The 137,232-nt window shown below is 53.9% G+C and overlaps 1 protein-coding gene across 13 annotated transcripts; it reads left to right on the plus strand.

The window, feature by feature from the left end:
- The first annotated feature begins 22,659 nt into the window (after positions 1-22,659).
- Positions 22,660-117,362, plus strand: SCN5A (sodium voltage-gated channel alpha subunit 5). Of its 13 annotated transcripts, none has more exons than XM_053221667.1 (29): positions 22,660-22,860; positions 37,898-38,212; positions 40,959-41,066; positions 48,138-48,238; positions 49,568-49,696; positions 56,593-56,684; positions 60,022-60,252; positions 61,931-61,994; positions 63,380-63,521; positions 64,052-64,249; positions 65,694-65,870; positions 66,523-66,894; positions 71,811-71,943; positions 72,814-73,052; positions 81,286-81,459; positions 82,719-83,075; positions 86,596-87,042; positions 87,232-87,321; positions 88,331-88,489; positions 90,981-91,101; positions 92,021-92,175; positions 100,156-100,329; positions 103,261-103,383; positions 105,598-105,879; positions 107,845-107,898; positions 108,515-108,656; positions 109,289-109,389; positions 110,923-111,193; positions 117,207-117,362. In XM_053221667.1, exons 2-29 carry the CDS (start codon positions 37,940-37,942, stop codon positions 117,242-117,244), a joined length of 4,947 nt encoding a protein of 1,648 aa, XP_053077642.1. In that variant the 5' UTR covers positions 22,660-22,860; positions 37,898-37,939; the 3' UTR covers positions 117,245-117,362. The 13 variants fall into 13 exon arrangements, with proteins under 13 accessions (XP_053077642.1, XP_053077632.1, XP_053077630.1 ...); XM_053221657.1 differs by lacking the exons at positions 56,593-56,684; positions 117,207-117,362 and adding exons at positions 56,367-56,458; positions 113,976-115,718; XM_053221655.1 differs by lacking the exon at positions 117,207-117,362 and adding an exon at positions 113,976-115,718.
- The last annotated feature ends 19,870 nt before the right edge of the window (positions 117,363-137,232 follow it).

Below are 137,232 nucleotides of genomic sequence, written 5' to 3' on the forward strand. Positions count from 1 at the left end.
TCGCTTTTGGAGGTGGAGGCTTCAGGAGGTGTTAGGTCATGAGGACAGAACCCGTCCAAATGGGATTTGTGCTGTTATATAAAAGACCCCAGAGATTTCCCTTGACCTTTCCACCATGTCAAGACACAGTGTGAAGACATCCATCTGTGAACCATTGTGTGTGGGTGTATGTATATATACAATGTGGATTGAACTACAATGTATTATGCTAAGCAAAATAAGTCAGTCAGAGAAAGACAAATATCATATGATTTCATTAATATACAGAATTTAAGAAACACAACAGATGAACATGGGGAAGAGAAGGAAAAATAGGATAAAAAAAGAGAGGGAGGAAAATCATAAGACTCATAATACATAATCATAATACAGAGAACAAACTGAGGGTTGCTGGAGGGCTATTGGGTGGGGAGATGGGCTAAAGGGGTGATGAGCATTAAGGAGGGAACTTATTGGGATGGGCACTGGGTGTTATATGTAAGTGATGAATCACTAAATTTTCCTCTTGAAACTAACTTGGATTTAAGTATAAATAAATAAATAAATAAATACCCAAATGATTAATGATGCTGAACACCTTTTCGTGATTTCATTTGCCATCTGTAAATCCTTTTTAGTAAAATATCTGTCCATGTCCTTTGTTCATTGTTCTTTTTTTTCTGGCGTTTTTTCGGTGTTGTTCGATGCTTGTCTGCTGAGATTTGAGAATTCTATACATATTCTAGACAGCAGTCTTTTGCCAGATATGTGGTTTGCAAATATTTTCTCCCTGTTAGCTTGTCTTTTCATCCTCGTAACAGAGTCTTTGGAGATGCAAAAGTTTTAAATTTTGGTGAGAAGCAATTTATCAAGTTTTCCTTTTATGGATCATACACTTGGCATCAAAGTCTAAAGCCTGAAATCCTACATATTTTCCTAAGGTTTTCAGATCTACATTTACCTGCACGTCTGTGATCTATTTTGAGTTAATTTTGCAGTTTAGGTTCACATTTTTGCCTGCAGATGTTCAATTGCCCCAAAACCATTTGTTAAAAAACCTATCCTGGGGTGTCTAGGTGGCTCAGTCGGTTAAGCATCCGCCTTTGGCTCAGGTCATGATCCCATGGTTCCTGGGTTCAAGCCCCACAGTGGGCTCTCTGCTTTCAGCACAGAGCCCACTTTGGATCCTCTTTTCCCCTCTCTCTCTTCTCCTCCCCACCACCTTAAAAATAAATAAATAAATAAATAAATAAATAAATAAATAAATAAATAAATAAACAAACAAATAAAACATTTAAAAAGTCTATCCTCTCTCCATTAAATTGTTTTTGTAACCTCTGTCAAAAATCATCTGGACGTATTTGTATAGGTCTATTTCCGAGTTCTCTGTTCCATTTTGCTGACCCATGTGTTTGTCCCTCCACCCTTGCTACACTGTCTCGATCACTGTAGCTATGCAGTAAGCCTTAGCATTGAGGAGAGGGATTCCTCCCATTCTTTTTCTCAAAGTTATTTTAACTGTTCCAGGTCCTGGGCCTTTCCACATAAAATTTAAAATAAGCTTGTCAATGCCTACAAAACCTATTGCTGAGGGGCGCCTGGGTGGCTCGGTGGGTTAAGCATCCAACTTTTGCTCAGGTCACGATCTCACGGTTCGCAGGTCCAAGCCCCGCGTCAGACTTTGTGCTGACAGCTCGGAGCCTGGAGCCTGCTTCGGATTCTGTGTCTCCCTCTCTCTCTGCTCCTCCCCAGCTCATGCTGTCTCTCTCTGCCTCAAAAATAAAAATAAAACATTAGAAAAAATCTATTGCTGAGATTTTTTATAGGAATTGCACTAAATGTATAGATTAATTTGGACAGAATTGACAGTTTTACCATTTTGAGTCTTAACGATCTATGAATAAAGTATGTCTCTTGATTTATTTAAATCTTCTTGAATTTTTTTAATCCATCATTTTGTAATTTTCAAGATACAGATCCTATACATGGTTGGTTATATTTATACCTGAGTATTCCATTTTTTGGAGTAATTATAACAATATTGGGGTTTTAATTTCAGTCTCCACGTGCTCATTGTTAGTATATAGAAATATACTTGAACTGTGTGTGTTTGTGTATTGATCTTGTATCCTGCCATCGTGCTTAACCTGTTGATTAGTTCCGAGGATTTATTTTTGTAGATTCCTTGAGATTTCCTACTAGAAAATCATGTCACCTACAAGTAGGGACAGTTTTATTTTTTTCTTTCTACTCTGCAGGCTTTTTTTGTTTGGGGGGTTGGGGGTTGTGATATTGCCTTATCATAATGGTGACTTCCAGTATTATGTTGTTGAACAAGTTTGGTAAGAGTGGACATCCTTGCTTTATTCTTAGTCTTAGAGGGAAAAGTATTTGGTCTTTCACCATTAAATAGGTTAGCTGTAGGTTTTTTGGTAGATGTTCTCTATCAAGTTGAGGGAGCTCCCCTCTATTCCCAACTTGCTGGGAGTTTTTATCATGAATAGGTGTTAGATTTTGCCAAATGCTTTCTTCTGCATCAGTTGATATGATCATAACATTTTTCTTTTTTTAATGCCTGTTGATATGGTGATCACATTAATTTATTTTCAAAGATTCAAATTATTTTTCAGTCAGCTTTGAATACCTGGAATAAATCACACTTGGCAATGGTGTAAGATAATTTTCATACGTTGCTGGACTAAATTTATTAAATTTTTTTGAAGATTTTGCAACTAAGCTCATAAAAGATATTGGTCTCTTTTTGGGTTTTGTGGGGGGTGGTGGTACTATCTTTGGTTTTGATATCAGAGCAATACTAGCTTCATAAAATGAGTTGGGAAGTGTTCTCTCCTCTTTCATTTTCTGAAAAATAGGTAAACATGATTCCTTTTTAAAAATGTTTTGCCGTTTGGGGGCACCTGGGTGGCTCAGTCAGTTAAGCATTTGACTCTTGGTTTAGGCTCAGATCGTGATCTCATGGTTTGTGGGTTCAAGCCCCTCAGTGGGTTCTGTGCTGACAACGTGAGGCCTGCTTGGAATTCTCTGTCTCTCTCCCTCTGCCCCTCTCCCCCTCTCGTGCTTTCTCTCTCTCTTGAAATAAATAAACGTTTAAAAAAATGCTAGTTGGAGGGGCACCTGGGTGGCTCAGTCGGTTAAGCGTTCGACTTCGGCCCGGGTCATGACCTCATGGTTTGTGAGTTCAAGCCCCGCATCAGACTCTGTGCCGACAGCTTGGAGCCTGGAGCCTGCTTCAGATTCTGTGTCTCCCTCTCTCTGCACCTCCCCAGCTCATGCTTGCACTCCGTCTCCGTCAAAAATAAATAAACTTAAAAAAAAACAATTGCTACTTGGAATTTCTCTTCTATAGACTGCCTCTTTGTATTTTTGTCCACTTGTCCCTTGCACTGTTTGTCTTCTAAATTTGTGAGAGTTCTTTATGTATTCCAGATATAAATTCACTATCTACTATATAAATTGAAAATGTCTACTCCCGCCCTATCTTCTCTCTTTTCTAGTCTATTTAGAAATGAATGAAGAGCAGTATAATGTGGTGGTCATGCGTATGGCTTCTGGCACATGACTGCCAAGGTTTAAGCCCGACTTCTACTACTTACCAGGCCTATGACTTTGGGCAAATGACATAGCCTGTCCCTGCCTTCATTTCCTCATTGGCAACAGGCAGAGAGCAATGGCACAGACCTCACAGCATTGTTTTGACCATAAATATGTGATAACTGAAAAGAAATTCAGAACAGTCACTTGCAAAGAATAAGCCCTCACCATACGTGTTAGCTACTATTTCTTTATTGTGATGATTTTTGTAAAAAAAAAAAAAAAAAAAAAAAGAAAGATTTTAATCTAAACGTACTCACGTATGCCAATGTTTTCCCTTTTTATGATTTTTTTTAATTTTTTTTTCAACGTTTATTTATTTTTGGGACAGAGAGAGACAGCATGAACGGGGGAGGGGCAGAGAGAGAGGGAGACACAGAATCGGAAACAGGCTCCAGGCTCTGAGCCATCAGCCCAGAGCCTGACGCGGGGCTCGAACTCACGGACCGCGAGATCGTGACCTGGCTGAAGTCGGGCGCTTAACCGACTGCGCCACCCAGGCGCCCCTTCTCTTTTTATGATTTAGCCAAGAAATTACTTCTTACATAATAGAAAATATAAAGATATTTTTCTATGATTCTTCTAGAGGTTTAAATTTCTGTGTGTTTTGTTTTTACATCTTGGTCTATAATTCACCTGGAATTTTATTCTTTGATATATGAGGTCTAAGTCCGGGTTGGTTAGGATATAGCCTGGGTTGCTGTAAACAGAGAGAACCATATTAATAGAGGTTCATTTCCCTGTCACGTAAAGGTCCAAACAAGAAGTGTAGGACTGGAGGGGCGCGTGAGTCGTTCAGTCAGTTGAGTGTCTGACTTTGGCTCAGGTCATGATCTCACGGTTCGTGTATTCCAGCCCTGCATCGGGCTCTCTGATGTTAGCGCAGAGCCTGCTTCAGATCCTCTATCCCCCTCTCTCTCTCTGCCCCTCCTGAGCTTCCAATCTCTCTCTCTCTCTCTCTCCCAAAAATAAATAAACATTAAAGAAGAAGAAATGTAGGACTAGGAGGGAAGCTCTGGAGTGCCCAGGAGCCAAGTCTCCTTCTATCATGCCGCTGTGACATCTTCAGCTTGAACCTTCCCTCTGTGGTCCAAAAGGACTGCTCTGGTGCCCACTGTTACGTCCGCATTCCAGGCAATGCAAAGCAGGAAAGGGAAGGGCACATTCTCTCCTCTAAAGGCGTAACTGAAAGTTGCCCACAATTCTTCTCTCATAGTCCCTCACGCGGCTACCTGTTGCCAGATGGCTGGGTTCTCTAACAAGAACACCTCCCCTTTCAGGTTCTGGGCCTCCATCACCACTATTCATCACAGACGACCAGCTCTGGCTGCACCTTTAGGCAACAGCACACCAACCATGAAGTCACTTCTCCGGGTCAGGTCTGGCCCACCCACACAGACACCCAATGGTTACCAATTCTGAAGACCAACTCCAGCCCACACACCACGGTAAATTTCTCTACCACCCACAGGCTGTGTGCTCCTAATAATTCCTTCCCACCATCCCTCTGTCCTGTGGTGGCTACTTGTCACATCTGCTGCTTTGGGACCCATTAAAGTCTTCTTTACTGCTTTTACTAGCTAAGCACTACCTAATTTATAATGCTTTGTATTTTCCTTATGTGAATAACTGATGTGGTTTCTGTCTCCTCAGAGGACCTTGGCTGGTATAGTGGCAGTGTGCCCAACTGAAAATTCTATTACTCTGAAAACAGGAGAATGGATATTGAAGGATAACCAATTATCTCTACCACAGAATTCAATATTTCTCTATATTACTTATCATTTGTTCCAATATCATTTTTTTCAAGAGCCATTCACTCCCCAAATGATTTGAAATACCACCTCTGACATGCATAGTATCAAGTTCCTAAATATGCTTGTATCTGTGGGCATTCTGTGCAATCCCACTAAGATACTTCTGTTTCCCTGTACTGGTAATGTACTATGTAAATTACTCTAGCTCGCTAGGTACTTGGGCAAGCACTCTCCCTTCCCTGGTCTTACTCAGAATTTTATTACTGTCCTGGCCTTTTCATTTTCCATATGAATTTTTGAATTAGTATTTGTTCCATAAAATCACCTGCTAGAAGAGTTATGAAAATACACTGAATTCATAGATTATTAGGAAAGAACTGACATCTTGAAAATATTCAGTCTTCCAGTCCAATATCAAGATCTATCTATCTATTTGTTCAGACATTTATGTCCTTCAATAACATCTGAAAGTAATTTTCATAAAACACTTGCATGTTTGTATTGTATTTATTCCTAGGAAATATTGAGTTGCTATCATACAAATATCTTCTGTTCAGGCTGCTATAACAAAACGCCATAGACTGAGGTGCTTGGAAGCTGAAGTCCGAGATCAGGGTGCCAGCATGGTGGGGTGAGGTCTTCTTCTGGATTGCAGATTTCTCGTTGTATCCTCACATAGAAGAAGGGGCTAGGGAACTCTCTGGAGACTCTTTTGTAAGGGTTCTAATCCTACTCCTGAGGGCTCCACCCTCATAACCGAAGCACTTCTTATAACACCCCCTCCCATTGCCATCGCCTTGAGGATTAGGATTTCAGCATATGGATTTTAGGAGGATACAGATATTCATATGATAATGGAAGGGTAACCTTGTACCTTTTATGAGTACCTTCCATGACTAGTTTTTGTTATTGGATAGGAATACTATTGGTTTTCAAATGTTGATCTTGTATCTGGAAACCTTTCTGAACTTTCTTATTAGCACTACGTTTGCACATTCTCTTAAATTTGCTTTGGAGACAGCCATGTCTTTTGTAAATAAATGTGTATCTCTTCTTTTCACCCTTTCAGTCTCCATTCCCTTTCTTCTCTTAATGCGCTGAGTGCCTCCTGCGCAATGTTGATCAGTGACAGTGAGAGTAGGCATCATAATCTGGTTCCTGACTTTAGCAAAAAACCTGAGAGAACTGAGGTTACGGGGCAACAACTAACCCAATATCTGGATTGAGACAGGCTCTATCGAGAAAAAACTAGACCTGAGCATTTGTGTAACAGCAACAGATCCTTGGAATGCCATGCATGCCAAAAAGAAGCTTGAACTGGAGACTTTTAACAAATTGTGAAGGACGAGGATGGGCTAGCATGAGAGTGTAGAGTTCTTGAGGGGCCCAGAAATAGGGGAGCTCACACTCTCTTTCATCCTTTTACTCCAGGAACACCATCTGACTTTCACAGGAAAGGTGAGGAAGAATCTTGCTAAAGCTCCCTCCCTCGGCTGGCTGGGGAGCAGCAGCCACTGCCAAAACTCCACCCAGACCAGTATTCTCTTATCTCCCCTTAAGAACAAAGCTTTATTCTACAAGGGGAAGAACAAGAGCCTAAGAGCGTGATGGAAACCCACTATAGCTGGGAGAGACAAAACAAACAAACAAACAAACAAAAACAAGTAAAAACTCTCTGGGGATGGAGGCAGGGAGACAGGAATATACGGGGAGGCCCAGAATTATATGGAGAGGCAGGAACATTTTTGGAGGCTACCTTCCCAAGACCCAGGTTCACATACCCTCCCAAGACTGAGGTTAAGTCAATACATCAAAGAATGTTTCCCTTCCTGCCCCCCCCCCCACCACCATGCTAGCAAATGTCCTGTAAAAATAACAGTGGAATACAACTGAGAGCTGCAGGAAGTGGACTCCTTTGGAAGGACAGCACAAAGGGAAGACCTCAAGTCAAATAGAAGAAAGTGTCAAACTCAGCCCAGCCACTGATTAAACTGCCACCACCCCTGCTGCCACCACCAGCTGACAGCCCAGCAAAAGGAAAAAAATGCCCAACTGTGCCACTTGGAGTCAATGGTGGCCTACATTTAATAAAGCTGAGATGATAGAACTTCCCTAACATAATATTAGGAAGTTCCCTAGCATGAAATGTTGGGGTAGATTTATTATGCGTGAGCTGCATATCAGTCCTTTCCGATCTAACCCTCAAGATAGCCAAGGAGACTTCCCTACTGTAATGTATTGAAAAATACACTAGTGAGGGGGGGGAAGCAGCATCTTTGAGAAGTTTGTGGTGTCTGTCCTCTGCAATCCAGGTCTAATGATGGCATATGCTATCAGTGACCTGGGTGCCTTGATTTCAGGGGGATGATGTGTTCCAGAGTAGCAGAGGCCAAATTGCAGTGCGTAGCCGCCTCAATTAAAAAGACAGGTGGGTGTACCTTTACTCTAATAGGCAGCAGAGGAGAAGAGGTAATAAAAATGATTTGAGACATAGCACTCACTGAGAATGGCTAATTGATGGAAATGAAATAGACGGGAAGTCCACCAAAATTCACTGGATCTACTTAACAGGAAAAACCCCAGATCCAGTGGCCAGAAACACAACGTGGGTCACTACAGTTAAGAGTCAAGCCTCTCTCCCTTAACGACTTCACAGACTAAGGTCCCTTTGCTTGAAGGGAAGACAAATTCTCCTTAAAGAATGGTATTACAGAGCTCCCATAAGTGTAAATGCTGTAAATCTTCCACCAGGCTTTCCTCAAAGGGACCTGAAATTGTTTTCTGTAGTAACTGTGCACTGGGGAAAAGGAAATACTCAGACCTTTCAAAGATTACAAAACACTGGTTGGGTTGACACTAATTTGCTTCTATGCCCTGCCAGTCAAAACAGGGGCCTATGAGGGTCAGGTGATGAACAGAGCTATGACTCAAGGTCAAATCATGGTAGATCCAGTAGGTCCACTGACCCATTCTCTAGTTACTGAATCTAGATCTGTGTAGTTCAATGTAGTCACTACTAGCCACATGTAGCTACTTAAATTTAAATTTCCACTATCTCCAGGTGCTCTTTTGGGCAGCATTGGTGCAGACCAGGGATTGGCAAATTATAGCCTATGAGCCAAATCTAGCTTGCTTTTTGCCTTTTTCTTCTTTTTGTTTTGTTGTTATTTCATTTTGTTTTGTTAGTTTTATTTGTTCTTTGGTTGGGGGGGGGGTATAGCCTATAAGCTAAGAAAGGTTTCAACTTTTTTTTTTTTTTTTTACATCCCTGGAATAAATCGCATCTGATCATAGTGAATGATTTTTTTTTTAAGTTTTTCTTTTTCATGTTTATTTATTTTTGAGAGAGAGAGATGCACACAGAGTGCAAGCAGGGGAGGAGCAGAGAGAGGGAGACACAGAATTCGAAGCGGGTTCCAGGCTCTGAGCTGTCAGCACAGAGACTGATGCAGGGCTAAAACTCATGGACAGCAAGATTATGACCTCAGCTGAAGCAGGACATTTAACTGACTGAGTCACCCATGTGCCCCAGTGAATGATTTTTTTAATGTTATCACTGGATTCAGTTTGCCAATATTTTTTGGAGTAGTTTGAGAATAATAGGTATTAAGTCTTCTTTAAATCTTTTGTAGAACTCACCTGTGAAGCCATCTGGTCCTGGGCTTTTGTTTGTTGGGAGTTTCTTGATTACTGATTCGATTTCATAGCTAGTAATTGATCTGTCCAAATTTTATATTTCTTCCTGATTCAGTTTTAGAAGGTTATATGTTTCCAGGAATTTATCCATTTTTTCTAGATCGTCCAATTTGTTGGCTACACTTTTAAAGGGTTGGGAAGGAGGGGGAGACAAATAGCTGTCCCACAAAGCCTAAAACATTTAGTAACTGGCCTTTTACAGAAAAAGCCTGCTGACCCCTCACGATTGAAATGGCATAACTGACAACAGGCAAAATCCCCACACTGACTCTTGGATATGTGGTGTAAGAGCTATTATAATAGACAGAGCCAAGTAGAAGGTGCTTGAACTTGCTGTTTATCCAGAGAGTAAACCAAAAGCAATATCACGCCCCGGGGGAATTTAAAAGATTAGTGCCACCAACAAAGAGTTTAAAGATGTAGAGGTAATGACATCTATCACTTTCCATTTAACTCACTAGTTTGGCCTATGCAGGAGGTAGACGGATCTTGGAGAATTACTGTGGATTATTGTAAACCTAACCAGGAGGTGGCTCTAAGGGCAGCTGCTGTTTCAGACATAGTATCTTTACCAGAATAAATCAACATAGCCCCTGGCGCCCATACGTAGCTATTGACCTCGCAAATGCTTTTTCCTCCATATCAATTTGTAAAGATTACCAGAAGCAGCTTGCTTTTACCTGGCATGGCTAGCAATACTACTCCATGGTTTTGCTGCGGGGCTAGTAAACTATCTCTGCAGCGATAGTCTGCAGAAATCTTCATCTTATTGGCATTCTACACAACAGCATGCTTCATTCTTGATATTGTGCTGATTAGATCTGATCAGCTGGAAGTAGCAAGTTCTTTAGTTGCCTCAGCAAGACAGATGTGAACCAGAGGATGGAAAATAAACTCCATTAAAATGCATATAACCTCGGTAAAATTTCCAAAGGATCTAGAACCTGTTGAGAGATTTCCTCCAAAGTGAGATACAAGTTGAATTTTCTTTTAAAAAAAATATACAATAGCACCAACATTAAATACATGGCATAAATACAACAAAATATGTACAGGAGATGTAAGTTGAAAACTACAAAACACAATGTAAGAAATCAAAGAAGAAATAAATAAATGTGCATGATCTGAATTGTTCATGAATTAGAAGACTCAATATTGCTAAGATGTCAATCCTCCCTCAGACTGATCTATAGATTCAACACATTCTCAATCAATCCCAGTGTAATTTTTTGTAAAAACTGATGAGCTGGTTCTAAAATTTATATGAAGAGGCAAAGAAAGTAGAATAGCCAAAACATTTTTCAAGAAAAACAAAGAGGAAAGTTGGAAAGTTCTCATTACCTGATTCATTCACCATAAATCATTAGTAATTGAGAAGTGCAATATTGATAAGAGAAGACATATGTAGACACATTCTGTTAGGGAACAGAATAGGGAGCCCAAAAATAGATGCATGTATGTATCGTACGTATGGTGAATTGATTTTTGACAAAGGCAATTCAGTGGAGAAAGAAGGAAATTACAAATGGTGTTGGGACAATTGGACATCCATACAGAACTTTGATCCATACTTTGTATCATATATGAAGATTAACTCTAAATGGACTGTAAACCCTAGAGCTACAAAACTCCTAGAAAAAGATACAGAAGAAATATTTTTTGACCTTGGACTAGGCCAAGATTTCTTAGATACAACACAAAAAGCAATACACATAAAAAGAAAATAAATAAAGTATACATCATTAAAATTTACTGTTCCTATTCTGAAAAAGACACTTAAGACATTTAAGAAAAGACAATGGGGCTCCTGGGTGGCTCAGTCGGTGAAGTGTCCGACTTCAGCTCAGGTCATGATCTCGCGGTCCATGGGTTCGAGCCCTGCATCCGGCTCTGTGCTGACAGCTCAGAGCCTGGAGCCTGCTTCAGATTCTGTGTCTCCCTCTCTCTTTGCCCTTCCCGCACTTGTGTTCTGTCTCTCTCACTCTCAAAAATAAATAAACATTAAAAAAAGAAAGAAAGAAAAGACAATTCTGACACTGGAAGAAAATATCTGCAAAACACAAATCTGATAAAGGACTTAGGTCCAGAATACATTTTTTAAAAACTCTCAAAATTCAATAATAAGCAAATAACAACCTAATACAAAAAAAAAAAATGGCAAAAGATTTGGACAGATGCTTTACCAAAAAAAAAAAAAAAGATATAAGCATAGCAAATAAGCACATAAAAAGATACTCTACATCATTAGTCATTAGGAAACTGCATATTAAAACTACAATGATTTACCATACATACAGACTTAACATTTTATTTTTTTAATTAAAAAATTTTTTTAAGTTTATTTACTTATTTTGAGAGAGACAGAGCACAAGTTGGGGAGGGGCAGAGAGAGAGGGAGAGAGAAACCCAAGCAGGCTCTGTGTTGTCAGCTTAGAGTCCAACGTGGGGCTCGAACCCACGGAACACGACATCATGCCTGAGCCAAAATGGAGACCCAGGCACTCAACCGACTGAGCCACCCAGGTGCCCCAGAGAGTTAACATTGTGAAAGACCACATGTTAGTGAGTATGTAGAGAAAGTGGAACTATCATACACCGCTGGTGGGAAGGTAAAATGGTACAACCACTTTGGAAAACAATTTGATAATTTCTTAAAAAGTTAAATATACATCTACCATACGATCCAGCCATTTCACTCCTGGATATTTACCCAAAAGAAAAAAAAAGCACATAATTATATGAAGACTAGTGTCAAATATTCAGAGCAGCTTTATTTATGAAAGCTAAAAACTGAAAACAAATCAAATGTCCATCAACAGGTGAGTGGATAAACAAATTCTAATACAACCATACAGTGAAATGCTGACACATAGAACCACATGGGTGAATCTCAAAATAATTATGCCTCAAGGAGCCAGACACCACCCCCCCCAAAAAAAAACCAGTATGGTATGAGTCTCTTTTTTTATAGACTTCCAGAAAAATGCAACTAATCTATAGTGACAGAAAGCACCAGATCAGGGGTTGCCCGGTGACAGGGGTTGGGTGTAGAAAAGGTTAAGAAGGGGCCCAGGGGCACAAAGAAACTTTTGAAGGTAATGGATACATTCACTATTTTAATTGTGGCAATGCTTTCATGTATACATGTGTCAAAATTTATCAAATTGTGCGCTTTAAATTTGATTCTATGTAAATTGCATCTGGGTGTTGTATGTAAGCAAGGAATCATGGGAATCTACTCCTGAAGCCAAGAGCACACACTGTATGTTAGCTAACTTGACCATGACTTATATTAAAAGAGAGAGAAAGAACTCATCACAAACTGTGATCCGAGGATCAGTGTTTGAGTTGCCTACGGCTACGTAACCACCTAGCTCAAAAACTTCAATGGCTTAAAACAATTGCCATTTAATTTGTTCATAAGTTTGAGGATCAGGAACCTGGGCAGGGCTCAGCTGGCTGGTTTGCTCCCTGTGCCAAGGGCTGGGGTCATTCACTCAGCTACATTCAGCTGGTGGTTGGAGGAGCTAGAAGACCCAAGAAGGTGCTCCTTCACATGGATGACATCTTTCCACCGGGCAGTCTTGGGCTTCCCCATAGCATGGGAGTCAGGCTTCTTACATGGTGTTTTGTTTCCAAGAGAGCGTTCCAAAAAATGAAAACAGGAGCTGTAAACCTCTTAAGGGGCAGTCCCTGAGGTTACACAGTATCGCTTCTGCTACATTCTGTGGGTCAAGGCAAGTTGTCCTGTGATCCTTCAGAGGAAGGAATACATCTGTCTATCTATCCTGTGATGAGGTTTTGCAAAGAATGTGCCGCCATTTTAATCCACCACAATCAAGGAGCCACAGTGTGCTGCCTGTGCCTCTTCATACCCACAGATCTGGTCCCAGATCACTGGAATACTGACGGAGCAAAGCCCCCACCTCTCCCCGACCGTGCTTGCCAGGAGTAACAGCCAAAGCCCTAGGAACACGCTTTCTGCTATTCAGATTTCCTGGAGCACATCTCATTGGCGGAATCTAAATTCCAATCCAGAACTCTGTCTGCAAAAGAATCTAGGAAGTCTAGTTTCTGGCTTGGGTACAGAAAGGAGCACCAGAAAAACGCTAAAGTGGAAGCTAAGTGCCCTGCCCACTACATCCGCAGGGATTGGAGGGCACCAGAAACCATCAGACAGCTCTATTTTGCTCCTAAGTGCGAGCCAACAGGTACGTGAGCCAGGAGGCAGATGGGGGCGGCTCACTGCTCTCCACCCCCAGAGGCCTGGATACAACCCTAGAAGGTGTTCCTGTTGGATGCTTATCTGCCTGGGAAGGGCATCCCAGCTGGCAGCTGGGGGCTGGGGTTACAGACTGAAGATATTCCAGCTGAGATCTTGGACTCTGAGGACAAGCGAGAGCCATTCCATAGGGATTTCTGAAAGAACAAAAGCCAGGCCAGGGCTCACCCTCATCTACCCCTCTAAAGGTCTGCTGATAAGACTGTGGCCCTGATGTCAGCCCAGGCTGAAGCCAAGCTCCCTAGGAAGTGTGATCGGGTCCCCAACATTCGTCTCCCAGAATGGGGGTGGCCATACAGATCCTGTCTCCACAGCCCTTAGACATTATAAGGCTGCCTCCACCAACAGACGAGCCCAGAGCAGCCCCACACTCCCACAATGCACATCCGGGGCTCCAGGTCCCCAGACGCTCCCCCAGGGACCCCAGCAATGGCCACAACCACTCACAGGCCCTAGGAGGTCACTGCTTGTCCTGGGCCTGTCTCCCACTGCCAGCGGGAGTCTCAGCCCCGGCAGCCCGGATGGTCTGAGCTGGTGAGAGTGGGAGGCAGCTCTGTGTTCTCCTGTCAGCGTTCACTCGAGAAGCCTGCACTCCAGCCCTTGCCTCTTGCGCTTGCCGACAAGAGGCGATTTTTGTCAGTTGCTGCCAGTTCTGAGCGTTTTTTCTGGCCCGAAGCATTGACTTCCGGTGGAAAACCCAATTTCCCGACAAAGTCTCCTGAATTCTCTGGTCAGGTCTGGCACCTTGGTTCCTCTGCTTCCCTTAGGAGCATGCCGACGAGGCAAGGTAGGCGGCCTGCCGGCCAGGGCCACCCGAGACCCGTGTCACCAAGGGCGGAGATAAGGTGGGTAGCCCCGGGGCAGAGTTCTTCCTTGTTCCCTGTGGACTTAGGGGCTGCCTTCCTTCATTCCTGGGACACGCTTGCTGAACGTTAGAAGGGGACTTCACAGTCCCGTCTCCTAGAGATGGGGAAACTGAGGCCCAGAGGAGTCTGGCCGTGGGTCTGCTCAGCACTAGTCAGTTGGAGCCGCCGACCCCACAACCAGCCCCCTCCCCACAAACCATCGCAGTTTTGTATTTTTAGGAAACTGCGAATGCCGGGGCGGGGCAGGTGCTGGGGAGGCTCAGAGGTTCCCTAAGTGTGAGATAGGGACCCATCCCCTGGCTGCCTCCCTCTTCTCTACCCCCGCTGTACTGGGGGAGGAAATGTCTGACTGGAAAAACAACAAGCAGAAGCAAAACACAAACCAAAAAGAAAAATTAAAAAAAAAACAAAAAAAAAAACCACAGTCTTTCGCTTCTAAGTCCATGACCCCTGTTTCTGGGCAACGGAAGCCTCTAGTTCAAGCTCATACACAGAGCAGTGTGTACACAGAGCAGTGGAGATTGAATACCTGAAGTCCAGGGACTACTCCAGCTCTTTGAGGCTCCGAAGAGCAGCTCTGACCTCCATCCTTCAAAAACCACACACACCTGTCTTCTCTTCCGCTCACACACCCACCGACTCACACACTCCTGAGGGAAATACCATGTCTGTTGGAAAAGGTAAAGACGTCTTCTTTTTTTCTTTTGGAATTTGTTGCTTATTTACGTTTTAATTCACATGCAGGCAAATCCAACCTTTTTGGTGTACAATTTTATGAGTCCTGACAAAGGCAGGGCCACCAGGATGGTCAAGGCACAGATAGTTCCGTCGTCCTAAAGCATTCTGTCCCTCATGTGGTCCCTTCGTATTGAAGCCTGCCCCTCCCTCCACACCCAACCACCTGGCATCACTGTTCCTTTAAGCCTCCCCTCTCTAGAATGTCATATAAATGCAATGACATAGTATATGTAACCTTTTGAGGCTGGCTTCCTTCACCGAGCATAACACACTCATATCCATATTAATATTCGTCCAATACATCAGTGTATGAAAATGAACTGTGCAGAAGAGTCAGTGTCCATCTGGTGGGGGGCAGGGGGGTCCAGCAATGAGCACGGCTCCCCAGCTCCTCTCTAACCAGCATCATCCTCCCCACCAACACGGTCCCGCTCCGGCCCCTGACCTGCCTGATCACCACGACCCGCAGCCCGCCCTAGTTCACGTGACCCCTAGTTCATCGGCTGCTCCCCAGTCCTGTCGGGGCTGCCGGGCCCTAATCCGGAAGGGAGAAACCCAGACACCCGCAGAGCGGGTGTGTTAACAAGCCTGTTAACAAGTAACAGGTAGTGTTAACAAGCCTGATGCAATCAGGAACGGGGGCAACCCAACGCAACTGGAGAGCGAACATCCCAGCCAAAGACATTCACGGTAGTAGAAACTATCTGATACACTGTTCCTGCCCCACCCCCCCAAAAAGCTACAACATCTGTGGGCCGCATTCAGGTGCGGGGACTCTGCCTGCCGCCTCTGAATCTCTCGAATGGAGCCTGTTCCGCCACTCCACCACTGCACCGCTACGAACTATGACAGCACACAGGGCGACCATGTCGCCGTTCTGCAGGAGGCAGAACTCAGGGTGACCACGTGTCCCCCACGGAATGCGATGGAACATGGGGAAGCAGGTGACCCTCTGCGGACTTGGGATACTTCTATGGGATCTGCTCCGTGCAGGTAAAGCTGTGCGAGAGGCCAGCTGAGTGGAAGGGATGATGGCAAAGAGACCCCCCCCCCCCACACCCCAGTCACAGCAGTCTGGTGCTTCTTACTCTACGGTAACATTCTTCAGGGTACAGATCGGCCATCTTTGGCTCTTTCCTTACTCCTGCCGTGTCACATCCACCAAGAACAGCACAACCCCCCCCCCCACCCACATATACAACCAAGGGGAGGGGGAGGTGGCGAGCTGCCCAGAGGTCTTGGATAGAGGTACTGTTGCCCCTCCACTGCTGATAGCTCACCACTGTGCCCTTTCCTGGTGTCGCCCTTCACCCAAGGTTATGGCCGCTTGGCAGGTGCAGCCTACGACCACAACCGGTTGAAGTCGACGTAGAAAAGCCTGCTCACTCTCCTCTGGTCTCAATTTGGAACCACTCCAAGGGGCCATCCAGCTCCAGACCCTTCTATGGGCTTGGATGAGGTCTGTGCCGCAACTGCATTGGAGGGAATTTCTCCCCCCGCCCGACCCTGCTTCGCTCAGGCCCTGCACATCGGCTTCCCAAGCGCATCCCTAGAAACCGCTTGCACACAAGCCTCCACCTCAGAGTCTGTTTCTAAGGAACCCAACCAAAGGCAAAGGGTGAACAGGCTTTACTTAGTACAAATATCAGAGTCACCTGTAAAGTATTTACTCCATCTCTCAATTTTCCAGATGTCATTTCGTTTGATCCTGCAAACAACTCAAAGAGGTGGATGGGAATATAGTTTCTCCATTCATACATGAGTAAAGTAGGGTCCAGAAAGGTTGGGTGTCGCATCCAAGGTCAGTCACATGGACAATAATAATCGGATCTAAGCTTCTGACCCTCCAAGCCCTGCTCTCTAGTTCACTACAATGGCCGGAGCTGTTGGGAGAAAGACAGCCCTTTATAGGGACGAGATGGAACAAGTGGGGGTATGAGCAGGCTGCCACGTACACTTGGGCTTCACACAATCGTGGGGCACGATGCACATTCCTAGACAACAGTTTCACGTCTATTTTCTCTCATCTCTCCAGCAGATGGCAGTCAAGTGACTTGAGGAAGGGGCAGCTCTTCATTTGCAGACCAGCATCACTTGGGTTAGTGGGGAGCCAGCAGAGGCAAGGGACGTGTGTGTGTGTGTGTGTGTGTGTGTGTGTGTGTGTGTGTGTGTGTGAGAGAGAGAGAGAGAGAGAGAGAGAGAGAGAGAGAAAGAGAGAGAGAAAGAGAGAGAGAAAGAGAGACAGCGAGACAGAGAGAGACTAGGGCAGAGGGTACATGTAGGAGACAGCCAATCCCACCAGACAACAATCCCTCAGATATGAGCTAACCTGTTCATTTAGGTATAGGAGGGATCAGGTCACCATCTCCATGGAGGTCCCTCCGTGCCCTTGACCACGAATACATTTCTCTTTTTCTCTGCCCCTCCTAAGATAGAAGGTCTCAACTTCAAACCGCTCAAGCTTCGAAATAAAGCAAACTCTCTTCTGAGGAGAGCTCTGACAACCCACGAGGGTCACCTGTAATCACTTCTTAAAATTACCTGGAGTGAAAAGTGAAATGGAGGACTGTCTTCAAAATATAGCAGGGGCACCTGGGTGGTTCAGTCAGTTAAGTGTCCAACTTTGGCTCAGGTCATGATCTCACGGTTTGTGAGTTCAAGCCCCGTCTCCGTCTCTGCACTGACATTGCAGAGCCTGCTTGGGATTCTCTCTCTCTTCCTCCCTCTATCCCTCCCCTACTCTCTCTCTCTCTCTCTGTCTCAAAGTAAATGAGTAAACATTTTTTTTTAATTTTGCAAAATACAGCGGAGTGAAGATACCTCTTAAATTGTCACTTAAAACGGGAGTGCAATGATTTAAAGAGCCATAAACACCACAAAAGTGTGGAAGAGGTGGCAACGGTAGTCGTGACAACTTTTCGGAAGTTGGAGCAGCAAGTGACCTAGCAGAGCCGGAAAGCTGGGTTCGAAGTGCTCGCAGAGGGAGGGGTGCCAAAGGAAAACCAAGGACACCCTCCTCCTCGAAACCCTAGAACGTTCCTGGGATTCCGGCACTGGCACCAGGTAGCTTTGGAAGTGGGGGAGGGGGCGCGGCTGAAAAAAGGAGAGGGCTGGGCAACAGTTTGTATTCAGAGCACCTGGGTTTCCAGATTCCTCGCCACCAGACACAATCTGGCTACATCTTCAGAGAATCAGTGTCATTCGTTCACACGCAGAGTGAAAAAGAAGTATGAAGGTGTGGGTTTGCAGTTGACTGTCCCTGGGGCCAACCTCTGCAAATCTCCTGGCCTTACCCTCACGCTCGTACAATGGTTTTGCCGCTCCAAGCACGGTGGCCTCGTTCAAGGCAGGAAGAAGGGGAAGAGGGAGAGAGCTCATCCAGCTGCCCCTGTCCTCTTATATCAGGAAAGCAAATGCCTTCCCAGAAACCACCCCTCCCCAGCCAAACTTTGCTCATGATTGGTGGCCATCATGCGGCCACATGGCCAGCCCTGGGTACAGGAGAAATGAGGAGGCAAGTACTTCTCTTGGACAGCCTTCCCGGGAGAGACAGGCAGGGAGAAAGGGTGGGGATAAATGTGGAGCGAGCAGAGCTCCCGACAGGTGAGCTTTATGGTGGGGATGGTTGGGGGCCCAGCATTAGAGGTCTTGTCTCTCGGGCTGGGCATTTTCTCAGTGTGAAATTCTCCAATCCTTTGCCAGAGTTCCGGCACCTAGCAGAGGTAGGAAACCAAGTGTCCCAGGAGATCTTACTCTCAGTAAAGCCCCTCACTTCCGCCAGATGCCCCCTCCCAGAGTCATATGGTTGGTCACAAATGGGGGAGGACCAGCCCCTGGCTGGGAGGGGCAGGGAGAGGCATCTCTGGGTCCTCCTGGCTTTTGTGTGAGCTTTCCACCAAGCCTCCCACTTCCAGCCCCAACCTGCACCTCCGCCTTCCAAGATGCCTAGTCCTGAGTGTTTATGGGTTCTGAGCCCCAGAGCAGCCTGCCTCTTCACCTGCCCTTACCCCAGGCATTAGCAGAGGGAAGAAAACAGAAGCACAAGCTCGTTACCACTCTTCCCTCTAATTACCATCCCCTATCCTACCTGTTGTCCATCTCTAGATAGGACAGAATGGACAGGGGAATGGATAGAAAAACTGTGGTATGTGCGTGACATAGAATGTTCTGCAGCTGTCAGAGCGAGGAATTAACTGCCTACACTACAATGTGGACAAGAGCTCCCAAGCAGAGTGTCAGGGGAGAAACAGAAGAAGAAGAATGAAAGTTAGAACAATACCCATTTATATAAATGAAAAGCACATATACACAAATGGCCAATAAACCATGAAAAAGTGCCCAATTTCATTAGTCATCAGGGAAATGCCAATTAAAACCACAATGTGAAACCTCTGCACACCCACTCGAGTGGCTAAAAGGAAAAAGATAAAAATACCAAGTACTGGGGGTTGCTGGAGGATAAACTAGATTCTCATATAGTCGCTGCTGATGGAGTATACGTTGGTAGAACCACTCTGAAAAACTCTTCGGCAGTGTCTACTAAAAGGGAAAACACTCTCTCCCATGACCCAGCAGTTTCTTCCCAGAAAGGCATGCTTACGTTCACCAAAATCCATATACTAGAACACTCGTAGCAGTGCTGTTCGTAGGAACCCTGCATGAGAAACTACCAAACCCCCATCAGCAGTAGAATGGATAGATTGTGGTAGTGTCATCCAATGGAATTCTAAAAAGCGATGAGAACAAACACACCGGAACTACAAACAGTGGTAGGGATGGATCTCGAGGATGGTTCTTCAGAAGAAACCAGATACTAGATTTTATACTTGCTGATTCCATTTATTTTTTTTTAAGATTTTTATTTTTTTTTTAATTTTTTAACGTTTATGTATTTCTGAGAGAGCGAGACAGAGCATGAGCGGGGGAGGGGCAGAGAGAGAGGGAGACACAGAATCGGAAGCAGGCTCCAGGCTCCCGGCTGTCAGCACAGAGCCTGGTGCGGGGCTGGAACCCACGAACCGTGAGATCATGACCTGAGCCAAAGTCGGATGCTTGACCGAGTCAGCCAGGTGCCCCTCTATGATTCCATTTTTTTTTTTTAATATCAAAAGTAGACAAAACTAACATGGGCAACTCCATTTGAGTGCACGTAGTAGTTACCCACAGGGAGAAGCCGCAGTGACAGGAAGAGGGTGTGGACAGGGCTTCTGGGAGGCTCGTGATGTTTGGTTTCTTGATCTGTGTGCTGGTTATACACAGGTTTTCAACTAGCGACCACCCTTGAGCTGAACATTTAGGGTCTGCACTCTTTTCCATGTGTAAGTTATAATTCAGTAGAAGTAACACAGAGAAAGAAAAGCCTGGGGAAATAAAAACAGAAAACACATAGGTGCGAACCATATTACACATTTTACAGATCTCGTTTTTCTACTAGGGAGGGAAACTGTGTGGGCCAGGGAACCACGTGATGATGGGAGCAAAGGGAAGAACTAACAGGAAGTAATACAGGAGAAGAGTCTTGACCCGGTGCGCGACTCCAGTGCCCTTAACTTTTGAACCAGAAGTGGGGGAGGGGGGATGGAATAAGGAAACACTAGTCTTAAAAACTTTGCTTGTTCTCAGACTCCTGACCGTATGTTCTTGCTTTAATTAAATGGGGTCCCGGCAAGAAAAGAAAGTCGCCCAGATCTTGGCAAGGGCTCCTTGTAGAAGGTTCCAGGCCTGTGCCCTTTCCTGACCCCCTGCGGGCTCTCTCAGACTAGATGTGTTAGCTGAATCTCCGCGGTCAGAAGGTCAGAAGGTCAGAATTCTGATTCCTCCTTCCCCTGGGCTTCTCTCCCCTCGTTTACAACTGTGGCGCGTCTAGATTCATGCCTTAACCTACCTCTCCCGCGCACCATCCAAATGCCCAGCGCTAAGGAAGACTCAGAATACTCCACTCTGCTCCATGCAGCTGAAGCAAGGGACCTCTCTAACGATCCCCCCAGCCCTCTCCCCCGCCCCAGCAGCCTCCGCTCCAGCTCAGTCTCCTGCTTGGCCCAATGCCCATTTGTAAGTTCCGATCGTCCTTCTGGGTTCTAGAAGCCGGTGGTGGAAAACCTCGGGAGGACCCGCATTGCACAGCCCTCTCCTCCCGCGTAGGAGGCGAGAGCTCAGGGAAGGCGGTGGGTCCCGCGCCCCCGGCTGCCATTCACACTGCCTGCACTTCCCGCTCTGACCGCTAGTGGGAGATGCTGGCCAACCTGAGGCCCGTCAGGGGGCTAGAAGCCGGCAGGCTGTTTGTGATTCATCTGTCTGGCTAGGAGCCATCCTACCCAATCCAGGCCCAGAAACTGTCCTGTGTCCTAAACTTTCCTGCAGACAGACTTCCTCACCGATCCCCCCACCCTGGTCTAGCCGTCCTGAAAGCAGAGATAGCTCCTCAGTATATATAGAAGGCACCAGGGACACCTGGAACCCCACACGCAGGTCCCAAAGGGACAACAGCCTCAGGGTGACCTGTCCCATATCCCCGTGGAGGGGCAGGTCACAGCCTCTGAACTCTCAGACCCAGCACCTTGGTGCTTTCTGAGACACCAGGACCCGTTTTGCCCTCCAAGAGCAGCTTTAAAATCAGGAAGGTAAAATGCTACTGATAAAGAAGACAAAGGCTGTGTGCGCGTGTGTGTATGTGTATGTGTGTGTGTGTGTGTGTGTGTGTCCGCGCTCCTGCACTCCTGTGACAGCTCTGGGCAGTGGCCACTGCACGGGACAAAGCATCATCCCTTCCAATTATCTTACTGGCCTTTGGGAAAGATCTCGTAGCCTGTCTTGTTTTAAAAAGGCGTGTGTTCCCGGGCATGTGTCCCTATGGGTCAGCCCGGGTGCCCAAGCCCTAGTTTGCAAGGTAGTCTCTGTCCGTGTGTGAGAGGCAGTGTCTAACTCAGTGTCCCCACGTTTGAGTGTGTGTATGTGTGTGTGTGTGTGTGTGTGTGTCGAGGTGCAGGCTGCGTGTGCCCCAACGAGGTGGGTGTACGTGAGCATGTGTGGGTGTCTATTTGTTGCTTGTGTCCCTGTCTCTGGTCTGCGTGTGTCTGTGTGTCGGTGCAGGCGTCTGGTACCGTGCGGAACTGGGTGCTGCCCGTGCTTCTGCGGGCCAGTGTGATCCCCGTGTGAGCGTGTGCGCCTCCGCGGCAGGGTGTCAGGGGATGTGCGTCTCCGAGTCGCCTGTCGCTGAGTTCGTCAGAGTGTGTCTGCCGATGTCCATGTGGGTGTCTGTGTGTCGGTGCGTGTCTCTCTCACTGCGCAGGTGTGCGTGTGTCCAGTGCGTCCGCGTGTGTCGTGAGGCCGCATCAGGGTACGTCCCTGTCCAGGGGGCTGAGTATCCCTCGTAGGGTCCCCAGGTCGGTGGCGATGCCTGTGTGTACCCGCAGGTGCGTGCCGCCGTGTGCCCGTCCCCGTCCGCGTGGGTGGCTGCATGTGGCGAAGCGTCCCCGGGTCGGTGAGCGTGCACCCCAGCGTGTGCCCGCGTCTGCGTGTGCCTGTCCGTGTCCGCGTGGGCGGCGGTCTGCGGCCGGGCGCTCCCCGGGTCAGCGTGGGGGTGTGCGCCCCGGCGGGCGCCCAGGGGTTCACCCTCTGAGCGGGCGGAGCGCCACGTGCGGAGTCCGGGGCGCGTCGCTCTGGGGCGGAGCCAGCCCGGGGCCCCAAGCCCCAGGCCGAGCCCAGGCGGGGCCCGCCCCCGACCCCGCCCCCAGCCCGAGCCCGCGCCGCCCGCCGAGCCCCGGAGCCCGAGCGGAGCGGCGGAGCCGAGACGGCGGCGGCGCCCGTGGGATGCGGGGATCGCGCCCCCGGGGCCGCTGAGCCTGCGCCCAGTGCCCCGAGCCCCGCGCCGAGCCGAGTCCGCGCCGAGCCTCAGCCGCCCATCCCGGGGCCCGGGCCGGGGGACCAGCAGGTGAGCGAGCGCCCCCGCGCCCGGGAGCCCCGGCCCGGCCGGAGCCCCCTCCGCCTGCCGCCGCCCAACTTTCCTCCCCGAGGGTCGGACCCTCCAGCCCCTGCGCACCCCCTCCCCTGCCCCGGGTGCTCCCGGCAGTTCCCTCCCCCATCGCTGCCCCCCGAGGCTGGGAGGCGGGAGAAGAAAGGGTGCAGATCTGCCGGGCTGGAGGGGACCCCCGGGGGGGAGGGAGGGGGGCGTCTGTAATCGCCTTGCGCCCCCTCCTCATCCCTTTCCTTCCGGGTTTCCCGGTGCGCTGTCGAGGGCCGGCGGGGGGGGAGGAGGAGCCGCGGCCCCGGCCTCCCGGCCGACCCTGGCGCAGGCTCTGGGAGGGTCTGGGATTGGGACCCGGATTCCCGAGGCCGGAGACCCCAAGGTCAGAGCGGCGACTAGGCGCGCAGGGAGTGTGGTTCCAGAGAGCCGGGGAGCCGACCGAGCAGGGCTGGGGATGGGGGAGGGGGCCAATCACCCCCTCTCTCTGGGCCCCGCCGAGCCGTCCTCTGAGGGTATCCTCTCTGGGACGAGATCTCTGCCCGTCCTGACCTGGGAAAGATCTCTGCGTCCTGAGGGGGCAGAGATTTATATGTGTGTCCTGTCTCTCTGCGCGCTCCGACCACGAAGAGATCTCTGTGCCCTCTGACGCCCCAACGGGGCCGCATCTGGTCTCTGTGTGCCTTGAAGGAGGGAAGAACTCCTTGTGGCCTCAACAGAGGAGATCTCTGTGCGCTGGGACTGGCGAGAGTTCTCTGCCCTCCTCGCTCTGACCTGGGCAGATCCACTCGCCCTGACGGGAGGGAGGCGGCTCTCATTCTCTGCGTTATTTGATCGTCTTTGGTGGCACCGGGAGGAAGTCGTGGTGCCTAGCCTGGTGGAGGCCAGAGATGTGGAGAGTGGTAGTGGTGGGGGGATGCTGGGACGAGGCCCCGGGCATAGGCCCGCCTTGCAAACACCTGTTGGAGGCCGGTGCACAGATGAATCAGGAAGCCATGACTGAGGTTGGGGCAGGAGTCAGTCTTCTCTCCTGAGAGCCCGGAGTCCAGTCCCAGGAGGGCAGGATCCGTCTCCTCTTAGGGTCCTGGGCTGGCATTCCATCCCCCCAGCTGTGTCCCCCCAGCTCCTGCTGAGACCCTCGTCACCTTCCTCCGTGAGCCTGGACAGCTCAGTGGAGACAGACACACCCTATGACCCCACCGCGCTGCAGCACCTCAGCCTTCTCCCTGATTCCCATCAAACCCCTCAGGGTCTACGGGGACCCTGAGTAGCAGAGGCCCAGGCCACTAGGTGCCCAGCCCTGGGTACTGCTGTCCTCAACTCCATCTCCTTGCCCTCAACTCCTCCCAGTTGGAATTGGGCAGGTGCACGTGAGTGGGTGGTAATGGAGCGGGAAGGCGGAATGAGGGTGACACAGGCTGATAGCTGAGACCATGCCGCAGCCACAGGAGTATCGGAAGGGGAGGGTCAGGGCACAGCCAGACCGTGGAACACAGATTTTGTGCTAGAACGTCCAGCTCTGTGCTGAAATGAGCCTCGTTGAAGTTTTAATCTAATCCTGTCATCACTGCCACATTGTACAGGGGGAAACTGAGGCTGATGGTGGGCCAAGGACTTACCCAAGGTCGTCTAGAGAGTCAGTGGATTTGGTGCACCACCTGGGGTGAAGATTCCTTGAGAGCCACTTCCTGGGGGCCAGAAGGACCTAGGACTGACCAAAGAGGATCTGAGCAGACAGGGAAGGGGCTCTGGAGTGCCGAGAACCAGCATTCAGCCCAGGGTGGCGGGGGCAGCTGCTGTGCCTCTGAGGTGCTTGGCCTGTCTCTGTGTGGTGCTCAGAGCTGCTCTGGAAAAGTTCCAGGATTGACTCACTCAGCATGAAGACAGCTCGGAGTGGTGGGAAGCATCAGAGACAGCTGACAGTTGTGGAGCAGAGGAGGCTGGTGCCCCAGCAACCCAAGAAGAGAGTCCTGGGAATGTCCCGGGACAGAGGTCAGGGGCAGTCTCCGTTCTGCTCACAGGAGGCTAGTTCCCGCTCACCCATGGGAGGGTTATCGGAAAGGTGTGTAACGACAGGAGTGCGTCCCCTTGCTCACCTGAAAGAGGGCTGATTATCTTCCAGCCGGAAGAGTCAAGATTATCTATCTAACAAAAATAACCTTCCACATGGGTTTTGAAGGATGCATAGGAGTTTTCTAGATGAAGGAGCTACAGTCTAGCCATCAGGACCAGCCACCCAGTGCCGATTTGTGAGACAACACAATTGTTAGTTCAGCGACCCGTTTGGGTCTCATGGTGTGAGGGAGGGAAAAGCAGAAGCTAAAGCCAAGGTCACAGTCACGGGGGCCCTTGTGAGCTCTACTCAGGAATTGGGAATTTATCCTCAGTAATGGTACTAAAAATAGCTAACATTCACTGAGTGCTTTCTGCCAGCCAGGCATGGCACTAATCACTTTATAAGGCTCATCCCCTGAATCCTTGCGTCAACCCTGGAGGCGGGGGACCATACTAAGGACAGTATTGCAGATGGTGAAATGGGAGACCCAGAAAAGTTAAATAACTTGTTCACACATCTACTAAGTCACACATCTACTAAGAAGCAGGCCTTGGGTTTGAACCCAGGTGTCCATATATCTGCTCTAGACTGTCCTACCCCTCTAGTGCAGACCATGGGTGCCACCAAAAGCCTTTCAGTTGAAGGAGAGGAACAGTCAGGTTACCACAGGTGGTGGAACTTGTCGTGTTCCAACTTTCTTCTCTGTTCAGGGACTCGCCACTTCCCCCGTCCCTTACTTCGATTGCTCATTAAGTGAGATTCCCCACCGCCCTCCCACACCGCGAGCGAAGTTTAGGTTGGCAAGCTTGATAAAGGACAAAGGAGAAGCAACGGATGTTGCGGGGCTCTGACTGGAACCGTCGGTGCTTCCAGAGAGAGATGCCAACGTCCAGCAGTCATTTGGAGGGGAGAGTCCAGCGTTCCGGCAGGAGAGCTGGGCTGGCGGTGGAAACTTGGAATCATCTGCAGAGGCCGGCCATGGGAGCCATGGCAGTGAATTAGACTGTCCAGCAAGAGTGCAGACCAGAGGTTCTCAACCCTGGCGATGTTAGCATCTCTCGGAAAGCGTTTTTAAATTGAAAAAAAAAAAATATATATATGCCCAGGCTCCACCCCCAGAGGTTCTAATTCATCTGGCACCAGAAATGTTGAAAGCACCCAGGTGATCCTAATGTGGGATAGAGGGTGCAACACAACAGGGTGGGGGCAGTCCAACAGTCAAGGCCGGAGAAGTCTGCAGAGGAGCCTGAGAAGGAGCAGTCCGAGGGTGGAAGGCAGGCCAGGAGTGGGAGGTGTCACAGAAAGCAAGGAGGGAGCCCGTCCTGGAGAAAGGGGTGTCTTCCGTTTCCTTCTGCCGAAGAGTGAAGAATCCTTCGCATTCTGAGAAGTTCATGGATAGATCAAAAAGAATGCATAATTTCAAAACGAGTGTCTGTTAGATTGAGCAACAGTAAGGGTGCCCGTGACCTTGGCAACAGAAACTTCCTTAACACCTACAGAATGTGGTGCCCAGCACAGCCGGACAGTTGTTGAATGAGTGAGTGAATGAATGAATGAATGAATGAATCAGTGAGGGTAGGAGCTAGTTTGGAGTGGATCCAGGAATGAGCATGAGGTGAGGAAGTGGAGACAGCATGTGTAGACAGCTCTTTGCAAGAGTTTGATGGTTTAAGAGGGAGGGAAGAGATAGAGGGGAGCTGGCTGGGGGTGGGGTCAAGGTGGGGGGGGGGGGTTGTAGGGAGAGCCTGAAGTGGACTCTAGGCATGTGTGTTCATGCGGTGCACCCATGGGCAGTGCTTATGGGGAAAAATACCTTTTCCTCACAGGGAGAGGCCAGAGGTCTCTGCATTGACGTTGTGCCCATGGGGCCTCAGTTGCTCTCAGAGGGGGATTTTGCGGGCAGGAGCTGTGATTCCTCCTGGGGGTGGGGGGCACGAAGGAGAAGGAAATCTTGCTGTGAGGAGAGAAAGGTGTTCCAGAAAGCAGTATCTGGGGACACGATGAGGTTGTATGGAGCAGGTACCCAGGAGTAGGGGGGCTAGCATAAAACTCCCGTGGCAAACTCTACAAAGGAAGCAGAGAGAGGAGGAGGGGTGAAGCCAGGGGCAGCGTATGGAGAGAGGCTGGACGTTGCAGGGAGCAGAGCAGGCATGGGGGGCGGGGGCGGCTGCAGAGGAAGCCGGGACTGGATGCCCACTCTCTTCTGCCAGCCCAGACTGGCCTGAGGTGGAGGTCTGAGGCAGAGTTCAGCCTGAAGTGGTTGGGGAGAGCCTGGATAGGACATTCAGGACCTACTCTGTGCCATGGAAGATTCTAGAAGGTGTACAATTCAGACACAATAACTGCTCTCATGGAGTTTACCTGCTCCTGGGGAAAGACAGTCTGGATACCACTTAACAAATAGATACAGAAGATAATTTTAGATCATGATCAGGACTATGAAGGAAGTAAAACAGGATGATGTGATGGAGAGACAAGAGTGACCCTAGACTGGCTGGTAAGGGAAGGCCTCTTGAAGGAGGTGATTGAACTGAGACCTGAATAACAAGAAAGAACCAATCCAGAGGACATCTGGAGAAAGAATATCTTATAAAGAGGGAACTGCATGTGCAAAGGCCCTGAGGCAGTGACAGGCTCCTGAGGCATGGGTGGCTTAGGTGGCCAGAATAGAGATAATGAGGTGGAGCTTGATGCCTCAGTTTCTGACCCCCACCCTTTCCATCATCTGCCCCCTTCTGATATGCACGGGTTATACCACTGCCTGGGACTGGCAGTGGTTCCTGGGGACGAGACTATTTTTAGACACAACTCTTCTCTTTGTGGGCCTAGAACATACCGTGTCTTTTTAAGATGATCAATATGGAATGGGTGCTATTTATAGAGCCTCCACGTCAATTCTTGGGGCCTGGGACCCTCAAATGGGGGAGGGAGCCCAGGAGCAGGCTCCTCAGGAGCAAGCCCCATGGCTGGCACAGCACTGGGGCCATGTGACTCATGGACTCTTTGAAACTTGTGTCACCTCCCCTGCCAGGCCACCCTCACCCCACCCTGCAGAATCACAGCCCTGGGCTGGGGAGCTGGGTGCCCACAGTTTCCCCACCACCAGCTTCATTTCCTGGAGGAGTATCTGGTGTGCCCCAAGCCCAACAGAAAATTTACTGGTTATTGAAGCTAGAGTCTGGTGGGACAGTTCTGCGAATGTCTCTTGTCCGTTCCTCACTTTTACTACTCTGGATGGGCAGAAAAGGATACCAAAGACCCTCGGGGCCTGGCAGGTTCACCCCCAGGGCCAGAGAGAAGGCTGCTCAGGGCAGAGGAAACACGTGGTTGGGGCTGGGGGCTCAGCCTCCCCGGTGGAGGTCAGTGTGGCCCAGAGCAGCCAGGGGAGGGCGCCTGGAAGAGGTGGGATTAGAGTCCAGCTGAGGCGGAGGCACAGAATTTGGAGAGGTGAAAGCAGGCTGTGCTTGCGGGCCTGTTCTGAGAAGCAAACGTGTGTGCTCTGGGGCTGGAGTTCGGTTCTTCCTCCTCCGTTTCGCCTTCTGACCAAGTCTCCAGGGAGGCCGTGGGAAGCCGCACCTCCCCCCGCCCCCCCCAACACGGGGGTGTTAAGGGAGTGAAAGAACAGGATAGAGGTGCTCTCGTAGCAGTTGTGTGGGCGCCGGAAGGTCCCTCACCCGCTTGGAGATCCCGCTGGTGTCATCTCCAGGGACCTGTCCCCTCCTTGCAGCCCTGGAGGCCGAGGGCCAGTGCGGGTCAGCCCGTAGGCTCAAGGTCACACAGGCATTGGGGCGGTGCTAAGCCTGGGCCCCTGTCTCCCTCGCCCCACCCAGGCCTGGCCCGGGCAGTCCCCGTGCTTTCTGGGAATGGATTTTGAAGGGTAGAAAGGCTCTTCCTGGCATTAAAGGATGGTAAATGCCTTTCTGGCGGGTATTGATTCCTCGAAGTCCTGTGTGAAGGAAGGGCCTGACCCCAGAGGCAGTGTTCAAAGGGATGGCAGGGCAGGGAGAGGTTTGGCTAGAAGCACTGATTTCAGTTCTCGGGCTACATTAGCTGTCCCTCCATCTGGCCAGGCTGGGAGATCTAAGACGGGGCGGGGGGTGGGGGGGCTGGAAATCAGGCCACGGGAGGGACCAGCCCAGCCCCATCAATACTTGCTGTGTGGCCATCAGAGCCCCAGCCTCATCGACCTGGGCCCATAGCAGGAAAGTGGTCCAAAGAGCTCCTCAGAGCCAGAGTGCCTGCCCTCTGCTGCCCAGCCCTGCTGCCTGCTTCGGGGCCCATCCCCGGGAAGAATCCAGGCCCTTCAGCCCATTCTCCCATCCTCCGACTAAGGGACACCCAGCTGGTGTGGGGGTGCAGGGAGGCAGAGGGACAGAGGCCTGCCCGCCACAGCCAGACTTGAGCGAAAGAAGGCCCGGGAGCTCAGCTGGCCATTTGCAGTGCCAACCCAGCCACCACCCCCACCGTGGTGGGCTTGGATGAGGCACAGACTGCCAGTTAAATAAAGCGACAGCTAGTTGCTAACAAAACTGGAAACCCAGGGAAAGCCCCCACTCGCTTGCTGAGCTGGGTGCCTGTTAGATGTATAATTGCTGAGTTTCTGTTTCAGGAAATGTCTGAGGGAAGGAGAGAAAAATACTCCCTAAGGATCCCCCGGGGGCGGCCGTCCCCAGAGATAGCTGGACTTTGGGGCCTTTCCAGCCCTTGCCTTTTATGATTGAGTTGTTTCTGAAGGGCTTGTCCCCAGATGGGTCACTTATGGTCGCTGTGCATTGCAAAGGGAACTTAGATGACTTAGACGGCAGTCACCAACAAATACACACTAAAAATCTCAGAAACATTATGTCGAGCAAGAACGTTCAATGCCAACAGCCCATACAGTGTGCTTCTATATATGTGAACTTCTAGAACAGGCAAAACTAATCTGTGCTGATAGAAATCAGAAAAGTTGACCGGAAAGGGACCTTAGGGAACTCTCTGCGGTGATGGGAATGTTTAGGATCTTACCTGGGGAGCGGAGGGGGTAGTTACACAAGTATATAGATTTGTTAAAAGTCGTTCACCTATAGCATCTAAAATCTGTGCATTTTCTTGTTTGTGTATTACACCTCAATTTCAGAGTATTAAGGCAAAAGGATTGCACATCCATACTGTGTCAACAGACACTTTTGTGGCATAGATTTTGTGTATCTGTGGGTGGATTGCCTTATCTCTGAGGAGTAAGGGACCCTACGCTCCCCAGGTTTCACTGGGGGAACTTCTGTCTCCCTCAGTGCACACAGTAGGTGCTCCATAAATGCTTCGGTTGCCATGACATCGGTGCACGAAGGCTTTTTTTTTTTTTTTAAGCCCAGGTATTGAGCAAAATGAGTTGGAAGAAATGGTGCTAGAAAGAGGCTTAGGATGCTGATTGCTGTCTCTTGGGCACCTGTGTGCCCTCAAGGTGATTCCCAGGCCATAGGTGGGCACCTTTCTGACCCAAATGTGTGTAGATGCATGGGGATAGATGGTCCAGGGCCTGGGGCAGAAGTGCCCTGGTTGACCGAGCCAGCTCTCTGACTTCTGAGTTCTGTGGTCGCATCGTGGATCATTCAGGTCCCCACCCTGGAGACCCAGGGCCTCTAGGCAGCCCTGGGCCTTGACTAACAGCTCAGTGCCTCCTGGCACAACATTATAGATCGCTGTGCATGGAGCAGTGAACAGGATTACAAGGCAGACTCGGGCTTGGGGGGGAAGAGGATGTCATGTGCCCTGTGGAGGGGCCCCTGAATGACCTGGGAAGTTTGCAATTCTCCTGACCTGGCACTGGGAACACCACTGACCCCGAGATGAACGAACCGCTTCCAAGCCCGGTGGGCCCTGTCCTTACTGTGGGGAAGGAGGAGTTTGAAAAAACAGGGGCTTTGGCTGAATCCAGGGCTCAAGCCAAAGGTGCCCCCGCCCCCATTCCCGCTCTCCCTTCAGCGCCCACTCCGGAGAGCGAGCCCCACCCCCCCCAGCCCCGGTCTCAGGGACCCCATTTCATCCTGCCTGGGGAAACACTCGCAGAGCAAGCGGGTGGGGTTTTCCTGTCAGCTGAATTAGCCTCGGCTTCAGCCTGAGTGTTGGAATAAATGAGATGCAAATGAATGTAAATGAGGGCATCCCCAGCTTCTGGGGTGGGCGTGTGCGCCAACGGGAGGGATGGGGGGGGGGGGATTCTGCAGGACTTCCCCAGATTGCTGGGGGCTGGGATAGGGACTAGAGAAGGAAAGCCCCCTCAGGATCCTCACCCCCTCCCCAGAGATAGGGCTCGGACTAGACAGAGTTAATGCGTGTGCAGCCTCAAAGGAGTGGAGCCTGCAGGGAGCCGGTTAGCTGAGGCCCTGCACAAGGACATGCCAATGTGCCTTTGATCCGGGAGCAAGGACCTGAATGCACAGGCCACGAGCACCAGCTGGCACCCCCGCTGAGCCTTTGTCCAAGCTGGTACCCTGGGAGCACCAGGACTGTGCAGATAATTGCCTGGGCAGGAGGGATGCTGTGGACCCCTCCCACTTCCCCCCTGTCCCCCACCTCCCTCCCAACCACCCACAGCCACTGCCCCAAACCGGGGTGGCCACTTTCCGGTCTGCGGAGGAGGACAACTGTCCTTCAGCCCATCCCTACCCCCTCCCTGTCCCTCCCCTCCCCCACCCCCAGCTAGCCTGAGGCCCAGCCCAAAGCGGGTGGAGTTCTATAAGGGTTTAGAGCCTGGTGGCCGGGACACCGTGGTCACGCCATCAGTGGAGATGTAACGTGAACTACAACCGCAAGTCACATATGCAATGTGAAATGTTCTAGTAGCCACATTTTAAAAAGTCAAAAGTAGCAAGTGAAGTTAATTTGAACATATTTTACTTAACCCAGTATATCCAAAATATCGTCTGTGTAAATCGTAATCCACGTCTAAAAGTTAACGATGGGACCGTTGACATTCTTGACCGTACTAAGCCTTCAGAGTCGGTGTGGAGCGAACAACAGCACATCTCGATGGGCACGAGCCACAGTCCACGTGCTCTGTGCCATGGGGGCTGGGTGGCCACCCTGTTGGACAGGGCAATTGGACAGGGCCGGAGCTAGAGAGAGAAACTGCTAGGGAATCACTTCCGACGAGGGAACTGCTGACTCTCTGGGCATGGGCAGAAATCGGCCAGGGCTCCCTGGGAGCATCTGCCCACGCGTGGGCACAGACAGGTTGGCCAGCCAGAGGAGGCCAACAGGGACTAAGCCAGGGACTCCTAGCTCTGTAGTGGGGATCACAGACATGCCCCACCCACGGTAGACCTTGCCCCTTCCTCCCCACCCTCTGTGCCATCAGAGGTGGGAGACGAGGTAGGACCTTGGTCAGGCCTGGCTTCGCACAGTCTGGGGCTCGCTCACTTGACCTGCAAGCATCAGGTTTCCCTTTGTGTAACGGAGATAATAACCTCCCCTCTTCCTGGGATTGTTGCAGGGATGAAAGGTGACCCACAGCAGCACTTAGAGCCGTCTCAGACGTATCATGAGCACGTGATACTGCTGGCATGGCCCACCCAGCTCATGGTTGGGGAAACTAAGGTCCAGAAAAAGGGGGCGTTCTGATGCTGTCCAAGCTCACCGTGTGGGCTAGTGGCTGGGCAATAGGAGGGTTAATCTGGCGCTCATTCACTCATTCATTCATTCACCAGGCCCTTCGAGGCATCTCTGCTGGGCCGGACTGTGCTTTGGGAGCTCAGGACACAGCCGAAGGCAGAGGCAGAACAGAAACAGGGAATCTTCCAGAGAGGGAAGTGGGGGAGCCAAAGGTGGAAGCGGAGTTGGGCACAGGGCCCGGCTCTCTGGCCCAGGGCATCGCTTCCTTGCTAATCTCAGCAAGGCTAAGTGGAAATTTCCTTAGAAGCCACCGAGTGGCATTGCGGATGGCTCGGACTCATTTTCCCATCATGACCTGTTGATTTAGGATCCATCACCTTGGGCAGAAAAGTACTCTAGGAAGTCATTTGTAGGACCATGCACACAGTGGGTGCTGCTTAAATGTTCACTGAATCACTCAGTTGATAAAAGGATTCTATGCGTTGAGGTGTTGATTAGTTTTAACTTGTTTTCCTCAAGGAAGATATGAATTCGCTCCTGGTGCCCTCCCCTCCACCTGTGGAGAGTGAGCCCTGGCTTCCTGAGCACCCACACGCTCTCCCTGAGCTTCTTGCTTTAGGACTGAGGAGCAGTGGAAAGCAGGGCCTTGGGGCAAGGGCACAGGTTGCCCGAGCCTGCAGGGTGGGAGGGAGGAGCACAGAGCAGAGGAAGCCAGTAGAGATTTTCTAGGAAGCCTGGGAACCACTTCCACGGAGCGCCTTGCATAAATTTACATGGCAAAGAATATTCTTTGCATGTTGTGTTCCAGAGGCTCTGATTCCAAGGCGACCAAAATGCCAGAGGTGACTCAGGATGCTGGAGCATGCCTGCCTTGGGATCCGGGAGCGGAACAGGCAGGAAGGCACCACAAGGAGAGGTTGGGCTGGAGTCCGGTCCCTCTTTACCTGTCAGGTGACCGACCATTCTGGTTTGTCCGGGACCAAAGGGTATCGCATCTCAGGATGCAGAAACCTTAGTGCTGAAACCAGGGAGGTCCAGAGCATCAGTCCCCAACCCTGGACAGTACCCACGGCTGCACCCTGTCGAGTTCCACGTCATGGCATTGTGACCACTGGGAATTGAGCACCAGCTCTGTGCCCCATACGTTCAGGAAAATCTTCCTTCAGGAAGGCCACCTGAAGAGACAAAAAATAAGAGACAAGTCCAGAAGGGTCCAGTTTCTGGTGTGGATGCTGGCTGTTCTCCCCCACGGCATCTTCACCCTGTTGTGAATACTGGTATGTATAGGCCAGCGACTCAGAGGAGGGGGGCCCAGCCCTTCCCTAAGAAGGGGTTTTCAGGCTGTTGGGTGAAATCAGACTCACCCCAGGGACCATCAGAGAACAGCCGAGGCCAGGAAGCGGGGAAGGGCAGGGTACCCAGAGGAGGGAGGTCAGTGTGCGTGGGCAGTCACAGAGGGTGTCCTGGAGGAGGTGGGTCGGTGAGGAGAGCCTTCAGGGTGGCCCTGCCATCGCACGGGGCAGGGGACAGTGTTTGGGAATGTCTGAGCCAGGGAGTGATGGAGCTGAATGTAAAGGATGGAAGGAAAGAAGGAGGAGGCCAGTGGCCGTGGTGTCAGCACAGTGCCAGCCGGGTGAGGAGGCCTGTCCCTGGGCAGCGGCGGTGGGAAAGGAGGCGGGGATGTTTGGTGAGGGTGCAGGGGTGTAGCCCGGGTCAGAGGAAAGGATCAGGAGGAACCGATTTGAGAAGGAGGGTTCACGGTCTGCTTCCGTGAAGTCTCGGGAGCCAGCAGAACTTTGGGAGAGATGCCCCCAGTAACCAGAAACTGATAAACTTGAGAGAGGATGGAGTCGGGGGCCCCTTGAGCTTGAGTGAAGCTGACAGAACAGGGGCAAGTGGGCCGGGAAGGGTGATCGGCTGGGAGAAGCCTTTCCAGCCTTTCCAGGGAGCGGACAGACAAGCTGTCCCGGACGAGGGGAGAGTCACGGGCGTGCTGCTTCCAGAGAACATGCTCTTGGAATGAAACCAGGTCTGGGCTCCCCCACACGCTGGAGCTGTGCAAGACAGAGGCCCCTTGCTCCTCCCAGCCAGAGGTGGGGCCTCCCTGGAAAGCCAGGGGCCTGACCTCCCAGGCCCGAAGGCTATAGCCGGGCCTGAGCCTGGAGCGTCCTTGGCCCACCCCCAACCCCTCCTTACCTTGGCTTCACCGGAAACCTTGCAGCCAGGGCCCAGCGGGTCTCGGCCACCGGCAGGGCGTGGGCCCTGAGCTGCTGAAGGAAGGGCAAGGCCAAAGCCAGGTGCAGGCAGGGGAAGAACAAGAGAGAAAACAGATCCATCCTGCCCACCCACCACGCACTGCCTGCGGGGGCCAGAGACAAAGGAGGCTCTTGACTGGTTTACTTTGGAACCTGAGGCTGCCTGGCTGGGGGGTGGGGGGGGGGGGGCTGTGCTGGCAGGGAACTTCATCTGGAATCTGGTTTCAGAAACCACAGACTTCCCAGACTTCCTGGGACAAGACCCTTCCTAAGACCCAGGCGCCCATCGTCAGCGCTTCTTTATGAACGTGTTAAACAATAAGATCTAGCAGTGGGTCTAATAAGCATTGTAATTTTGAAGTATCGATAAGCGTTCATGATATTTGAGATGCTTGCGGCACCTGTCATGGGTCCGGGAAAGATCTGCAAGCTTCTGCTGGTCACAGGTGCCGCTCACGCTATCGTTTTGCTGCCTACATTCATAATTGAGGGAGGTGCTTAATTGCAGTGAGAAGTTAGTGAGAATGAGGTGTTGTCGTTTCCCCTGCCCCGAACTCTTTCCCGAACTCCATAGACGAACAAAGGTGTCTCTGGTGTCAGCAGTCAGAAGAGTGGTCGCCCCGACCAGGGAGGAAGTGACCGGAGGGGAATCTGAGTCTGGGGGACCGGAAACAATTATTTTTCTTGACCTGGGTGCTGTTACCAGGTTTGTTTGGTTCACAGACATTCATCCACCTGTACACTTAGGAGACGTGCCCCGATCTGCGCGAATCATCGATTTCAATACGCGTTTTAAAAACACCTTTACGGGAACAGACGTATATGCAGGTGTCAGCTTGTGCATGCATGCACACACTCTCTATCTCTCTTCTGTCTGTCTCTCTCTCTCTCTCTCTCTCACACACACACACAGACACACACACACACACACACACACACACACACACCAGTATATACCGGTGAGCCTCTGTAGGTCTGTGGGCATACACGTGTCTCCAGAACCCTTGCAGGCATGTGGACACAGATGGATACAGTTGAGACAGAGAACACTATTTTTAGGAAATACTTCCAAGTCAAAGAGGAGGCTTCCTGATTTACTTGACTGGTGATTGCTGATGGTGGAGAGAATTGCCCTGCAAAGGGCTGTTGTCATCCAGGCTGGCTTTTTTTTTTCTTTGTTTCTCCCCCCCAACCCCCACCTTTTTTAAAAGAAAGACTAATGACTTTATGGCTTTTGTGAACATAATACAAGATCATCCTAACTAATTCAAGCACTAAAGGGAAGTACAAAAAGGAAAGTGTAAAATTACCCAAATTCTTACCAGCGAAGGGGAAAAAAACCATTCACCTTTGGTGAGGAGTATTACAGACACCTTTCTTTGTTCACTCGAAGATGGAAGCTACACAGAGATCGCTTTTAGAAAATGGGAGCCCACTCCCTCACTTGCTATTTTTAACAGAGGTGCTCCTTTAACTTCACTTGGATGGAACAGAAGAACAAGACACCGAAGGATGGGGTGGTTCTTATGGTGCTGGGTCCTAGGACCTCTGCTCTGACTTTCCCTCCACACATTCCTTGCTGCGCTTCCCTGGGGAAGGCTGTGTAGCGCTTGCTCACTGTTTACCTGTCACCTGGCCAGGTGCCTGCCTCACAGCAATCACGGTGCCTGGTCCTGGGCTCTTTGCGGGCTGTGTGCAAGGGCCGATGCGGCAGATCACTGGGGTCACTGGACATGTTTCTCGGGAGTGAGATCAAGGCAAAGCCTGCCTTTGGTTGGCGGAAAGGGATTCTGTCCTGGCAGGGATCTCCAACAGGTGTCCACCCTGACCTCTTGAGCTGGTGCCCGGCCATTCCTGGGTTTGATGTGGTAATTAGTGACACTGCCTCCCCCTTCCCGGTGGTGTCCCAGTCAGGAGCTGTGCCTACCACATCCTGTTTTGCTGGGACAGTCAGGAGCGCATTCTTTGGCCTCCATGTCATAGGCAGAGCCTGTTCGCACCAGGTCCTGGATCGTTTGAGGCCACTGGGGCCCACATTCCCCTGGTCTGGCGTCATACATGTGTGCCGGTTGGACACCCGCATGGATGGTGGTCACTGTTGTCTGCTTCTGCTGTCACTTGTTCAGATATGGGAGGAAGGGAGCAGGTGGGGAGGTGTGAGGAGCCTGAGATGCTCCATCTGAGTTTCCCATCTTTGGAAAAATGCTCCCCCTGGGGATCTCGGGGTGGGGGGGGGATCCTCTGCTGCAGCCGTATACACCAGGGGGCCAGCACCTGCATGACTGTTACCCTGCTGTTTCCAGAAACCCCTTGGGATTTGCCTGCGTCTCATTCGGCAGACACAGATGCCCCTTCAGTTACCAGAGGTTGGCACCCCCGTGCCCCAGGAGAAGTCTGGGCAGCCTTCCCCTGCAGGCGCGTGGTGCTGTGGGGAGACAGAGCGGCCCCCACCCTTTGGCCCCAGCACCCAGGCTGCGTCTGCCTGGAAGAGAGACCCAGAGTTTGGGCATTGGCCCAGGAGGCCTGTGATCACCCTCCACAGGGCCCCAGGGGTCCCTATAGAAGGGACAAGCTTGAGAGGAGGGATGGCACAGGGTACCTTCTCGTGCCCTTCCCTCACCTATGTGTTCTTCATGATTCCCTCCATCACTCGCTTGTTCAGGACCAGCCCTGCCACAGACCTGCGATAAAAAGATGACAGGCCCCATCCCTGCCCTAGGGAGCGTCCCTCCTAGTCCAGAGAGTGTCAGCACCTTGGTGGGAAGTATCTCAGTAGGCTCGGGTAAGGAAGCAACAGGTGCAAGGGCTCCCTTTTGTGTCAAGTGGGGCAGAGCAAAGGGCTTCGGTGAGGCAGCCACTCTTGCCTACTTGCCATCAAGTGTGCCCACTGGGATGGGAAAGGGACTGTCCTGCGGGTCCCCACGCGGAGCCCACAGCCCGGAGGACACGGGGTTTACCCAGGCCAGGGTCGGCCAGGTGTGTCTCTGGAGAGGTTGGGAACTGCGCCCGGGACCCTGCCCGCCAACCTCGTCCTCCCCTCCCCGCCCCCTGGGTCCGGGCACAGCATCAGGCGCCGCGTTTGTGTTTTCTGGCTTCCCCACAGGCCACACGAGGACCGCCTGGGCCCCAGAAGCAGGATGAGAAGATGGCAGACTTCCTGTTACCTCGGGGCACCAGCAGCTTCCGCAGGTTCACCCGGGAGTCCCTGGCGGCCATCGAGAAGCGCATGGCGGAGAAGCAAGCCCGGGGCTCGGCTGCCTCGCAGGAGAGCCGGGAAGGGCTGCCCGAGGAGGAGGCTCCCCGGCCCCAGCTGGACCTGCAGGCCTCCAGAAAGCTGCCGGATCTCTACGGCAACCCGCCCCGAGAGCTGATCGGGGAGCCCCTGGAGGACCTGGACCCCTTCTACAGCACCCAAAAGGTGACGGCCGCCCACCTCCGTGCCCACGCCTTCCTGCGGCTCCCTGTCGACAGCAGATAGGGAGAGGGCCTCGCCTCCACGTGGGGCTGCGTTCGGGGTAGGCTCCCCGGGCTTCGAGGGAGTGAGTCATTGGTGATCTATATTCCGATCATCTGAATTTTATTCCGGAATAAAAGCCAGAATGACGCAGCCTGATACGGTTTGGTGTTAGAAGGGAAGGAGCGGGCAGAGCCGCGGTTGTCTTGCCTCCTTGTGGAGTGCCCTATTCTGGAAGTCATCTGTGCTTAGACTTTCCCCTCTGGCAGACTCCTCCCCGTCTTGGGTCCTAGCGCACAGCACGTGGTCCCCTCTCCTACTAAGGACACCCTGTGGCCCGCACGCTCTGGCGGGAGGGTTTGCCGGGCGTTGGCCGTGCCTGGGCAGCTCAGGCTGGGGGCCGAGGCAGTGGCTCCTGGGCCTTGCAGGCTGGCAACGGGGACTGTGAGGGCCGGTGGGACATCCGAGAGGGGTGGGGAGGGAGCTTACTCTGCCATTGTCCCCCTGGGTGTGGGGCGGGGAGGTGGCTTTTGTCCACCGGGAAGGGTGACTCAGGCTTCCTCCCAGTAAGGATTTGCACCCAAGAGGTGAATTCCCCCCATCTGGGTACCCTGCCCCGGCCTCACCTCTCAGACCACCAGCAGACATTTGGTGGAGGCCTTTCCCCAGACGGCCAGGTCCTAAGGAAGAAGGTGGCTGGAGGGCAGACAGAGTCGGTGTTCACAGGGCAAGTATGAGCATGCGGCAGTGTAAGTCCTGTGTGTCTGTGTCACCAGGTGCCTCTGTGTGTGTGTGTGTGTGTGTGACCGTGCCATGAGACTGCATTTAAGAGACCAGGAGCCTGAGGGTGGGTGTGTTGCACAGTTGTCTCCATGTGTGATGTGAGTGGGTGTGCGGGTCAATGGGTAAAGGGAGAGCCCACCCAGTCGACATGCGCAGCGAGAGAAGACACCTTGCACCTGCTGGCACTTGCCCCTGGTTCAAGTGACACAGGTGAGGTTGAGGCCGAAGGCTGGGACGACAGTTGGGCTCAGAGTAAGGCTGGAAGCTGGGATCCGTCGGGGTAGGTGGGCCTAGGTCCCAGTTGGCCAGAGCGGGAGGTAAGAATTAGGGTCAGGGTTAAGGCCAGAGCTGATGACCAGTCCAGGTTTCAGTGGCAAATGAGAGCGGCAGTTAGGTGGGAGTCAGCTGGGACAGGCCGGAACCGTGGCAGGGGGACCCAACTGAGGATGGAGGGGAGACTGGGCTGGGCTTTGGGGGCCGGGTAAGAGTTGAGGCTGGAAGCGGCCGGGGACACTGGCTTCCATCCCTGTGATCAGGAATACTTGAACCATGGCCTGGGTCTGACTGTGGCCTCTAACCTTCTGTCTCTCCTTGCTGCCCCCTGGCCACACTGCCTGAAGTCCTGAGGGGTGACACAGGTACCACAGCAGAACTTTTTGTCCTGACACATCCAGTCAGCTTATCTTTCCAGCTCAGATTAAATAGAACTTTGTCTCACCAGCTCAACCTTCGCAGAAGCACAACCCCTGAGCCACCTCAGCTGTGCCGGGCTTAGCCTGGGGGGCGGCGGGGGGGGGGGGCGGGGAAGGGGGGGTGCGCTGCTGTCCTCGAGGGCTGTATCTGCACGTGGCTTAGCCTCCAGCACCTCCTGTCCACTCCCACATCCCACGGTGCTGTGTGGACAGTGTCTTCTGGAAGCCTGCAGAGAGGGTCCGCCTTGGGCTGCTCAAGACCCCCCCCCCCACCCCAGAGAGGGGACACCCGGGTGGCTCAGTCAGTTAAATGTCCAACTCTTGATCTCAGCTCAGGTCTTGATGTCAGGGTTGTGAGTTCAAACCCCACAGTGGACTCTGTGCTGGGTGTGAGGCCTACTAAAAAAAAAAAAAAAGAGGGGCACCTGGGTGGCTCAGTTGGTTGAGTGTCTGACTCTTGATTTCAGCTCAAATCTTGATCTCATGGTGTGTGGGATCGAGCCCTGAGTCCAACTCTGTGCTGATGGCAAGGAGCCTGCTTGGGATCCTCTGTCTCCCTCACTCTCTGCCCCTCCCCAACTCGTGTGTGCATGCACACACACAATAAATAAATAAATGAATAAACAAACAAACTTAAAAAAAAAAAGACACCCCCCCCCAGTGGGGGGAGACGCTAGGTCATCGGTCATCTCCTCTGGTGGGGGCTGCAGGGCTGACACCTATCCTGGACTTAAGGAGACAGGGCCTCAGGGCTGGGGTCTGCGTTTTGCCATCCCTGCTTCTTACCTGTTACAGTCTTCTCGAGGACCAGCTCCCTCATCAGTCCCTGTGGCCCCAGCGGGCAGGGAGGGGTCGGCAGGGGGAAGGGGGAAGGGGAAGGAGCTGATCCTGGCCAGATCCTGGCCTCTGCTGTGATAACAGCTCGGCTGGGAGCATGCGAGGCCTCTTCCTGTTAGGGCCACAATTTTGAAACGTAATTTTGCCAACCTGGCATTCCCCTCAACTTGACCTGATCCCACTGCAGCCGTGGGCGACACCGTGAGGGCCCATTGACCTGCCAAACACACCAGCTGCCTTCCTTCCTCCCCCTCCCCCTCTCTCAGTCCCTCTTTTTCTCCCACCCCACCCCTTAGCCAGGGTTCTAGGGCTCTGAGCCGACACCTGCCCCCCAGAATCCTCTCTCCACAAGGGCCGAGGGGCCACCGCCCCAACCTAAAACCCCTCTCTGTTCACAGACCTTCATCGTGCTGAATAAAGGCAAGACCATCTTCCGGTTCAGTGCCACGAATGCCTTGTATGTCCTCAGTCCCTTCCACCCTATCCGGAGAGCGGCTGTGAAGATTCTGGTTCATTCATATCCTTTGCAGTCGGTCCGTGCTGTGCATCTTCTCTGGGCCCCACGAGGAGGTGGGCAGGGTGTTTAAGGCTGAGAGCAGGGCTGTCCCGAGGGCCCAGGCAGCACAGTCATCACCTGGTGGCCGGTTGGATGGGTAGGCTCTTGGGCCCCACCCCACACCTGCCAAATAAGCCTCTGCGTTTCAACAACCTCCCAGGGGATTCTCGGGCATGGGAAAGTTTGGGAAACCCTGCTTCTTCAGGAGAGAAACGTCCTGGAAGCCAAGCTACTAAGGGATCCTTAGTAGGGATCCTACTAAGAAGACACAGGCCTGTCAGGGTCCCCTGACTCCGATATTGGCTCCAGAGTCCCCTCCCGCTGCCTCCCCACCCCCTTGCAGCAGGTCACCGGGGCTCAGCCAAGGAGAAACCGCTTCCTGGTAAAGAGGCCTCTGGTGCAGTCACACGTGGGCATCCTTCGAGGGAGGCGACGCTTGCTTTTTGATTAGGCGTTGACAAAATGTTTGCAGTTTCAGAGTTATCTCAAAGAACTCCGGTTAGCGTTAAATTATATAAACCGCAGCCTAAAAAAGCTGCCGGCTGTGGAGGAGCACTCTGGGACTGCTGCAGTGTAATAAGGGACGGGACTGGCCTTTGGGCCCCAGGGGGGCCTCGTTCCGCCGCGTGGGACGTGGGACGTGGGACGGGGCGCCGGCACCCAATCGCGGCGGTTCTGCGGACTTCGGAAAAGGGGCCCCACAGATGGGGAGGCGGGGAGGCGGGCAGGCGGGGGTCCGGATGCAGACGGAGGCATCTGCGGCTCAGCGCGCCCGCCTGGGCAGCCTTCCTTGGGCTGCCAGCTGGCTGGGCTGTTAATCGAATCAGGGCCGCTGGGCTCCGCGGTGGTGCGATGAGTCGTGGGTGTGGCAGGCGGGCCCAATAGCCCTCCCCGAGGGCCCCCCTCCGCTCCCCGCTCTGGATTGAGGCCAAGGCAAAGACCCGTTCACCTCTGGGCAGGGCGGGAGGCTTCGGGAAAACACCCTGCCCCGTGTCCGCTAAGAGGCGGACAGCTCAGGGGCTTCTCCTGCCCCGGCGGGGATGAAGGGTGCTGCTTCCTGGCTCCACTTGCTGCCCAGGTGTGCCTGAGCCTCACCCCCGGGGTTCAGCCGGGGGGCGCTTTGCCAGATTTGCTCTCTGCACGCAGCCGCGCTCTCCCCTCCTCCCGCCGGCTCCTGCCTTTCTCACAGGGCTCCAGAGAGCTGTGTGTGTCCAGGGAGAGTCTCACCCGCAGCCCCGGCCGCGGCTGTGGCAACTGCAGGGTGGTCTCCAGGGTGGACAGACGCCGTGGGGGAGGGGCCGTATTCCGGGGACCGCCTGCCCTTCAAAGCGAGGCCCCAGGAGCTCGAGATTGAGTTTTGAGCCGTTCTGCCCACTGCTTGTAAACGCCCCGTAGATGCCCGGGCACTCTGCTGGGCACCGGGGTGTAGGGAGCTGAATAAGACTCTGTGCTTGGCCCCTTGGGAGTTTTGCAGCCCCCCCTAAGAGTGATAAGACAGCAGCAGGAACGGTTGTGGTTGTCGTTCCTGCCAGCGTGTGGGCACAGCCTGGTGGGGACAGCGCAGCGGGAGGGAAGGCCGGCCTTCTTGCTCGCTCTGAGCTGGTCCCCGCCTCACTCCAGGGGCGGGGCCTCCCTGAAAGCATTCTCCGGCTCCCACCTGGGGCTTCTCCTGCAGGTATCTAACCAACCCAGCACTGTTTGGCAGCCGCAGCGGGCCCCCAGGGATGCGACAGCAGCCCCAGGATTCCTCCTGCAAGGCTCTGGGCCGGGCGGGGGCGGGGGTAAGGCAGATGAAGCCAGGGAGGCAGTCGGGACACTGGAGTCCCCAGCCTGGCCAGTGTCCATGGAGCAGAGGCCCAGCCTGTGGGGTGCTCGTTCCACCCGGCGGGACCCACCCTGAGGCCTCAGCGCCGGCCTGTGTCCCCCAGGGTCGCTGCCCCAGGGAAGTGGCTTGCCATCGTTGAGGCCCCGCGACGCGGTCTCCCAGGGGCTGCCTTGACAAGCCACTGCGTGGGGATGGGAGCGCTCTGCTGGTGCGCCCCCTGGTGGGCTCAGTGCAGCGGGGGAGAAGAAGGGTCCAGATCCGCAGGATTTGGGAGCAGCCTCCGTGCCCTTGAGCCTTGCCATTCAAAGAGTGGGGCACAGACCAGTAACGCCCGCATCACGAGGGTCTTGTAAGACCTGCCGAATCTCGGGCCCCACCCCACCCCTTGCATTTTCACCAGGGCCCCGTGATTCGGGCACACGCCGCCCTGGGCAGTCGTTTACAAGTGTCGGTCTGTGAGGGCCCCATCATTTAAAATGCCGATTCCTGGCCCTTTCCAGACCAGAATCCCCGGTGGGAGGCCTGGGAGTCCACTAGCTTTCCGTGTATTCCTTTTCTTCGTAATTGAAATATAATCCACATGCCACACAATTTATCATTTTAAAATGTATCGTCACCGCTCTCCAATTCCGGCACATTTCATCACCCCAAAAAGGAACCCTGTGCCCATTAGCAGTCGCTATGCGTTTCGAATGCACACAGATTTCGTGTGTTGAATAGTGAGTTTTCACTCTGCTGACATTCCTTTGTATTGTGGTAAAACACACACACACACACACACACACACACACACACATACACACACACCCCAAAATTTAGCATCTCGAGCCCTATTTAAGTATACAGTTCAGCAGTGTTACTATATGCATATTGTCACGCAGCAAAGCTCTACCTAACCCTTCTGCGTCTTGCAAAACCGAAAGTCTGCACCCATGGTCGGCTCCCATTTTCACATCCACTGACACCCACCGAGCCACACAGGTGCGCGTTTCTGCGCCAGGCCCTTCGGAAAGGGCAAGGGAGCAAAGACAAACTTAAGACAAGGCAGGAGGGCAGCCCCTGCTCTCAAAACCCACTCACTAGTAACAGTCCGGGCACTCACAGGGACGTGCTAGCGAGCGCCCCGTAATTCAGTCCAGCTTCGCTCTGTGCTCCGCCCTTGCAACGCGTCCCTGGGAAGTGGCCTACAAAGTAAATATGGGTATGTAGAATTATTTTTTTCTGATGTATTTTTGTTATAATCCTGCAGGATGTGTTCCTGCCAGAATCAAATAAAAGAAACCAACTGAACCCCCGATTGCACCGCAGCCACATTCAGAGAGGCCTCACGTTCACGCCGAGAAGCTTTCTGCCTTCCTGGGTGCACAGGATCTGCTCACAAAATCCTCCCACGTTTCTCTAGCAGATTCAAATGGGCAATCAAACCACATGTTTGTGTGTGTGTGTGTGTGTGTGTGTGTGTGTGTGTGTGCATGTTCATTGAATAGCACAAATATATGAACATGCCCCCCACGGCATCCCTTCTGTTTGGGAGGTTTTTTTTTTTTTTTGACTCCCCGGGATCTGAAGATAGACGGGCCAAGTTTCAGGCATTCCCCACCACCCATGCAGGCAGTCCTTGCTGGCATTTTAATCATGAGGCTGGGAGTGGGTGTTTGGGGACAATGACACGACAGGATTGAAGATGTTCAGCTGAGCTCAGACCTCGAGAGCTGGCCTTTGCCTCTGCCCACACACAGGGCCGGCTCAGTCATCGGCCTGAAACTGCCAGACGATACAAGCAGGTGAGCCCTGGCCGGCTGTGCCCCTGACTCATCCCTCTGGTATCGGCTGCACGCTGAGCTCCATGGGGGACCTGGGGATGCTTTGGGCAGAGTCACGTGGACTCCAAGCACCTCTAGGCAGGAAGAGACCACACACGTACAGGAGTGGAAGGGCCATGTTCAGGGTCGGGAGAGCCAGGCAGGGTGTCAAGCAGTCAAGTGGCAGAGAGACTAGAGTTTGCTGCACCTCGTCCTAACCTGTCCTTGTGTCTGGAAGAGCCAGGACAGGCAGCTCTTGTGATTCGCCACCCTGGGACCCAGGCCCCGGCTGTCTGGCTCTTCCGCAAGCCTTGATGCTGGAGTTCAGCTCACCTATGTCTGTCCAGCCAAGTCTTCTGGTCCAAGGCAGCCTGTCCACCCTGCTGTTCTCTGCCAAGGGGCCTTTCCTTCACTCTAGCGAGATGGGTGAGAGGGGTCCCCCCAGTCAGCCCACCTTGCTTCACCTCCACCGGCCGCGCCGCTGGATTGATGAAAGAACCCTGCCCAGCCGTGGGTGCCTGTCTACATGACTCCTCCAGGAAGCCTTCCTGCCCGGCCCGGCCAGAGGCAGGTGTCGTGTCTCATAACGTCCTATCTCGGAGCTCTTCAGACGCCTCCCTGTCTCCCACCCGGGGCCAGGCACACGTGCTCCTTAGGTCTGTTCTTTAAAATGGCAGCTAATTGCGATCCTCCCCCTGGTGGCAGTCTGCTCCCACTTTACAGAGTCCGTCACTCATTGGCTTACTGCCCTGAGAATGGCAGAAGCCAAGTGTGGGGTAGCATTCCCCCTTGGCGGGTGGGGACCTGAGGCAGCGGGACTCCCCCCAGCCCTTCAGGCTGGACCCTCGGTGTCGTCATGCAGAGACAGGGCAGCCGGGCTCAGCGTGGGGGGCTCTGTGCTAGGCCAGCCGGGGCTCCAAGCCAGGCCGTGCATTGACCAGCTTTGCACCGGTCGTCTGTGGCTGCTGCAAGGAATTACCACAACCGTAACGGCTTAAAACAACACAAATTCATCATCTTCCGGTTCTGGAGGTCAGAAGTCCGAGAAGTTCTCACTGAACTCCAATCAGGGTATCAGTGGGGCTGGTTCCTCTCTGGAGGCACCAGGGAGAATCTGTTTCCTAGTCATTCCCGGTTTGTAGAGGCTGCACGGACTCCTTGGCTTGTGGCCCCTCCGTGTGCAAAGCCAGCAACCGCTGGTGGCGTCTTTCCCACCTGGCTCCTGTGTCCCTCTTCCACTTAGAAGGACCCTGTGCTGACATTGGGCCCACCCAGACAATCCAGGGTAATCTCCCATCTCAAGACCCCTAATTTGATCATACCCACAAGGTCCCTTTTGCCATAGAAATTAACATTCGTGCTTGTCAGGGATTAAGATGTGGTTGTCTGGGTGGTGGGGGGTGGAGGGCTGCGGTTCTACCTGCTGTAGTCACTAGCAGCCTAGCCTTGTGCCTCAGTCTCCCCCCTCATAGAGTTATGGGGAGAATTGAATTCGTTAATGGTTGGTTACAGAGAGCAGAGCCTGGCCCCGAGGAAGGGCTCAATAAATATCTGCTCTTTCGGGTCGTTCCTTTCATATTCCGGCAGTCACCTGGGATCCCCAGTAGTGGATCCGTGGGGGGAGTAAAGCTGGCTGAGGGGCGAGTTACCTGCCCAGTAAGGAAAGCCTTGGCACAGAGCCAGGGTGTGGGGAACGTACGCATGTGTCAGGGAGGAGGAGTTAGGCTCGGCCCTGGAGACCTGAACACAGGCGGAGGGATGGGCAGCTGTCGGGCTGAAGGACATCCCTCCCCCACCCCCCACCCCCCACCCCCCACCCCACCCCCATCCCCGGAGGGATGTCCTCCCACCAGGGAGGAATCGGGACTTCCAGGAGCCACGGCTCTGAGCTGAAAGGCTCTGCTTTAACTAAGGGAGATTCCCAAAGCCTGATCTTCTTTTACCTCAGGTGAGAAATTGGAGAATTCATTATAAACTGGGGGTGGGCCTTGGGGTGCTATTTCCTAGTCCCCTAGATTCCCTAGACGACTAGAAGCGCCGAGGGCTCGCCCCTAGATTCTCCGAGAGGCCTCCCTCGCCTCCCCTCCCTCCCCAGCTGGGGCAGCGCCGCACTCCCCCCGCAAGTCAGCACCCCAGCTCAGCCCAGTCTCCAGTCTGACTGCACCAGGCTCCGGCTCAGACCTTGCAAAAGGGTGGAGCTCTACTGGAGAGGAAAGAGGCAGGCCCCGAGGGCTCAATTACTTCAGCTCCCCGGCAGCCCGTGGGGATCCTGGGGATCGCAGGTGGCCAGCTGCTGCACGCGGGGCTGGGGCCGGGTCGTGAGTCTGGGGGCAGCCAAAGGGAGCCGCGGTCTCAACCTCTCTTCTTTGGCTGGGGAGGGAATTTGTGAGAGTACCAGAGTGTCCCTGCTCTGGATCAGGCCCCTTGGGGGTGCCCTAGCCCTTAAGCGGCCCAGGGCCTGCCCCTTGCTCCTCCATAGGCCTTGCAGAGGTGAGAGAGACCGTGGAGCTTAGTTACAGCTCCCTCCAGCTTGACACAGCAGAGAAGTAGCCAGAAGGTCAGGGATCACCCAAGGCCTGCGGCAGTTCAGTTCAAGGCCAGGGGCCCAGAAGGATGCCCAAGACGCAGTCCCAACATTTGAGGAGCTCCCCTTCTCCTGGGGAACAGATGGACATTGCTATTTTGGGAGCAACCACACACGAAAAGAGATGCCCAATGCCCTGGGGGTGCAGAGGCTGCAGCCACCAAGTAGTCAGAGCAGGCTGCTCAGAGGGGGTGCTCCTGCTCAGAGGGGGTGCTCCTGCTGAGGAGTTTCTTGACAAAGGAGGAGGGCACTAGGTGGAGCGTGTGCAAAGGCAGGAAGCAGTTCGAGAAGCCGTCACCTGCACCCTCGGGCAGTGTGTCCTGATGAGGTATGTGAGTTTTCGCAGCAGAACATTCCTTCAGCGAAATCCTAGGCCAAAGGCGAAAAGCCTTTGGGGCAGTGGGGGAGAGACCTGGGAGCCCCACTGCCAGGGTCTTCCTCTCCCCCCAGCCGTGGCCCCCGAGGAACAGTTTATAAATCCCACCTCCCTGTCACTCCGACGCGGCCCTGGGTGAAAGCCTCTGTGGTCTGGGTGTCTTCCTCCCTGCCCTCCAGGATGGACCCTCCATGGAACTCTACTAAGGGTGCGGTGTCAGCTGCCGGGTCCCTGGCGGGGGCTGCAGGGAGGGGAGGGGACAGGACCCGCCTCGGTGGGAAGAGGCCGGCAGGGACTGGCACAGCCCCAGTGTGTCCCCCTCGGGGCCCCCACCTCATCGATCTGGTGGCACCGGCCTGGCGGTGACAACCCCAGGGGCAGGACCCTCGGGTGGGAGTGGCCCGGCCGGCCCCCTGCACGTGGCTTTCCTTGACCTCCGTGCCACATTCTTCAATATGCTCATCATGTGCACCATCCTGACCAACTGTGTGTTCATGGCCCAGCACGACCCCCCGCCCTGGACCAAGTATGTTGAGTGAGTATCTTCAGGGCCTCTCCAGCCGGCCCCTCCCTCCCTTCCTTCCCAGCCCCTACGGGGGCCCCTGAAGTCACCCCAGAAGTCGCCCGAGGGACTTGCCCACCTGGAGGGTCCTTGGCCCAGCCCCTTCCTTCTCTGGCCCCTCCTGGTCCTGCCGACTTCTCTCCTTGAGCTGTGTCGTCAGGGGAGGAAGCCCTCCGGGTTAGCAAAGTGGGAGATTCCTCCCTGACCCGCCCTAACAAGGACTGAGCACACTGGGGAAGGCTCAGAAGTAAAATCCTAATAATTTATCGAGCACTTAGTGTATGCCGGGCCCTGCCACAGAACGGTAAGCCTCATGTGCTTTGACCCTCGGGGCAACCCGATAGGATGGGTACGACCACTGTGCCCCTTTGACAGGAGAGGAGGCTGGGAATGGGAGGCGCACCTCGTCCGACGTGGCGTGGCTAGGGGGTGTGGCAGCCGGGCAAGGCCCAGCATGGTCCCCATTTCCGCCCTGTCTGTACTGCCTCCTGTGACCGTTTGCAGTTTCAGAAAACTGCTTCTAGTCCTTTCTTCTCAAATGACACTACCTTGCCCACAAGTTCTAAAGAGACCTAATAGGCCCTTGGGGCATTCGGTGCCGGTTTTCGGGGAACTGACAGAATGTTAGGGAAGCCTCTCTTACCAGAGTGGCTTGCCTTGCGGCTCTCTGTGTTCACACAGGACCCCCAGTGTCCTCGGTGCCTCTGGGACGAGGGAGGTCGCACCGGGGTGGGGCAGCTCCCATTCCAGCCCGTGGGCCACAGCCCTGGCATCCGGGCATTGGGATTCTTCAGCCCAGCCCACCCAGCCTCAGGTGCTACAGCCTCAGCCCCCTTTCCAAGCCCACCCTGGACCGTTGTATACACCCTCCTGCAGGAAGTTGAGGATGGGCTGTCTCTAGCTGCGGAGGAGCCGCAGCAAGGGGGAGGGAGTGACGTGATCTGAGTGTCCTCCCAGGGCCGACCCAGCGGCCACCATTTTCCCGGTGAGGCACATGACCCCCAGGTCTGGGGTGAGGAGAGGAGTCGAGGGTCTTCTTTGGCCAAGACAGCCAAGGGGCAAAATGGAAAGTTCAGGTGGGCACATGGCGGGCACTCAGCAGCGCTGAAGGAGCACGTGGCTGTAGAATTGGTCCAATGTTTGGAACAAAGCTCCGGCTCACGGGGCATGGCAGAGGCCCCGGTCCGAGGGCTCCTTAAGAGAGGGGCCATCCAGGGCCCGTGGCATGCCTGTGAGGAACCTGGCCACCCTGGCCTGCGGGCTTCAGCCGCCCTGAGAAGCCTCGCCGGTCTCTCCTCCCAGGTACACCTTCACTGCCATCTACACCTTTGAGTCTCTGGTCAAGATTCTGGCTCGAGGGTTCTGCCTACACGCATTCACCTTCCTTCGGGACCCATGGAACTGGCTAGACTTCAGTGTGATTGTCATGGCGTAAGTACCTTGCTCTCTGGGCTGCGCCGTGCCACGCCAGGCCACAGAGAGGGTCGTGTGCACCCTCCCTGGCCCCCGACCGCCGGGCCCTCTCGGCCCCCTACTCCAGTCCGGGTAGAGCTTTGCAAGTTCTCTAGAGCAGCCCATCTCACTGCTATGGCAAGAGGAAGACAGGACAGACGCCCTGAGCTCATCCTGGTGGGCGTGGCGGGCAGGCTTACGGGCGCCCCTGTGGCCCCGTGGCAGCCAGGGACATCATTAAGATTCAGGCTTAGCATCCTCTGCCCTTTCCACCAAGGGAAACCAGTGTTACAGCCCTAAATCTCTGAGCCACTGTGAACAATGACCTGGATTCCCCAGGGATTAAGAATGAATCAGCAGGAAAGAGAAGGAGCCTGGAGAAGTGACCGGGCATCCCCAGGAGCCCGTGCCAGGCACACCAGTGCTGTCTCCACTCAGAGACTCCCCATGTGGCACGTTCTAAGGCACCGGTCACTGACATGATCCAAGGGATCCTCACACCGGCCAGAGAGGTATCGCAGATGGGGATTCCTTGTCCCCATTTGACAGATGAGAAAACAGGTGCCAAGGACACACAAGGAGCCTTCCAGAGAGTGAGTGTGAATATCCGTGGCCCTGCTGCCGTGCAGGCTGGGGCCTCACTTCTCTGTCTAGAAAGAGACCCTCGCTGAGGCTGGGCTGATGCGTTCCACTCGGGGTGTGCCGGCAACGGATGCTGTGTTCTGGTGGGGGTGGCTGATCAGGGCGGGCCTCCTGGGCAGAAGTCGTGGCCCGGGCTCGGTCCTCAAGCCCTTTCTGAAAGCCTGATGTGCGCGCAGGACCCCGTGTGCCCAGGCCTGGGCACCACACCTTGGCAGGAAGCAGAGCCTCCACTCCCCAACTTTTGGAAGCACAGTGTTGGCCCGGCTGGAATTAAAGGTTCAGTTCAGTGCCCACCTTCTCGGATTCTCAGATTTACCGCATCCGCCCGTTCGCGACAAGGTCCGCTTCGCCCCGGATATGAGCAGTCCTGCTGTCAGCTCAGCCATGCCATGGGGAAGGGAGGGGAGAGTGGGCAGCCGGACCCTGCTGATGGGGCACTTTCCAGCTAGCTGGAGAGTCTGGTGGTTAGAAAATGCATCAGGACCTGTGTTTCTAGGTGCATTGCTTGCAGACCGACTCCAGCTCACCAGTTTACAGGTAGGGGAACTGAGGCTCAGAGAGATGCTGCCCCTTGCCCAAAGCCAGTGTAGACCTCGGCCTGGGCAGAGCTGAGTGAGCAAGGGAGAGCATAATGGGGGAGGAGGCAGCACGGCAGGGGACAGCCGTGTGGCTTTGCAGGCCATCGTGTGAGCCCCGGGGCGTGGGAGCCACGGGCAGTTGAGAGGAGGGAGTGACGTGAGCTAAGCTACATTTAAAAACATTTTTTTAATGTTTATTTTATTTTTGAGAGAGAGAGAGAGAGAGAGAGAGAGAGAGAGAGAGAGAGTGTGCGAGCAGGGCGAGCGAAGCAGGCTCCAGGCTCTGAGCTGTCGGCCCAGAGCCCCGATGTGGGGCTCGAACCCACAAACCCCAAGCTCATGACCTGAGCCAAAGTCAGATGCTTAACCGACTGAGCCACCCAAGGGCTCCCTGAACTACATTTTATAAGTTCACCCGGAAGCTGGGGGGCTGTTTCAGTAGCTGGGAGAGAGACAGTGGCTGGGACGAAGGTTTAAGTAGAAGAGCTGAGGAACATAGTCAGATTCTGGATGTACTTCAAGGGCTGAAAGGAGACCCCAAGGTGGTTTCGGTTTGGGCAGCTGGGTGAACAGGGTTACCGTTTGTTAAAATGGAGGGTGAAGGGAGGAGCTGGCTGAGGGAGGGAGGAAATCAAGAGTCCAGATCAGAATGCATTAAGTTTGAAAGCATCCAGGGTGAGATATGGAGCAGGCAACTGGATATTCCGGTCTGGAGATCAGGAAAGAGGTCCAAGGTGGAGGTATATATTTAGAAGCCATCAGGGTGCAGATGATACTTGCAGCCGGGAGACCAGATGAATCATCTAGAGTGAGCATGGCTGGGGAAGGGACAGCGCCTGGGGACCACACCATGGGACGCTCCAGCATCTCGAGGTCAAGAAAGAAGGGGTAAGAAAAGGAGCCTGGAGGGCACTGCCAGAGGGGGTGGAGGAAAGCCTGGACAGAGGACTGTCCCGAAAAGCCAGCTGAGGAGCGTGACTCCACTTGAAAGAAGCCCCGAGAAGGCTGAGGAAGGTGAGATCCACGGCAGGACCGTTGCAGTCCACGACGTGACACCGCCGATGACCGTGACAGCATTGATGGCCTTGGCCAGAGGAGTGAGGGGACATACGCCTGATTAAACAGGGCTCAAGAGAGAGTAGGGCACGTATAGACATCCACCTTGTGGGGTTGGCTATAAACAGGACTGAACATAGGATGCTGGCTGGGCTTGGGGAGACGGGCAGAGGAGCACGAGTAAAGAAGGGAGGTGTCTTTGTAAGGGGGTGTGCATGATCCGGGGCGGGGGGGGGAAGGGAAGCTTGGCAATGGAGGGGGATGCGTCGCAGGAGCAAAGCCCTTGAGCTGGCCCGAGGGCTGGGAGTCCAGGGCCCAGGTGGAGTAGGGCACTGGCCTTAAGAGCCGGGAGGGCAGAGTTTCAGATGGATTGTTAGAGTCGGTGATGAGAGAAGAGGAATTTCTCTTCCGATTGCTTCTATTTTCTCCACGGTGAGAAGCGGGATCATCAGCTGAGAACCCAGAGTGGGGAAGAATGTCTGTGGTTTGAGGAGAGAGGGAGCCCTCTCCATGCAGAGCTGAGACGTTGCACTGACTTGGGAAGGGGGTGGGATTCCCATGCCAGGCCCAGGCCCCGGGGTGCCCTGTGGGAGGCGGGCAGCGATCCATGGGCCCCCTGAGGGCCTGGTGTCACAGGAAGGGGGCTTTGGCAGGACAGGACACGGCATCTGCGTGAGTCTTTCCGACCTTCCCATCCTGGAGCCCGAACAGGACTGTGTCACAGCAGCCGTGCTCCCAGACCCTGGGTCTCTTGTTTGACAGTGGGAGCCAGGCTTTGGCCTGTCTTCAGCCCATGTCTCTGGGAGATGCTCTGCACGACCTCGGGCCTTTAGCAAGTCCTGCTGCCTCGTCTCATGAGAGAATCTCGGTCTCGACCCCCGGCCCCCCCCCCCCCCCCGCCCCCAGGACACTGCCTCTTCCGCTTGGCATCATAGAGCAGTTAGGTGTGCCTCACCGAGGCCTGCCTGCCTCCCCTCTGTACCGGGGGCCAGCGGTGACAAAGCAGAACGGAGCCTCAGAGGCCAGCAGGCTATTTCCAAGTTCCTGAGCATGTCACAGAAATGGCCCTCACTTCCCCTGGGGCCGCATGGACCCACCGGAATGTCAGGTTTCTGCTCCGGGCTGGATTGGCCTGGCAGCTTTGAATGACGGCGGTTCTGCCTTATGAAAACAGGGACTGCCGTGGTGATGCAGCGGCATGCATCCTGCCACAGCCAAAGGGGTTCGGGAACGTGGGGCTCCCAGGATAATCAGAGGAGCCTTGGGTGGCGGAAATGTTGGAATCAATGAGACCCCCCATCCTCCGTGGTGCAGATGGGGAGCTGGGGCTCCGAGGGAGCCTACCACTTGCCCCAAATTATGAAATGAATCAGCAGCAGTGCGGGAACTAAAACCAGGTCTCCTTACTGGAGAGGCACGGATGTCTGATGTTTCCGGCCAGGTTTCCACCTGATCCCTCCCTCACTCAGTGTAGAGGCTGTGGGAGGGTCCGGGTTGCCGGGAAGCCTGCCAGGCGACCCCCTCCGCCCCCCCCCCCCACCCCGCCCCGGGCCAGAGTTCTTCCCGCTGCCCCTCCGGGCTGGGCATTACCTGCCAGTTAGCACAGCCTCCTACCTCCTGGGGTTGTTATGGAAACCGAACCTGGAGGGGAAGGGAGGCAGGGCAGAGAGGAGAGGGTGGGATCTACCTCTGCCCAGCAGCAGCCCGAGCTGGGGTTGTCTGCATCGATAGGAAGGCTACACCGGAAGGTGGGGGTGGAGCGGGAGGGGGGCCAGGGAGGCCCTTGCTCTCGGTTCCTCAGCTTCCAAAAGGGCATCCCCCTGCCCTCAGGCTGGTGTGCCAGCGGGAACCCTCACCCAGCATCCTCTGCTCTTTCAGGGCCCACGATCACCACCCCAGCTGGCTGCCCCTGCCCGGCAACGTGGCCAGAGCACAAAGAATAGAGTGGCTTGGAGGAACGCTTTGCCAGGCTCACAGGGGCAGAGCTGTACCCCCAACCCGGCCACTGATGAGCCTGGCCCTTTGCCAGACACAGGGTCTCTCACCACACACCTCGGGGCCCCAAGAGAGGCCTCGTTGGAGGTCTAGGGCCCCCCCATGGGACGCAGCCAGGCAGAAGGAGCAGGGGCACATAAAAGGGACAGCAGCCCCCCATGTCATAGACACGGCCAGAGACACGCAGAGCCCTCACCCAGCCCCACGTCTCACCTTCGAGACTTCCTTCTCAGGATTGCTCTCCCACACGTGTGCTGCCCTCACAGACACACGGCCACCAGCCCCGCTCCCGCTCTCAGCCACTCGGCCGGCCTTAAGCCTGCTGGGAGGGAGCACATGCCTCGGGATCTTGGCTCCTCTGTGCTCAGTACCAGCTGCTGAGGAGGCAGACGATGAATGGAGGGCGAGCCTGAGGGTGTGGGGACAGCGGGACAGGCACAGACAGGCAAAATCCAAGCTTCGCACAGACAGGGCTTCCCTGGAGACGTGGGGGGACACGCGGGACCTGTAAGGGACGAGAGCGGAGACGCAGGGACCGTTGGCTCTCTCCGATCTGCACGGCACTTTGCTCACTCCCTGTGACCAGAAGAGACAACCTCGAAACCAGTGTCCTGAGCAAGAAGAGCTTTTGGCCCCGGCCACGCTCACTTGTCCGGCAGCAGGAAATGGGGCCCAGAGCCACCGGCAGGCGAACCCGTGGATTCCATGTGATGGCCACCTCAGCCGCGTTGTAAACCTGACAGGCGTGTGGCAGCACCACATCTGGATGGAGAGTCCAAGCCTGAGAGGAGAATGGGGGGCAGAGGTTTGGGGATCTGCGTCATCACGGAGAATGGAATAGCCATTGCAAGTAAAGAGGGAGCTTGGACCAAATGAATAGGTGTAGATGGGCCAGAACAAGGGAGGTGATGTCTACTCCGCATCGGATGTTGGGGCTGCCTCTGATTGCCGCACCAGAGAAAGATTTACAAGCCGAAGTAGCTCCAGGGGGCGGCACCGAAACCACACCACAGAAGGGATCTGGTGTAGCCAGAGGGAAAGCTCTGAGAATGTGTCTGCTGACTTCCCATCTCCGAAGGGATGTGGTGAGTTAAGGAGGGAGCAGGCATGGGAAGATGGGAGGGCCATATGAGTGAACATGGAGGAAGCTGGTGTGAACCTAGCGTCCGAGCTGGACCAGGCGGGACCCGGCTGGCTCCAGGACTGCGCCCTGACACAGCCGACCGAGTCCTTCCCTGCCGACACCCACAGCCCAGAAGCAGATACAGAAGCTCTGAGCGAGTGGAGGGGCCTGGAGGTCCAGACTGGCGGACTGATTCCAGCCGCACTATCAGCCCACCCTTGACACTCACCTGGCCTCGCTGGCCTGACATCCTGGGTCTGATGGCACTCAGCCACCAGGTCAGACACACTTGGTTAAAAATCAGATATCCTGAGTCCCCCGTCCTTTGTTAAACATCAGACACCGTCGCTTAAATGTCAGATACCCTGGATGTGAACTCTTCGGTTAAATATCACAAGTCGCTTGCCAAGGTCCCGACGGCCCTGGTCACACACCGTCCACGCAGCTCTTAGACACCCTGGTCACGTGGCCCATCCACGCATGCCCTCACACTCTGCTTGGGCAGTCCCCTGCCCCCCAGAGACCGACTCCTTCCCCCTGTGCCTGTGAGGACCACGCACGGATGTCTGTCCAAGCTGTAGGTAGGATCGCCTCCGTCACCCGGCCCTGCCGAGCGTCCCTCGGGCCCAAGCAGACCTAGAAGGCTGTTCGCTCCTGAGGTCGCTCCTCCTGTGAAGACCCAGGGTCATCCTTGGGAGTCTCCGGAGGTCTTGGGGTGAGACTTGAGGGGGCCTCGGCCCTCAGAGATGCTGCTGTGCCTCCATGATGATCTCAGCCAGGACCCAAGGATCCCACGGCTCAAGGCAGCCAGGCACCAGCTGATCACAGATCCCAGAAGATGTGGAACAAAACCAGGACCAGAAACTGGGCTCCCCTGTCACCTGGCCTGACACCCTGGAAAATGGTTTCCCTATCCACCCTGCTGTGTCCTCAGCCTCAGACCCTGCCGTGTGGCTTCGTGTCGGCATCCCCAGTGGCATGGACAGTGAGGCAGGGTAGTCGCCTCCTGGGGCCGGTTACGGGACCGTCACCGAGAGAGCGCCGCCTCCTGTGTGGGGCTTCCCGTGTGGACATCCTTAAGTCACCTCACCGAGGTCCTGGCGTCAGGAGGGTTGAAATGAGGAGGAAAGCTGGAGGGAGCCCTGGGCCATCCGGAGCCCTCCCTGTGGGAGGGGGAGAAGGGAGCGGGCTGGTGGGGGAGGGCCGGCTGAGGTGCTGCTTTGTAATTCCCAATAACTGTGGTTTGATTCTGCAGGTATGTATCAGAAAATATAAAACTAGGCAATTTGTCGGCTCTTCGAACTTTCAGAGTCCTGAGAGCTCTAAAAACTATTTCGGTTATCCCAGGTAAGATGCCCAGGTTTGCCTCTCAGATCTCAGCTACAAGTGACTCTCTCTCTGTCTCCCCTCCCTCCCTCCCAACCGTGTGTCTCCTATTGGCCTGTTGTCACTGTCTTGTGTGTGACTCTCCCTTGTTACAGATACACAACTGAATTTGTGGACCTGGGCAATGTCTCGGCTTTACGTACCTTCCGAGTCCTCCGGGCCCTGAAAACTATATCAGTCATTTCAGGTGAAAATCAGGTTAAACGCCAAGGCTGGAGGGACACACTCAGGCCTTCCCAGCCACCCGGGGGCCAAGGCAACCATTGGGAAGGCCCCTCCGAATGTGCCTGTCACCAGAATACCTTTCCCAGAGCTTGGGTGGGGGGGGGCTGTCGGCGGCGGATACGGCTGTCCCCTCAAAGCCTCACAAAGCTTCTTCGGGGCTACCCACCCCGGCAAAGCCCACCTTCACGGATGCCAGGGGGGCACACGGCACCCCTGGCAGGTCCTGCATTGAACCCAAATTCTTCCCGAGATAGTGATGTCCTTCCCAAAGTGAACTCAGTGCTTTGAATAGCTAAAAGCTTGTATATGAATTGCTTCCACCTGAAGCATCGTCCTCCAATAAGGAAACAAAAAAACTGGATTTGAGAGAAACTGCACACACACACACACACACACACACACACAGCCAAAAAGGAAAACTCAGGGCTGAGTGCCCGGTCTGACATTGTGCCCCCTCTGGTGACATAGCAGCCACCGCCGCTGCAGCCTCCTTTTGTGAGACAGAGTGTACTCTGTGGACAGGTGTCATCGGGCCTTGGCGTCTAACAGCCCTCACTGCATGGTGCGGTAGAGGTTTAGCAAACCGTGCATGGTAGCCTCAGGAAGAAATTCTCCTCGACAGATGTTGGCAATTGTACCCGGGAAATCTAAGCCCGGATGGCCTCTCTAGAAAGCCAGGCCACCCCATCCATCCAGGAAGGCTCTCAAGAGGCTTATGATGATTTCACAGCCCAGAGGTTCCTTCCAGGGCCTTTTCTGGATGCAGCCACAATCAGAACTGGAGAAGGCACTTGGTTTAAGAAGGCAGCTAGAGACAGGTTGGATGCCGCTGATCTGGGGAGGTATCAGAGCCGAGGGTAGAAGTAAGTGAACCAGATTGTCGCGTCCATTGCTGATTTGGAAAGCCGTACATCCTGGGCCCTTGATCTGGGCCCATGGAGCCGTAGCGGCCCCCAGGGAGGCAGGGGCCCTGCTCTGAGCAACCTGGAGGAGTTCAGACTCTCCTTTGGTGGGGCTAATTACCTTATAGGAGGACCCCCATTTATGCTGGGTTCAAACTGAGCCTCTGAGTGCTCCTCCTGGCCTCTGAACCCCATGGGATGTGCACAGGGCCTCTTGTTGCCATGCTCCCCACAAGTGGCCCAGACTCCTGCTAAGAGCCAGTGGCAGGTGGGGCGGTCTGCGCTCAGTGCACGGAGCCACCTCCATGGGGACAGGCATTGTCATTGGCCTCGGCGCCCACATTCATGCTCAGAAGCCTCAGGGCCTGTCCTCCGGGGTCCCAGGGACAACCTGGCATCACATACCCACAAGATTCGAGAAGCACACTGACCACGGCAGTTGAGAAAAGGCAAGTTCCAGTCTGTTTTATAAGAAAGGCTAGCAGAGGAAAATAGTTCTCAGTCCTGGGGAAAAGGAGGAAGCCTGCCAACCTCAACTCCGCCCCACCAGGACCTCTTCGAGGCATCCAGCAATCCAGTGAGACAGCAGGCAACAGACTCTGAATGTGGCCATTAGAAAAATGCTGTGGTCAGCATTATGGAAGGCTCCCTGGGGGAGGTCCCCTGAGCCGAGGCTTAAAGAGCCTTGGCCCTCTCCAGCCCTCGGTCTCCTCTCCCACAAAATGGGAATGAAATCGGAACAGTTGGGGCTCTTTGCCCAGCCTGTTAGAACCTCGGTGGCAGGAGAGTTTCCCAGTTGATCCCCGGGACTCTTCCCTTCCTGGGTCTTTTCAGAAAGAAGTCCATTGCTTCATTGGACTCATTCTTGCTGCAAGTGAACTCTGTCATCAATGACAACTATTTAAAGGACTGGATCCTGTGCCTCACCAACTGATTGTCCACACGGACACCATGTCCACAGACCAGGAGGTGCTTTGCTGGGCCTTGAACTGGATGCTCTGGACCAAAGATATTTTAGCCTAACAGCTGAGGTAGGGTCCAGTCTGGGTGTGCAGGTTGCTGCCCACTACCCCTTGCTCTGTGCCCCCCGCCACATACAGAACGGGCAGGGTCCCCGGGCCCGGTGAGCAGGACCAGAGCGCGCTCACTGAGGCGTCCCGGAACCTCTGCTAGAGGTGAGGGGTGCTGGGCGACAGCACGGGGACCCACCTCCACCACTCCAGGCCCGGACCCCCACAAGGTCCGCGCCTGCCCGGGGCGGTTGCCAACATCTGCCAGGACAATTTCCACAGAGCACGCTGAGAGCCTCTGAGCTGTGGGCAGGCGGCAGCTCCAGTGGCACGGTGGGAGGGCTTCCTCTCCCCCTCTCCCGTTTGCCCCTCGCTGCCTCCCTGTCTCAAGGTCATGAGCACAGCAGCTGTGGGCACGGCTACCACGGGTGCTCCTAACATATTAACTGGCTGGACGACGGACGGATGGAGCTTAATCTGAGATCTGGCCGCTTTGATGCGGGGTGGGGAGTGGGGGTGGGAGGCAGGGCCCTGCTGCCGGCGGAGAAGCCCCCTCACTCCCGATGCTCGGCTCGAACTTGTCATAGGACAGTAGCTCAGTGTCAGACCAAAGGCGTCTACACGTGCTGTTCTGTCACCTCGCTGTGTGGTGCTGGCTTCTGCAGGGAGCTGGGCCGTGCAACTAACGTGTCACGGCCTCTTGGCTTTGGGGGAATGGGATGCATGGGGTTGGGTCCCAGAGGGACAGGGCAGAGGAGGAAAATGCAAATTAGGTCAGCCCCTTTCTTGTCCGTGAACCTTTCCCATGGCCAGGACAGACCCCTTAGGACATTACCCACCATGACCTTGCCACACCTCTTGACAGCCCCCCATCCACCATGCACACGCCGCATTCCTCTGCCAGGAATGGCTTGTGTCTCTCTATCTCCGGGACCAAGGCTGATGCCTTTCCATCGCCCTGGAATGGGCCTGGACCTCCCACGGGTTACCTTTAAGTGTCCTTCCCAAGGGTCACATTTAAAGGACAAGGCCTCGCATACCTTGGGACCGGCCAGATGGGGACAGGCTTTGGGGGTTTTCTTCCTCAAGAAACCAGCATTTCCCACACCTGTTTCATATCTGGCTAGTGAAAAGCGAAACGAACGGGGCCCTCTGAAAATACAAGGCCAGACTGGACTTCTGCCCTGGAGGAATCAGGGCAGAATCTCAGTCGTGGAGGAAATGGGGGTTTGGGTCTGGAAAGCCCGAAAGAGGCTTGCCTCACCTGCCCCCACCTCAGGATTGCCCATCTGGCCCAGCACCCCCTCAGGCCTGGCCCCCACCCGATGGAGCGGGGAGCACGGTGCCCGTGGGTGACCCCGCCCCCTGCTCCTTCTTGCCTCCCCAGGTCTGAAGACCATCGTGGGGGCCCTGATCCAGTCCGTGAAGAAGCTGGCCGATGTGATGGTCCTCACGGTCTTCTGCCTCAGTGTCTTCGCCCTCATCGGCCTGCAGCTCTTCATGGGCAACCTGAGGCACAAGTGTGTCCGCAACTTCACGGCACTCAACGACACCAACGGTTCCGTGGAGGCCGACGGCCTGGTCTGGAAGTCGCTGGACCTCTACCTCAACGACCCAGGTGAAGGCTTGGTCTGTGGCCCAGGGAAGGGCTTCGTGAGGCCTCGCAGGCCCTCGCCAGGGCCAGACCTCCCCCGGGGCCGTTCAGGCCCTGCTTGATCCCCCGGAGACCCAGAGGTGTGCTCAGGATCCCAGCCCCTGCCCTTCGGACCTCCGGGAGAGGACGGAAGGGGAGCAGACTTTGGGCCTGCCCTTGTGAGTCCTCAGGCTCGATGGCAAGACGCTTGAGGAACAGGACGGAGGGAGTGAGCTGGAGAGGCAGACAAGGGATGGCAGCTGCCATGGCTGGAGGTGGGACTGACCCTAAAGAATCGAGAATGGGGAGAAGACCGGCCTGCCTGCCGAGAGGAGGGGTACTGAGCTGGGGTAGCGCGTGAGGCTTCCGAGGGGAGGCCCCGCCCGCCTGACATGGGATGTTTCAGCTGACGACGGTGTTCCGTGCCAGGATATTGATTCCATACGTGTGCCCCCCAGAACCCCGAGAGGGGGTGGGAACAAACTCAGTGATTGCACAGTTTCGTGCACGCCCCTCCTGTCGTTCCACTGATACGTGGTTTTCTGTTCTTCAGGCTGATGACTAGCACCTCCCTTACCCGGTGCCGTCAGCCTGGATCAAGGGTAGACACTGGTGCGAGGCCAGGTTCCAGGCCGCAAGGACGCCAAGGGGCATTCTGAAGTTAGGGCCTCTTCTGTACCCCAGACATCCGCTCTGGAAAAAAGGAACAGACAAAAACGCAGTGACTCCATTTGCTCGCGACTCAGCTGTGGCCGCATAGCAGTGGTTCTCAAACTTCCATGTGTCCCAGTCACCTGGAGGGCTCCGGAAAACACTCGCTGCTGGGCCCCAGCCCCGGAGTTCCTGAGTCAGTAGACAGGGGCGGCACTTCGGGAAGTCACGTTGCTAACCAGGCCCCGATTGGTGCCCGATGCCGTGGGTCCGGGGACCACACTTGAAGAACTACTGCAGAAAACTAAGGCGGGTGGTGGCGGGTGATGGGGACTGACAGACGGCCACAGAGAGGAGGGGACAGGACTGGTGGCATGTATGTCACCCGGTCCAGCCCAGCCCTGTCTGAGCAGACCGAGGCATGCCACGGTGAACGTAACAGGTATCACTTGCACCACCCGTGCACAGAGAAGTGGGCCCAGGCAGGGGTGCCTGGGTGGCTTGGTCAGTTGAGTGTCTGACTCTTGATCTCAGCTCCGGTCTTGATCTCGGGTTCATGAGTTCAGGCCCCGAGTCAGGCTCTGCACTGGGTGTGGATCCTATTTGAAAAAAAAAAAAAAAAAGTGGGCCCAGACAGAGCTGGGCAGTAGCCTTCCAAGAGCATGCAGTGACTCAGCTCCTGCCTCCTGGTTCAGGGCCTCTTTTGGCCCCAGTTGTCCTCCTGAGTGGCTCAGGGCAGACAGAAGAAGCTCCCTGCGGGGACTTCCTGGGTCTTCTGGGACTGTGGGGACCACTGGCAGCTGAATGTCCGAGGAGGAGCAAGAAGCAGGCCAGGGAAGCAGCTGGAATTGCCTCAGGCCTAGCCAGGCAGAGGGTCGGGGGGGGGTCAAGGGCAGGGGCAGAGGAGAGACCACCAGTGGTGTCTCTACCTCCCCAGAGCCCTGGGTGCCAACCGAGAACCCTGCGAGTCTGGGCCACACGTGCCCTTCACCATCGGATGTTTCTCTTTCAGAAAATTACTTGCTCAAGAATGGCACCTCCGACGTGTTACTGTGTGGGAACAGCTCTGATGCCGGGTATGTGGCACCCATCCCCCGGAGCCACCTCACCCAGAAGGGGTGAGGTGAGGTGAGGGAGGCGGGGGCAGGGGGAGGTGTCCCCAGGTACTTTCTCAACTGACTGTGCTTTGAGTCTATGCCCTTGACCCCAGGCCTTCCCCTACCTCTGTTCCCTGCCGGAGCCCTGGTATCTTGTCCACCCCACCCCCACCACAGGGAAGACAGCTATCAGGGGATTAAAAAAAAAAAAAAGGCAGGGGGCTCAGATCTGCAGGGAGGGCGAACAGAGCCTACAGTGCCTCCCACCAGCCCGACCCTGGTTCCATTCCTTTCCAGAAGCCCCCCGCCCCCAGGGCTGCTCTCTTCCCCTCCAGTCTTTTACTCCCTCCCTGCCCATCTGTCCACTGGGTCCGGAGTGAGTATGGCTACCCCTCAACGGCCTACACTCTCCACCAGGACAAGCAGAGCCTACACCTGCAGGCTGAGTGTGGTGCCCAGGGATGCCCGGTGACCATGTGCAGCTCCCAGGGCCCTGGGCATACGGGGTCTGGGTCAGCGTGACTGTGCCATAGTTGTGAGGAGAAGGGGACACACAGGCTTACCTGGCGAGGGAGGGGCTCTGTGGGGCTGCAGTCCTCCATCCCTCAGTACAAAGTTCCAGCCCTTCCTGTCCCTAAAGAGATTGTCTGGAAGGTCTTAGGACGTTAGCAAAAGGCACGGAGGCCCCTTGGCAGCAGCCTCCCACTCGCCGAGTCCCCCTTCCCCCCACCTCTATGTCTCACGCTCATGAATCCAGCCCAGCAGTCCCTCTGAGCAGAGAGGCTGTCCCATCGAGCCCTGCGAATCATCAACGTGCCTCACTCTGTCTGTGTGCGCAGTCATGCAAATGGGCGTCTTCTCCGGACGTGGCCAGGCCCCAGCCCGTCCGCCCCAGAACCATCCCTCAGCCCCGTGGCCTGGCATTCGCCCTGGGCTCCATGCTGCTCACCCAAGCCTCCCTGACCTCCCCCCACCGCATGCCTGCTCTGTGCCCATCTCCCTGTGGGGTAAGCAGCCAGAGGAAGAGACTTGTGAGCCAGCCCTTGGCACTTCCTCTGTGAGAGGAGAGGAAACTCAGATAGCAGCAGGGATGGTGTATTGTGTGGGCAGAAGGGAGCTGGATTTAGGCCCAGCTGAATACAGATGGGTGGGGAGAAGGGGAAGACGGTGTCCCAGGCTGGAGGCACAGCACGAAAAGTCCCGGTATCAGGCCCGGCAGTGCGGTACCAAGTTCGTGAAACTCAGCCTCGTGAAGCAGTGGGGCCTCTGCTGGGCTGCCCAGGGAGAGGAGTCCGGCCCAGGGAGCATCTCAGGGGGAGGGGGCCCCTTACAGCATGGGACAGAGTCTGTGTGTCTGACTGCAGGACATGCCCAGAGGGTTACCGCTGCCTGAAGGCGGGAGAGAACCCTGACCACGGCTACACGAGCTTCGACTCCTTCGCCTGGGCCTTCCTCGCGCTCTTCCGCCTGATGACGCAGGACTGCTGGGAACGCCTCTACCAGCAGGTACGTGGGTGCGCGGACAGCGGGGGGACACGGGGAACAGGCCAGGGGCCCACTTACAAGTGATTAGCTAGAAGTGACCCCGGCAGCTTCTCCACTGGCAAGAGTTGAGGAGGCTCAAGGAACGGGGGACAGGGACGCTTGCATCCGAGGGAGGGGGACACAGTAAGCCAAGGAACTTTCTTTTTGCTGGTGACCAGGTACCCATTCCTTCATATGGGATACTCTGTGCTCTGTGAGTGGGACCCTTCTCCACCCTGTGTGATGGAATAGTCCCTTCCGTGGATGCAACATTTCCTCCGTTGACTGGAACATTCTGCCTCCCTCTACGGGTGGGACACTATCCCCTGTGTGTGGGTCGTTCTTCTCTGTGGGTTAGAACACTTGCCTCTCCGGTAGAATATGCTCCATTCCCTCCCCAGGCTGTGGCCATTTGAACCCCTGGCACAGCCAGACCGGACACCTTGAAATTCCACGACCATGACCCAGAAGGGGCCCCAGTGAAGATAACCTCTCTCCCCTTACTCCCTCAGACCCTGAGGTCTGCAGGGAAGATCTACATGATCTTCTTCATGCTGGTCATCTTCCTGGGCTCCTTCTACCTGGTGAACCTGATCCTGGCTGTGGTTGCCATGGCCTACGAGGAGCAAAACCAAGCCACCATCGCTGAGACCGAGGAGAAGGAAAAGCGCTTCCAGGAAGCCATGGAGATGCTCAAGAAAGAGCATGAGGTGGGTGAGCAGTGCCGCCAGGAAGCCTCCAGACCAACCCCTCGCCTGACCGTGGGTGCCTGTGGGCATGACATCTGCTGGGTAAAGCTGAAACCTGTTACGTGTGGCATCTGCGGGATAAAAGGCAGGTCCTGCTGGGTGAAGCTAGTGCCTGTAAACCTGGTGCCTGCTGGGCAAAGCCGATGACCACGGGCATGGTGCCTGCTGGATAAAGCTGGGGCCTATAAGCGCAGTGTACGCTGGGTGAGGCTGCTGTCTGTGAGTGTGATGCATGCTGGGTAAAACGTGCCTGTGGGCACGGCTCCTGCTGAATAAAGCTGGTGCCTGTAAGCGTGGTGCCTGCTGGGTGAATCTGGTGTGTTTAAGTGTGGCATCTGCTGGATAAAAAGCAGTTCCTGCTGGGTAAAGCTGGTGTCTGCTGATAAAGGTATTTTATGTGAACGTGCTGTCTGGTAGGTAGAGCTTTGGTATCTAGGTAAAGACAGTGCCTGCTCATGAGGTGCCTGAGAGGTAAAAGGAGTGCCCTCCGGGTAAAGGTGGGCCCTGTGAGTGTGGTTCGTGCTGAGAGAAGCGCTCCCTATGACCGTGGTGTCTTCTGAGTGAAAGTGGTGCCTGCTGGGTAAAAATGGTGCCTGTTGGGTAAAAAATGGTGCCTGCTGGGTAAAAATGGTGCCTGTTGGGTAAAAGTGGTGCCTGCTGGGTAAAAATGGTGCCTGTTGGGTAAAAATGGTGCCTGTTGGGTAAAAGTGGTGCCTGCTGGGTAAAAAAATGGTGCCTGTTGGGTAAAAGTGGTGCCTGCTGGGTAAAAAATGGTGCCTGTTGGGTAAAAATGATGCCTGCTGGGTAAAAGAGCCTATGCATGCCGGATAAAAGAGAACCACATGTCCAAGGACTGAGTTTATCCTAGTTAAGGGATGCCTCTGGTAGCTTAGTGAGGAAGGTCCAAGGTTGGAGGCCTGAGCCAGCTCAGAAAATAAGCCCTCGCGGTGCTGCCATGGTTACTCATAGTTCCACACACAGGTCCTGGAGGCTGATGACAGAGCATGCCTGTTAGAAGCCATGTGGACATCCACTTTCTTCTCTCTGCCCCATGCCACCTCCCCCCAGCCCCTGTTTTAGCCAGCTGAACCTTCTAGAAGATCTCCTGCCCTCTAGTTCTGTCACTTCCTCTGCTCATCAACATCCTCCCCCCGGCTGTCCCTCACACTCCCCTCTTCCGAGAGCTGCCCACACCAGCCACTTCTTTCCTCTTCCCGGGACTTTGATTTCTCTGAAAACAGCCTGGGTCTGTTTGGGCTCATCTCTCCGTGACACCCTTGTCTGGGGTGAGCGTTCAAGCCCACTTCCTGATGGGGAAACAGATACTGAGAGTTGCCTGGCCTGTCTTAGCCTGAGGCTGCACAAAATCTCAATAACCCAAACATCCCCCTTCCGCCTTTTCCAGGCCCTCGCCATCAGGGGTGTGGATACTGTGTCCCGCAGCTCCTTGGAGATGTCCCCTTTGGCCCCAGTAACCCATGAAAGAAGACGCAAGAGGAGCAAACGAATGTCTTCAGGGACAGAGGAGTGTGGAGATGACAGGTTCCCCAAATCCGACTCGGAGGACGGTCCCAGAGCAATGGTAATCCCCGGCGGGGGCTCCAGCCCTTTCTGGGTGGGTCTGGCATCCAAAGCCCATCATGTTGGGCCCCTGGTGCAGTCACAGCCCCTCACGGCTGCTCCCTGAGGACAGTATCCTCGAGCCCCCTCCCAGCACTTCCTGTTTCCCATGCCCATTCTTGGAGCGGAGGGCGTCTGGGCAGAGAGCCGAGCTAGATTTGGGTGTCATGGTGTCCTCAACCTCAGCTAAGTCCCCAGCGTTGGGGCTAGGGCTGAGACTAGGGCTGAGACCACACCCTGTGGTGTGGACCGGAGGTGCCCGAGGACATGCCCATGTGAGTCAGGTGCCTGGCCGACCGCCCCAGGTCCTGCTCGGGCCGGGCCTCTTTGCACCACAAGGAGCTTTGCTGCCTCCTTCTCCCCGGGCCCAGCCAGAGCCCCATCTTCAGGCCCAGGTAAGCTTGAATGTCGAAGGCCCCTGGCACCAGCTGTAGGTGAGCAGAGATCCCAGGTAGCGCAGGATTGTGCTCTGAACGCACCCTGCCACAGCCCACCCAGTTGCCATGTGGCCAGCGAAAGCCCCGGATGCTCTGAGAAGCTCTCTCGGTCTCAGAGAACACCGCAAGGGATAGGCTGCGAGCACATGAAGAGCGGGCTTCTCCCTGTGCCCCCAGAACCGTCTGAGCAGCGCCCATGGCCTCAGCAGGACCTCCGTGAAGCCACGCTCCAGCCGTGGGAGCATTTTCACCTTTCGCAGGCGAGACCTGGGCTCGGAGACAGATTTTGCAGATGATGAAAACAGCACAGCGGGGGACAGCGAGAGCCACCGCACGTCACTGCTCGTGCCGTGGCCTCTCCGCCGGCCTAGCGCCCAGGGACAGCCCAGTCCCGGGACTTCGGCTCTCAGCCACGCCCTCAATGGTAAAAGGAACAGCACCGTGGACTGCAACGGAGTGGTCTCCTTGCTGGGGACAGGCGACCCTGAGGCCACCTCCCCGGGGAGCCGCCTGCTCCACCCTGTGATACTGGATCGCCCCCCAGACACGGTGAGCCAGCCCCGTGATGCAGCCCCAGGGCAGATCTGGTCTCCCAAACTGGCCACCAGTGCCAGGTCCAAAACACTCACATATACCGAGCACTAGTATATACCAAGCACCTGTTGTATACTGGGCTCTGGGGGTGAATAAACCTAGCAAAAAAAAAAAAAAAAAAAAAAAATCTCTGCCCTCACAGATTTTCCATGATAATGGGGGCAGACAGGCAAAAATCAACGAAAGAAGAAAAATAGGTATATATGTATACGTGGCATATAACGTTGATAAACGGGGGTAATAGTTAAATATGTAGCAACTGGTAAAGCTCGGGCACCGAGATGCCATGGTGACACAGGACTCGTGTCCTGGAGGCCCCGTGTGTGCCAGCTATCAGCCCGTATTGTTGCTGGATCCTGCTTAATGCAGGGGGTTCTGGGAAAGGGGCCGGAGTGGCAAGGGGTTACTTACAGGGTTCTGGGCAACAGTTATTGACCAAGCCTGAAATATGTCAATAACTTACAAACTGGTCAACATTAGCCCAACTAAGAAGTGCTGTTGTAGGAGGGCAAATAAGTGTGGAAGAGCGGGAGCCCTCACTCATGAGGAGGTATTTAAACAAAGACCTAAAGGAGGCAAGAGTGGGAGCCGGGGGCTGCTTTCTGAAACTCTGGGGGGGGGGGTGATATAGCACCCAGATTCGGGACACAAACTGGGTTTGAATCCCAGCTCATAGCTTACGAGCTGAATGGCAGTGGGCAAGTTACTTTCTTTCTCTGTATGTCTGTCATCTGTAAAACGAATTTAAAACACCCATCTCGTCTTGTCGTGAGGATGAATGGGCTCACGTGGCTATGGATATCAGGACATCATGAGCCTGCTGATGCTGTGATAATGTCATAATAATATACCATCATTATAGCATCTGAGGGAAGCATGCTCCAGGCCTAGAGAACAGCCAATGCAAAGGCCCTGAGGCAGAAGCATGCCCACCCTTTTGAAGGAAATGCCATGAGGTCAGAATAGCTGGAACCCAGGGAGCAAAGAGGAAAGGAGTTGAAGTTACCATCAAAAAGGTAGTGGAGGGACCTGCCAAAGTGTGAAAGGCCAGCCAGAGCTCTTATCACTCGGTCATCTGAGCCCGTGACCAACCGATGACTGCCCAGTCAGCCCTGGAGTGTCCTTGCTGACCCTTGCCCCCCAACAGTGCCCAGGGCAGCCCACCCAGGAAAAGGACAAATGTGTGGCTTATACGCCAGGGCCTGTAGGAGACAGGGGAGGGGAGACTTTCTAAGGAAGCTAGGACAAGACCAGAGCCTTGATCAGGAAGGTGAAGGTGGGGCTGAAGAGAGAGGCCTCACGGCCAAATGGCCAGTTTTGCTCCAGCTCAGACATTGGCTCTGGCTGCGGGACTTGATGTAGGTTAACGACTCTCTCTGTGCCTCAGTTTCCTCATCGCTTAAGTGGAAATAAAATAATATCCACGTCAGCAGGTTGTGGTGAGGACAAAAAGGGTTAAAACCTGTCTGGTGCTTAGACCTGTACTTGCCTCAGGTTCGAGTAATTATTATCTGTTGCCATTACTATCGAGGAGGAAGGAGTAAAGATTCCTGGGGTGCGTTGCAGTATGCCAGAGGCCCTCACACTCCTCTGGAGCAGGGGGTCAAGGACAGGGTCCTGGGAGTGCCCTGGGGGCAGATCACAGCGTCTGGTAGGGCCTGGGAAGGCCCTAGCCATCACCTGGAAGGCGGGATGTCAGGCCTCCCAGGAACACCCAATCCTGGTGGTCTAGGCGCCCCCCCCCCCCGCCCCCCCAGCAGGTCCAGCCCTGGAGTCTCAGCCTTGTGGAATCAGATTCAGCAGCCCAGAACACTAATAGAATTTCCTAATCTCATTAGGGAGAAAATCATCTCATTGTGCTGCACACGTCAGGAGGAATCCAAGTTCAAACACTTCATTACTGGGAACTCTGACTTCACCCTTTCTCACTTCTGTGGGGCCCATTTGTAACCTCAAAGGGATTAGCAGGCCAAGGGGCTTATTTGCAAAGTTAAAGGAATTAGCAGACCAGGATGGAGACATTGTAAAGTTAAAGAGATTAGCAGGCATAGGCCCCTGGGAATGCCTTCGCAGCTTCCGCGGCATCGGATTGAGACACGTCTGCTCACTTCTGGTCTGAAAACAGGGTACAGTGTGGGGCACATAGTGGGTGCTCAGCCAACACAGGAGAGGGGAAGAAGGGCCAGCCCAACAGACAGCTCATGTTTAATTTATCCCGATTGAGGGGGTGGAGGGTGAAAATGTATTCTGTCAGATGTCTATATGAGAGTGCCTGTCCCAGAAGGCCAGATGGGGGTGGGGAACGGCCATTCTTCTTCCTCCACAGGTTAGACTGCATCCTTCTATCCCCTGGTCATCTAGCAAGTTATGGGCAGAGCTAGAACTAAGCCCAAACCCCTGGTTCCCAAGTAATTATTCACCCAACCAACATTTATCCAGTGCCAGCCTTGCTGCGTTGAGTTAGAGGCTCCAGGAATATAGCAGTGAACAGACAAGAGCTCTGAGCGCATGGAGTTTACACTGTGGTCAGGAAGACAGATGGCAAACTGGTCAATATTTCCAGATAGCGGTAAGGGTCATGGGACAGAACGTTGCTAGGGGGAGGGTTGGGGATGGCTCTTAGAATACTCAGGAAGTCCTTCCTGAAGAGGTGACATTCAAATTGGCAGGCAAATGATTTGGGGAGCAAGCCACAAAGATACGGAAGAGAAGTGTTGTAGGCAGAGGAAGCAGCAAGTACCCCAGAAGAGTAGGCTTGCCGTGTTCGAGGCATGAGAGGGCCAGGCGGGGTCAGGTGTGGTGGAAACAGCAAGAAGGGATTTGGACTGTGCGGCACCTGTAGGCAATTGAGTGTGGGTTTACTCTAAGATGGGAAGCGTGGGATGAGAAGAGGAGAGAACTGTCATGACTTGATTCACTTTTTAAGGGAATCCCTTTCTGCTGTGTAGAGAATAGAGGGAAGAGATGATAGATTGCACCAGGGTGGTGTATCGGTCAGGTATTGCTACAATAATGCCGTGTAACAAAGTACCCCGAAAGTCAGTGGCTAACAATAAGCCTTTATTCTCACGCTCACTTATCTGCAGGTTGACCGTGGTTTGACAGATCTAGGTGGGGCTTGGCTGAGCAGCACTGCTTCGGTCTGCACACTGTGGGGCAGGCTCAGCGCTGCTCCATATGCCTCTGTGCCGAGGCTCAGGCCGAAAGGGTGGCAGCTACCTGGGGAGGCTGTGTTCATAGACGGTTACTGGAGCGCAAGAGCAAGGCAGACGGCGTTTAAGGTGCTCTTGCTCACGTCACGTCCACTAACATCCCATTGGCCAAAGCACGTGTGTCATCAGTGGGACAGGGACGGGTACTTCACCCCACAGTGGGAGAGCAGCAAGTAAATACTCACTAACTGATAACTCAGACTATTGCAGTGTCAAGGAGGAGAAGAGAAGCTGGCAGAATTTAAGACATGCTTGTGAGTTAAGGGGGCCCTGTGTGTGGCTCCACTGGGCCAGAGCCACTACTGTTACAGCAGCCCCCGCGGCCCTCTCAGGAGCCTCTGCTTGAGTACTTCCCCGACTGGGGAGCTCACTCCCTCCCGAGGCAACATTTCAGGCCAGTCCCACCGATCGCAAAGGTTGACTTTGGCCTGAGCGCAGTTGGATTTGGTAGCCACCCCAGGCCCTGGCTCTGCCGCCCGGGGGAGCCCAGGCCATCTTGTTTCCGACCCACAGAGGTTGTAGAGCCTCACCCTTGCGTGCTGAACAGCCCGGTGCCTTGCGCAGCCCCGGCTCGGGCTCGTGGACCCTGGTCACGCAGGGCCATGCCGCCGTGGCGGTGTCGTGGGTTCCCCCCGTGGCGCTGAGAGGCGGGGCTCTGAGCCAGCCCAGAGTGCCTGCTGCCGCCTCCCCTCCTCAGACACCACGTCTCCATCTCTAGACCTGCTTGTTTTACTTACAAAAACGGTGCAGGTGCACTGCGACCAAGTCCCCCAGCGCAGAAGTGCAGAAGTGAAGGGCAACTCCACCCTCTCCTTGGCCTCCCCTCTCCTCCCAACCCTAGCCCCCGGAAACATTCCGTTGAACAACTCCGTGTGTGTCCTCCGGACCTTTCTCTTGGCTTTTCCACAAACTGTTTGTCTCGGAGGGGCCCCCATGGGAACGCACACGGGACTACGTCGTTGTCTTTACTGTCCGTATCCGAGTCCAGAGTTGGGTTGTATCCATAATTGATCTTAGGATTCTTTCCATTGATTAGTTTTGTTTTTATGGTATTAGGAAGCATGCTGCAGTGAACATCGTTGCGTATATATTTTTGGTGCACGTGTATAATTATTTATGAAGGTAGATTTGCTCGATGAGGAACTGCAGAGCCAATTTAACATCTTCTTGGCCGAGAGAGCCAAGCTGCCTCCACAGAAGCTCCCACCAGCTGTGTCTAAGCATTGTGCTTTATGCTTCTATTAATGTCACCTTAGAGCACGGGAGATTTTTTTTCTGTTTCTTTATGCTCTTGACTCTAGGGACCTTGTGGTCCATTAAGACTCCCAGATTGGTTTTGCATGTCCTAATGTATAATGACAGCATCTGGTTACATGTAGTTTCCTGTCCACGCTCAAGAATCACCACTGACGAGAGCAGATGACGAAAAGGAGAATGAAGGAGATAATGAGTGGCGAGAGGGATGGGGGAGTTATTAACAGGGAGGGAGTTCTCTGGGAGCAGAGAAACCCAGCATCCGTGTCCCATAAGGACCCCCGTCCTGTCTCCCTGTGGCCCCCGAGACCCGAGTCCGGGACAGCTGCCCCAGGCCCAGCAGCTTCCCCAGGTTCAGCAGGACCCTGGCGCCCAGACTGATGCCTGTCTGCTGGTTGCACCCAGACCACCCCGTCGGAGGAGCCGGGCAGGCCCCAGATGCTGAACCCCCAGGCTCCACGTGCCGATGGCTTCGAGGGACCAGGAGAGCGACAGCGGGCACTCAGCGCAGTCAGTGTTCTCACCAGCGCCCTGGAAGGTCAGCACCCCCGGTGTCATCCAAACGCTCCTCCTTAGCCTGACCTGAGCCAAACATCCCCCAGCTGCTTGGCTTGCCTTGGACGTTCCCACAGCTGGCCCAGGCTTTCTGGTCTCTGCTGCCTGTCCGTCCTCACCACATCTGTGTCTCGTCCAAACCTCCCCCTAGCTGTCCTGGCCTGTCCCAGATGCTTACCAGTCTCATCCCGTCCTCTCCCAAGCATCCCCATGCCTTCCTGCGACCACCCTGGCCCAGCACGCCTGTTCTAGACTATTCCCAGCCATTCCATGCCTACCACAGGCTATTCCAGGCATCCCACATCTGTCCCGGCCACTCCCACCCTAGGCAACCCCCAGCCATTCCAGTCTGAACTTGGCATCACTCCCCAGTCTTGTTCCCTCCTGTCCCATATGTGTTCATATCTCTTCTGGCCTGTTCCAGGCACCCGCCATCTGTCCTAACATGTCCCAGATGCCCACGTCTGTTCTTCTGTTTTGCGTGTCCTTAGATCTGAACTTGCCTATCTCAGATGTTGTCTCATCCTCTTCAGCTTGTCCTCCTCTGAGCGTCCCCATGTCTATGTGAGACTGTTGTCTCGAGGGAGCCCAAATCTGTCCTAATCTGTCTTGTCCCAGTTGTCCCCACATCCATCCTGACCTCCTGTCCCTGTGGCCCTCCACTGTCGTATTTCCAGAGTAAGGGGCCAGGACACAAGCCACACCTTTCCTTGGCCTTCCGTGCCCCTCTCACGGTCCCCCTGTCATGTAGCAGCCCTGCCATCTCCCCAGCTAAGTCATATGTCTTTTCTGGCATACCAAATTACATGTGAGCCAGTCCACAAAAACAAACCTGCTCACTGGCTACCCCCAGAGTTGGAAGAGTCTCACCGCAAATGTCCACCATGCTGGACCCGCTTCGCCCAACGCTACCTGATCTGGGAATGCTGCCCGCTGTGGATGTCCATCAAGCAGAGAGTGAAGTTCATGGTCATGGATCCGTTCGCTGACCTCACCATCACTATGTGCATCGTGCTTAACACGCTCTTCATGGCACTGGAGCACTACAACATGACAACTGAATTCGAGGAGATGCTGCAGGTTGGAAACCTGGTAAGGGCCACTGGCAGCCGACTCTCAAATGGGCATCCTAGTGTGAAGGGCTCTTGGCCAGCTGGCTCAGCCCTCGTGGATAGCGAGGGGGGATTCAGAGCACAACAGGATCTTCTGAAGGTGGGAGTCATCATGGAAAACATCTTGGAGCAGGAAGTGTCAGGATCAGGTTTTAAGGAGCTGAGAGATGTAGATGAGAGTGAGAAGTTGGGGGTAAAGATGCCCAGAGGCTAGAAAACAAAAGTGAGTTGGGGGAGAACTTGAAATATGCAGGGACGTGAGATACGGCCATTAGTATTGGAGGAGGAGCCTATGCCATAAAAGGCAGTTCTCTTAGGGAAAGGATGAATGGATGGAGAGGTGGGAGGAAGGATAGAAAGATGGATGGATGGATGGATGGATGGATGGATGGATGGATGGATGATGGACTGATGGATAGTTGGGTGTAGTGAATCAATCAGGCAGAGCCAGATTTGCATTCTGACTCAGCTCTTACTATGTGACCTCAAGCAAATTACTTAGTCTCAGTCATTGGCAAAATAAGGATTTGTTTAATTTAATAAATGTAAAATTAGTATGACAATACCAAGCTCATAGGAAGCTAATGAGAATTGAATAGGATAATGTGTGTAATGTGCTTGGCTCAGAGTTTGATAAACAGTAAGCACTCGAAATATATGATAGCTGTGGTCTGTGGTTACTGTCACTGTTGATGTTATTAAAGAGACTGCCCCTGGAAGTCAGAATGTCTGGGTTCTAATTCTGATGGTTTTTTTCCCCTGGAGATCAAATCAGTTCCTACCTCTTGATTCTAAAGATGGGAAACTGAGGCTCAAGAGGTGACATAGTAGTGGCAGAGCTGGGCATGTAACTACTGTCTCCTGACTCTGACAAGCAGGGCCCTATGGGCTCTGCCCAGCTAAGCACAGTCAGCCATTCCCAGGGGGTTCCAGGTGAACTCTGGCAAAGTGTCCAGTGGCCTCGGAAAGGAGCTCCTGGGATCATCACCGAGGTTGGGTGAAGGAGAGGGTCATTCAGCCCAAGCGTTCTCTTAGTACAGATACTGCCCTATCTTGGTTTCACAGGTGGTCCCCTCCCCTCACCCCAGGCAGGCAGGTCTCCTACACCATGGACTGTTGAGGATTCTCTTGGTTTATAACTTCCATATCTAGAACTCTAGATAGTTATCTTGGGGTCTACTCAAATTTTTTTCGCAAACGTGAGTCCATTTTGCTATAATTGTACTTTCGTTCCTTCTTCCATATGCAAATAGAAAGCTATATTATAGTCTGTAGGTGTCTCACGGAACGATTGTGCCTGGCTCGTGTTGGGTGGTCTTCAGGTGGGTTGCAGTTGAAGGCAGTTTTATTGGAATGTGACCAGCTGAGTTGGGCCGAGCAGCAAATCAAGGTGATAAAGAACACTGGTGGCTTCCCTGGATCACTGAGTTGTGACTGAAGTGAAGGTGTGTTAAACTTGGGGCTCTGTTATTAGTAATAAGTCATGTAATTGGATTATAGCTGCATTGTGTTTCATTTGGATAGCTTTATTGCTGCTACGTAAGGTTTTGATTGTCTTGAAGCTAATATATCCTCAGTGGTTTAAATGTTATATGTAAAGAAACAAACCATAAAGATAAGCATGGGAAAATAACCTCGGTATGGGAAAAACCTTTCCAAGCATGTCGTTAAAGACCAATTCCATAAAAGAGAAGATCGCGAGATTTGACTTTTAGCCCATCACTTGGAGAGCAAATGCAACTTTTGTTCCTAACACAGTGAACCAAAAATCCTGATGAGTCTCCTACTAGGAAACAACTAAAAATATAGGACGTATTCTTTGAAATGCATATCAAAGCTCATGAGAAAATAACAAAAATCCCCAAGTAACAAAAACAGAAAGGAACTTAAAAACCATAGCAGTTTACAGGTGAGGTGTTTCTGTAGTTCCCCGGGTGGGGGTCGGGAGCAGGTGATATTGCTGATTTGGGTAATCTGGGGATTTGGATTTCAGTGAACATGTAGAGACAAGACAAGTCTTTAGACATTGTGAGTAGGGGTTGGAACTGAGTAGCCCCATGAGAATATAGCCCTACATTTGGCAGAACAGTGAACCAGAAAAAACTCCTGGCACTGAATCTGGGAAATGATATAGAAGGAAGCTTGTCAGTCTCAGCCAGGACTGAAGAGGAGGAAAAAGTAACCCCTGGAAGCTTGTGACAATGAATTTGGCCTTCTGTAGATGTGGAGTTCAGGTTTATAGCTGAGTGTTTCTGGAACCTATGCCTAAAGTTTAACAGATAAAGTGATCCTATGATATGTTGATATGTTGCTGCAAGAAGCAAGCACAAAACTTTTCTGAAAAGACACACTTTTAACCCAGGCCAAGTGTATTCTCGAAATTACAAAATACACAAGGAAATACCCCACTATGAAGAAGAGTCAGCAGACACACACACACACACACACACACACACACACACACACACACATGGAGGCTTATCCCCTTAAGAATGTCCCATGATATAATTGTCGAATAGAGATTATAAAGTAAGAATGTTTGTAAAAACTAAAGACATAAAAGAAGGAATTAAAGGGGCTCCTGGGTAGCTCAGTCAGTTAAGTGACTGACTTTGGCTCAGGTCATGATCTCACGGTTCGTGGGTTCAAACCCTGTGTCGGGCTATAGGCTGACAGCTCAGAACCTGGAGCCTGCTTTGGATTCTGTGTCTTCCTCTCCCTCTCTGCCTCTCCCCCACTTGTGCTCGCTCGCTCTCTCTCTCTCTCTCTCTCTCAAAAATAAATAAATAAAACATTACAAAAAGAAGGAATTAAAAACATAAAAGAATAAGACAGCTTTGGAAAAGAACCAAATCAAATCTCTAGAAATGGAAAACAGTCATTGGGATTAAAATCTCAATATATAAATCAAATAGCACATTCATATAGCTGGGGAGAGAATTAAATTAATATAATTTTAGATCTAAGGAAGTTGCCCAGAATGTAGAACAGGGAAGTAAAGAGACAGAAATTATGAAATCAAGGTTCAGAGACACGGAGTCAGAATGAGAAGGTAAGGCATACAGCTGATAGGAGTTCCAGAAGGAGAAAGTAGGAGAATGGGGGCAAAGGAATATTCAAGGAAAGAATAGGTGAGAACTGATAAAAAGAAATGAACCCTTAGATTCAGGAATTACATCCTGCACAGGATAAATAAGATATCTAGACATGCTGCACATCAAAAGCAAAGACATCATACAGCAACCAAAACAAGAAAGATTGCCTACTAAAGGAACAACAGTTAGAAAGACAGCAAAGTCCGCAGTTGCTTCAACAAAATCCAGAAGGCAGGGACATAATCATTTCACAATTCAGGGAGAAAACACTAGACACCCTAGAATTCTATACCCATCATCCTACCATTGACAAAGGTATGCTAAACAAAGACCAAGAGCCTACTACACACAGACTGTCTCTCTGAAACAATAACAAAAATTTATACTTCAGAAAGAGGTAAAATGACTGCAGAAATAGGATTTGAGAAGATCCTGAAAGGAATAGTAAGAATGTGGGAAAAACCAAGCAAGCATTGACTGTGAATACAATAATAATAAGGATTGCTGATTGGAGGGTATAAAAAGTAGGAACTAAAATATTGAACAACAGCAGCATCTAAGATAGGCATGGAACAGGGATCGGAGGTAGGATGGCCTAAGTTCATGTACACTATGAAATATTAATTTAGATGTTCTGAACTCAAGACTGATTGTTAAAACTTTTTAGGGCAACCACCAAGAGGATAGGAATGGAAAGTCTTAACTGCCAAGCCGGTAGAGAGGAAAATAGAGGAATTTTACAATTTTACAATTCAACCTGATAGAAGGAAGCAAAAGAAAAAAAAATAGAAGCACAAAATAAAATGAAGACGTAGGTCCAAATATACCAGAAATCGCAATAAATAGAAGTGGGGACTGCACTCACCAGTTAAAAGACAGATCGTCAGTTTGGTAAAGAAATTACACACAGCTATATGTTTTTTTTTACAAAAGATGCCCAAACATATTTTGGGAAACAAATCCCTAAAAGGGATTGAAGAAAAAGAAATGGAAAAGAGATAGAACAGTCAAATACTATCAAGAAAATTAATAGAGTTATATTAATACCAAACAAAAAAATACTTTAAAGCAGAAAGTGTTATTGAGGGATAAAGAGATCCAAAACATAAAGATGGAAGAATGATTCACCAGGAATATATAACTCTAAACCTTCATGCACCAAATTACATAGCTTCTAAATATGCAAAGCAGACAGTGAGATCAATTTAACAAGACCACAGTCTTAGTGAGAGGCCGCCCTCCATAACTGATGGGTCAAGCTTACAAAAGATCACCAAGGATCTAGAGGACTTGAATAACAAGAATAAAAAAGTTTCATTTATTGAATGTGCAGAGCACAGCACCCAACAATTAAAGGAAATACACATGAAACATTTACAAAATGACCACATTTTATGTCTCAAAGCAAGTTGCAGCAAAGACAGGGTATCATGCATTCTTCAATCTCCAACCACTGTGCAATTAAATTAGAAATATATGTGTCAGAACCTCATTGACTATGCACTTCCATCTCCAGAAATTTATCCTAAGAACAGAACTGGGCAAGATGTTTTCAAACATGTATGTGGACGGATATTTATTATGGCAATGCATTTAATAGGAACAAAAGAATGCCCATTGCAGGGAGATGGTTAAACTACTTATGGCATATCTGTACAGTGGAATATTCCACAACTGTTCAGGAAGGGAGGAAGAAAGGGAGGGAGGGAGGGAAGGAGGAAGGAAAAGGGAAGGGAGGAAGGAAGGAAGATGCCATAGATCATGTTTAATTGGTATTGAAGGATGTTTGCAAATAATTAAATTTTAAAAGCAAGTTTATGGTTCCATCAGCACTGCGCAGTGGCCCCCCTGCCAGGAGCCAAGGAAAGCACGTCCCCGCCCACACAGCCTCTGCCGACCAGATCCCAGTGAGGCTATAAAACAGGCAGAATAGGGGCGCCTGGGTGGCGCAGTCGGTTAAGCGTCCGACTTCAGCCAGGTCACGATCTCACGGTCCGTGAGTTCGAGCCCCGCGTCCGGCTCTGGGCTGATGGCTCGGAGCCTGGAGCCTGTTTCCGATTCTGTGTCTCCCTCTCTCTCTGCCCCTCCCCCGTTCATGCTCTGTCTCTCTCTGTCCCAAAAATAAATTAAAAACGTTGAAAAAAAAAATTTAAAAATAAAAAAAAAAAAACAGGCAGAATTGAAGGCAGACCCTACCTGGGCCTGGCACTCTTGGCCACTCGCATCCATCATAGTAAAAGCTGCTGCTGATAACAATAATGGCCCTCTCATAGGAGCCTCTGCCTTGCATCCATTAGCTCTAACCCTTAGAGATCTCCTATGGGGTTGTTATTATCCCCATTTTACATATGAGGACACTCGAGGCTCAGGGAAATGAGGAAACTGGCCCAAGACCATAAAGTGGCAGATCCAGCTTAGAAACCTGGGTCTGGCTGCCATTCTCTGCGTGTCTTAAACCATCAAGCTTTGATCACAAGGCCTTAGAAAACCCGAGCTGGTCCTTTGGAAGGAAGACTCAGGCACCAAAATGTATGCATTTGTAAAGCAATGGTTCACAAGCTTAGCCGGATGTTAGCATCACCTAGGAAGTTAAAAACAAAAACAAACAAACAAAAGACAACTCAATACCTGGGCTGCACTCCAGTCCAATTTAACTAGAATTTCTGGGAGTGGGACCCAAGCATCAGTATTTTTAAAGCTCCCCAAGTGCCTCAAGTTTGAGAACCAGTGCTCGAATCACCTGGCAATCTAGTCAAAATTCAGGTTCTGCTCGAGCAGATCGGGGCTCTTCAAGATGCTGCGGGTCTAAAGAGCTTCCAGTGATCACTCCCCCAAGAGGCATTCCCCAAGAGCCTCTGCTGTCTTTTTCTTCTGACTTCCAATGCCAGCTAATATCTGCTCTCTTGCGGCCAGAATAGCCTTGCACCCGGACAAAGTGAGGCAGGGATCTTTCCTGAACTCCTTTCCCAGAAATGAGTGTTAGCATCCGTGGGTCTGTCGAACAGGCCTTAAGAACCCACCTACCCTGGCGTGCTCAGGCAGGTGATGGGGGAGACCAGAGGGCCAGCCGGGGTCGGAGGAAGGGGCTTCCCAGGCCCCACCCTTAGGGGTTCCCAGGGAGACCCAGTGCAGGGAGTGTGGCTGGCAAGATACCGGGCACTGTAGGAGCTGAAGGTCAGAAGCCCAACCATTTGTATGTTTATTCGACAAATGTTGGTGGACTGCCCGCTGGCTGGGCACTGTTCTTGTTGCAGTAAGACAGAAACGGTCCCTCCTGTGGAGATTCCAGTCTAGCCAAATCCACAGCCACATACACAGTATGTCGGATGGTGGTAAGTGAGGGAAAGAAAAATGGAGCAGGGAAGAGGGATGAGGAGTTTGGTGGGAGGGGGTCGTGATTTTAAGCATCAGGAAGCCTCATCCATCAGGTGGCTTTTAAGCCCAAACCTGAAGGGAACGAGCCGGTGATTGGGGGAGGAGGGGATGGCCCAGGGAAAGGGAGCGGCACATACAAAGGCCCTGAGGAGGGAACAGCAGGGAGGAGACCAGCGTGGCTGGAAGAGCAGGGGGAGAATAGAGTCAGGGGGATGGAAAGGTTCTGCGTTACAGAACCCGGAGACCGGCTTGGGTGCAGAGGAAAGGCGCAGAAGAACCCAAGGATGTCTCCCCACCTGTGAGGGCAGCCCAGGCATTGGAGCTGAGGCTGAGAGATTTGGGGGGCCCTCCCTTCCCCAAGACCACAGCTGGTGGGGGAACAGTTCCCTCTGGGACCGCTGAAGTCACGGGGCCCGCCCACCTGCCATCTGGTCCCCGCTCCACCCACCCCACCGCTGCCCCACCCCCCACCCTGGCCAGTAGCAATCCCTGCCCCCAGCCCACCCCGTATCCAGACAGCAGGGGGAGGGGCTGATGCAGGTACCCCTCCGTCTCTCCTTTAGGCTCAGAGCCCCCTCCGGGTGCCGAGGGCTAGGTGATCCCCTCCTGTTTACTGACCCCGGCAGGCTACCTCAGGCTCCCATCCCTGGCCTCTACCTCCCTCACAGCTGCTGAAGCCCTGGTACTGTCCCCAGGGGTGGTCTGGCCCCTCACCCACAGAACGCCCCAGTGCCTCCTCACTGCCCTCACAATAACCCCCTCAGCTCCAAGAAGGCCCCAACTTCCTGCCAGCCGTGCCTGCACAGGCCATCCCCACCTCCAGGAGCCACGTTCCCGTCGAGGCAGCTGGCACATTGCAGAGCACTTGGTTATGATCACGGCTGCCTGGCCCACCACGCGGTGGGCTCCTGGACCGCGGGGCTCTGCTGGCCCAGGCTGGGTGGCTCCGAACTGTGTCAACGAACCAAGGGAAACCCAGCCTCTGCCTCCTGGAGACTTTCTTCAGGAGGCAGAGGCGGTTCCTCTAAATCTTGAAGCACAACACTGCGTTCATTTCCTGCTTCTCGAAGGTACTAGCTACGTGTCCCCGAGCACATTACTTAACCTCTCTGTGTTTCCGTTTCCTCGCCTGTAAAATGGGGATAATGATACTTTCCTCGTCGAGTTGTTGGTTGGGTTAAAAGGAGCGTTCCAGCCCGGGGCTGGCACATTGTCAAGGCCTCAAGAAGGGGGGCGCTGGCTGTTACTGCAGTGACGAGAGTTCAGTGCGTGGACAAGGCAGAGCAGGAACAGCAGGGGCAAAGGCCCTGAGACATGAGAGCCCTGAGTGTTGGCGGGAATGCGTGTACTTGGCCCTCGCGGAGGGAGAGCACTTCCGGCGGTGACACGGGCTGGAAGGTGTCAGGCTGGGTGGTGTCACCCCCACCTCGGCCTCCCCTGCCCCCAGGTGCCTCCTAGAGCTGTGAGTCTGCCTAGAGCCTGAGGCGGGCCCGGCTCTTTCTGAGGGCCAGGCCAGCTGGTCGCGGGTGGTGAGCTGAAGAGTGAGCTAGGGCCGCAGGTATCCCCGAGGGGCTGGGCCGTGGCCGAGCAAGCACCCACTGGGAGCCGGGGTGCAGCCAGAGCTGGCAGCCCGGGGGGGGGGGTGCCCCCAGGGTTGCAAGAGTCAGAAAGCAGGGCACCCCTCCTGGCCAGAGGGTCTTTCCAGCCCAAACACTGGGCACCCCGATCTGTGTGCCTCCCCAGGTCTTCACGGGGATCTTCACGGCAGAGATGACCTTCAAGATCATCGCTCTGGACCCCTACTACTACTTCCAGCAGGGTTGGAACATCTTCGACAGCATCATTGTCATCCTGAGCCTCATGGAGCTGGGCCTGTCCCGCATGGGCAACCTGTCAGTGCTGCGCTCCTTCCGCCTGGTACCCGGCTGGGCCCGCTGCAGGGGGGTGGGGTGAGGGCCCGGGGCACTGAGGCCACCCCACCCCCCGAGGTCACCACTCAGTTTCCCCTGCTCGGACCCATCGTGCCTTCACCCAACAGCTATTTGCTGGGTACCCCAGCGCTGGTGATGTGGGGGGCACAGAGAGGGGCAAGATTGGAGAGGTTCCTCTGGGGGGGCTATTGGGGTGGCCGTCCTGACGACTTGCAAAGCTCGCTGTGGCTCACCGTGCCTCCTTTAGTCCTCATAGAATCCCAGGACAGGAGCTAGTATTACTGCATACCCATTTCACAGATGAGGAGAGCAAGGCTTAAGTGAAACGAATTTCCCAAAGCCACGTGGCAAGGAACAGGTGGGAGCCGGGTCTGCCGACAGCTCCCCTGGGGCTCTGCCCTCCTGGTTTCAGGGTCAGCATGTGGGAACCTCTAATGCACATACAAATCATCTGGGGATCTTGTGAAACCACAGACACTCATTTAGTAGGTCTAGGGTGATGCCAAACTGCTGGTCTGTGGACCACTCTGAGTGCAGAATGCCTGAGACGTCCACGCAGGGGGCTGGAGGAGATCAGGGAAGGCTTCCTAGAAGAGATCTGGGCAATGTTGGGTTCACTGGGGGCTTGCAAGGCAGGATGGTAGGGGCAGTCGAGAAAGTGGAAGCTATGAGTTCTAACCCTGACTCCACTGCCATGATCCAATGGACGCAGACAAGTTGCCACACCTTTCAGGGTTGGCTTCTCCATCTGTCAAAGGAGGTAAGTGCCGGCCTCATGTGGTTTTTGGGAGCTCTGAGTGAGGTGAGCCATCCTAAGCACGGGCCTGGCACAGCAGGTATCCAGTAAGCGCTAAGCGCCTGCTCCCTTTCTCCGTGATAACTGAGAGGAGAGAAGGTTGGAGGCAGTTGGGCAAATCAGAGATGGTTTGACCTGATGAGGATGAGTCTGGAAGAGGAAGGACATTCCATGCTGGAGGAATCTACTGGGAAGTTCCTGGAAGTGAGCCTGAGTCGGAAGCCGGTGTAGGGACGAAGAGCAGGGCTGATGGGGGGGTGGGGGGGTGATCTGGACACGGTGACCTGACTCCCAGAGCAGCGCCCAGTGAAGTTGCCCTCAGGCTGTAGAGAGGAACAGCAGTGTCCGCTCTTGGGGAAACGTGCCCACAAGCTCCCTGGGTTTTCAGGCGGGAGCTAGTGGGGCAAGGGTGTCCGTGGGCAGCGGGACAATGACGCCTCCCTCCCCAGCTGCGTGTCTTCAAGCTGGCCAAGTCGTGGCCCACACTGAACACCCTCATCAAGATCATCGGGAACTCAGTGGGGGCGCTGGGGAACCTGACGCTGGTGCTGGCCATCATCGTGTTCATCTTCGCCGTGGTGGGCATGCAGCTCTTTGGCAAGAACTACTCGGAGCTGAGGCACCGCATCAGCGACTCGGGCCTGCTGCCTCGCTGGCACATGATGGACTTCTTCCACGCCTTTCTCATCATCTTCCGCATCCTCTGTGGGGAGTGGATCGAGACCATGTGGGACTGCATGGAGGTGTCCGGCCAGTCACTGTGCCTGCTGGTCTTCTTGCTTGTTATGGTCATTGGCAACCTCGTGGTAAGTTGGCCACACATACACCACACACACACTCACCCGCCCGGTCACCCATCTGTCCATTCACTTAGCCTTCCTTCCATCCATCCACTCGTTCACTCGGCCTTCCATCAAACCGTCCATCTACCCATCAGTCTCGCATCATCCCTTTACCCGTCCATCCATCCCCCTGTTCGTTACCTGTCCTTTCGTCTGTCTCCTCATCCACCACCTCTGTACCCATTTACTCATCCACCTACGCGCTGGTCACCAGTCCATCGATTCACTTATCCGCTCATTCTTCCATCCCTCTGCCCGTCCATACGCCTCCCGACCCAGCCACCAGTCTACTTACCAATCACCCACCCGCCAACTCGCCCGTCCATTTGTCCACCTCTCTGTCAATCTGTCTACCCAGTTACCAGTCCTATCTATTCATTCACTCCTCCGGCCATCCCCACTTCCTCCTTCTTTTACCCCTCCACTTCTCTGCCCATCCAAACCCATCCATCAACCCCTATTCGTTCATAAACACACACGCACACCCCTACCTATTCATCCATCCATCTGTCCATCCATCCATCACCCACATTCTTACTCTCTTATCTGTCCCTCCACTCATTAATCCACCCCACATCCATCTGGCAACGCACTCATCCATTCACTCATTCACCAGTCCTTTCCATCCACCCATTATCCGTCCAGCTCTCTCCTTACTCACTCACTGATCCATCCATCCATTCACATCACTTTTCACTTGCTTTTTCCTTCAATCACCCACCTATCTACCTGTTTGTTTATTATATGCTTGTTTTATATCCCTTAACTTATTTATTTATTCATCTACCCACTATTATATTAGTTATTTACGACCAATGATATATCACATCATTTTTCAGTTCAGCTTAACAGTCATTTACTGAGCCCCTGCTGCATACAAAATATTGTGGCAGATGCCGTTGGGCATGCAGAGGTGAATGTGGCCCTGACATTGCTCACCAACGGGAGAGTGGGGAAGTGGAGAGTTCAAACAGGCCGGAAATAACTGTCGATCTGGTTAGAAGGATCAGAGGCATTAAGGAAGAGCCCATGTGCACTGACCCCCTCCAGCAGGGGAAATCAAGGAAGGCTTCCTAGAGGAGGATTTGGAGCAGACCTGACAGGTGATGCTAGAGTGGGAAGGAGCAGAGGGAGTAAAGCACAGGTGTAGCAGGTGGTGGCCCAGGTAAGGCAGGGCCCATGGGAGCTCGTATGTCATCCTGGGTAGCTATGCTGGCAGTCCCTGCTACCCTGTCATGAGGGACCCAGGCCTTTGTTCCCATGTCCACCTGTCCTAGAACATGTGCTTCTTGCCTTGTATCTTTAAATGTGGGGGATTCTGGAGTTGAGGGAGATCAAAATTCCAAATGCCAGAGAATGAGCTCTTGGAAGAGGCAAGTGAGCGGTTCAGGAAGAAGTCACTGTCCACTGCGGACATGAAGCTACCTGCCTGAGCACACACACAGGTGGTCCGTACGTGCTCAGACATCACACCCACGCGGTCTGACTCCTGTGGTGTGGGCCGTGTAGACTCACAGTATAGGGCTTGTGGTTGGCTCAAGTACCGTGGGCTGTAGGCTCCAGAGCCCTTCCCCAAGCCTGCCCGCTTTCTCCTCCAGTGTGCCCTAACCATGCAAGGGTGGGCCCGGCTCAGGTTGGGATCAGGCTTCCCCCAGCCCCACAGGTGGAGCCCAGAGAGGGGGCAGGGCATCGGTACACAGTGCACCCCCCTCCTTTCCTTCTGCTGGCCGCCCCTCAGGATGGAGCCTCACTGAGCCCTGGCCCAGCCCTGGGGCCACCAGACTGTGTATTCCAAGGAGGACGCGGGTATGCCAGGCTCTCAGCCCGGGGCCAGGCCCGCTGCCCTCACACATACAGCCCTGCGATTTCCTAGCGGATCTGCCTGGGAACGAGAAGATTAGAGGCCGCTGGAGGAGGGAAGCTAACGCAGCCCACACAGCCCCCACCCTGGTCGCCTCAGGAATTGGGCCGCTGCCGGGCGTGGGTGGAAGCGAGATTGCCATTGAAATGGGAAGTCATGATCAGGCAGGGGCTGCGGAGCGGCAGCGTGATTGACGGGGAAAGCACTGGAAGAAACCAAGCCTCAGAAGCAGGCCACAAGGGAGGACCTGGTGCCTGGTAAGGGTGGCCAGGGCTGCCCAGGCACCCCCCCCCCCCGCCTCGCTGCCCCCCAGCCTAGACCCCAGATACCTGGAGGCGAGGCACGGGCGAGGGCAGAGGGTCCGGGCTGGGCAACTGGGAGCAGAAGCAGGCCAGGCCTAGGCCAGTGTAGACAGCAGCCCTGAATCACGTCACGTGCCCCACCCCCCCAGGGGTGACATGAGAAGGGCTGCCTGGTGTCAGAAGTGATCATCTCCCCATGTAGAATGCCAGATCCTGCTTCTCAACCTTCCCACACTGTCCTTGTGAACGTGCACTCCTGAAAGGCGTGTTTCTGACTGCCGGCACTCCAACTTGACTGCTGCTTTCTTCAGAATTCTCATCCCTAGCTCTCTGGCTGGCACCAGGCATGTCTTAGGGGCTTGTGAGAAGCCAGAGAGGGGCCCAGAGTGGGTTCCTAGTGAGAACTGCACACACATCGTCACACAGCTCCCAGCCGTGGGGGCCCCCGTTGGGGGAACTCCCTTCTGGGGGCAGCTGGGAGGAAAAAGCACCAAGCCCTGCCCCCCCCAGGTGGGGAGGTTGTGTCTCTGGCCTGTCAGCCTGGCGACACGTGTGGGAACAAGCCCACCACCATTTTCACTTACCCTCCACGAGGCTGGGAAATGGACCCACGGCCACCCTCTTGTCACTCAGCAAAAGTGCTCTCTTTTTTTTTTTTTAACAGAAGCTAAAGCTTTGCACTTGCAGGGTGGTTTAACAGCGAGCAATAGTCCAGACCATGCAAAGAGAGACGGGTTTTGCACACCTCACTTAAGGAGTCTCTTAAGGATACAGGTCCTTAAGCAGAAGCCCCAGATTTTCAGGTGTCAAGCCAGTTCAGGGGCCCATCACCAGCCCCTTCTTCGCCAACAGATGTAGAGGTCCTTTCCCAGGAAAAGTCTCCGGGAATTCTAGACTGCTTCCGGGTGGGATTCTGTCTTGTCCCTGGTGATCCCAGACTGGATCCCACTTCCCAGGGAGCAACGCTGTGCCCCTCCTAACCCCACAGTCCTCCATTACTCCCAAGGTAGCAAGGCCCCGTTGCAGGCCCCGTCTGGATGAAGCCATGGTTCTCCCATTGACCCTGGGCCTGAATGCCTTCAACTCAGACTGTATCCGAGCCCTTGGGAAAAGGGATGGGAATTGGTCTTTCATTTACAGCCAAACTCACTATGTTCAAGACAACTGGAGCGTTAGGATGAGGGCCCAAGGCTCGCGCCCAGAGCTGTTTGCCGCGGCAGTCCTTAAGGTCTTTCAGCCTCAGTTTCCCCATAACGGACCCGAGGCCGAATGCCTCTGGTGTGGTGCCCGCCTCGATGAGCCGGATCTGTTGCCTCCACAGGTCCTGAACCTCTTCCTGGCTTTGCTGCTCAGCTCCTTCAGTGCAGACAACCTCACGGCCCCCGACGACGACGGGGAGATGAACAACCTCCAGCTGGCCCTGGCACGCATCCAGCGCGGCCTGCGCTTCCTCAAGCGGACCACCTGGGACTTCTGCTGTGGGCTCCTACAGCGGCGGCCTCAGAAGCCCGCGGCCCTTGCCGCCCACGGCCAGCCGCCCCGCTGTGTGGCCACCTCCAGCTCCCCACCCCCACCGCCCCCAGAGCCAGAGAAGGCGCCTCCGGCCCGCAAGGAGACACGGTTTGAGGAAGACAAGCGGCCGGGCCAGGGCACCCCGGGGGATACAGAGCCTGTGTGTGTGCCCATTGCCGTGGCTGAGTCAGACACAGAGGAGCAAGAGGAGGAGGAGGAAAACAGCCTGGGCACAGAGGAAGAGTCCAGTAAGCAGGTGAGTGCCCCCCGCCCACCTGTGCAGCACCTGCGCATGCAGGGCCCAGGGCTCTGCTGTCCAGGGATCCCAGCCTCGCTCAGAGCAGCTGCCCCAGCAGGAATGGGATGGAGGTAGACGACAGGCCACTCCCAAAGGGCAGCCTCACACAGGGGTGCTGAGGCCAGCTGTCAACCCTCTCTTCCCAAGCCAGCCCGGAGGGGACCTGGGGACGGGCTACTGTCCATCATTCATCTGATGCTAGCCGTGAGAGCTGATCGCACGGAAAGGGGAACCAAGGTACGGCAAGAGAGAGGCTTGCTAGGAGTTCCTCATGCACCTGCGACAGAGCCAGACATCCTGGACCGCCGACCAGAATGTCCTAGTGGGGAAGGAGTGCAGTCTCCTGACCTCGCCACTGCCCTTTCCCCTCCTCCCAGGCCCAGGGCTAACTCTGAGATTTAAAAATAAGCCTCCCTGAGATGGCAGGTGTCAGAGACAGCACTATCTTATCTCCCAACCTGTTATTTTTAACACTTAGGACCAGAGTCTGGACAAAAGAGACGGTGGCCCCCACCCCCTCAGTTTTCCCGTGGCCTGAGCCAGGCTCAGATGGCTTCTCCTTAGGTCTTCAGGTCAGACAGTGAGTGGTTCTCTGTCCGGTTGGGCCCGTCCTGGCTGCTTCATTTAGGCCTGCCCTGAGCGGCTTTGCTGTGAGGAACAACGGTTCCCCGTGTGTAGAAGTGAATCTGAGGCTTCGGGCTAGCTTCCACAGCTTTCTGCCTCCCAGTGGTCCCGGAGGCCAGCTTCCGCCCCTTGAGTCAGACCAGGCTGCGGGACAGTGACAGTATGAGTTGGGAGAGGGCAGTGTGGGTGTTGCCAGGACCACGGCCTCCAGTTATCTCCAGGATGCTCCTTTTCCTTTTCCTTTCCTTCTCTTGAGCCTGTTGACTCTGGCTCCCTGGTGTATGTGTGTGTGTGTGTGTGTGTGTGTGTGTGTGTGTGTGTATAAGGAGTGCCGTGGGAACTCATGGGAGAAGTCAGCATATCCTTCCTAAGTGGAGTTGCCAGCATTTTGGAGCTGGGCATCACAGCCCAGCTGCACCCTTCCAGGGAATGGGAGGAGGGGGAGATTTATGCCAGGCTGGCCAGGAGCCTCCCAGCGGCCCGCTTCCGGCCCTGGAGGCCCTTGATCTTCAGTGAGAGGAGGCCCCATGAAGAGGGCAGGAGGCAGTGTTCCAGTCGCGTAGGCAGGGCCCTGGAAAACACTCTGGCTGTGTGGCTCACGGGCTGGGGGTCTCTTCAGCAGGAATCCCAGCCTGTTTCCGGCAGCCCAGAGGCCCTCCCAAAGCCCAGGGCCTGGAGCCAGGTGTCAGAGACCCCCTCCTCCGAGGCCGAGGCCAGTGTGGCTCAGGCAGACTGGCGGCAGCAGCGGAGAGTGGAGCCCCCGGCCCCAGGGTGCAGTGAGGTAACGCACTCCTTTGTCCCTGAAGCCGGCCGGGTGCTGCCGCTTGGACTGGAGCCAGGCCGTGAGAGGCCCTGACACACGCTTGCATTTGCTGGTGGGAACTGTAGTCGCTGTCACAGGCAGTGTGGGAAACCCGTCGGCGGAGGGGAACGTGGGCAGGACAGGGGAGGGATGGCTTGGGGCCCAGGGCTTCCGGGAAATTCTGGAAGCAGCCAGCCGAGACCCCTGATGCAGGACTAACCCTACACCTCCCTGTGTTCACCCCTCCTCACTCGGTTCCTGTGCTTTGCTCCTCTCTGCCAAACGTTTGTCCTATGAATTACCCCATCCCAGGGAACTTCGGGGGGCCCTGAGAACAAGTTCTTGGCACATTGCCCACCCTCCTTGACACTGGCAGGAGCCCTCTGGTTTGCCACAGACCCCACTTGCCTGACTTCATTCCAGCACCTGCCTGGCCCCTGTAAGCATTGGAGTCGGCAACCCCTGAGCTAAGGGACCATGGCTCTGCCCACTACGCCCCCGACCCTGCACACCCACCCCCATTCACCACGGAAGGGGGAGGTCAAGCGGTCAGAGACAGCGCTCCGTGGCTCTTGCCCTGCAGCCTGGCCCTGGCCGGCAGTCGTGACTTGCCCCAGCAGAGCACTGCCCATTTTGCCGGGTCCCTGTCACGGGATGGGCTCGTGGGAGGCCTCGCGATCATGGTCATCTTTGGAGCACGAGCGCCCGATACAGTCTTCACCCTGACGGTGCGGGTCACACTTCTCCCCTGGAGGGTCTGACACAGAAAGGCACCTGGAAACGGGAGGGGCACAAAAGTCGCAGAGAAGGGGGGGGGGCTCTCGTACTGGAATGTCGAAACGTCTTCCTCTCCTCAAATCAGTTCGTGGTGGGACCCATCAAAGGGAGAGAGAAGTGGGCTGGGTTTTCCTGGGAGAAGGACCCCTCATCTCACCTGCGGCGGGGTCCTGAAGGCTTGGCTCCCACCGGAAGCCCCGCGGACTTTACGCAGCTCCGGTGTCTGAAAAAGTAGCACAGAGACCTCCTCGGGCTCGTGCCTTTCCCAGCTCCGCTGCATAGTGAAGCTGGGGGCAGAAGGAGGAAGCCCTCCAAGGCACAGGGACCCCAAAAGGGCCACGGCTCCTCCCTACACCCGGGCCCTCTCGACTTTCCCACCAGCGTCCAGCCCTTCCCCATCACAAACACCAAAACTTAAGAGGACTGTGAGAAACCAGAGGAGTGAGTCATGGGAGGAAGGGAAGAGAAGGCAGCTTCAGGAGCAGAGGCAGGCCCGGGAACTCAAACCAGCTCATCTCCAAGCGGAGCTGGAGATGCGGGCTTGCCCACGTAGCTGGCGGCGTAGATGGGATCCGAAGCCATTGAAGGCTTCCCTTCCTTCTCAGAAGCCCCTGCCCTGGCCGTGCCATGGTTGTCTGTAGAGAGGGCTCCTAGAAGCAGAGTCTGAGACAGGTTTCCTGTGCAAATGATTTACCGAGGGAGCACCCTCAGAGAAGCCGATAGGGAAAGAAATGGGAGAAGCAGGGTGAGGCCAAGGGAGAAAGAAGCTGCAAAAGGCCAGTGCTGGATTCAGGCCTCAGCCTGGTCCGCTGGGAGCCCTGGAGCTTGAGCTGCACATGGCCTTGTCCCACCCCAAGGCAAGGGGCTGGCCTTCTGTGTTCCCATATCGGTGCAACACTGTCAGCCGCCCTTGGCTTGGGCTGTAGCCCCCACGCCATTACCAGGGACGGCCGCCCCCAGCTGAAGACCGTGCTCTGGAGAAGGAGCCAGCTAAGCAGCCGGCGTTCACGGTGCCGTGGCTAAGAGGGAACCGGGCAGGGCACCAGCAGGCTCCACTACTGCGCCCCTGCACGCTGGAACCCACACGAGACTAACACAGACACTCACAAGGGCAGGCTGCGTGCACATGCCCGGCTATAATCAGGTTATGCAAGGTCAGGGCAGCAGAACCCCGCCTAGCGGGGCAGGGACGTTTCCAATCTTTTCTTGCTTTTACTCCACTCTCCCTGTGAACTGGGTGAGAAGTGCGGGCTGGGTTGCTGGCCTGTTCTCTGCGTGTCTGACCCCACACCTGTATGTGCCTGTGCTCCTGGTCCTGACTCTGTTCCCCTTGTGGCATGTCTGTTGGCTCTGTGTGCCAAGCCACTACCGTGTATCCTTGGCCGGATGTGTCGGTGTTGCTGCCCGTGTCCGTTTGTTCCCAGCTGGATGCATTTCCCGTCCCCAGTGCCTTCCCTCCCCACACACCCCCCTGCACCCCACACTAGACTCCAGCACAGACTCAGGACCCCCGAGGGGCCTCAGTTCAGCCCGGGGCAGGTCCCCACCCTGGGCTCAGATTTCCAGGGTGTGTAATGGAAAGTAGTCTGGGCACCTTCCCTTTAGGGAGCCCCCGGCTGCCCCAGACTCTGGGCTCCAGGCTGAAGGCTTCCTCATGGCCCTCACCCACCCCACCCCACACCCCTGCCCACAGACTCAGGAGGACAGTTACTCGGAAGGGAGCACAGCAGACATGACCAACACTGCTGACCTCCTGGAGCAGATCCCTGACCTGGGTGAGGACGTCAAGGACCCAGAGGACTGCTTCACCGAAGGTACTGCCCAGCGTGGCCCTTCGCCCCGGCCTCTGCCCCGCCCAGAGGGCTACTGGACGACCAGTAGCAATTTGGGGCCAGGGGCCATGTGGCTCCACACCCTGTCCCTGATGCTTGCCCTCTCTACCCCATTCCTCGTGACCCCAGGGCCCCTCCTCGTGCCCAGGACTTGAATCACGGCAAGTCTGCCCGCGGAGTGCTGGGCTGGGCAGTGTGGGTCAGCGGCACCGAGGACCAGCGACGTTGCGTTGGTAGTCGTAGTGACACTGTGTTGGTAGCACGGCAGGAACGCCATCGTCTTCACTTGTGCCCCCAGGTGGGCACGGTGCCCGGCACGCAGTGGGCCTTCTGTAAATACCTGTGGGTGTGACCTGTGGCCGTGCTGGTCGCTGGCGTCTGTAACTCTACGGACGGGTGGTGTATTCGCAAGGCAGCTGGGACTAAAATGAGAGCTTGCCCTCCACGTGGCCTGTCATCTGGGGCTTTCAGTGAGCGGTCTGCCCTTCCCAAGTTTCAAAAACTGCAAACATGGACAAGGCCCAGGGACAGGGCACCCCAGAGCACCCCAGGGGTTCGGGAATATTTCCCCAGGGGGAGAGTTTCCCAGATGAGCAGAGGAGAAGCAGGAGCCCATCCCAGCCCCAGCGTTCCCCCCACCCCAGACCTGCCAGGCCCTTTAGCCACTCACTGGGTGCCCAGTCCACGCGGCCTTTCCCTCGAGTTCCTGCTGAGCGTGGGCCCCGAGGACAGCACCACGGTGCTTCCTGCCGTCCACCACCCCCGCCCACCCCGTTCATTACTCCACATCATACCCTCTTTCTCTCAGTCACTCCTTCCACCATCCGACCTTCCGCCATCAGGCGTGGGCATTGGCAGGCCCCGGCCTGGGCCTGACCCCTCCCCCTCCCCACCCCCGCAGGCTGCGTCCGACGCTGTCCTTGCTGCGCCGTGGACACCACGCAGGCCCCGGGGAAGGTCTGGTGGCGGCTGCGCAAGACCTGCTATCGCATCGTGGAGCACAGCTGGTTCGAGACATTCATCATCTTCATGATCCTGCTCAGCAGCGGAGCACTGGTACCCTCCTGGGGATGCAGGGTTGGGCAGAGAGGGATGGAGGAGGGGAGGAGGGCGGCGAAGGGAAGTCTCCCGCTGGAGAGGCTGGGGAGGAGACCGGAAACTGGGGCAGAGCCTCTGCTGAAGATGTGCTTCCCCTGCCCCCCGCCCCCCGGAGCGGGAGTCAGCCCACAAACTCCCAACACCAGGGCACGTACGGAGGTCAGAGCAGGAAGGGCTCACAGAGGTCATCTTTCCAGACCCCTGTGTTCCACAAAAGGGGGGTGATTTGCCCCCAGTTCACAGCACCCAGCTGGCATAGGTCGCAGGTCACCAGCCTCCTACCCCCCAAGCTCCGGTGACACACCCAGCTGCAAACAGCCCCGTCAGGCCGTTTCGGTGCAGGTAACAATGCTGGCTGATGTGACACTGGTAGTTTCACTTATTCCACGTGTTCTAGGGCGAGAGGCCGTGCTCTTCAGTCTATACGGTATCACCTTGGATCCTGACAATAACCCTTTGTAAAAACGTTAAATAACTTGCCTAAGGTCCCACCTCACTCAGCAGCAGACGTGGTATTTGAACCCAGGCAGTCAGATTCCAGAGTCCTTTGTCTTGACCTTCTGTTCGTTCAAGAGGCCTTTTCTAAGCTCTCCTTGTATCTAGGCCTATGAGCCATGGGGGGCAGCAAGAGGAGGAGACCCCAACCCCAGCCTCAGTGGCTCAGAGTCTAGTTGGGGAAACCAGATTCAGTAGGTTTGGGGTAGAGATCAGCTCCAGAGAGACAACGGAACAAGAATGGAGTAAATGGCTGGGAGGTCAGGGGGACTGGAGCGATCAGGAAGATTCCCTGGAGACAGCAAGTGCAGCTGGACCGTGGAGGACAAGGAGGTTTGACCAAGCACCCGATTCTGACCTCTCAGTCCTTCTAGGAGGAGATGGGACAGCCCTGGAGAGAGTTCTAGAAGATGCTGGTGAGCAGGGAGACAGGTGGTCAAGCAGGCAGAAGAGATAGTAACTTTCCTGGCCCAAGGGAGGAAGCGCTTGATATTGCTGGGGAGGTGAGAACCCCATGGATGAGTAGCAAACAGGGAATGCTTTGAACTATAGAGCAAGAGAGAGGGGCACTTTGACCCAAGGCTGTGTGCCTCCACTCTGTGCTGCCTCCTGCGGGGGCAGGCCATGGGGAGGCACTGCGGCTGTCACTCCTAAATCTCTGGGCCCACCCTATTCTGTACTGCCCTCCTCTGTCCCAGAGTGGGCCTGGAGCCATGACTTGCAGGCTGCATGCTGTTTTACCATCAGCAGCTAGAGCCAAATCTCTGTAGGCTTCAGAGAAGGATGATTTGACAATATGTTAACGAGTTTTGTTTTTAAACAGCCACAAACAAGGGCAGCCAGAGCCATGTAGTCTGGGCTGTGGAGGAAAAACTCAGCCTGGCATAAGTGAGGAGGAGTTTTGGCAAGCAAATGGTGAATCTAATCAGGGTAGACAGCCAAGCACAGTTTAAAAAAAAACCACGTCGATGATATATTGAGAAAAAGAAGTCTGAGTGTGTTATTTAAAGTTATAAACTTGTTTAACAGAAAGCAAACTATATATCCCTTCCAAACTGTTGGAGGGAATTTTCTTTTAAAGAAAACAGAGCTCTTAGAGCAAAAGATAGGAGAAAAAAGAAGGAACAAGGAAACATGAAACCAGGAAACAGAAAATAATATGGCAGAGGCAAAATCAAATATGTGCTTTAATAATAACAGTAACTGGATAAAATTCATCTTTTAAAAGGAAAGGACTCTGAATGGATTTCTTTTAATACTTATTTATCTATTTTAAGAGAGAGAGAGCACAAGCAGGGGAGGGGCAGAGAGAGAATCCCAAGCAGGCTCCATGCTGTCATCGCAGAGCCCTACCCGGGGCTTGATCTCACGAATAATGAATTCACGACCTGAGCCAAAATCAAGAGTCAGATGCTTAACTGACTGAGCCTTCCAGGTGCCCCTGAATGGATTTAAGACAAAAACAGGGGCACCTGGGTGGCTCGGTAGGTTAAGCATCCGACTCCAGCTCAGGTCATGATCTCACAGTCCATGAGTTCATGCCCCGCGTCGGGCTCTGTGCTGACAGCTCACAGCCTGGAGCCTGCTTCTGATTCTGTGTCTCCCTCTCTCTCTGCCCCTTCCCTGCTCATGCTCTGTCTCAAAAATAAATAAAAACATTTAAAAACAAAACAAAAAAAAAACCCTTCCACTATGTGTTTTTAAATGACAAACCAAAATGGTGTCACTCAGAAATATTAAATGTAAAATAATAAGATATATCAGGCAAATGTAAATACAATGACTACAAAACTAAAGTGTTTTTGTTTGTTAACATTAAACAAGGTTTAACTCAACATAAGAAGCTTGAGATAAAACCAAGCAGATCCAAGCTATAATTAAAAAAAAAACTATTATAAATATATTTTTGCCTGGGATTGCACAGCACTTATATCAAACAAAAACCATTAGAATAAAAAGACAAGAAAAAAGTGGCAACAGTGTAACAGTACAGGGAGATTTCACCACACTTCTATTAGTTCTTGACAAATCACATAGAAAGAACAAAACAACGAGAGATCTAAAATATATGTATATATAGTTAATTAATTTTATCTAGCCTAATAATAGAAATAATAACATTTAAATAGCACCCACTATGTACCAGACCCTGTTGTAAGCATTTTACAAAGATTCATTCATTTGATTCTCACAATAACCCTAAGAGATAAGTACTAGTATTAAGTCTATTTTACAGATAATGAAAGTGCTAGATATGGCAAAAATAGAAATAAAAAAAACAATAACAACAACAATCCTTAAAAGTGTAAAAGTCATTCTTAAAGTTTGGGTCAAACAGAAAATAGTTTGGTGGTAGGTTCATCAGTGTTCATTATATTAATAAGTAAGTAAATAAGTAAAATATAGAGGCTACTCATGGACCAAAGATGACAGTGTGTTGTAAATCAGAGATTATGATTCAACCAATTCTGTCCGCTTGAGATCTAGAAAAATAAGAAAAAAAATTAGAAGGAGAGAAAAAAAAAGCTGGCTGGGGGAATAAAAAACTAGAAAATAATAATACTGAGAGTACTGCTTATGGGATGCAGCCAAAGCTGTAATAAGAGGAAAATTCATAGACTTAAACACTTTTATTATTAAATAGAAAGAATGTAAATTGATTAATTATTTAACTCAAGAACTTACAAATATAACAACAAAATTATCTTAAGGAAAATGAGGAAATAATTAATAAAATTTTAAAAACAAATTAATCAGAAAATAAATAATAAAACTGATACGAAATTCCAAAGCTGATTCCTTGAAAAATTAAAATAATAAAACAGATAAACCACTAGCTAATCTGATCCCTCACATCTCCAAGCATTAATTCTTCTGCATTCTCAAGGAAGAAAATAATTCCTATCCTATTTAAAATATTCTAGTGTGGGGCACCTGGGTGGCTCAGTCTGTTAAGTGCACAATCTTGGTTTCAGCTCAACTCATGATCCCAGGGTCATGGGATTGAGCCCTGTGTTGGGCTCCACACTGAACATAGAGCCTGCTTAAGACTCTCTCTCCCTCTGCCCCTGTCTCCTGCTTGTGTGCTCCCTTTCTCTCTAAAATATAAAATAAAATAAAATAAAATAAAATAAAATAAAATAAAATAAAATAAAATAAAATAAAATAAAATAAAATATAAAATAAAATATAAAAATGTTCTAGTCTATGAAGAAAGTCTATACATGCTTTTTATGTAAGTTAAATAATGTTGATTTTTAAAAACCAGTTTTCATACACCATATTTATAGTGATGCAAAAATCCTGAAATACTTGCAAATAAGATCCAACAATATATTTTTTTAAGTAAGTACATCATAGCCAAGTATATTCTAAAATGGCAGAATAATGCCATACTAGGAAATCTATTTATATGAATAGGACAGAGATGAAAACCATAGTTACCTCAATGAATGCCTGACTTTTAAAACTCTAGTAAGAATAGAAATAAATTATATTTCCTTAGTTTAGAGAAAAACTCATTCTCAAGTTAGCTTCTATTATCATCATTAGTAGTACAGCACTTGAAACATTTTTATTAAAGTCAGGACTAAGAAGATGATTTAACTAGTTTTTAGCGGTTGTTCCATTATTTAGTAATAATCTTGAAGCACTAGCTGCCCAATTAATCAATAAAAGTAAACATAAAAGATAAAAATTAGAAAACAGGAGAATTGGGGGCACCTGGGTGGCTCAGTCCATTAAGCACTCAGCTTCAGCTCAGGTCATGATTTCACTGTTCATGAGTTTAAGCCCCACTTCAGGCTCTGTGCTGACAGCGTGGAGCCTGCTTGGGATTCTCTCCTTCTGCTGTTTTTCTCTGCCCCTCACCTGCTTGCACTCTCTCTCAAAATGAAAGAAAGAAAGAAAGAAAGAAAGAAAGAAAGAAAGAAAGAAAGAAAGAAAGAAAGAAGGAAGGAAGGAAGGAAGGAAGGAAGGAAGGAAGGAAGGAAGGAAGGAAGGAAGGAAGGAAGGAAGGAAAGAAAGAAAGAAAGAAAGAAAGAAAGAAAGAAAGAAAGAAAGAAAGAAAGAAAAAGAGAAAGAAAAGAAAGGAAGGAAGGAAGGAAAGAAAGAAAGAAAGAAAGAAAGAAAGAAAGAAAGAAAGAAAGGGTGGAAGGGAAAGAGAAAGAAAATAGAAGAATTGGAGTTAAGGTAGTCAAGTATAAAATAAGTTAAAATAATAGAAATAAATATAACTGAAGCATTACTTGTAGATAATGATTGCTAGAAAAATTTTAAAACCTATTACATGGCCAGTTATAAAATAAATACACAAAGAATTGTTGCTGCTGTTTTATTCTAACAGAAACCATTTAGTCATAAGTAATATTTCTGGAATAGTCCTTATTTGCCAGACATTGTAAACACAAAATAAGTGGGAATAAATATTGCATGAGATGTATAAGAGGTACATGAAGAAAACTCTAAAACTTAGCTAAGCAGTGCAGAAAAAGACAGACCAATAAATATACTATAAATATACTCTGCTCTTGGGTAGGAAGATTCCATGTTACATCCTAATGCAGTTAATGCATTAAGTGCAATAACGATAAGTTTGCAACATTTTTCAGGGAATTGGACGAAAGATTGCTAAATTTTATCTTGAAGATTACTAAAAATGGCCAGGAAAATTCATATGATAGTAATTCAGGACAGCACACAGAGAGGTTCAGTAAATTTAAGCAAAGACAGAAATGTAGTTTATGTGATAAAGTTGACTTCTAATCTGTAGATTGGAAGTGTATTCTTTAATAAAGCGTTATAGCACTGACAAACCACTCTGAAAAAAATATTAAAATGGATATTTGCTCTTCACCAAAATATATTGGATTTTTAAAGTTGTAATATAAAAAAAATAATGAAACTAGAAAGTTAAAAAGAAAAAAGAAGAAAAGAAGGGTCATCTTTTGTCCTAGCCTTAGACTAGGTAAGGGCTTTCTTAACGTGATACTGAAGGTTTTAGTAGGTGAAAATCATAATGAATGATATGATTACATTAGATATAATAATAAATGAAAATGAAGTATGGAACTTCAGTACGGTAAACAAAAATAAACAAGATCTTTTTTTATAGGTTGAATTTTTTTTGCTTTTTCAAGTTTTTATTTAAATTTCAGTGAGTTAACATACAGTGTAATATTAGTTTCAGTGTAATATTAGTGATTCATCCCGTATATACATGCTCATCACAAGTGCCCTCCTTAATCCCCATCACCTATTTCTCCCATCTCCCCCCCCCCACCTCCCCTCCAGCAACCCTCAGTTCGTTCCCTGTCATTAAAAATCTGTTTCCTGGTTTGCCTTTTTCCCCCCTTCCCCTATGTTCGTTCATCTGTTTTGTTTCTTAAATTCCACATAGGAGTGAAATCATATATCTTTCTCTTACTGACTTACTTCACTTAGCAAAATACTCTCTAGTTTCATTCATGTCATTGCAAACGGCAGGATTTCATTCTTTTTTATGGCTGAGTGCTATTCCATTGTATAGATCTACCACACCTTCTTTATTCACCAGTCAATGGATAAACTAAACAAGATTTAAAGGCACACAACTAGGACAAGTTGTATATAACAAAGAATAATGTCTCTGAATAAACCAGACACTCAAGTGTAAAAAAAAAAAAAATTAGAGATGAACAGGCAGGTCGCACAAGGAACACTGCCCATATCCAAGGAAATGATGTCAGCATGGCCAGTAATAAAATACATGAAAATGTAACAAATTGCAGTTTCCATGCCTCAGGCTAGGAAAAGTGACGAGAAACCCCAGCACTGGCAGTGGCGTGGGGAAGAAAGAGCCAGCTTCCTGAACTGTGCAGGGAATGTCTATTGGCTTCCCCTGCTGGAGATCCTGTTCCCCATCTGTACCAAAAGTACACCTTGGACCCAGCACCCCAATTCTGGACATGGATCCTCAACAGATAATCATTCACGTTGTTCACTGCCATGTTGTTTCTACTAGTGATAGATTGGAAACAGCTGAAATGTTCGTCCATAGGCATGTGAGCTCAGTAAACAAGAGTTATGTGCAAATAATGAAACAGGATGCGGCCTTCTAAAAGAATGCTAGGTAGATACTGCAGGTCACATTACAGAGTAGGTAAACACTCACAAGAGATTGTTTAGTGGAAAAAGAAGCTTAAAAGCAGAGCATATCTTAGAAAATTGGGTGCTGTCATACGCACACAAATAGCGAGTGTTGAAAAGAATGTTCACCTAAATGTTAGCAGTGGTTACTGTAATGTCATGAAATCAGAAGGGCCTCCTGTTCTTCTTTAGGATTTCTAGATTATTTAATTTTTTTGTAAGAAGCACACATTTTTGTAATCAGGAAAAAACACACACACACCTACTTTTCATCTTGAACAACTCCCAGAGTCCATTTTGGGACCTGAGTTATCCTGTGTCCTGTCTACGCTGATTGGGCTAGCCATATAGATGCCTGGGCAGGGCACACCAGGGCTGACAGCGCTGGCCACCGGGGGCCCCAGTGACTCACTTGGGCCCTGCGGGCAGGCAGTGAGGCCCAGAGCAACAGGCGGAGGTGGTTCCCCGGGGCCCCCAGTGACGTGTTCAGTTGCCTAGACTGGGATCCCCCAAGCACACCAAGCGGGGACAGATGGGGACAGGAGGTGCAAGAGGGCACCTGGGACGGGGCAAGGGTTCCTCTGTTGGCTCAGGAAGCGGGGCTGAGGCGGGAACGAGGCGGTGGACAAAGACACGTTCTAGAGTGTTAGGAACACTCTAGAGTGTTAGGAAGCGGGAGCTTCCGGATCCCCAGGATAATGAGTCGCGCATCCTCCAACTGTCTTCTTGACAAACCGCCTTCACCGGCGCTTACCGGAAATTTTCCTTTGGATCAGCTCTCACTGGCTTTTGTGTCTCTACATAAACGCATTGGAGAGAGAGACCTAATGATCGTTACCACTGGAAACCAATTTCATTTCCCGTGAAAAGTGGGTAACCTCGTAAAGAGAGGAACGGCGCAGTGGAATGAAAACAAAGAGGGTTTACGGTGCTCTCGGCCGAAGGGCCGTGGGCCGAGCCCGCGCCCACTCACGCTCCTTGTTAACACGGGGGATCAGCACGTCCGAGGAAGGTCTCAAAGGTGCGCTGGCTCAGAACTGAGCCTCGCTCCTCGGTGGGAAGGGAGAAGCCTTCTCACCGCACGTTGCGCCTTGCTGTCCACGTGCCCCACGAGACCCACGAGCCACCGGCGGAGCGCGCGCTCCCGGGAGAGCGCGCGGATCTAGTCCAGCGTGATCACCCCGGAAGGGCCACTCCACTACGTGCCTCCCCTCTGCTCCCGCCCCCTCGGGCGGTGATGAGCGGAGGGAGTCTCGCGCGGGGCGGGATCGGCCGTGGTCTGGACGTCACGGGTGCCGCCCTTGGCCCGGTCTGCAGGCCTTCGAGGACATCTACCTAGAGGAGCGGAAGACCATCAAGGTTCTGCTGGAGTATGCTGACAAGATGTTCACCTACGTCTTCGTGCTGGAGATGCTGCTCAAGTGGGTGGCCTATGGCTTCAAGAAGTACTTCACCAACGCCTGGTGCTGGCTGGACTTCCTCATCGTGGACGTGAGTTTGGACCGGAAGGGACGGGAGGAGGGGTGGGAAGGAGCTGAAGCGGAGGGACGGAAGGGCAGAATGACAGGGCAGGGGGGGAGTCCGCAGGCCGACTCGGAAGCACGCGGCTGAGAGCAGGCAGAGGGGAAGGAGGCCACGCCCCCGTCGCAGGAGAGACCCAGGCCCCGCCCATAACGTTCCCCGTCTGGGGGGAATCGGAGCGTGGGTCTGGCCGTCAGCTCCCCGGTTTTGGGAGACAGAGGAGCGGGAGGTGGGGGGAGACCGAGGCTTCTGGGGGAGACTGGACTCCCTAAGGGGGAGAGTGAGGAGCAGTCCAGGCAGGAGCACGAGCCAGGGCAGGGGTGGGGCCCCCTCCCAGGAGGGCCGGAAGTCAGGGGGCAGACCAGCCTGTATCAGAGCACCCGCTACGCGTCTTGTGAAGCGGCTGTCAGGCCCACTAGTTAGGTCGCCGGTTCGGATCCTCTGCGCCCACACATGGTAGGAGGCCGTGTGCACAGAGTGAGCCAAGGGCCAGAGGGGACAGGGCCGGTGAAGGGATTGTGGTCAGGCAGCAGGCGATCCTCCGGGCTCAGGTAGAAGGTACCACTTGGGGAGGATGAGAAAGGGGTACAGGAAGGCAGAAAGCCACGAACGCTGGCTGAGGGGTTCTGGGTGGGTGCCCTGGACGATTGGGGAGGCGGGCACAGCTTCCCTGCCTGTCCCGGGAGGGTGGAGGGCGGGAGGCGCCACGTCTTCTGAGCGCCCGGTTGGCAGATGGAGCAGGGGTGGGGGGCCTGCCCCACGGCTACCCAGGCCCCAGGACAATGCCGGGTGCCAAGCACGATGCGTGCAGGGTCCCCCTGGGCTCCTGAGCACAGTGGCGTGTGAGAAGAGCCAGAGGGGAGCCCGAGAGCAGGGTGTGGAACAGCCTCGGGCCTGCACTCACTGAGGGCAGAGGCGACAGCCAGGGGCTCAGGTGAGGGCTCGCCATCTGGTTGCAGCGGGTCCTACAGAACGGAAGGTGGGTCCACATCCCAAGCCGGGTAAGAGCTTTCCGGAGGGCTCCTGTGGCTTCTGGGCTTGGCCTTAGGCTCCGCCCACCAGCAGGGGCGGTCCTTCACGTGGCTGCGGAAGAGGCTCCGGTCTCTGTTCAGTCCCCCCACCCCACACCCCACTCAGAGGCCACAGGGAGGGACTCAGCCTTGCTGGGGGGCCAATCCGTGGGTGGCCGTGACAGGAGAGGCTCTTTGGGTTAGCGTGTGCATGGAGTCCTCAGAGCCTCCCTGAGAGGGAGGAGAGGGCCTGGGAGGCCTCCTGCCCCAGGGCCCTGGCCGAGCCTGGGATCCTGGCGCCTCTGCCCCGAGGCCCCCACCCAGCTATTTCTGCAGCTTCTTGGGAATCCGGGTCTGCCGAGCGACTCCCCTCGAGGAAGGCAGGAGGCGGTTTGCAAAGACTCCTGGGGAAGCCCACCGAGCCCCTCCCACCTGCCACCGTGGGGAGCTCAGAGCTGAGGCCCGGCAAATGGGACTGTCAGTGCTTCTTGCCCAGTCCCAGAACTGGAGAATTAGCCTGCGGAGAAGGAAACCGAGGCCCACAGCAGAGAGGGGCCTTGTCCGAGGTCAAGGAGAAGGAAGTGGAGAAGGAGAAAAAGGAAGTGGAGAAGGAAAGGGGATGAGGAGGGCCGGGACTCTGGCGAGGGGAAGGTGTAGATTACAACTTTAAATCGGCCGGCCAGGGTGGGTCCACTGAGACACGTTGGAGCAAACGTGAAGGACGTTAGGGTCAGCCGGGCAGACATCTGCAGAACCTTCCAAGCAGAGGTTGGAGGGGCCACGCAAAGGTCCTGGGGTGGGAGCGTGCCTAGCATACTCGAGGAACGGCAAGGGGGCCCGAGTGGCTGGAGCAGACTGAGTGGGGAAGGGAGGTACAGGAGATGAGGCCAGGCTGCAAGGGGCCGAGGGGAAACCACGGGTTTCTATTTAGAACGAAGTGGGAAGGCATTGCGGCGGCTCTGAGCAGAAGAATGACATGTTCCTGAAGGAGCACAGGGGCTGGGGGGGAGGCGGGGGTGAGGCCCACATGGAGGCAGGGAGGAGGGTCAGGAGGCTCTGGCGGCGGTCCAGGGGAGAGATGACCGTGGCCTGGCCAGCGTGGTGGCAGTGGAAGTGGTGAGAAATATTTGGACTTCTGATGTATTTTGAAGGCAGAGCCAACAGGAAATCCTGCCGGGTTGGACGCAGGGTGTGAGAGAGGGAGAGGAGGCGGGGATGACGCCAAGGCTCGCGGCCTGAGCAGCTGGAAGGAGGGAGCTGCGGTCAGCTGAGATGGAAGGGCTCTGAGTGGGGCAGGGCCCCAAGCTTTGAAAGCACAGATGACCAGGGTGCGCTGCTGGGCAGACTGGCCCAACCCGGTCCCTGGGCCACAGACGCTCCGCTTGTGCCTACCGTCTTTGAAGATGGCCGATGGCGAGACGTCCGGCTTTGGGGGAAAGCCCCAGGATGGCCTGTCTGCTCACGGTCAACCCAGGATAGTCCTCCCTTCCCAAAAGGAATTTGACCTGAAGGCAAGCCCGCGGGGACCAAAAGCCCAGGCTTTGTGTGCCTGTCCCTCCATGCCAGCGGCTGGCTTTGGAACTCGGTTTTCTACAGGAGAATAGGGATAAGGCACCCCAAGTCCTTGGGTTAGTGAGTGCACAGAGCAGGCCCTTAGTAAAGATCTGAAAGCGGGGACACACTGGTCTCACACCCAGCCTCGTGGGCCCCAGCAAGGCCAGCCCAGGGCGCGGCAGCCCGTGAAGACGACGCAGCCAGAAATAGCAAAGATTAGACGCGGGGAAAGCCTGCTGGCCCTCTGACACCAGCCGTGCTTTAGGTGGGCCAGGAGCCCTCCCACCTGCCTCTAGCGCTGTCCCCATGGCTCTCCCGCCCTCCTTACCTCCCACAGGTCTCGCTGATCAGCCTGGTGGCCAACACCCTGGGCTTCGCAGAGATGGGCCCCATCAAGTCACTGCGGACGTTGCGTGCTCTCCGACCCCTGCGAGCCCTGTCCCGATTTGAGGGCATGAGGGTAAGGGGAGTGGCTGCTTTCCTGCCAGGGCAGTGGGAGGTGACTCCACTGAGGGGCCCCCATGTTCACCCGCTGACCAAGCGGCCCAGCCCGGAGCTGGGACTGTGGGCCCCCCGCCCCGGCCCCAGTTGGAGCATGGTGCAAAACCTCCAGGACAGGGTCAGCTGGGCTCACAGGCACCCAGAGGGTGGAGAGCTGTGAGATCCCTCCCTCGAGGCCTGTCACCTCCAGCCCCGTGGGCCCCGCGAGGGCCAGGAGAACCCGACAAAGAAAAAGAAGTGAGGTCTGGGTGTGGGTTTCTCGGCTGCCGCCCAGCCCCACTGGCCAGGGAGCCCCTCTGCTTCTGCTCTGGGGCGGGGGCCATCCGTGTGCCCATCTGTGCGCCCTGCCCTCCAGCAGACACAGGCTGTCCTCCTTGGTCTGCGATGGGCAGTAGGGCCGTGGTCATGAAGGTCGAGGAAGCAGAGGAAGCAGCTATATTCTCAGCACCAGCTCTTAGTTGTCATTTGCTTAGTAAACTCTTACACGGATTTCTTTTTCGTTTTTAATTCTTTTCTACATTTATGTATTTCTGAGAGACAGAGTACAACTGGGGGGAGGGGCAGAGAGAGACGGAGACACAGAATCCAAAACAGGCTCCAGGCTCAGAGCCGCCAGCACAGAGCCCGACTCGGGACTCGAACCCGCAAACCGTGAGATCCTGACCTGAGCCGAAGTCAGACGCTTGACCGACTGAGCCACCCAGGCGCCCCTACGCGGATTTTTAAGTACAGAGCCCTAAGCATTTTTCAGGTCACCAAATTTTACCAAATATAGCCACGCAAGGCAAATTTAAAAGCCCCACCAAGAAAAAAACTTTACCTGTCATACGTAGCAAGAAAACACGCACGTACGTGTACTTGTGTGCGCGTGTGTTTTGCATTACTTGTTTTTTTACAAAACATACACAGTTCTATTGTGGCTTCAGCAGCCACATCTGTGTGCCTGAGTCTCGCTGACCTTGCAGACACTGTCACACCGCCCCCATTTTGTTGGGGTTTTATTTTTTAACTTTTTTGTTCTTTTCTTTTGATTCTAGTTAGTTAACATAGAGTGTAGTATTGGTTTCAGGAGCAGAATTCAGTGATTCATCACTTGCATGTAACACCCAGTGCTCGTCCCAACAGGTGCCTTCCTTATTGTCGGTTCTGACCTTTGCCCACACCCCCAAGAGAGAAACAAGTCACTTATTCCTGGTGGGAAACCATTCGCAAGTGAATCATCCTGCCTAAGCCAAAGGTCTCTTGGGAGCGAGGGCATCTGTTTCCAGAGGGACACGGGGCGATGCGAGCTGCCAGGAACGCCTCTGTTGTGGCTGTTGGCCACAGAGCCGGCCGAGGGCAAACCTGGGGGTTGGGTGTCCCACCCTGTTCGTCACGCCTGCCCTCTCTCATCTGCATGTGTCGCACTGCCCGTCCAGCCCCAGGCCCACCACACAGCCCCGCACCAGCCTCCCTTCCCGTCTGCACAGCAAACACCTTCCCGACTCCCAGACAGCTGGGCGCTTGGGCCCTCAGTGGAGCAGAGTGCCCCATATGCTTTTGCCAAGGGAGCTTCTGCCGGGCACTGTGAGTTTCGATGAAGAGAACGATGCCAGGGCTCCATGGGATCAGAGAGCCGCTGGCTGCCAGGAGGGAGAGGGGCACCGGGAGTGCCCACACGCCCTGCCCTCCCCGCTCGGCTCTCACCACAGCCCCGGAGAGCTGCCAGAGCACCCGCCAGACATGCCGCACAGAGGTCCCCTGGGCGTGCTTTAGGGAGAACGCCCATCCTTCCTAGTAGCAGCACCCCCAAAATAAACCAGAAACTTAGCTCAGAGAATGTGTCTCCGGAGGCCCTTTCCCATCAGATCGCCGGCACACTCAACCAGACAGACCCTGTTGAAAATTCAGTTTGAAGGTCATGGATTCAGGGCAGGACCAAAAACATAAGAAAGGTGTCTGTGTATGTTCTCTCCCCACCCCCCCCCCACTCTCCATCATCTCTCCTTTTACTCCCCATCAGGGCTTCCAGCCAGGGGTGGCCCTTCCTTGGGGACAGGAAGTGTTCCACCCCCCCCCCACCCCCACAGGGACCTGCAGGCAACAAGTTCAGGGAGGGAGCAGGGGTGGGTCTCGAAAAGAGCATATGTTCTGGGCACCCCCAGGAACTGAGCCTCTTCTCTGTCTCCTTGAGGTTGTGGTCAATGCCCTGGTGGGCGCCATCCCATCCATCATGAACGTCCTCCTCGTCTGCCTCATCTTCTGGCTCATCTTCAGCATCATGGGCGTGAACCTCTTTGCGGGGAAGTTTGGGCGGTGCATCAACCAGACTGAAGGAGACCTGCCTTTGAACTACACCATCGTGAACAACAAGAGTGACTGTGAGTCTTTCAATGTGACTGGCGAATTATACTGGACCAAGGTGAAAGTCAACTTTGACAACGTAGGGGCCGGGTACCTGGCCCTTCTGCAGGTGGTAAGTCCTTCTTCCCACTGGTTTTCCAGCAACAGGCACCTTCACCCACAGTGTGGGCAGGAGGGGGACAGTGGGGCCACTCTGGTTCCTCACGATAGGGTCACAGTGCCCAAAGAAGGCTAAGGATTCTCCAGAGACTTCGTGGCTCCTTGGGAAGTCTCTGGATTTTCCATTCTAGAACAGATACCACATTCTCCCAGAGGCACGGCATGGGGGTTCAGCCCTGACGCAGAACCAACCCCCCAGCCAGTAGTCAGGTGGACAACCTCACGCCATCAGCTTGGCAATGTGATGGCACAGGTTAAAAATCAAAGACCATAGACATGCAGAGTCGGAACTATTAGCCAAGCTGCGACTCCAGCCTTGTGTTATAAAAGGTAACAATACCTCCTGTGTTGTTTCAGAGAACATATTTACTTCTACCTCTGATGTGCAAGATGTGTGATGTTGAAACATACATGACCCTACCCAGTCTTTCCAAAGTTTCCATTGATTTGGGAGGATGGTGGCTTCAGTGAGCATGATACATGCCATAAACTTAACCTACAAATAGCCGTAACACATACAGCCACAGCTTCTTGCCACCCAGTCTTGAGACCAGATACCTGTCTCTCGTCCCCAAAGCAGAGGGACACTCAGTGGACTTAATGTACATCTCCTCACTCTTGCGGGCCTCCCTTAAATCCCAGGGGTAGCTCTCTCCAAAGACTCCCCTGAAATACCTCCTAGAGGACAAGATTCAAGCCAAACCCAGAGAGCCTTCTGTTCCTGGGACTTCCCTCTGGATGACAGAATTTGTAGACTGAGAACTGCCAGCCGTTCCAGACAAAGCAACACAGCGGCTGGAAAGAGAGTCACAAGCATCTCATCACCTTGGATGCTCTCCAGCAGTTTCCAGAGCATTTCCAGGCCTCTCTCCACAGGGCAGGGCCTCGTGGCACGGCGAGCTGAAGTAGCCTGCCTCCTCTGGGGCAGCCTCAGTTTCCCTATCTGCCCTACCTGTGTCATAAGAACCCTCAGGCCTGAAAGTGTGTGTGGACAACTGTACCCTGAAAGGAGGCTTGAGCAGGTTTGGAATTCGGCCAAGGACACAAGTGAGATCCCCCTGGGTAGTCGGCCTCACCACCACACGTCTCTCAGGCCTTCCTGAACCTTCATAGCAGCCCCGACTGGGGCAGACAGTGTAGCCAACACCGGAGCCCCATTTCGTGCGACCTCCTCCTTTGCCGCTCTGGAGGGTGAGCTGGAGCAGGTTTGTGTAGCCTACAAGAGCTGACTGTTGCATTTTCAGATACTTTGCAAGCCCTGATTAAAAATTAGATTTTATAAACTGATAATTCACTAAATGACATTAACACAAAATCATGGGGCGCCTGGCTGGCTCAGTCGGGGGAGCACGCAACTCTCCGTCTCAGGGTTGTGAGTTTGAGGCCCATGTTGGGTGTAGAGATCACTTAAAATAAATTTAAAAACTCAAAATTCACCATTACTGCCTATTACTCTCTATGCTCTTGAGGTTATTTACATGAGCTATAGCTGTACAGTGGAAATACTGTAATGCTAGGCTCCTGTGCGTCTCTTTCCAAGTCTGTGTTCAGTAAGGAGACGTTGATAACTTGAAATTGGCCGTGAGGGGAGTGTTTACACCGAGAGATTGGCGAACACAACAATCAGGGCTTTGTTTGCTTCTGGAAAGCCATTTGTTAGCCATTCACCAACACACCCATGGCAAGAGGACCCCCGTAGGTACGAGGGGAGGTTGAGATGTTTCAGGACCTTCCTGAAAGGCCCTGGAGCGGAAGCCACGTGGTTCTCTGAGGGACACGGCAAAGGGGGCCAGGTCAGCGCTGGGGCGGGATGCTAGCTTCTCATAGGGGGATAGTCCCTGGCCTCATCTGTCCAGATAGGAGCCCTAAGTACCTCAATAGATGGAAGTTAAGTGATTTTCTTGTCTTTTCCTTCCAGGCAACATTTAAAGGCTGGATGGACATTATGTATGCGGCTGTGGACTCCAGGGGGGTAGGTAACCACGCTGGCCTCTCCCACCAAGTCAGGCACCTGAGTCTCCCGGATGCTTGGCCACTAGGGAATCCGTGTCCACACGCATAAGCCCACCCCATACAGGCCAGATGTCTCGTGTCGACCTGCAGTCAAGCCTGTCTGGAACGCCCAGGCCTGGCCCTGGGGCAGAGTTGCATGGTCTCCCAAAGAGCCCCAAATCCGCAAATGTCTTTCAAATGAAATTCACTGTCATTTGCTTGATTCTTAGTCTTGCCCCAGGAGAGACAGGGTAGAAGGAATAGAAATGCAGATGAAGTTTCTTCTGTGTCTTTGCACCCCACCCAATCACGCTGATAGTTCAGTGAAGACTGGGGTGCTGAACAGACTCGAACCTCCCGACGGCCCAGGGTGGAAGCCAGACGGCACCACCGCGTCAGCCCTGAGCTGTCACCCTCCTGAACCCCTTCCCCACCCACCCCGGCCCTGCTCTGCACGCGCATGCACACACAGACACACAGCCCCGTGCTGGTGACCTTCCTGTGGACACACCCTCTCACCCGTGGAGGGGACACCTCCAGCCAGCCCTCCCCCATTCCCGCCTGTCTGATCCCCCTGTCTGATTTCTCCCCCTTAGTTTGAAGAGCAGCCCCAATGGGAATACAACCTCTACATGTACATCTACTTCGTCATTTTTATCATCTTCGGGTCTTTCTTCACCCTGAACCTTTTCATCGGTGTCATCATTGACAACTTCAACCAACAAAAGAAAAAGATACGTAGAGCGCCTGCTCCCTGTGGGCTGGCAGGGCCGGGCTGGGGGCCGGGGCACTGAGGAGCCATTCTGGGCCCCGGCCCCGTGTGGCCTTCCTGCTGCAGATGGTCCTTTTCCTGCTGCTGCTGGAGTGGGTGGGAGAGGGGCGTCCATGAGGTAACAGGCCCAGTCTGTTGGAGTGGATGGAGGGGTCCCAGGCCTGCCCTAGTCTACCCGACAGGTGAGGCTCCTGAGAGGAGCTGGGCTGATGGGACTATTCACCAGGATCAGGAAGGTGGGAAAGGGGGACAGTGGCCCCGGGTCAGGCCATGATTGGGTTGTGGGCAGACCAAGTAGACAGACAGAACCTCCGGGTGGCTGAGCTGAGCCGGGGGGGGAGGGGGGAGATGGGGAGTGGATTTGCATCTCACAAAGCCAGAGAGCCCTCAAAGTGAAGGGAGACAGGGACCCTGGAAAAGCAGATTTGGGGAGGAATCTCTGGCGAATCTCCAGCAACATACTTTTCTCCAGCAGGAGAGGAAGTGAGGAGGAGGCCGACCGAGGCACCCTCATCAAGGAGGCAGGATCCCTATGCCCCCCATGCCGGAGCCCCTAGGAACCCCAAAATGAGTCTGGTGCCTGTCTCTCTGCACTTAGGGGGCCAGGACATCTTCATGACAGAGGAGCAGAAGAAGTACTATAATGCCATGAAGAAGCTGGGCTCCAAGAAGCCCCAGAAGCCCATCCCTCGGCCCCTGGTGAGCCAGTTCCCGATTCAGCAGGAGTGGGGAGGATGTGCTGAGGGGGCCTGGGAAGCCCCCCTCCCCAGGACCAGCTATCAAGGCCTCTTCACAGTCTCTCAGCCTAGCCCAGGGCCCTCGGTCAGCCCAGGGACGGAGGGGCTCTGTCAGGCCTCTGACCACACGGAGGCCTCAGACTGCTGGAGAAAGTGAGGAAGGCCTGGGAGGACTGTTACAACCAGGAGCACTCCCTCCCACGGGAGTCCCTCTGCCTCCAAGAGCTCCCTCCCCCCTTGCCGGAGTGCAGCCTTTCCCAGGGAGAGCAGGACGGCCTCTGCACACCCACCCGCATTCACAGCCTCTTCCTGGCAACCCCTGAGTGGGACAGACGTGGCCCAGAGTCCCCTGGCACGTGGGCTGACTGACGAAGCCCCTCTCTAGAAAAGGGAGTGGAGGACAGTGTTCAAAGTAATTAGGTGACACAACCCAAATCACTAGCTAGGAAGTGACAGGCCCAGTTTTGAAATCCATCTCATCGATTTTGCCTAATTCCTACCCTTTCACCATGCTTTATTCTAGGTTAGCTGTGTGTGTGTGTGTGTGTGTGTGTGTGTGTGTGTGTTCACTTATTTTTTTTTTAAATGTTTGTTTATTTTTGAGAGGAAGACAGAGCGTGAGTGGGGGAGAGGCAGAGAGAGAGAGGGAGACACAGAATCCGAAGCAGGCTCCAGGCTCTGAGCTGTCAGCACAGAGCCCGACGTGGGGCTTGAACTCATGAACCATGAGATCATGACCTGAGCTGAACTCAGATGCTTAACCCACTGAGCCACGTAGGCATCCCTGTGTTCACTTATTTGTAATCTTCTGTTTTTCCCCCAAATAATTGGAGGTGGCTAACAATTAAAGACATACAAATATAGTTAATCGAATAAATAAAATCAATTCCAGGGGCACCTGGGAGGCTCAGTCAGTTAAACATCAACTCTTGATTTGGGCTCAGGTCATGATCTCAGTTTGTGAGGTTGAGCCCTGTGTTGGGCTCTGTGCTGACAGTGTAGAGCCAGCTGGGCATTCTCTCCCTCTCTCTTTCTCTCTCTCTCTCTCCTTCTCCCTCTCCGTCTCACTCTCCCTCTCAAAATAAATAAACAGCTAAAAAAAGTCAATTCCATAAAGAGTGGAAAAAATTTGTTAACCTGAGGGCCGATCCAATTTCCAGATTGAACTTTAAACCTGACCTTGAGCCATCGGTACAAACAAAAAGAGAAGCACAGTGCGTGTTCTAAGGAAGCTCAGGGTAGGAGAAATCCCTTCCTGAAGGTGGATGGGGAAGACCTCAGAGAAGAGGGGGCCTGAGGGCCGGGCCTGGAAGCAGGAGAGACCGGCTGTTTCCCTTTCCTGACTCCTCCCCTCACCCTGACAGTCTGGCTGGGGTGTCGGCCTCAGCGGAGGGTACAGTAGGAGGGTGGAAGGTCTGAGCAGAGGGGCAGCAACAGGGGGCCTACTAGCCCATCTGAGGCCCCTGCTGAGCCCATCCTTTCCCCCTCCCTTCAGAACAAGTACCAGGGCTTCCTGTTTGACATTGTGACCAAGCAAGCCTTCGATGTCACCATCATGTTCCTTATCTGCTTGAACATGGTGACCATGATGGTGGAGACAGATGACCAGAGCCCCGAGAAGGTCAACATCTTGGCCAAGATCAACCTGCTCTTCGTAGCCATCTTCACAGGCGAGTGTATCATCAAGATGGCTGCCCTGCGTCACTATTATTTCACCAATAGCTGGAACATCTTCGACTTCGTGGTTGTCATCCTCTCCATCGTGGGTGGGTATGCAAGTTGGCCTTTCCTCCAGTCCCGGGTCTGTACTTAATGCCAAGCATACTAGTCTTCTCCGTTCTTTTCTCTGCATTCCTCACCTCTCCCTACCACACACACATACACACACAGCCACAGAGAACTTGTCTGGGAAGGCCTACTCAGTCCAGGGGAGCCATTCTGGCAGAGAAGCCGGCACCCCCCTCATGCCCCCCCACTCCATGGGACCCTGGAACACAGCTTTCTGCTCTCTGTGAGAGCTTCAAGAATGAGTCTGGGAAGGAGAGCGGGGGCTGGGCAGACTTCCCTGCCCTCCCAAGGGAAAGCCTGCAGCCTAGGTTGAAGGAAGAAGGGGCTTACACAGGGTGAGGTGAGTCTCCAGGGATGGGAGCAGGTGGCCCTCTAGGGTAGAAGTTATCCCTGGAGATGGAAAATTCTAGAGTCTAGTCACCACATGGTGGGCCAGGCTCCTTCAGACATCACTCACCTCGTGCATTCCGCCTTATAAAGTCAGCGGTGAGACGAGGATATCAGGCAACTGGGGACGGAAGAGAGAGGATTCACACTTAGTCTGTCTGGGGTGCTCTAACCAAACACCAGACTGGCTAACTCAGAAATGACAGAAATTTATTTCTCACAGTCCTGGAGGCTGAAAGTCCCCGATTAAGGCACCAGCACGGTCATGTTTTCTGGTGAGGGTCCTTTTCCTGGTTCATAACCAGCACGATTGTATTGAGCTACAATTCACATACCATAAGATTTACCCTTTAAAGTAGATTTAGTCGTTTTTAGTATATTCACAGAGTTGTGCAACCATCACCGCCATACCTTTTAGGCGACTGCCCTCACCACCAAAAGGAACTCCATACTCTTTTAGCAGTCACTCCCCATTTTCCGTCCCCCCAGCCCCTGGAAACCATTAATCTAAAATTTTGAGAGACTGCCAAGCTGTTTTCCAAAGTAGACACATTCCCATCATCGATGTATAATGGATCCAGTTACTCCACACCCTCGCCAACACTTGTTGTCGTCTTCAGTTTCTTACTATAGTCACCTTGGTGGGCACGAAGTGATAACCACGTTGAGGTTTGGGTTCACACTTCCCTAATGACTAATGACGCTGAACATCTTTTCATGTGCTCATTGGTCATTTTCTGTGGTGTGTCTGTCTTGGTATGTAACACTAGAAATGTCTTGGAGAAGCATCTATGCACATCCTTCGCTCATTTTTTAATTGGCTTATTTATGTTTTTATCGTGGAGTTGCGAGAGTTCTTTACGTATTCTGGATACCGGTCCCTCGCCCGATACACGATTTGCAAATACTGCCTCCCATTCCATGGGTTGTCTTGTCACTTTCTTGGGCATCGTCTCTTGAAGCACAAAGTTTTTCATTTTGATTAAGTCCCAATTTTTTTTTGTCTCTCATCGCTCGGGCTCAGAGCCCAAACTCTTGACCCCTCCACCGTGCAATTCTGCCATGAGGTGGCTGACTTTCCTCTTTCTGCCACGTACAGCTTTTGCCTTTGGTGAACTCAGAGGGAAACACAGGGGCTAAGGCAGGGGCTGTCATAGCCGCAGTGACAGAGGATGGCTAGAAGCTGGAAGTAGAGTGAGGAAATACTCTGGGAGGTCCCAGGCAAGAGTGAGGGTGAGCACGCCTGGTGGGACTAGAGAAAAGCTTTAGAGAATGCAGGATGTCAGCCGCAGCAAGGGGGCCGATGAGGGACACTCTCAGAGGCTTCAGGGAACACTACCGGTCCTGGTCCTTGGCCATACTGCAGAGGCTTGGTTAACAGGTCGACTTGGAGCCAGAGTGTCTGAGTCGAGTCCCAGCGTCTCACTGACTAGGTGACAACATGGGTAAGTTACCTCACTTCTCAGTTTCCTCTTCTGGAAAATGAGGATTATGGTATCAGCTTACTCCCCCCTAGGGTGCCCGGAAGGCCTAAATGGATGGATATAAAATGCTCAGCCCAGTGCCTTCTTGACAGTAAACAGGACACGTGTCAGCCAGTGACATTACGTGAGGAATCTGGAAAGGTCATGTGGGCCAATACAAAGCAAGTGTATTTCACTCTTTCTCCTATAACTTATATCCCTGCCTCTTCAAACTCCAAACCCAGGGTTAGTCAATAGAGACCCAGGGGTGGGAAGCCCTGGATGCGAGCAGGGTTGGGAGGGTGACAGAAGCTATCTCAGAGAGGCTGAGTTGTGACAGGTGTGGCGTGGGGGAGAACCCTGACTTCTGGGCCGGTGCTTCTTGCCCTCCAATGTGCCGGTGAATCGTCTGGGCTTATGAAAGCGCAGTGGGTCTGGAGGTGGAGCTGAGATCCCACATTTGTGATAAGCTCTCGGGAGATCCCAGGGCTACTGGCCCTCGGACCGCACTTTGAGTAATGAGAAGCTGAAAAGCCTGAGCTCTGGTCCGTGCTAGGCCACCCAGATGCTGAGCAAGTCCCTTCAGACCTCAGAACCCAAGATCTAGAACATGGGCCCCGTCCAGCTCCGCTGTGCAGGTAGTCCCAGAAGACTAAGGGACGAGAGGTCTGGGAAGGCACTTTGCAAAGGATGTGGTACTTTGGGTCCTCCTTTCCTGCATCAGAGATGAGAATGAAAGACCAAGAGAGGTGGGGGGACGCAGGGTCTTTGCTTGCCCCGGTCAACCCAGTCCTCCTGAAGTGGCCTCTTCTCCTTAGCTCCTGGCTGTACAGAGACCCCCTCCAGTGATGTGGGGCTAAGGGCAGGACGGAAGTGCATGGGTGGCCATGGTCTCTGTTGTTTCCCATAGGCACTGTGCTCTCAGACATCATCCAGAAGTACTTCTTCTCCCCAACGCTATTCCGAGTCATCCGCCTGGCCCGAATCGGCCGCATCCTCAGGCTGATCCGAGGGGCCAAGGGGATCCGCACGCTGCTCTTTGCCCTCATGATGTCCCTGCCTGCCCTCTTCAACATAGGGCTGCTGCTCTTCCTCGTCATGTTCATCTACTCCATCTTCGGCATGGCCAACTTCGCCTACGTCAAGTGGGAGGCTGGCATCGACGACATGTTCAACTTCCAGACCTTCGCCAACAGCATGCTGTGCCTCTTCCAGATCACCACGTCGGCCGGCTGGGACGGCCTCCTCAGCCCCATCCTCAACACAGGGCCCCCCTACTGCGACCCCAATCTGCCCAACAGCAACGGCTCCCGGGGGAACTGTGGGAGCCCGGCCGTGGGCATCCTCTTCTTCACCACCTACATCATCATCTCCTTCCTCATCGTGGTCAACATGTACATCGCCATCATCCTGGAGAACTTCAGTGTGGCCACGGAGGAGAGCACTGAGCCCCTGAGCGAGGACGACTTCGACATGTTCTATGAGATCTGGGAGAAGTTCGACCCGGAGGCCACCCAGTTCATCGAGTACTCGGCCCTGTCCGACTTCGCCGATGCCTTGTCTGAGCCGCTGCGCATCGCCAAGCCCAACCAGATAAGCCTCATCAACATGGACCTGCCCATGGTGAGCGGGGACCGTATCCACTGCATGGACATCCTCTTCGCCTTCACCAAGAGGGTTCTGGGTGAGTCCGGGGAGATGGACGCCCTGAAGATCCAGATGGAGGAGAAGTTCATGGCGGCCAACCCGTCCAAGATCTCCTACGAGCCCATCACCACCACGCTGCGGCGCAAGCACGAGGAGGTGTCGGCCACCATCATCCAGCGGGCCTTCCGGAGGCACCTGCTGCAGCGCTCCATGAAGCACGCCTCCTTCCTCTTCCGCCAGCAGGCAGGCAGCAGCGGCCTCTCCGAAGAGGACGCCCCCGAGCAAGAGGGCCTCATCGCCCACGTGATGAACGAGAACTTCTCCCGGCGCCGCGGCCCGCCCTCCACGTCCTCCACGTCCTCTCCACCCTCCTATGACAGCGTCACCAGGGCCACCAGCGATAACCCCCAGGTGAGGGTGTCCGACTGCAGCCGCAGCGAGGACCTCGCGGACTTCCCCGCCTCCCCAGACCGGGACCGCGAGTCTATCGTGTGAGCCGCACCCCAGCCGGCCAGGACGCGCCGGGAGGCAGCCACGAGCCAGCACCCCCTGGGCCCTCCTTGCTTTGGGCTCCGGCGTGGGAGACGGGCCTCGGCCCCACGGATCGACGAGGCGGAGTTCTTTCTGTGGCCGCCACGCCGCCGGCCAGAGGCCGTTGGCCGAGCCGACCAGACGGGGCACACGCCGGTGGCCGGGTCTGGCCAGGCAACACCCCGGCGCTCTGCGAGGCAGCGCTGTCCCAGCTGCTGAGGCGAAGTACAAAGCTGAGACTGTACGTGTCGTGGATGGGCTTTCATCAATTTACTATATTTGATATTTTTTTACTCGGGCAAAGAACTAACGTTTTTTCCATGGACATCGGCAGTAATTCACTCTGCCTTTTCTTCACTCCAAACGGGAGTGTCTGTAGAGCCTGCTGGAGGTCTGTTCTCAAAGCAAAAGTGAAACCCAGACGGGGTTTCCCCTGCTGCTGGGGCTGTGGTGCCAGGAGGGCCGACCCCCTTGCCTCACACGCGCGCGTGCACGCAGCCCACCCACAGAGGCCAGACACGGGCCACGTGTGGCCCCGGCTCCCCTCAGGCACGTGTCAGGCAGAGGGGTTCTTGTCAGTGGGGGCTCACTCTGGCCTTCTGTGGTCCCCAGGGTCCTGTTTGCCGCCCGTGTTTTTACGCAGGCCATACTGGGGTCACGTCTACGAAACGGAAAAGCTTCCCGGAGGGAATGGCCCGGGTCTCAGGGCCGGTCCTGGGCACTGATGTTGCCTTTTCTTCCCAGGAGGGCCCGGTCTTCTGCAAGAGTATTAACATTAAGGTGAAGGGCACAAGGGAACCAGCCCCACGCACAGCCTGGCCCCCAGCTTATCCCAGCTCCCAAACCCGGCAGGCCCTGCCCCACAGGCCGGGAAGAGAAGTCTGAGCCCGGCACCAGGCTAAGAAGGGCTAAGAAGCTGAACAGGCTTCAGCCGTGTGAAGAAGGGAATCTGTTGTCATGGCCAGGGCTCTCTTTCCAGACCTTTCTGCCTCTCACCTTGTGTGCGGGTGTGGCGAGGGGGGATCTCCCACGCAGGGAGGGCATCACCGGCCCTGTGCCGGGAAGGAAGGAGCCTTGGGGTGGTCAAACTGTTCCCTGCCCTGGGAGGAGCCTGGACTGTGGGCTTCCTTGGGGAAGAGAGCGGCGTGGCCCCGGACCAGCCCCTCTCGCTCAGCCTGGGGTCCTGGTGGCACCGGCCCGCGGGACAGTCCGGGGCAGGGTCCAGGCGGTCCACGGGTCTTGTGAGAAGGCCTTTTCAGGGAAAAATACTTTTTCTAGTCCAATTCCCCCCGGGGGCCTCTTCAGCTGCTGACAATCCTATTTAGCATATGCAAGTCTTTTAACGCAGAGACCTGTCACCCCGCGAGTGACAGTGTTGGCTGGCGGAGCGATCCCAGCTCTCCAGCAGAGCCGCCGCCCGCCTCGCGGGGCAGCCCGGGAAGCCGGAAGCCCGCTGCCCCTAACCTACCTCGCCGAGCCGTCGGAGGGCTGGACGATCGTGAGCTCGTGGCAGTGCTGAGGGGGCATTGCCGGCGAGTCAAGTATTACGTTTCTTTTTGTCGCCCCGAGTTCCCTTGGTGGCGACCCCAGCCCCCACCCCACCCACCCGAGGGACTTGACTTCTCCCGTGTTCCCTTTGAGTCCAGTGTGGGACGTGGTTTGACCGTCCCAGGCATACTTCTCCGAGTGGAAACCTTATTTTCGTAGCTCCCTGTGCTTTGCTCCGGGCTCCGAGCGGCGTGTGCCCCTCCCCGGCACTCAGTGCCCACTGCAGGGCAGGAATGCGGGTTTGGAGGCAGGCCGGCTGGCCGCCCAGCTGGCCGGAAGGGGCTGTGGTTTCATGTGTCTGCGGACGGCCCGGGAGCCCTGAGACAGGTGCCCGGGCTGTGGCCGAGGCAGGGTGAGCCAGGCCCGACTCCTTAGCTTTTAGCGTGGCTCTCTCTCTTTTTTTTTTTCTTTCCAGAACTGCACGATGACCAGCAGGAGGGGAGAGGAGGGTAGGAAGAGGAGGGAGCGTCAAGTGCCAGCTGTTGTCTGAGCTAATCGAGCACTTCTCACCAAACTCCGTGTATAAATAAGATACATATTTTTAAAACAAACCAATAAATGGCTTACATGACCTGGCCTGGGCTCTGTTGTGTTTTGATGAGGATGGCAACCCGGGACAGCGGTGGCGGTACAGGGGGACGGGATGAGATCCCGAGAATCACGCAGGACTTCCCGTTGCTTTCCCGGGAAAACAGCTGGCAGAGTGGCTGGTCCGGGAAAAGTGGGGTCACCCCGGTCCTGCCTTCCAGGACCCCCAGTCTGGGGCACTGCAGAGAAGCAGGGCCGGGATTTGGGGCTCCCACGATGGGAAGGGTCGGGAAGAGGGAGGTCATGGAGAACAGCCAGATGGTCTTTGTGTCAAGCCAGGCTTGGACCCAGGACACCGGACCCTGGCTTCCTCGCCCTCACCTCCCCCTGGCTCCTCACCACTGCCCCTGCACCCTACCAAATGCGATCTGCGGTCAGCAGAGGCCTTCTTGTGGCTGGGTCTCTGTCCCATCTTGTGGGTCCCCTCCACAGCACCTAACTCAGCAGACAGCAGCCCCTGCTCTTCCCAGGCCTTCTGTGGCGCCAGCCCCTCCCGGCTCTCCTCCGGTCTCTGGGTTCGCCTCCCTTGGGGGCACGGCCTCCAGCATCTGCCTGAATGACCGAGGGCGTTAGGCCCTGGGCCCACTTGCAGGAAGAGGGCAGGAAACCCCCTCTGCCCCAACCCCGGCCAAGCTTTGAGTCCTGTCTTTATCTGGAGCCCAGCTTTCTCCACTGAGCCCCAGGCCGGCATATCCGGCTGCCTCCTGGGACATCCGCAAAGCCTTCAAGCCCAACCGTCCAACCTGGGCTCTTCTGTTTCATCCGGAGCCCCACAGATGCCATCTTCGACTGCAGTCTCTTCCACGCCCGGTCGGCGCTGCCTTCTCCGTGTCCTGCACTGGCCACTGCCGGGGTTGAAACCAGGGCAGCTCCTCAGGGGCCTCCCCCCCTCCATCCTTGTCTATTCCCAACCGCTCAGCTACCAGAGTGTTTTAATCCAAGATCATTCCCTCCAGGATAAAACCCTTCGCTGGCTTCCTGTTGCCTCAGGGCCCAGGCAAGCCGTGGCCGGCCCCCGGCCCCTGCCAACTTCCGTGATGTCCTCTCTCCCCAACCCCCAGGGACCCAGGCTCTTCCCCCTCACGGCCTTGCCAGCTTCTGGTTCCCTCCACCCAGAACCCTGGCCTCCTCTCCACTCAGCCCTTAGGCCTCGTCCTAACGTCACCTCTTCTGGGAGCCTTCCCTGACCATCACTTGTCCCCACTCTGGTACTTCGTACCCCTCGTTGCAAACACCTGCAGAGCCCGTGTGGGAACAAACATGACGCCCGTGTCATCACACCCAGCCTTTATTTTTGTCTCTCCCTGTCCCTCTCGGTTTTATTCAGTGGAGACAATCGCCGGGGCCCCGGATGAAAACAGGGCCGATCCTGGGGCCGTTCGGCTCAGTCTGGGATAAAACAGCAGCCTCCGGCCGTGCTGTGAATGTGATCTCAGCCTGGTCCTGAGACTGCCCGATCCCATGAACAGTCGATATGGGGTGGCCGCGCTGCTCCTCTTCCGCACGCCACACAGGCAGCTGAAGGGCACTCTCCTGGGGGCTTCTGGGGGACTTTCGGAGACTCCTTGCTGGGCCATCTCCCTGCAGTTTCCTCAGCCCAGAAGGTGCGCTCTCTTCCAGGGGCCCCTGTGACCCCGACCTTTGCCCGCGGGCACCTGTGAGTCCATCCATGGCCGCCTCCTGCCAAGCCCCTCCCTCGACCCCTCAGGCGGCCCTGCTGGGGTGGCGCCCCCAGGCCTCTCTGCCGTCCGTCACCTCTGGTTCTGGAAGAAGCACTCAGAGCACCTGCTTCCTGCCCCACACACACTCTGGGGTGCGGCCACGGCCAGCCGCAGCCTGCTCCACAGCCGTCACCGGAGCAGCCGGCCCGTGACCCCCCCCCCCTCCCTCCGCCTCTGTCCCAGGCAGAGTCAGGCCCCGTCACCTGTCCACCTGCGCTTTCTCAGACCCCGAGCTTTGTCAGCGAGGCCCCGTCCTCTGTGTCTCCAACATGCTAAAACTCTCCAAGAGGCCCCCTGCAGATCCAGGGAAGAAGTCGGCACACCCCACCGGGCCTTTTTATACCCTCGATGGCACTGTGGGATCCCAGCGTCCGGCATCATTTCCCTTGACAACCACCTGCGTACGAGACGGGGCTTGGTGTCCTGACACCCTCGGTGTGCGTCCCTTGGTCACAACCGGGGCAGAAGCAGGCCACCCTAACCTCCCGTGGCACTTGTTTAATCGTCTTTCCCCAACGGGACGGAGGCTTTCCAGGGGGCCGGCCACATCCCCGTGGCGTGGGCCACCACCAGCTGTTTTGAGGATAAAGTCAGATTTTGAAACAGCAGCGTCTCCTCTGCGGTGAGGATGAGTGTGGTCGTGTGCGACCGGCATTCCGGATGGGCAACACGCCTTGGGTGGGCGCCCGCGGGGACAGCGGGCAGGCATGGAGGGGCGGCGCCTCCCAGAAACCCCCGTGGAAACGGTGAGAACGGCCCGAGGACACGGCTCGTGGCCGGTCTGCTCCCCGTGCAGCCGGGACCTCGCGCAGCCGCCGGCCTGGCCGGAGTCCGGCCAGTGCCGGTGGAGGGAGAAAGGCTGGGACACCCACCCTGCACCGTGAAGCCTCGGCCTCGTCTCTGGCAGCCCCGGGGACACACAGCGGCGCCGCTGTCCCCTCCTTCTCAAAGCCCAGGCCTGGCATCTGGGCTTCCCGGGGCCCCCGTGTGGGGCCTCCCCCGGCTGCCCGAGGCGGCCCTTCGCCTGGCGTGGCAGGGGGCAGGCTCCCCCGGAGGGAGGTGCGAGCGGGGCCACGGCTGTCACGCGCCGTGCTGGGGTGAGGCCGGGGTCCAGGCGGCGGGCGGCTCTGAGGGACGGACGCCGGCTTCTGTGTCACGGGGAAGGCATGCGGCTCAGAGAGCCCGACCCTTGGCAGGCAGACAGATGCTCCTGGGCAGACGTCAGCTCTCACCCCGGGGCCACGGCTTCGGCAGACGCCCTGCCCCGTGCCAGCGGCGTCTCCGCCCGCGGCCCCGGCGGCCACGAGACCCCGAGCCCTGGTGCCCGGAGGGAGGGAGGGCAGGAGGGACAGCGACAGAGCGGGGACAGAACGGGCGCAGCCGCTGCTGGCTTGGGGAGGCCACAACGGGGTCCGCTGGCACAAGGCGTCCACACCGCTGTGCAGGGCCCTGCGCGCACGCACACGCCTGCTGCGAGCAGGTCAGCGGGAGGGTCTGCCGCACCCACCGGGCCCCTCTTCTCCCCCCGAGTCCTTCCTGTCCTCGGCGCTCCCTGCGCCTTCCTCACAGGCAGTCCCACCCGCCACTCTGTGTTCCCCTGGAAGGTCAGGCACGGGGCCATCTGACTCCTCACCTACATGGGGACACACGCGGATCCACACACGTGCACACTCGAGGCACCGTAATCTGGGTCTCCGCTCTGGGAGCAGCAGCGTGACATCACAGAGATGCCTGAAATCCCACAGATGAGCCTCAGGCTTCCTGTCGCCACCCCTCCCCCTGCTCCCCACCCCCCCCACCAGGGGCCTCAGGACATTCCCGGGACAGAGGCAGGCAGACAGGCCAGAGGGGTTGGCCGAGGGCCTTTGTTCAGATATTACTCTCAAAGGCTGGTGCTGCCGAGTTCTGTCTGGGGAACCCCAGGGGGGACCATGGGGACCTTGCCCGAGGCACCCCTCTCTTGCAGGTGTCCCAAGTCAGTCTGAACGGCGGGCGTGGGGGCTGGGCCAGTTCAAGCCTAGCACGGATGACGATCCCCCGGACAAGCACTTCCTCCCGTGCCAGCTCATGGGGCTGGCATCCCCGGGCGGCTGCCAGGCACCTGCTGCCGGAGAGAAAAGCCCCATCATCCCAGCCTTTGTGCAGAGACGGACTGGCTCAGATTCCAGAGAGGCGTGCGAGTGACACGGAGCCCCCCTCCCCGGATGTGGGCTGGCCGGGCAGGCGGTATGTCCTGTCCTCCTACCCTGCTCCGTGCCCAGCCTCTGTGGGCAGAGCCTTGGAGAGCGGGAGCTGAGATCTTGGGTGCAACCAGCCAGGGGGCCGAGCTTGCTGTTCCAGCACTGGCTCCTGGAGCTGTATCTCCTGGGGGACCATCTGTCGGCCACTCACCCTCCCAGGCTGCACCCCCTCTTCCTGGAATGCCAGGCACCAGGCCGGCTCTGCGTGCCCGGCTGCGGGAAGAGCCGCAGAACCGCTGAGGGCTGGGAGGGCTTGAGCAAGAAGAGAGGCCGGCTTCACAGAGATAATTGGGCCTCCTGTATCCTGTATCAATCCATCACATTTATAGTCTCCTCTCCAGACAGGAGGCAGTGAGGAAATGACAGAAGCCAATAAGGCTAATAAATAAAGAGTAATAGAATAACCAGCATGTGCAGCCCATCCCCTGAACCCCAGAGCCAGGAGCAGGGCCGAGCCACTCCCCTCTGTCTCTGTCTTGACTTCAGCCACAGGACCTAGGGGACAGTGAAACCGGTCCCCACGGCGTGGAGGATGGGGGTGGGGGACGGCCGGATTCCCAGCCGCTCAGGCCAAAACGCTTGGCGTCCTCCCTGCCTCGCCTCTCCCTCACACACACCCCACATCCAACCCAGTAGGAAATCTTGTTGGCCCTACCTTTGAACTACATCCCAATCCAAACACTTCTCAACACTGCCACCGCCACCATGCTGGTCTGAGCTCTGCCTGGATTGGTACAAGGGCCTCCCAGCTGGTCCTGGCCCCAGACCGCTCTTGACACAGCAGCCATTCGGATCGCAAATGCTCAGCACAGAGCCCCCAGGGACCCCTTGCGCTCAGACCACAAACAGCCTGAGCCCTAGGCAGCCCTCCATAACACACCCCTGCCCCCCAGTGCCTGTCTGAGCCATCCACAGCCGTGTCTCTTACTCCGCGTCAGCCACACGGCTCCTTCCTAGTTCCTCCAGCAAGGCTGAGTGCTCCTCGCCTGGGGACTTCAGCATGGACTGTCCCCTGCCTGTCACCCTCTTCTCCCAGAGAGCAGCGTGGCCCTCCCTTCCCTCACGTCTCTTCTGTCTCTTTTGCAATGCAGCAGCCAAGATCATCCTATTTTCTACCCTCTGCGGCCCACCGTTTTTATACTTGAATCAGGTTCGGGGAGGTATGATTTACACACGATAAAATTCACCCACTGAAATGCACGGTCTGATGAGTTTGACAAATGCATAAGCAGGAGAGTCACCACCAAAATCACTCTATCCAACATTTCCGTCGTTCCAAGGAGGTCCCCCCACCCTTGTCTCTGGCAACCGCTGAGCTCTTTTCTGTTCCTACAGATCTGCTTTCTCTGGAGAGTTCGTACAAAAAGAATAATACTGCACGTACCCCGTCGTGTCCGGCTGCTGCCACCCAGCACAGGGCATGTGAGCCTCGGCCATGCTGTTCGCGTCGTCAGCTCCTTTCCAGGGAACGGTGTTCCATTACATGGATGTGCCACGGCTTATTTTGCGTTCAATAGCTGGTGTAAACATTTGGGGTGTTTACAAGGTTTTGTCGTCGTGAATGAAGTTGCTCTGAACATTCGTATACGGGTGTTTGCGTGGACACATTTTTTTAACCTCTTGGGTAGATCCCTAGAAACTGAATCCCAGGGTCCCACGATCAGCGTATGTTTGACTCTGCACGTTAGCAAACGCTTTCCAAAGCGCGTGCGCGGGTTTTCATCCCTACCGGCAACTGAGAGCTCCTGGTGCCCCGACTCCATATCCACGCCACCGTTTGGTATTGTCAGTCTTCTTATTCTTTTCTTTAATTTTGGCCCTTGGAGTGGGTGTAGCCTGTAATTTTAATTTGCCTTTCCCTGATGACTGATGACGTGGAATATCCCTTCATGGCTGATTGGTCCTTGTCCCTTCTTTGGTGGAATGTCTGCCACTGTAGGTAAGGAGCTCTCAACAAACGCTCTACTTACCGACATCATTATCTGAAGGAGCAAAGCCCCCGGGCGCCGTGGCCACATCCCGTTGCTCTGCCTGGGCAGAGGCAGGAATGTGTGGTCCAGAGTCTGGTCTCCCGTTTCCTCATCTGTGAGATGGGCGGAACAGGAACGTGAAGGGTGGGGTAAATTAGGATGTGCAGAGGCTTACAGTGATCTCAGGTACAGAGTCAGCGCCTCATAAAAGTCTAGCGTGGTGATGACAGGTATTATCCCTAAGCAACCCCCAGACAACTTGCTCCTGTCAATGCCATCGCCCTCCCCAGAACCCTAGGTTTTCTCTGCGAGGGGTTGGGACCATCCCTAAGGCCCTTCTGCGATTCCAAGCTGTTCTCTGCTGACACACCTCTCTCAGGTCCCTTCCTCCACTCAGGGGCACCCTCCAATGGCCACGCACCCCCGGGACCCTCATCACACGCACAACACCTCAGAACGGCCTGGGGCCAGCTTCTTGGTCACCAGTGAGAGGGACCACGAGAAACGGGAAGGAGTCTAAGGAATAGCCAGAGGACAGATGACGCCAGACAGGACAACAGGCCCTGGGAGGCCGAGGAATGTGGTATGGCCTTGCAGGGATGCCACCCCTGCCCCACAGGGGCTCAGCATGCTCTCCCCCCTGCCCCCCTCCTGCCCCAGCCCTCTCCTTGGCTCAGTTCCAGAGCCGGGCCACCAGGCCTCCCCATGAGCCCGCCTTCGCCCCAAGTGACCTCTGGAGGAGAGCTGGGCCCCCTTCCCCAGACAGGAGCAGGACAAGAGTGACCGGGAAAGCAGACCACCCAGGTCTGGGGCCCGAGCCAGGGCGCCATGGGGAGTGAGGACGAGGGGCTGAGAGAAGGCCCAGCAGGCCAGGTCCTGCCTGCCAGGCCAGTGGCTGGCAAAGCTTCGAAGGCTTAGGGGCCGGTGGCCAGAGCAGGGAGGATACGAGGCAGTGAGGGGCAGGGGTGCAGGAGGGGAATCTCTGCCGTGCCCCTGCCCCGCCCATCTCTGCCGTGCCCCCGCCCCGCCCAGTCACTTGCACCGGGCAAGCTCTTCAGGCTCATTGTCACCGCAATTGTGGGTAGCCCCGCCCAGCCACCAGCCCCCGCCAAGACCGCCCTGGTACCCTGCTCATGCCCTCCTCCCCCCAGGATGACTCATCACCTCAGAGCTGTGCCCTCACCACAAGCCTGCTGTCAGGCCCCAGCCACATGGCCCCCTGAGCCAATTTCTTGGCTCCTAGGCCCCAGCTGAAGACCACCCAGCCCCAAGGAAAGCCTCACCATGAAGCCCTGTGCCAACCCTACGGGGGTATGACCGAGCCGTCCCCGCTTTCTCCTGTGGAGACCACCATGTTTGCAAGATAAACAAAAGCTGAGCAGTGGCCAAGGCCCAGCCAGCAGGGCGGACGCCAGGAGTGAGTGTCAGTAGGCTTCAGAGCCAAAGGCGGTCTCCCCTTCTTCACTCACTCCCACTGAATGATGTCGGCCGACACACAGGACCAGCTGGGGAAGCTGTGACATCTGTCCAGTCCTCCTTTAGCAAACACGTACTGAGCATCTTACAGATTCTGGAGTCCTAATAACAAGCAGAAGCAGACAAGGCCTCTGTCCTCATGTAACTCACAATTGAGCTGGGAAGACAGATGTTAACCTCAAAAGCCACAAACGAGGGCCTTTCAATAGTGACAAAACTGGGTGTTGCTGGGAAGCAGGGGGGAGAGTACTAATTATGTCCGGGCTGTAGAGTCGGGGAAGACCCCTAGTGAAGGCATGGCATTTTTGTTTTCCCAAGATGGGTACTTGCAGGCAGAGGGAGGAGCGAATGTGAAGGTCTGGATGTAGAAGGAATGTGGCCCCTTCCAGAAGGGAAGATGGCCCCTGTGGCTGGACCCAGAGAGTGAGAGGGAGTCCCTCCCAGGAAAGGAGTCAGACGTGCCCCGGGGTCACTGTGGAGCTGTCCGAGAGAGGTTTTCGGTCTGTACTTTGTATTATTTGGGGAAGGGCCTGACTGCTAAATGGGTTGAACTTCGGTAAGGCTCACTTTAATAAGACTCCGCCTCCTGCCCTGAGGGAAAGTTTTGTGGGAGGCAAGAGCGAATGGCGAAAATAGGTCAGGGGGGGCCTCTGCCAGGAGAGACCATGGTAGCTTGAACCGCGATGAGCACTGTGGAGAGTGAGAGATTTGGGAGCTGTTGAGGATGCAACATGGTGAGACAGAGCACCCAAGAGTGGGTGAGGAGGCTTCCTTGGGGAAGGTGCCACGGAGCCTCCTCAGGTCCCCTCCTGAGCTGGCTCTCAGGCCTCCTCCATCTGCCCCAGGGAGCACTTGGCAAGTAGCATGGATAATTCATTGGGGGGCGTATTCTATTTAGGAATTAGTTCTAGGCCCCATCTTCCCTAATTCTGTCCTATATCCACCATAAGCAGCATGAGCTCAAAAAGACAGCATGTTCCCGGCACCTGCTTGAGGCAGTCACACATCGCCAGTGATGGGAGAACGTTGGCTTCCCCGGGGACTGTGAAGGCACCTGTATGAACTGCCTCCCGCCCCGCCAGCCCCCTGCCTGAACTGCCCAGAGCACAGAGCGCAAAGGTGGCCTCAGGCTGCTTTCAACTTTTTCTATTAACCAATCAAGGATTTACATGACATATCCCCCCCTTGAGGGAACTTTGCCTTCAGCTTGAATTGTTTAAAAAACACAATAGGATTTGGGGTCTCCAGCACTGCCACATCACTATCAAGGACACTCAGGCACCTCACAGGGTCCAGCCCAGGATACCAGAAGATAGTACCATTCCTCAAAGTCAAGGGGAGCCGGGTGGGGGCCCCTACTTTAACTCCCCTCTAGGCGATGGTCCTGTGGATAAATAACCCCAGTCCCTAGTGGAGAGCACGGGCAGAATCTCAGCATGGCGGGGCCTCTAGAACTCCCGACAGAAGCTTCACTCCATGCCGAAGTCAGCCCTACCCCATGAAACACAGGCAGGCCCTTGCTGTAAACCTCAGCCACCACCCCAGACTCCCGCTGTCCTCGGGATAATTTCATTTCCGAAGGCTGTGGCCCCAGGTCTTTACGGTGGCCACCCTGCTTCTACCCCAGCAGATCGCCTTCCCTTCTCATCTCAAGAAGGAGCAGCTGGATATTTTCTTCCCTTCTGGAAGCTTGGACTTCTTCCGTAAATTGACGCGTTTCCTCCAGGGGCCAGCGTTGCATACCAGCGCTCCCAGGGAGGGGAAGACTCGGATCTAGTCTCGAAACAGTTAACTAACTCCTAAGTGGGGGACCACGGCTACCCCGCTCACCCTACATTTGTGTCACGGAGAAAGCCAGTCACGTGGCCTTCACTGGCCTCCAGGCATTTTCCTTTAAATTCTACCGGTACCTGCAACCTATGGACACAGCAAGTGGGCTGTACTGGGCAGTTAATCTTCCCTGCTGGCCCCAGAACCCTGAGGAGGCTTATTAGAGAGCAGACCTCCAACAGTACCCCCTCCCAGCCTCAACACAGGCTTTGGTCTAAGTGTTTTTCATGCAGGAAAAAGGAAAGTTTCCAGGTGGAAATCTTCCAAATGTGTCTTCCCCAATCACCTTGTCACTGGACTGTTCTAAGCAAAACCTTTCTCATAAATTATCTTTGCCTTTGGCTGTTCACACACAAAGGTCACATAGTTGTCTGCCTCTGATATCACACACGTAGCTGGGGAAATGGTTTCAGAGGTTCCCACAGCTGGAATCTCCAGAGGAATTCTGACCAAGAAAGGGGAGGTGAGGTCACGATGAAGAGGGACAGAAGGAAAAAGAAGGCGGGCAAGACTCAGACAGTTAGAGAGGGAGAGGGGACTCTCTCCCTCTCTGGGTCGTCTCACTCCTTTCCCCCTTCCATCTCTGATTTGCAGCTTCCTCAGTGCTCCCCCCACCAGCCCATCCAAGTGAACAGATGCTAAAAGCAGTTAACCAGAAGCAATAATACACCAGTGTCACTGAGCACACGCAGCACCCAAATCTTGGTTTGGAAATACTATTCTCCATTAAAAAACAGGACTCCTTGGTGGAGTGGCTGATTCACCGTTAGACTAGAGAAAATAGAAGATGCTCCTGGAGCACCTAGTGTCAGAAGATAAGTTGGGGCGCCTGGGTGGCTCCGTTGGTTGAGCACCCAACTCTTGATTTTGGCTCAGGTCATGATCCCAGGGTTGTGGGATTGAGCCCCATGTCAGGCTCTGGGCTGATCGTGGAGACTGCTTGGGATTCTCTCTCTCTCTCTCTCTCTCTCTCTCTCTCTCTCTCTCTCACACACACACACACACACACACAAATTAAAAAAGGAAAAAAAAGGTAAGAGAGTGCTCAAAGACTGGCCAAATGCCAAAAGACACAAGAACCAGTTTGAATGGGCTGAGTAGTGAATTTGGAAGGAATGATGGAGATTGAAATCACCAATGGATGAAAACTAGTGGCTAAAAGTATTTCTCACGGTTACTTTTTAATTGTGAAGAGAAAACAGCAGTTGTACTCAGGGAGAATTTGGTGCATACGACATAAACCGAATGACCAAAGGCAACACCTCTAACAAATGGGCAATTGGACACTGGGAGCCCCCCCACGTGGTACTCTGAGAAAGACAGTGTCACCTTCATGGCGATCTTGCCAAAATGCATAACCTAAAACTAACAATGAGGAAAGAGCAAAACAGAATTTGAGCAACACCATTCCACAAAATAACCGGCATGAACTCTTCAAAAATTTCAAGTTTATGAAACACAGAGAGGCTGAAGAATTTACCCAGATTAAAGCAGGCTACAGAAACAGGACAACTAAATGCAGTGGGTGACCCTGGAACAGGAAAAAAAAAACAGACATAAAGGAGATGTGATTGAGATAACGGTTGAAATTTGAATACGGACTGTGGATTAGTAACAGAATTATAGCAATATTAAATTTTCTGTTTTTGATAACTGTATCGTGGTTTTGTAAACAATACACACTGAGTTATTTCAGGCTAAAAAGACATGGTGTCTTCAATTTACTCTCAGGTGATTCAGAAAAAAAAAGAAGTGTGTGTGTGTATGTATCGAATGTAGAGTGTATTATATGCACACAAATACACAGAGAGAATAAAATAAATGGGCAAAATATGAATAATATACGAATGATATATGGGAATTGCCTGCAACTCTTCTGTAAATTTGAAATTATGTTAAAATGAAATTTACGTAAATCATAACAATGGCCAACAATTACATGTCGCTTACTCTGCCCTGGGCACTGTTCAAATGCTTTATGTGGATCAACTCGATACTTAGAGTCCTACCAGGCATGCTATGCAGTTTGCCCAAGCTCCCTACCTGGTAAGACAGCAGAGCAGGGATCCTACACCAGGCCAATCCGCCTGGCTCCAGAGTCTGTGCTCTCAGCCAGTGTTAGAGAACAAGCACCCTTTACACACTCACACACACACACGGGCTGCCTGGCACAGATGGTTACAACCTGAGAATCAAAATAATCTTCAGGTGTGAACTCAGAAGAGAGCCTTTGAGAAAGTAGAAAGCAGTTTAGCGCCTTGGGTTTGGGGCACAAAGACCCTCCTCGGGGGTCCAGGGAGTGCCCTGGACTTTCTGTGGCCCCTCCTCAGTCCTGTTTGCCTTTCTGTCCCCTTTCCCGGAGCCCCAAGCCCTGTGCCTCCTCCCCTAGCCTTCCCTGCTCCCCCAGCCCCAATGCCCACCAATGTAGAAATTAGGGGTTTCTGGCCTTGGCCTTCTGAACATTGGCTGGGGCCAGACGGAGCAGTGACCCCAAAGCCAAGGTGGAGGGAGCACGACTGAAAGCTGATGGCCACAGGGACTGGAGGAGACGGGACAAGAAGACACGGGAGGAGTAGCCTTGAGGCGTGCCCCGTGGTAAACGGGGGTTGCCAGGCCTCAGCACCACGGTCACTGCAGGAGCAGGCCTGGCTGGGGGTGGCCATCCTCCTCGGCACTTAGCCACAAGATAGAGGGAGGTCTGTCCCCTACCACCCTGAGGAGGCTGAGGCCTCACGGGCAGGGACAGAGTCACAAAGCCCAAAGGGGGCCGAGCGTCAGGAGGACACTCAGGAGTTGGGTCTGTCCGGTCCGGCAGGGAAATGGTGGGGGGGTGGGGAATGAGATGCTGACGTCTGAATTCAGAAGTGGAGTGGACCCCGCCATCCCCTCCCTGCTGAAGGGCCTGTCACAAGGCTGCCGTGGCTCACACCTGCTTATCAGGGCCGGGGTGTGGAGAGGGTGTCGGGGACGGGAGATAGGGCTGGGACAGGGCTGTCCTCACCGGCCTGCTCTGCCTCCCTCATTCACACCTCCTCAGAGGCCCCTCAGTGCACTTATCCGCCGCAGCCTCCAGCCTCCAGCCTCCGTCAGCATGCCTCCCACAAGCTGCCGCTGCAGGCTGCCTTTCTTGAAGGAGTACTCCACCCTGGACAGTTCAGACACCAAACAGGGAGGGACCCCGGAGACCATCTAGGGAGGAGATGCCGCTCACCTAAAACCCTACTGCAAGCACACATAGGAGCCAGAGTCAGGCTCTGACCCTAGACCAGAGCGCAGAAGGGTCTAAGCCTTAGCCTGGAGCCCTGTGAGGCAGGGATCCAGGGCCACGGTGAAGGGGGAGTGAGAGGGACAGTCATCCGGAGGAGCGCCATGCCTCATGTACATTGCCTCCGGCACACTGCCCTGGAGCCCGCCGCCTGGATGGACGGCAGTGGACGGCAAGGGATTAAAGGCTCCTTCTGAAGTGATGGGCAGAGAGGGGCAGAGAGATGGGGGCACAAAGCACATGAAGCGGGAGGCCGGTGGGAGAAGTCAGGGGCCCGGTGTAGGTGGTGGTAGGAAAGGAAAACATTTGTTCTGCCTGGTGGCCTTGGGCCCCACTGTGCCCTGGCCTCGGAGGAGGTGGGGAAGCTCAGCAAAGTCAAAGCCACTGCCTGCCCCTTCCCCTCTCTCCGCTCATAGCCTTAGAGATCATTTGGGTGGAAAGGCCCATGACCAGAGAGGCGGGACAGTTCAACTCATGCCTGCGGAGGAACCAGGACTGAGCGGGGAGGGAGGGAGGAAATGGAAATAATTCCAAGATCCTGGTTCAGGGGAGGGGAAAGGGCGGGATTCCACACCTGCACACAGCTGGAAGACCTAATTTTAGCTCTGCTTCCCCAGGCCCAAACACACAAAAGCCCCTGCTCATACTCTGACTGCCACCCCCTTTCTCCCATCTTTGCAGCAGGGAGGGCTGCCTCAGACCAGACACCAGGCCCTGCAGAGCCTGAAGAGGGGTGCTGTGGGGAGTGCCCCGGACACCCAACCTCCTGGAAGCAGTGCTCGGCACCCAGGGTGTTATGTTATCAGAGACACAGGCCCCTGCTCTGCTCACTCTGGCCGGGCAAGCACAGAACCAAGGCCTTGGCGGGAGACTAGTACATGTACCTTCCTGCCTCCTCCGAGCCATCTTCCCCACAGCCGTCCTCACTGTCCTCATCTGGTCTAACTGGTCCCCAATGGGACCAGCCGCACCCTAGTCCCTACCTTTCCTGGGTCCCCCCCCCCCCCAGAGACAACGAGCATATGGGACTCAAGCAGGATTGTCTCAACTTTGCAGTTTTGGTAACTGCAAAACATCTTTCGAGTACGTGCTATTTGCAGAACCCTCTGGAGGCCCCAGAAAGGAGCCGACTGCATCATTTGTCTGCTTCTAGGAAGTTAGCAGGGCCTCATAGGGCTAAGATGAGTAAATGCATGAATGACTGACTTACAAAGCAAATTAAAAGAACTCCAACAGCCTTGTGGGGTGGAGGGCACACTATCAGATTGAGAGCCAGAAAACCTTCATAAGTCATACGCTCCTGGAGCCTGTTTCCTCATTTGTGAAATGGGATGAAGAGTAGCTATTCGAATGGTGCCCTAAGTAAGTTCCGATGTGAAAGCACTTTGGAGACTGCAAAGCAGTGACATAGTCAAAGAGCTGCTAGCAACACATTACACAGTCTCAGGATTGGGGAGAGACAGAATTGCTTCCACCTGGTCCAGAGCTTAACACCGTATTAAGGTCAGGCTCTGCCCTTCACCTTCTCAGGACAGGATGACCTTCATCAGTTACGGTCTTGGTCGGTTCCGGCTGCGATAACAGCATCCTTAAGACTGGGTGGTTTACAAACGCATTTTTTCTCACAGTTCTGGAGGCTAGGAAGTCCAAGATCACGGTGCTGGCAGATTCAGTGTCTGGTGAGAGCCCACTTTCTGCTTTGGCATTCATCTGTAGTGTTCTCACATGACAGAGGGGCAAAGGAGCTCTCTGGAGTCCTTAATCCCATTCGTGAGGGCGGAGCTATTCACCCTCCAAAGGCTCCACCTCCTAATACCATTGCACTTGGGGATAAGATTTCAAGAATGAGTTTTGGGGGGGACACAAACATGGTCTATGGTCACTGATAACAGGAACTCATAGTAACTGGCTACCATTTATTGAGGGCTTGCCAAGGTACATATTAGCTTATTCAGTCCTCAAACAATGCTGCCAGTCATCCTCCACCTGTTCTCGGATCAGGAACCTGGTTTAGAAGGAAAAATGACGGCAGTTGCAGAAGGCTGCCCAGTCGGTAGGTGGGAAGGTGGGATGAGGACCCAACTGCGCCTCGCCTCCCTACACACAGCAGGTGTCCCGAGTGCTGGCCCAGCCGTGCCGTGTGCAGCAAGAAGATTCAGTGGGCACTCTTACTGTCCTGGAGTGACAGCATTGTGCGACTTAGTGTTGCTTTCCCTTTTAAAGAATTAGAAGAGAACTGAACTTAGAAAACATCAGAACACATTATGATCATCCGAATCCTACTGGGGGAGTGTGTGACGGTTGCCATATAAAATGTTTACCAAAGGGATCTTCCCTGGCTCTGTCTCCTTCAATGTTTTCAACAGGCCCGTTGAAGGCTTGTTTATCCAATCTGCAATCTCAAAGCTGGGAGGCAGAGCTAACGTGTCAGATGGCCAAATCAGCATCATCAGGAATGTGAACTCACTCAAGATGGGTAGAAACTACACTAAAACGAAATCTTAACAGTACGGCATGCACACAACCCCACATTTGTGTTCCAAAACTTGACTGAGTGCATGATGGGAAAGTGATGTGACAGTAGACCACGTGAAAAAGACCTGAAGCAGGTGGCTGGAGCGAGTTCCATATGGACCGATGGTACAGGAAGAGAAGTGGAGTGTCCCTAACAAGGGAGCACTGAATTCAGCACTGCTACCACCGCATCCGATGCTTTGCCCAGACGTGGCTGCCACACCATAAGGCCACGTAACATGATGGTGGCGGGTCTGAAATCCGCAAATGCCTGAGCATTATGGGCTTGCTATCTCTAAAGGACCATCATCTGAAAGCAGATGCCAGCCAGCTCTGTGTAGCCTGGGATGGCCACTGGGGCCTGTCACTGATCAGTGAGTTACAGGGACAGTTTCAGCTTAATGTTATGAAGCTCAATAATAAAGGAAATTGGGTACTTGAGGACCCAAAGCGATAGAAGAAAGTTCTCCCTTGATACTCATGAGCTCGTAGACCACCTTTCAGAGGATTCCTATCTAGGGAACGTGTTTGTTGGGGGAGAGTGACAGCAAAATGGGGCATGGTCTGGTTCCAAATCTTGGGAGAATCATCAGAATTACCACTGTTGCTTCTTTAAAAAATATAGACTCCAGGGGCGCCTGGGTGGCTCAGTCGGTTAAGCATTTGACTCTTGATTCCAGCTCAGGTCATGATCCCAGGGTTGTGGGATCCATGCTGAGTGTGGAGCCTGCTTAAGATTCTCCTTCTCTCTCTCTCTCCCCACCCCAACCCCTCTCTCCCATTCACAGTCTTTTAAAAGAACTTAATCTTCAGGGTAGCTTGTGAAGCAGCCATCAAGTGCACCATTCTACATACTGGGAGTTTTGGGCCAAGCTCCTGGCTAAGTACAAAGGCTTGAAATGGGATAAAATACTGCAGCTAGAGGAGGTATAGGCCAAACTAAGGGTGAGTCTGGAAGAAATGCTGAGGATCACAGAAGATGTTCTTCACCTTGAACCCCATAGCCCTGAAGAGGTCTACAGGTGTCTGGGAATTAGCCCGCAGGAGCTTTGAACCCAAATTCTAAGCCCGAACACTCAAGACGTGCTCATCTTCAAACCCCACCAGCGGGCAAAGCACGTGTACAGCAAGGCTGCACGGGTGCTCCAGTTTAAGATTTGTGAAGAAGCACCTGACAACATGGTCCAGCTCCTGGCGGTTAATGAACTGGAGCCACGTGAGCTGCCGGGACATGTCCGAGTGCAGTTGCCCTGAGCTGGACCAGCTGGTGGACATCTGTTGGAAGTTTGGGGCTCAAGGGTCACGACTCACTGGAGCACTCTCTCTCGAAGCTCTCTCTTTGAAGCTCACTGGGAAGAATGTTCTAGATTAACAAAGACTACACATGACAACAAAATACAATAATCAAATCTTGACTGAGACATGGATATTCAAAACAAAAGTGTAAGACTTTTGGGGAAAACCTAGGCGAATGTTAAGACACTGTTCATTAGATGATACTGAATTCTTGATAGTTTTCTTACAGATATGATAACAGTATTCTGAAAATATGGGGGAAAGTCTTTATTCTTAGGTAATACCGTGCAAAGTATTAAAGAATAAAGTGTCATGTCTACAACTTTTTTTAACCAATTACTTTTATTTTTTTTAATTTTTTTTTTTTTTTTTTTTTTTTTTTTTTTTTGAGAGAGCAAGAGACAGCAAGCAGGGCAGGGGGCAGAGAAAGGGGGAGACACAGAATCCGAAGCAGGCTCCAGGCTCCAAGCTGTCAGCACAGAGCCTGACCCGGGGCTCGAACTCACCAACTGCGAGATCATCACCTAAGCTGAAGTTGGGACACTTAACTGAGCGAGCCACCCAGGTGCCCCCCCCACCCCCGAGAACTACTTTTAAATGGTTCGAGAAAAAGAGAAAGCAAATGGGACAAAATATCAAGGGAGAGAGCATTCTTTACTCTCCCCTCAACTTGTAAGGACATTTTTCAAAATAAAGTTGGGGGAAAAACTCACATTCTGATGAGTCAAACATGAGGCCTACTGGACAAGACGGCCTGTTTCATCTGGCCTGAGAGCCTGGAGCCTGACGTCTGAAGCTGACTGCACCCTTCGTGGCTTACAGAGCTAGAGGTAAGTTCTTTGTTGGACACAGTCACAACAGACTCTTGAGTCTTGCAGTGTGGCATGAGGCCACAGTGACCCCTAGAGGCACTCTGCACTCAGGGGCTGACCAGCCCCTAGGCCATGACGGCATGTTCGGGAACACTAAAGACAAGTCCATTCACCACATCCCCACTGCACACCCCAAATTACACAGGCTCCACACTGAGGTCCAGTTCCTGCACTTGGTCTTCTCCAGTGACCTACGGGTTGGTCCCTGGAGGTGAGGCTGGACTGAGAGGTGGGGCGTGGAGGCAGGCAGGAGCAGGAGTTCCGGGCCAGATGAGAGGCCCCCTTGACCACTTCCAGCAGAATGAACTGAAGGATCAAGGGGGAAGGCGGAGTGTGCCCAGGACAGGTAAGGGCACACTGGGGAGGCTGTGCAGGAGTGAGCAGGGACAGCTTCAGGGACGGGCTGCTGATGTAAGTGACACTTACATGCTCCCAGGGATGAGACAGAGAGCACAGGTGACGGCAGCACTCGGTCATTCCGAGAGTGGGGCTGCTCCGGGCTGAGCCCAGCCCTGCAGGCGTGCTCCCTCAAGATCACACTGTCTCTCCTCTGTGTGCTTCAGAGGCCTGACGGAGGGGCAGAGGTTTGCAGTTGTTTGAAGGTCAAGGTACAAGGCAGAAATGCTAGCCCGCAGTAAGGAGCTGGCACACCCATCCTACCTCTGCCGCATACAACACTGGTCAAATATTCTCAATCCGGAGACCAAAGAGCCTGGAGTCTATAATAAAGATGTCCCTGGGGGTGGGGACATTAGGGAGTGCTCCTCACCTACAGATGGGGTTGCTGGCAGCAGAGCCCGTGCAGACGGCTGTTCTTCCACAGCAGCCTCCCCCTTGGCCAGGGTACTCCCCTGAGCATCAGAGGACAGAAGGCGGAGGCCCAGACCCAGCCTGACAACTCAGCAGACCCCAAGGAGGGACCAAGAGGATGGTTCCTTGCTAAGGTGGGTAATATGAGCTTATTTGGTCAGAGGGGACAGACCTGGTGCTGGGAGTGGCTTACGGATCTCCTGCAGCTGCGTCCAAATAATCAGCAGGCCTACCAGGGGAGTCCCACCTTCTCTGCCCCGCATGCCTCCTACCTCTGTGAGTTACTTCTTTGGAAAGGTGAAGCCTGGACAAAACACTTAAGCTCCCTAATAAGCTCCCTAAGCCTTAATTTCCTCGTGTGTAAAACGAGGACAGTGGGATTTACCTCGGAGAGTTACTGAAAGATAACACGTGTAAAGTATCGATCTGATCCAGGGGAAAATTCTAAGCTCTATCTAGTATTCACATTTCAGTTTGTTTTGGAGGGACTCTTAATGGACGTGTTCAGACAATTCAAGCTTCACTCCTGTAGACCAACACAACTTCTCCACGTTAAAATGAAGACTGGGAGACTGCATTTTTCGTTATAAGCATTTCTACTTTGCACAATGACCAGGTAGCACTTTTCATACTAAAAACCTAAGGCGCCTAAATTTACTGATCTAAAAATCAAGATTCTCCACCATCTAGGCGGAGGGTTAGGAGGGAGAAGAGCATGGGAAGGAAGTCCAAGGCTGAAGGAAATTCAGGCTAGAACAAGAGCACAGTGCCAGACGTGGGGGAAGAAGATGGGAGCTCACCTCCAGAGATGCATGCTAAGCGCCCGGGACTTCTCCCACAGAGCCGCCCCCTCATGCCGAGAGAAGCACCGCACTGGGAGGCCCCACCATCACCTCTCCAGTGAGGAGAGAAAGTAACAGATTCTGTGGTCACAGTGACATTTTGGCTCTTCATCCCTGAGAAGAGAGGACTGGCATAAGCTAGTGGCAAACAGTGTGAAAAAACACACCGGATTCGTCAGGCTACTGTGTTCTGACCCTCCCAACTTCTTTGTTTTTTGCCCAGATAAAGGAGAACAAGGTCAATCACTACCATCTTACCTTTAGCTTAAAGCCTTGCATTTCTGTTAGAGACAAACACACAAAACACCACAAAAACTGTTCTCGTAATACCACACGGAACAGCACTGATAGGACACATTTAGACGCTCCTGTGCCCTATTTTAAGGTATTTTGCGGCCTATACTTACGGTAGTCCCTGAAAGGATTCCATGTAAACCCAAATCTAGAGATCTGGCTCAGAAAAACAGCCGTCGTTTCCCCTAGAGATAACCAGAATGGTCTCTGAGCCTTTGGCCCAAAGCACCCCCTGTCGTCTCCTGCCCAGGTAGACAAGCAGGCACAAGGGGGAACAAATCATGAGCTGGCGACTCTGTGGGCACAGACCCTCGTTAGGTCGCTTAATCTCTGGAACAAATTGCTCACCTGGAAAGCAAAGAACGTATCAATTTGGTACCATTTGGTCACTAAAAGAACTGCATCCCTGGAGGCAAGTAGGGGCTCTGATAGACTCCAAAAAAGCAATGCCCCCTAACTTTCAAATATCTGTGATTATTTCTTCCCAAAGAGCTAAGGAGGGTTTAAGTCAGAGGATTCAAGATTTGGTTCGATGGCAGACAAGCAATCTCTTAGCAAGCAGGCCCAGGATCACCAATCCCCATGTGTATATATATATATATTTCTGAGTCAAAAGCCCCTGTGTGAGGATTATTTGAACCTACCTCACGCTGTCCTTTCTTCTCTGCCCCACATGCCTCCTACCTCTGTGAGTTACTTCTTTGGAAAGGTGAAGCCTGGACA

The sequence above is a fragment of the Acinonyx jubatus genome, chromosome C2 (assembly GCF_027475565.1).
Source record: "Acinonyx jubatus isolate Ajub_Pintada_27869175 chromosome C2, VMU_Ajub_asm_v1.0, whole genome shotgun sequence".
Lineage (NCBI taxonomy): Eukaryota > Metazoa > Chordata > Mammalia > Carnivora > Felidae > Acinonyx > Acinonyx jubatus.

What these genes read in the sequence shown, in the direction of transcription:
- SCN5A (XM_053221657.1), top strand. Translation starts at nt 37,940, where the DNA reads ATGGCAGACTTCCTGTTACCTCGGGGCACCAGCAGCTTCCGCAGGTTC. An exon ending in CGGCTGTGGACTCCAGGGGG is followed by an intron (nt 107,899 to 108,514) that starts GTAGGTAACCAC and finishes TCTCCCCCTTAG; the next exon opens with TTTGAAGAGCAGCCCCAATG. An exon ending in AGCCCATCCCTCGGCCCCTG is followed by an intron (nt 109,390 to 110,922) that starts GTGAGCCAGTTC and finishes CCCTCCCTTCAG; the next exon opens with AACAAGTACCAGGGCTTCCT.